Below are 144,179 nucleotides of genomic sequence, written 5' to 3' on the forward strand. Positions count from 1 at the left end.
CCGATCAACTCCACCCCTTCATCAACATTACCCGCCATCTTTCTAATGTGCTTGTTTGAATCGATGATTGAATGTTATTTAACAGTGTTAATATAAAAGTAGGTATTTTTTCTATAATTCTTTTCATAATGCACTGCCAATGTTAAAGTCCAGCCAAGTTTGCATTTGTGTTTCTACCACTTAGAGTTGCAGGAACTGGACATTTCAACCTTTTGAACTTCAACTATTTATCCATTACTGTTAAAGCTATAGTGCATAGTTTCTGTGGCCCCCATGAGGAATTTTAGGTAATGACAACAAATCTGTTAGCCCACTGCCCCCACTCCTCCATGCAGTTGCTAGTAGCCAAGGAGGATAGGAGGATTAAAAATAAAAAACACGCAATGGACTCTTCAGAGGTAATTATCTTCACTCAAGTTTCTGCAGACATTTTCTAAACCTAGCCATACTGAGAAATACAGAGAGACTTGAGCTGATAGTCTACAAATTAACTTTGTAGCAACTAATTTGGCAATGGCTTGAATGTAAAGGACGTTCAATTCATTAATACAAAAAAGTTACGCACTAAAGGTTTAACTAACCTAACAATTTATCTATTACCTTTTAGCTAACTTTTGAAACAACCTATCAATTACCATTAGCCAACTATTTTAACAATTTATCCATTATGGTTAGTTAACTATTGTAACAATTTATCCATTATATTTAACTATTGTAACAGTTTATAACAGTTAGCTAACTATTGTAACAACTTATCCATTAATGTTAGATAACTATTGTAACAATTTATCCATTATATTTAACTATTGTAACAATTTATTACGGTTAGCTAACTAATGCAACAATTTTTTCATTGTTAGCTAAATATTGTAACAATTTATTATATTTATCTAACTATTGTAACAGTTTATCTATTACGTTAGCTAACTATTGTAACCGCTTACCTAATACTTTATCTAACTAATGTAACAATGTATCTATTACTGTTAGTTAACTATTGAAATAATCTATTACCTTTAGCTAACTATTGTAATAATTTATCCATTATGGTTAGCTAACTTTTGTAACAACTTATCCTTTACCTTTAGCCAACTATTGTAACAATTTATCTTTTATGGTTAGCTAACTATTGTAACAATTTCTCCATTAGCAATTTCAACCAGTTTGCTTTTAGCTTATATTTATCCATTACCTTAGCTAACTTTTCACTTCTCTGCTCACTTGCTAACTACATGCTGAAATGCAACACATAGTTTTCAAGTGTTATAGCTGACTCAATATGGGTATATATTATTTAATCAAATCTTAATTTCAAAATTTTAAAATGAGTTGAGTTACTCCACATATCCTGGCAACTGCGGCAGGGAGCCCTGGTTGGAAAATCGCTTCCTTACATCTGATGCTAAATGGATGTGTAAGTCCCACAATCTGCCTCAGCCTGTCTTCAATTCCACTTTTCTAGCTGTATAATCCAGTGTCTGGATGGCTGTCAGGGTATGCTCAGAATGGGCGTTCTCCCTGCCTTTCCTCTAATTCCTAACCAAACTGATACTATCCCTGTGTATTTCCTTGTGGGTAATTATGAGATAAAGGTGTGGTGCTGTCTGGGATTAAAGATGAATCAGAAAGATTTTTGCCCGTGATTGTGAATGGATTTGAGGCAAGCTGTTTATTCTATAATATATCACGCTTCACAAAGACTTATTCAGTCATCCTGAACAAGACCTAGTGGAGGAAGAATGTATCCTTACTGCTTCTGATGAAGTGGGCCCTCTTGCTACTCCTGGGCACTCAGACACAAGAGTCTGTGCTGCTGGCGAATATGGCTTATAATGAGGCCCTGGAGATGTCTAGCTTAGACTCTATAGCTTTCTCTGCTTACCACCTAACTGATGATGACTGCCAATCAGCCGCATGGCAAAATAGAGTTTGTAGGCTTCAGTGGAATGTCGTAGCCAGGCCTGTTGGCTCTGGCATGTTGAGTTTACCGTAGTCTGTGAAGCTCTTTTGGCCAAAGAGCCTATCTCCTTTTCTAATGGAGATTCCTCCTTTCCTGGTTTTCCTCTATTGTTAAATTCCATGTAGCTACTTCAGTTCCAAGGTCCTGGTATTGTCACACTGTCATAACTTTATGGCACAGAAATAGAACCGAGCAATCTTTAAAGCCTCTGAACATCCACACAGGTGTTTTCGGTTATTCTGACTGATTAGACCTCTGCTCAAGTTAAACGGGGGCCAGAGCTTTGATGGGAATGTATTAGGTCACAAATCTTCATCTACCTATAGGAACGATTAAAGGTGTAATTTGCCCAAACAGGTGCAATAGACCTTTTTTCACGGCAGACACGTTGACATGTCATAGTAGGAAAAGCACAGGCGTATTCAAAACCATTAATGATGGCTGCATTCCACTCAGGAGAGGCCCTGGTACTGTGCATGCTGACTCACTGAAATAGCTTACTGGGACACTTGATGGAACTGAGCCATCGTTAAGGTTATCAATTCCAGCTGTGCTTTTCCTACTATGACAAGTCAAAATGTCTTCTGTGAGAAAAGGTCCATAAAGCTAAGAGGAGACTCAGGAAGATGTCAGTCAATCAGTTTAAACACACCCACACACATGGGGAGAGGTCTAATCAGCCAGATCAACTCCAAACACCTGTGTGGGTTTTCAGGGCCTTTAATGTTGTTCGTAACACCCGTGCTTTTCTTACTTTGACAAGTCAAAAATTACCTTTGTGAAGAAGTGGATTCGCTCACTGTCTTATCAGGTCAGTTTTAATCTTTGTTTTTAGGGAGGATATCAATTCATTTTAAGTCTTTGCAAATAGTCCAAGTGAAGTTGTATTCTCATCAAAGTCAAGTTTTTTGTGATTTTTCATTTTTTTTTTGTCAATCCAGGTCCAAAGGTGGCAGTAGGCTCCGACTGAAGTGCTTGTTGGATGGTCTGAATCCTCTTCCCCCCCAACACCTTTCCAACATCGGCGAGCATGCCAACATCACGGAGCGTCAGAGCATGGTGAGTTGAGGAAATAAGCAGGGTTTTCGGTAAAGCTTATTTTCTTGTTCTTTACACAATTACCTTTGTCACTTTCTGCGTGTACAAATCAGTACAACACTATGAATGCGTTCGAGGAAAGATGACAGTGTACCCAGTTATCCCCGTATTTGAACTAATACGGGGAACTAATCCCTGTATTGAAAATCGCATCTTGTCCGACTTTCGAGTGTGGGCCTTTGGAACAGCCGGGGGCGTAGCCGTAATTTCAGAAGTGAGGGGGCAGATTGTTCAGGAGGATGAATTTTATTTAAAGATCATGTACCATTTGTCTCTCCAAATCGCGGATTCCAATTAGTCTACATTTAATTTATGACTGATGGAAACACTGACATTTCCATAAACCGTTGCATACTGTTTTACCGCCGCATCTTGCCCAATGGGAGACCTGTTAACGTTTAACTAGTGTAGGGGTGTCCAGGGGCAGGCCTCCCCGAATATATCTTTGACCGTAATAGCCCAAATTTTGTTGACTCTTACACATTCTAATTACAGTATTCCATCACATACACTGATCCCAATGATTTCATATTCAAATGAGGTTTCCTCCCTATATTCTTTTGTATATATTTTTTTATTATATATTATTTTATCATTGCCAGTCTATCAATCAACTGACCGAACCTGAGTAACGTGCACGTCGCCTGCTTATGGTGCGTTCAAATCAACTCAGACGTGTTGTAAGTGTGGTGGACATAGGGCACAGTCATGTAAAGTGAAGGGGGCATGTCCCCCGCATACCCTGTGTCCGCTACGCCCTTGGGAACACCAATGAACACTTTTGACATGGTCAGACGGCACGTCATACGAATTAGTGTCGTTCTGAGTAAAACCAGCTTTAAAGTCTTCAGATTCAAGACTTTAGTCTGACTCAAGTTCAAGCCATGTGCTTTGAGTCCACACCTCTGCTGATAAAAATGATGATGTGCGGAAAGCTGGATGGAACCAATCATCTTTGGCAAAAGAGAAAAGTTCCAATATTGTCTTGCAAAGTATGCAAATCCGTTTCTTAAGGCCCCAGCTTCAGCATCTTTTGGTATTAGAATATCTTGAAAATATTAAGTTGTAGCAAGAACTGTCCTTCGAGAGGATCAGTGCACAAGTAACTGAAAGACTTTATTAAAAAAAATTTAAAAAAGGCCTTTAGCCAGGTGTTCCTTCTACACACATTTAATGAACAATATGGCATTTGGATTTTAGTCATTTTGGTCACATGCCATACACTCCACCTGGGCAATGGAAATGAGTTTGTAATGACCTAGACATTTGCACAAAAAGGTCAAACTGAGTGAGAATCTTACTGTCCTGCATGGATGTAGATCGTTCATGAATCAACTTCATGTCATGGTGAAATATTTGGAGGCAGTAAAAACTATAAAAACTCTTGTCCTAAACTTTTGTGGTTGATGAGTAGAACCACTCAGACAACACAGAGACCAATGTTTTCACTGACTTAGACTCTGTGGTTCACTCTAGTAGTCATTCAAGAGTTTTCTGTGAGAGAGAGAGCGAAACTTGACTCTACAAGAGGACCGTCCATGCCTACTGGCCCGTGGGATAACGTAAGGAAAGACGTCATAAATGCAGGGATTTTATGTTCCCAGCAATAATCGCTGGATGGAGACTTGAAGACTCAGACCTCCTCCGAGCGACCGAGGCTATTCTAAATCTCCTGATAGAAAACTCAGTTTATCTGTTCAGTCCTTCTCATGGTTCTTTTCCCACTATCTTTTGAGTTTAGCAACATAATCTGGTGTTTGCGAGGTGCATCGTCGGGTCCTGCCCTGCTTATTTGAGGAACGGCTCGGCGATGGGTTTATTTGAAATACTGGGAGAGGAATGGTCAGGCAGGCCTGAGAACCAGTAATGTGAAGAATGTCAAAATAAATCCAGTCCAAGTCGCCATCGGTTCATTCGGCCCTTTGGTTTCTCTGATATATTCTCTGATATTTAGTATGATCATCCTAATGGCTTTGAGAAAACACTTGACATTTTAATGAGTCCTAAGTAGAGGTGTTTCAGAGGGCAGGTATATCACCAAGGTCTCCTCGTGTTCACCCATGCAATTGTGCAGCGATTTAGATTTTTATCAAACCTGACATGCGCACACTCGTGCAACAAGTATGACATGTGGGTTAACGTGAACTGGCAGTGGAAGGGAGGAGGCCCCTTACAAATGCAGCCAGGCACATCATGCTCCAGCTCTTTGTGCTTTAGCTTTTGAAGGGTCCACACTGGATCGTTGTGTATGGGTGATTGGCGGAGATGGACACGAAGCTGTGGAAAACATTCAGCTGAAAATGATGTCCTGTTGGTCTGTTCGGAATTTACAGCGTGGGTCAAGTCTGGAACACAGCGAGCAGATGCCACTCTTAATTTTTTTCAACTTTTTTAAAACTAGAAATCCTTCCAGTTTTGAGGTTTTAACGATTTTCAAACTCACTAATGCTTTGAGAAAGCACAGGAGTGGTATACAGTTGGGAATGCTGTACTATATTTTCCATACTGAAACAAACTGTCCAGCAGTCTGGTCAAATATCTTCACGCCAACTTTGCAAGCAAAATTAAAAAAGGTCTGAAGTGATCCCTTTTTCCTGGAAAGTGCCCCCCCCCCTCCCCGGTTCATCTGTATGTTTTCTTGAAAAAAATGTCACCCAGCAGATGAAATACTAACCAGATGTTAAGCCGCCATTGGCAGAAGGTGTCCTTTAACTCCTAATGGCTCAGTATCGCACGAGTTACAGCGGTGCGGCTCACACATGTCTCAGCTGTATTTGCTTTAAGCTCTCCCGGCGAAGGCAAAGCTATCTCTGCTGATTGTGTAAGTCACATGTTTCCGTAAGAGGATGGAAAAATATCACGTTCATGCTAGAAAAACAACCATGACATTCCAGAGGAGAGACAAGGCTTTAACAGTATATATTTGTGATTATCATACCTGTCTGTAATTTGCAGAAAATTGCCAATAATCCAAATATGTCTTGTGTTTACTTTTGTAATTGGATCACATGCTCTCGGGAGATGAGGACGTGCCTCTGCAAACTTTGCTTGATCAATGTGAAAAAAAGGGAAAGTAAAAGTATTTGGTATCATTAAAAAAAAAAACTCACAATAACACAAAGAACACAAGTACACAACTATTTTTATGAATCTACGAAAGTGATACATCAATTTTGTTCAGGTATAAGCCACATAAAAGTACAATTTTAGTGTCCACTTTCCAACATCACAGAAGTACTGTACTATACCTGTCCATGTTTTCTTTTCAGTTTCAGGGTTAGGGTTTCAGGTTAACAGACAAAAAAACACCAATGTGTCCTGTTTTCATCCATAAATCATCAAACACTGTCGGGTATTGACATTATATCCAGAGGTATTGATTAGACAATAATAGATGCAGTGTTTTTACATTTAAAAACATTTAAAACAAGTTTTCACTGTGAACCGCACTGAGCCAGCAGGCTGTCCTTTAACAAAATAGCCAAGAATGAATAGAGCGACTTAGGAAGGTCTTATCGCAGGAAAGTTTAGTTTTAAAGATCTGTCATATTTCCTTATATATCAATGCTAGACTGTGCAGAGGTAAAACTAAATTAAAGATACTGAAAAATCGTGTGTGTGTGTGTGTGTGTGTGTGTGTGTGTGTGTGTGTGTGTGTGTGTATAGTTTTAATCATTACTATATTTCCTTAAAATAATCTTTTCTTTTCTAGCCTGTCCCTCCAAATACAAAGCACTATAAGTTAGATGAAGTCGGGCTCACATTTCAGAGACACTTGATATTCTCCAACAACTGGAACCATAAAATCATCCAAGCCCAAATTGTGAAAACAGCTGAACTTGGCCTGAAAAACTAAAGCAGATACAGAATACTGGAGCTTTCTGTTAAATATCCAAACAGATCTGTCCACAAACACTTGAAGGCCTCTCCTCTCCCACCTGAACCTGTCTTGCTTTACTACTTGAAGCGGGTGATTGGCTCACGTCTTCAGGCTCTGGTTCTCTTCAGGGCTCGTCTGCTGGCAGACGGCTTGATGGCAGGTATGTCCGGAGCACTTCTTCAGGTGGATGGGCAACTCTTCCTGGCCTCTGCTTCCACCTTTCCTAACCTTATCCTTGTCTCTACGGACCTGAGATATCCCGCTGCTGCCCTTTGACGAGACCGTCTGGCCTCTGAACAGCTGCGCTCGCTGCTGACAGAGGCCCACCTTACTGAGGAGGATAAATATGTCCCCCCTGAAGGCCTTGGTGAAGATGGCGTAGAGGAACGGGTTGGCGCAGGAATTGAGCGGGTAGAACAGCACCAATAAAATCTTGGAGTTGGAGACAGTGATGAGCGGCCGGTCCAGCACCGCCGACATGGCGTAGAAGGAGATCGGCGCCATGCACAAGAAGTCAGTGAAGATGAGCACAGCCATGCGCTTGGCGATGTTGGTATCCTTGGATCCGGAGCGGTAGTGAGGGTTGTGCACCGCGCAGTAGATCTTGAAGTAGCAAGCGCAGATGACAAGAAAGGCCAGGATGTTGAGCACCAGCACGGACAAGATGAAGACCTGAGCCACCGTGGACTGGGTGTCCATCGGTAGACAGATGCTGACCTTCTGGTAACTGCTCACCCCGACCAGCGGGAGCAGGGCCAGCAGGAGGCAGAAGATCCAGCCGGCCAGCATCACGGCCGCCGCGTGGTGCAGACGCAGCTTCCGATCCAGCCGCATAGCGAAGGTGATGGCGTACCACCTCTCCAGAGTGATCACCGTCAAGGTGTAGACGGACAGCTCGCTCGCGAAGACTGTGAAAAACCCAGCGAGTCCACAGCCGGGGCCCGTCTGCCAGTCTATGGCGTGGTTGAAGTACTCGGCTCGCGTGTGGAGGTCCACCGAGGCGATGAGCAGCAGATAAATCCCCATGCACAGATCGGCGAAGGCCAGGTGACACATTAGGAAGCGGGACACGGAGAGCTTGTAGTGGCTGGTGAGCAGCACCAGGAGCACCGCCACGTTTCCCAGAACAGCCAGCAGACTCACAAACCACACAGACACTCGCAGAAAGCCGAAACCCATGATGTCCTCGCAAGGGTTGAACTCATCGGGCACCGGCGCACACGCCACCTCCTCGCCCTCCTCACAGACCACGTAATCGTAACGACTGTCAAAGTCTTGGCTGGTGTCCTCCTGGGGGTTCTTGAGGGTCTCTCCGAAACCCACATCCTCATTTGGCTGGCCACCAAAGTAGGCGTGGTAGTGGAGGCTTCCATGGAAGTCTCCTCTCCTCCAGTGGTCGGACTCTCTGTGGCTCCCGTCATTCGGCTCCTGGTCTGGGACCGTTTCCACCACGCCGTCCCCTTGGAGGGAAGGCACGCCGAGGGGCCCCACCGAGCGCTTGTGATGCTGGTCGTAGAAGGCAGTCAGGTTACAGATGATGTACTCCAAAAAGCTGAAAAACGCACACAGATTGAATCCATAAAGTAATACTGTAGTCTTAAAATCGGACAAAAATACACAGACCTGGCTTCAATGCTTACTCGCACTAAGTGTCATTTATATATCCAGTTGAAGACAGGCGATTCCTGTTTTGAGAGTCATTATTGGTCTGGCTCAACCTTCTTCCTACAATAACAGCAATGAGTGACTCTAATTATGGCAGCAGTGTAAGAAGTTATAGGTAAACACGTAAGGGAGTTGATTCAATCCCTTCCAAGATCCACACCATACAAGTGCAGCTGCCCCGCTCACTGTGGTAGATCATCCAAATACACCAAAAACACACGAGCATTCTATTGGACGCTGTTTGTCTTTCAAACACTATAGGCACACTTCTTGTGATGCCTCCACTTGACTTTTCAGAATTTTATTGATCCCCCTCAGGAAAATTGTTAAGTTGCAGTTGCTCACAGTCAAATTTAAGCCAAAAATAAGAGAAAGGGAAAAAAATAGTCAAGTGTGTGTATATAGTAACATAGCTTAAGTGCAAGAATTAAAAAGTATGTTAGTTAGTAAAAGTAAGTAAGATTGGGTTAAAAAGATTGTTTTTATACAATAGATTGCACAAAATGCTATTGAACCTAAAGTACAGTGTGAACATAAGAAGCAGCAGTGAACAAGTGGCTGAAACATGTCCGACTACAATAATGTCAGATATTGCACATGTATCTAATAGATTATTGCACCGAGTAATTATTGCACATAATTGCCCAAGAATATATTTACATTATAGAGATGTGATTATGGAAATACGTGTTGTGAGTCCAGTTTTGTAGCACTCAGAGGGAGGAGTTCTATAGTTTGATGGCCACATGTAGGAACGACCTCCCGTGGCGCTCTGTGGTGCATCGTGGGTGTCTGAGTCTTTCGCTGAAGGTGCTTCTCAGACTGCCCAGTGTGTTGTGTTTTTCTGACCCTCATAAGTACATTCGACAGATGCAAAAAGGGAGACTTGAAGAAAGCTCACCCTCGTTTCTTTTTGAGGTTTTTGAAGCCGCAGCAGTGGCTGGGGTAGGTGAGGTTGGCGATGGTGAGGTGCTTGAAGGTTTTGATGGGCGGCAGTTTTTTGAGTGCCCAGGCATTGCGCGCCTTCAGCTCGCGGATAGAATCCATACCTGTGGTTGGCAGGGAGGTGATCCCGGTCAGGGACACGTCTCTTTAAGACAGAAAGGGAATGAGAGATTCTTTAAGAAGATACATAAGATGCATTAACATAGATTTTTGTAAGACAGCTTATTAGGGCCATTGTAGGGGAATAAGGGGTTGGAGGGTAATATTCAGAGAAACAAATTGTATATTTACGAGAAAAAGAAACTGGAATATTCTGAGATTAGTGTGGTAAATCAACAACAACAAAAAACTCACGCGGTTATGAGGAAAAAAGATCTGATATTGTCGGAGATCTTAAAGTCATAAATTGTGAGATTTTTGTCAAGGAACCTTTTAAACATGGGGTTTGCCTCTTTTTATTATACATTGTATCTTTCCAAGCAGACATAAGACATCTGTGGGATACCCGTACCTCTAAATGTTTTGACTTTTCCCCCTAAAGTGCTGAGGTCGGTCACAGATGGCGCTAAGCTACGTCCCTGATGCAGGTGATGGAGTGCAATTTTTCTGCATAGCCCCATCCTGTAAGAATGCACTGACTTACTGGATGCTAATAAATAATATTGAATATTGTGCTTGCATCTGACTAACTGAAAGAATGACAAGCATACTGAACATAGTATGAACAAACATACTATGCGCAAATCCAGAGAGGAGCCAGACATGATGAGACCAGAGATCTCATAGATGGATTAAACAACACCCTCCATCTGTTTCCTCGAGTGAGCTCTTCTCTCCTTCATCATCTTTAAACTATTACATGTGCTATTTCTTGTGCTCGGCTGTCATGCCAAAGCCCAAGCTGATTGGGACAAAGACGTGCAGGGAGATTGACAATCTCACCAACATCCCGTGTGATCTTATTATTAGGACATTGTGCTGTTCACCCCCCAAGTAGAGGCCAAGTTCTCTTTTGCTTTCTTTAGTTTCCTAATGCATTAAACCTCCAAGTCAATCTGCTGATTAATCTGATTAAATAAAAGAAACAAAAGCCAACGCATTTCATATTTGCTAAGAGCTCAGTTGTTCTTTTTTAAGCCCATTTGCTCTCCCCACTTCCCTGCCCTCTGCTCTTTTTTCCTCTCATGGGGCACATTGTGTAAGGCTGTAGAAAAGAAAAGCAGCACAGACTCCGAGTGTCAGTCTGATTTTGTCATTCCCAGATGTTTAGCTCATGACCTCATGGAGGTGACCTCACTCAGGACATGCTCCTCAGTGGAACAGAGAAGGCAGACCTGCACACCAACCCCATTTATCTAACCAGACACTTAATGGCTAGATCAGAGCCATAACAGCAACTAGATAGCCGTGGTAAAGGGTTTTGGCAATCCAACACCTTTTTTTTAAAACGGGGACTCTGCTTTAAAAAGCTTGACAATGGCAAAAAACGATGACAGTATCGAGAAAAACGTCGGAAGTTTCTCCCTACCGGCCTTGCACACAATGCGTTTCAGATTTCCTGGTCAAAGACACAGCTGTGGTGGAATGATTTTTACTCTTTGATGATATGCTATCCATTTCGCAGACATGTCTCATCCAGTCGGCACATTATGAATGAGGAAATTGTTAAAATCCAACTTGACATGGTGTGAATAATGAAATAAAACTAAGCCTAATATCTATTTCTATGCACCCTTTTAAAAAAAAAAAAATGTATCATTGAAATAGTAATACTTATTTTTTCCGAATCAGTACGACATCCGGGTATTTTTGGCATACTGCAGATTTTGCTTTTGTTTGCATACTACATGCTACATTTCGGCCAAATCAGTACGCACTGCTAGTATGGTATGCGGTTTCGAAAACGGCCATTATTATTCATTTTTCTCTGAAGTATACCTAATAATATAATAACCCTCTGTCTCTTTGGTCAGTGTTTCCGGGTCTTGCAGCCGGGGACTGTAACGTGGGTGGATGGATAGATAGATAGATAGATAGATAGATAGATAGATAGATAGATAGAGCTGTGACATCACAATTGTATGGAAGTCCTGACTGCTCGTTTAAAGGCACAGTTTCTGAATTGGGGCTGTGTGCATTTCTCCGTGTATTCAGCGTCTTGATACTTTTACAGTATTTAAATAGCACTTCAATCTGCTAAATAAAAATAAAATAAAAAAAGACAGAAATCTCACTTTTTACAATATGGGAGCTTTAAGCTTGCTAATGTTAGCTAACATTAGCTATCCTTAGCTACTGGTCATACCAGACCAAGTAAGGCTGTAGCAGTAAAACCCCTGAGTGTATTGAACTGAGCAAGGGTGCGTTTTTTGCTTATGAGTGAATTTAATTTGTAAAACAATTCATGCTCTTTTTTTTTTCTTCTAGTTTTCTTTAAAGTAGGCTACATGTTGCTCCAACTACAACTAACTACAAGCACACAAATGTGTAACCAAAACCATATTCCACTAAGAACCAATTGAACAAATGTATTAATTTAATGAATTTATTTAGACAACAGATAAGGTCGACATGTTTATGTGGCAATGGTAAAAGCAAGATGAAAGTGTCAAAGAGCTATCACAAAATATCACATAAATAGATGAAACTGATTTTAAATACTGTGGCTCACCTCTTGGAGATGATTAAGTTCATAATTGATGTAAGAATTGTGTGTAATAATTACAGAGTTGATAAAAGCGGCTTAAACTTTCAACCCTTTAGATAGACTACTTACAGAAGCATGGGGCCGCTGATGGTGCCGGAAAAAGCCCTTTCATCCATCTTGTTAAGATACTTATTCCTGTGAAGGTCTCTGGACAGGAAAGCACAAAGTTAAGTTTATAAGAAGAAAATCTATCACATTTCAATCAGACTGACAGAGGCGAGCCATGGCATAATATTTTCCTAAGCCTCATCACTGCACATTTCTCTGATTATTTTCTCTCATTTCAGGGGTGAAACATGACAGAAAAAGGTCTCACTCACATTGTTGACTCAAATTATACATTATACGATGTGTCGGCATTCTCCTTAAACACACTGCACCCTCACTACACATCCCCCTGAATCCTTTAAATCTAAAAAGGATAATAGACCTGCGAGGGGTGTGTGTTTGTCTTGGTCCGGCTGCGCTGGGATCAGTTCTCCCCTCAGAGCAGATCAGCTGCCAACACAAACATCCATGTTGGAAGACTCACTAGTCACAGGCCAATGGCTTAATTAAGCTCTTATACGGATCTGGGATGTGTAGGTGTTGTAAGAGAGGAGAGGAGCCTTAAATTAATATCATTAATACCTCATATCCTGAATATGAGGGATTCTGGACCAGCAGGTGACAAGAAGAAGGAAAACATGTTGCGACAAAAGTTGAAAAAGGAAGCAATGCTTACCCGCTCTCTCGTAATTTATCCAACTGAGGCTATTGAATGTACAAGTGTAAAATGTATTTCTTCAAGTCTGACACAGATCAAGTGTGTCACTGAGTGTATGGGATAGGGGAAATCTTAATGCACACTTCCTACCCACTTTTGGGAACATATTTTCCCATGAGAACTCCAGCTTGCTAATCAAGAGCTGGGCTTAGGCCCTTTTTCGAGTACATATGAGAAGGCCTGTAGAGACCCAGCCGTGATCCCGCTGCTTTTGTAGTGCAATTTTGGGTAAGGAAATACACATGCCAGATGTCAGAAACTGTTTAATCCAGGCAAAATACTGAGCAACATAATTTTTGAGAAATGTAAGACCTCTAATTCGACGGATTTCGGTGTCCCGGTGAGAGATATTGTTATAGATAAAAAAAAAAAAACATAACCTACATAAGAATTTTATTTAAAAACACTGTTAAAACAGTGAAAAAGATGTAATAGTGAATAATAAAAAAACAACAACCTTGAACCTAATAAGTAACAATATTGGCTCATATGTCTCTGAAACTGCTGAGCAAACAAAATTGTTAAAGTTTGCCATTTTGGGAAATACACTTATTTGTTTTCTTGCCAAGAGTTACTCTGATTTTCCACTGGGCGCGTCTGTGCTGCGTTCCGGCTGTGCTGCGGTTTTGTTCGGTCCTACGCCACGCGCCATACCACACCGGGAGCGTCTCAGAAGCCGAGCGTCTTGCTGCCCGACTCACAGATAGTACTAAAATCACGTGTGTATTAAGCTAGTATCTACCTTTCACTCTAAGCACTCCTGTAATTAAACTCCATGCCTTCTCTTTCTGTTATGTCGTAACAACGCGCCCAGAACGCAGCGCAGACGCGTCTGGTGGAAATTAGGGGTTAGTTGAGAAGATTGCTACCATAGCACTCTCATCTTTGTATGATTAATTTGAAGCTGAAGCCTGCAGCTAGTTAGCTTAGCTCTACAATAGCATAAAGACTGGAAACTGCTCAAAAAGAAGACAAGTGGCAGGTCCTGAGTGTATTGATTCCAATGGGAGAAGTGAACGTGAACACAGATTATGACCGATTCTTTCGCCCCATAGTCACCAAAGTAAATATTGGACCCATTTTTCCCATGCCACATATCTCCCAAAACATTCTGACACTAACATTTTTCAGATGGACAAATCAGGAGACCTGTTTCTTTCCCAGCAACAAACTCATGGATAGTCAACTAACATTCGCAAACGCCACACATAACATATTTTCATAATGCTAAATATGGCGTTTAGCTGTGTTAATATCTTATGTTAGCAAAAGAAAATGCAAATAAATTATGCAAACATAACTCTTTATCCATCCACACGACGTTCACTACATTTATACACTTACAAACGAGGCCACGCCAATGTAGGAGACAGGAAGTGTGTACCATTTCACACTGTTGCTGCAACTTTGCGCTATTTAGTTATAGTGAATATTTGATATAACCTCCGGTAAAACAACAACTTGTTGTTGTTACACTTAGGTTTTTATACAGATTAGATGAGAGATGACCTGTTAATTAAGTCAGCTTTAGAGGTACTGGTAGGTGGATTTGTGTTACTTTTGGACAGAGCCAGGTTAGCTTATTCCAGTCTTTAAGCTAAGCTAACGGTTGCTGGCTGTAGCTTCATATTAAGCATACAGACATAAGGGTATATCAATCTTCTCATCTAACTTTCTGCAAGAAAACAAATACACATATTTCCCAAAATGTTGAATTGCTCCTGTAACAGTTGTCAAAGGAATTAAACAAAGGAGTTCACATGAAATACCTACACTTGATCTAGCTTGGTCCCATTGAAGGCATGATGTTGGATTTCTCTGAAGCCATTTCCATACAGCATCCTGGAACACAAGAAGAAGCTCATACAGTAACATCAAGACAATAGCGCTCATTAGAATTTGCCTCTTTAGGTTAACCAGTCTACTGAATGAAAATGTTGTCCATGTGTTGACGCCTTAATGCATTTCTGCGCTTCAGTGACAGACATAAGTAGGACCTACTTATTTCACATTCTATGGCGAGGCTCCATCTGCCTGTGCAATTTTGCGGTTTATAGCCCAACATTTTCTGTAACATCCTGTTTTGTGGATTAAAATTGCAATCCCTCTTCCCTCGCTCCCAAACCTAACCACATACATGTGATTGCCTGTTGTGTTGGAGTGTCTGTACTTGTTTTTGCTATTTTTTTTTGTGAGATTTAAGTGAGTTCAGAGTGAGGACATGTTTTTAAACTGAGGTCATTTTTGCCTATCCATACTTCCTTTATTGGCTATTTTTGGGTTTAGATTGAATTTAGTGATAAAGGACACTAACTATGTAGACCTATTTACTACGGTTTCCATCAAGTTCACGTTTCCCTTATGCTTTTTGTATAAAAGTGTATGACCCAACTAGACATGTAATTGCATTACGTTTAAGCAGTTCTTTTCTGTACTTTTATACATGTGCGTATGTGCATGTGGTTGCTCTTGCGAAGATCTTACACTGTCAGCACGTCGCTGGTGATGCCACGGAATGCGTTGGCCGGGATCTCAGTGATGTAGGGATGATCAACAATTTCCCTGCAAAGGAAGACGCCGAATAGAGAGGAAATGAAGTGGTGTGTTAAATAAATACCTTTTACTGGAAAGTGGCACAGGAGGAATGTACTTGATGATGATATTCTCAAGTATATGTCTCAGTAGGGATATTAAATTAGAGTTGAGGGTGATGACAATGGGTGGAGATGTTAGTCTAGATGCTCATTTAATGCAGACATGCAGAGGGTTGAATATGGGAAGGCAGACGCTTATTGACTCAAAAACAAAATGCACCCACATGCAGAAAGCACAAACTGCTTATGTATTGTAACATTTTGTATACCACTAACACACAATCACATTTGTGAAGGGATGTGATCTTTAGTTAATGAGGTTAGTGCATTTCTCTACAATAGAGATCATATTTCCCACAATCCCTATGTCCCAATGTTGCTTCTTGCTTCTTTTTACATATACAAAGGAGGATAAACATTAAGTTTAAGCTTACACAGTAAGAGGTGATTTCATTCTTTATTCCTCGTGACACTGCCAACATTATGAAAACCCAAAAGCTCTCTTTGCAGTGCAAAAACACACCCATTGTTCCTTACACAGTATAAAATATAATGCATGAAAAAGCGGCTCATCTTGCTGACAGTCTTGTTGCTTTCTGATAACAATAGTAATAGCTCTGAATGAATGTGGCAATGAACTGCTGACGTTGACACAAAGCAGTTTTACAGTAGCTAGACTGAATATTGATTAGTGTGCTCAGATTAAAAATGGTAAAGTTCTAGCCACTTACAGTATGAAGTTCATGTCATTAGAGTGGATGTTGCTCAAGTCAGGGAAGAGAGAGAGGCCGGTGTTGAAAATTCCCCTGAATAGCAATAGGATAGAAACAGTCAGGACATACAGTAAACACAACAGAAAGAAACATGGTATATGATAACTAGGGCTGGGTTAAAACAATTGATTCTCTAATTAAAATCAATCTTTGTTTGAGTGATCTCATATAGATCACTACAATCCCAGAATTGATCTTTTAATGTATACCTTTTCACCATGGATGTATAACCCACTACAAACTTTTTAGGGGTCAATTCGCAAATGTTCTCGGAGAATCTCTTTTATATCCAAGCAAAATTGGTATTGTAACAGAAATTTCCCTAACCTAATTGATATCGAATCGGAAATGTAATCGAATCAGGACCTTGTGAATCAGAATCGATTCAGAAAATCATTGACGATATCCAGCCCTAATGATAACAGTGTAACGCAAAGGTATAGCGAGCACTGCTATAAAAACAGTCCTGAAGATCTGCATTTAGTAGACAGCATCATTTAAAAACTACTATGCCAATTCATGCCATTTTTGCGACATATTTATGTGTGACACCCACACCAAAAGACCTATTGTCTGGTCACAAGCCAGGGATTCTTGAAGGACTTGAAGTAATCATGAGAGCAGGCCGAATACTTTTTAGTTTGTGTGCAGTCACTTTTCTGAACATGACTCGTACCACTGCTTTAAACTCAGTGAAGCCTGACTCATTCTTGCCCGTGCTTTACACAACATTCTATGAATAGATCACAATGTCTAAATTATTGCCAGACTTAAGCATTTTAAATATAGACCCCTCATTTTCTTTTGGATAACCATAATGTTGTCAATATGTGGAATTCAATGACAAAAAGAGCATGCAATGAAAACTACTCACAGGTATTTGAGGTTTGGGAGATTTTTAAAGGCTTCTGGGTCGATGTAGGTCAGACTTTTTGCATTACGTATCTCACTGAAAGACCGGACAAGAAAATGCACTTTCACATAAAAACAAACTCATTCAGAGCATTAGTAAATGACCAAAGTGTGTGTGGTGGCCATTATGAAATTATTTGGACACACATTCAGAAACACATAGTCATAAAACATTTGCTGACAGTGTGAAAGAGAAGGGAAACTCGGTGCAGACAGCCAGGGCCGGAAGTAGAGTCCAATTAGTGTTTCATTAGTGTTTACTCTGCTCCGCCCTGGGCTGGACTGAACACCTCTCTCTCTGCGGTCTGAAACCAGGTTTTGCTCTGGAGCGTGTGCCCTGGCCCTCCTTCACACACCGGGCAAACCACACTCTGCCCAGCAGACAGACGTGTTCAGGTCGATGGAAGTCACTGAGTGGGAGAGGTTGATCTTCCCGGTGCTGCTGTATAACCACTAGAGCGTCACCGAAATATCTGATGGTTTTATCAGCCAATACAACTAGGACATAGTCTGACATGCTCAAGCAGACTACAAAACTCCCGAGTGGCAAAGCCTGAGCCAAAGTGGTGAGGTGGAGAGTTTGAATCTTTGTCACAACTCTTTGAACTCCACATGGTCAGTCAAACAGCGCTGTTGTGAATTTGATTTCCCTTTACTTGGACTTTCTATTGACAAAGTGTGTGTGTTTCTGTGGGTGATGGGTACTCTTCTCTTTCCTCAGCCATGGTGCCTTTGGTTGGTCACGTTAACTAAGCAGTCTGAAAACATTTGCGATCTTGAATCCAGCCTTTCTAAAAACAAAAGTAGAATCGGGTTCATGTTGCCAAGGTAAAACAGTACCATCATCACATGATAGGAAAATGGCTTGCGCTGCACAAAAGTGTCCAAGATTGGGCAGATGTTGCTCTTGTGACCGAATTGTCTCTTATTTTGTTATTCACACATTGTCACAGTTAGTTGAATGTATAGTTTTTTGTCAGTGTGCGGGCCTTTTTTCAACGTCATACTTTTTACATGATATATATATATATATATATATATATATATATATATATATATATATATATATATATATATATATATATATATATATATATATATATATATATATATATATATATATACATATACAAAAAAACTATATATATATATACACACACACACACACACACACACACACACAGTATGTGGTCATCTTAAGTGTACAATGTTACAATTTTTTGTCGCTAAGGGTCTCTCAATCAAAACCATGGAGATAAATGCTGACTTTTTATGACGTTGTGAAGTTGCATGGTATCAGGGGAGTTCTTCATTGTCAACCACCATTGCCGATTAAAATGTAATGGTTCACAGAGGAGTGTGTTTATCAAAGGTTTATTTGTGACATTTCGTGACGTTTATTCATGATGTTTATTCATGTCATGTCATGCTACCGTTTTTCCCACATTGATATTTAAATTGTATTTGTGGTGGTAGCGAACTGGTTAGCGAGCAAGCAAGATTTAGTTTGTAATCAATGATTTCTGATTTGACTCCTTTTACATTTACACGTATTAATTTGATCCATAGATAATACAAACATATTGATTCATCGAGCGTCAACTACATGATTTACTTCCTGTAAATCAACTGCTGTTATTGCTGCTGTAAAGGTAAAAAATACATACTATTCTTGCCTGAGTTTTCTTCCCACAAATGAACAAAAATGTATGTACATGAAGGTTGATAATTTTTATTATATCTACATAAAAAACGGTTAGGTTTTTTGCTTAAAAACCAAGAATTCTTGACATAAGTGGTTTCACTTGATGGTGGTGTGATACAAACTTCACCCAGCCCCCTCTGAATTCTCAGCTCCGACTGCAGTCTTAGATCCACAGCTGCTGTCGGCCTCGAGCCGCCAACAGGAAGCAGAGCATTAATTTGTGTCTGACCCTGAAGGAAACCTGAGAGAGATGCCATTATCTGATGTATGGCACTACACCACACCAATCAGTGGCAAATAGGCCCCGGAGATCCAAAGTACACCGCTAGAACACTGATACAACCCTCCGCTAGCGGTTTGAATTATTGTTTCTGTCTGCATTTTGATGTCTGGAATTCGGCAGCTAATAAGAAACGACTAAAGGGAAAGGATAATTAGGATAGAAATGACAGCCAAATCACACATGCACGCACGCACGCACGCACGCACGCACGCACAGAAGCTGTGATGTATTTTTTCTTACGTCTGCTATGACAGCTAATACGAAAAGACTAAAGGGAAAGGATAATTAGGATAAAAATGAAAAATGGCACACGCACACTCACGCATCAAGTCATGTGAAATTAATTTCTGTAGATGTTAATCAGTTACTGTCTCAACGGCTACACATGCTCACGTTTTCATACAGTAGGCTAATTGAACAGTGGAAGCAAATTGGGTACACACAAACTGCTGTGTTACAAAGATGCTGTAACTTGGAACAAATCCTTCACATAGGCAGCAAGTCTTGCAATAATATATGAAGTGCTAGGAGGTGTTCTGCTGGAAGGTGTGTGGTCCACCCGGAGACTCAGCCATAAATCTCTATCCCATAATTGAGAAAAGAGTGCACCTTGCTAGACGATTTTCCCCTGAGCTGCTTTAACAAGAGCTGGAGCATGAGGAAGACGAGGAGAGAAACCAAATACTGGCCTCTCTCTGTCTGTTTAGACCAGGCTCAGTAAAATGGTCCACAAAATAAGTACTTTCACCAAATTGGATTGTTTCTCCTCTAATTTGCATGTGGTGATCCCACAACAGGGTAATTACTTTTGTCAATTTCTTGAATAGCAAGTGAGGCAAAACTGCTCTGATGAGGAGCAGTAAGTGGTGTACAGGAAAGAAATAAGCTTCTAAATGTGTTTTTTTTTCCTTGTCTTCCATTTGATGCCGGCAAGGTTCAGAATTAAGCATTTTTCTCTCCAGAGAGCAAATGGAGCAGCTTAATCAATGAAGATCGATTAAGAGCGTGCCATTTTCCTTTAGTTACTCACATGTGGGTGATTTTCCTCAGGCTGTAGAACGAGTGCCTCTCCAGCCTCTTCAGCGTCACGTCCACTGATATATATCTAAAAGAAATACACAGAGCTTACACCAAATATAAAGTACAAATTGTCTTTGTAATTTCAAAATAATGACGTTTTTTGAACCATCTGTCAAACTTACAATGTAAGAATGAAGGTACTGTAGCAGCCTGCGGGCAAAACATAAGACGTGTGTGTGTGTGTGTGTGTGTGTGTGTGTGTGTGTGTGTGTGTGTGTGTGTGTGTGTGTGTGTGTGTGTGTGTGTGTGTGTGTGTGTGTGTGTGTGTGTGTGTGTGTGTGTGTGTGTGTGTGTGTGTGTGTGTGTGTGTGTGGTGTGTGTGTGTGTGTGTGTGTGTGTGTGTGTGTGTGTGTGTGTGTGTGTGTGTCTAAAAATGATCCTAAAGGCTGCAACTCTTTCCTGAATTTATCAACCCAAGTTGCCTAAAGCCTCCAAAGTCACGGGTAATTTTACAGGTATACACCCCACATATACATTACCTAGTCATCAGTCACTCTGCTCCCATTTGTTATTACTTGGTAACAAGTACACTCTTTAAATAAACCATGAACTTGATCAACCTTAGAAATGACTAGAAAATAACACAAGATATATTCTGTTGACTTGCAGTTACTATAGGCACTTAATAAAACACACCTCAATGTTCACACACTAAAAAAGAGCCTGTACTTGAGAATCGGACTGACGTTTTGTTGGTTTTCTATCATGGAGTCTATCATTTTATCTGGATAGTGAGCAAAGAAAACTCTGGCTGTGAACACTCGTGGCTGTTTGTGGCTTACAGAAAACCTCTCATCCACCTCCGTCTCCCTTCATGCATGACTTGGACGCAGGCGTCGGAATCAGCGGCCTGGGATCAAGACTCAAGTGTATATTTTACCTCTACCCAGACACTCCACCTCTACTGGGAGTCTAAAATCACCACCCACCAAAAACGCTCTGCTGGAATACCTAGCCAATGTCCAAGCCCCGCTGTGGTTGAAGGACCAACATTCCTATTGAAGGAACGCATTAGCGCTTCCAGCTGTGATTAGGAGCCAGTGGTGATACTAACCAGAGAGCATATCAGCTGCTTTGGTGGGAGACGGAAAAGAAAAAGGGGTGGGCAGTTCGGAACTGGGATAGGTTCCCATTTTGAAAGGCAACAGGTGGATGAGAGCAACTGTGAAGGGTTTGTGTTTGAAAAGTGTGGGCCTATGAGCCTTGAATGGAATAACCCCACTGTATAAATTGCCACTCACATCCTTGAGATGTTGACCATGTTGGCAAAGGCGTCTGCTGGCAAGGATGACAGGTGGGTCTCAAAAAGCCATCTGGTTGGAAAATAAAGACAGATTTTAGTTGTCACAAACACATTTTACTCATTCTTCTAATGATTGTTTGTCATTACCTCGGTGGTGTTTGACATTTTTAAAGGAGGGAGGCTACTAGATAGTTTGGCAAATGCTCTTATTGGCTTTCTTGCAGAAAGTTAGATGAGAAGAGAAAACCACTCACATCTGTAAAGTAAAATATGTAACTGGAGCCAGCAGCCTGTTAGCTTAGCATAAACTAGAAACTGCTAGTTTGTCTAAAGGTTACAAAATTAGCTTACCTGCACCTTCATAATTAACACATTAAATCTAGTTCATTTTATCTTCTAAAAAAAGCAAAGTGTGATAAGGACATATTCTGGTTTTAAGGTGGGTAATGTGCCAGGCTATTTCCTGGGTCGTCTCTAGAGGATAACCCAAGACTTACTGAAACTCTCGAGATGATTGAGGTTAGGCATTAACCTTGAATGGTTAAGGTTAGGATAGGTCGTCGGGCAGCGACGGGTTACCGATTGATTGTGTCTAGATGGGGTTACCATCTAGACACAATCTATTTCCTGGTCTGGAGCACTTCCTGGAGTCTCCGCTGGTTGCCTGGCAATTGCTCTTGGCTAAGAAACAGTCCTTATAACCCTTCCTAAAATGACAAGTTGTTGTTTTTACACTTCAGTTTTTGTACACACTAAACAAATTAGATGGTGATTTGGAGGTGCTGGCAGGTGGATTTTGTTACCGTTGGACAGAGCAAGGCTAGTTTTTTAAGCTTATCTAACTCAAAAAGTATAAAGAAAAACTAAATGTAATACCATTTTTTTTTTTTTTTTTTTTTTTTTGAAGGAACGAGGCTTAAATCTTGCACCGTGACGTTTTCGGAGCATAATGACATACAATACGACATTGTGGAAATGCTCAAGATTCTCTTTGAGAATGAAAGTGATTCTGTTATCAAAAGTACATTTTAAATTTTTTTGTCTTTACAATTGTCCAATAACCCTAGACAAGGAAAGCTCTAAAGGTAAGAGAGGAGAAAAAGGAAAGACAGATAAAGGCCCGACAATACGTTTCAGAATCAGATGAAAGGTTTCTTTGAAGTAAATGGTGAAACAGACACACACACACACACACACACACCATTCTTGGAACATGGGGGGGAAAAAACAAAGACTTGGATCTGACTGGACCTGAGCTGGCAGCCAAATAAAACAATGTCTGGGTCTGTTTAGGACAATGTTTCAGAAAGTAAGGTTAGGTTAGGGCCTCCACATTTGGTACCCAATGTGACAGTTACATGTACACCATCAAACCAAAGGTTACGTTATGAGAAAGAAAATATTTATAATCTGATCCATATTCCGACATTTTCACCTACAAGTCAAACATTTTAGCTTGTTGCTGTTTTTGAGTAAAAGGCGGAGAAATTGTAAAAAAACAATTTAAATCTTTTTAGGAAATGCACTTTTTCGCTTTCTTGCTTAGAATTAGATGAGAAGATCAATAGCGTACTACTCCCATATATGTACTGTAACTATGAAGCTATAGCCAAAAGATGGTTAGCTTAGCTTAGCTTAGCATAAAGGCTAAAAGCAGAGGGAAACGGCTACCCTGGCTCATTGCTGGCAACTTGGCACTTTTATCTAGCGCGTCAAAATGTGTTATTTCCTTTCTGTGATCTTGCTGCAAGTTTTGTTTTGGTGGATTTGGGGAATCACAACATCGTAATAGAGGAAAGAGATTAAGATGGTAGCCACATGTGCTGATGTCATGCTATACACCAGGGCCACCCTGCAGAAGGGTGCACATTCAGACTTTGTTCCACTGCATCCTGTCTCAATTGGCAAACAGAGTATGCATCCATTTGGAAACAGGTATGCAAAGTGGCTCCGCCAAAGCCGCCATCTTCATGCACCTTTGCTTCATCAGGGGAACAATAGACTAATTCAGAGGCTGAGATCTGGCCCGTGAGTCTTAATCACGCCCTCATGGGGGGGGGGGGGGTTAGCCAGTCAGTCAGTAGACACGGGAGCACAGCACCCTGTATGCACTTTGACAAATTCAAACAAACAGAGGGACACAGAGCAGACCCTGACACCAAACACCCCTGTCAGAACCGCGCTGTTTCGCGACCACGTTCAAACTCAAATTAACCAGCATGCATTTTCTCTCAGGAGCGCGGGGAGAAGACCAATGAGCCCATCTCGGAGGCTTAAAGACAAAATTGCTCCCCCAATTTGTCATTTTGGATAGAAACCTGAGAAAACAAACAGGTTGGGAATTGAGTTTGAAGTGGGGAGAAGCCACATAATTCATAATATTACCAGCATGTGATTGACAACATAACTGTGTTTACTAAGGGCTCTGTCTCATTTTGATGTGTAATGGTCTGTGGTGACTGGTAGAGAGGGTCGGTTACATGTTCAACCTCCACTGTGATTCAATGTACAGTAAACTCCTATCATGTAGAAATGCTATAAAAAAATCCTTAATGTCTCTTCGGTCAGAATGCTTGGATTAGCACTACATAGTTCCTTTTTTTTCAATAAATTTTTCCGATCTGATCTCATCTATGAGTGCAGTGTTTTCCCTCGCTTTATGGAAGACTTAGGTGCAATATCCCCATACATTTTGTGTCTCTTTGTGAGGTTTTGCATCTCGTCGTCTTGTTGAGTCTCTTTGTCTCATTTTTGTTTTCTTTGGGGTTGTTTTGGGTCTCTGTGATCATTTGGCATCTCTTTGTAGTCGGTTTGTATCCCCTTGTGGTAGTTTTGGTCTCTTTTTCACATTTTGGAGCATTCTCACCATATCTGTGTCTAAAAATGTTGGAAAAGCTAGAGCATATGATAAATAAAAAAACACTCAAAAAGCTTAAAGATAAATCTTGCTAAAGAAGTCAGATTACAATCAGCCAATGCCCGGCTCCTTCGGCTTTCTTTGTGTTGCCATTTTAAACTCCGGTGGATTTCTGAGGACTATGGTTAAATGCTCCTCAGATATCTGCAGGGTAAATCCAGACAGCTAGCTAGACCATCTGTCCAATCTGAGTTTTCTGTTACACGACTAAAACAGCTTTTGAACGTACACGTTCCACCAAAACAACTTCCTTCCCGAGACTATTTTGCAGCCACACCGGGGCTCCGTGCAGCGCTTAGCGCCGCCCATGACGATTGTGATTGGTTTAAAGAAATGCCAGTAAATGCCAGAGCACGTTTTTCTCACATCCCGGAATGCTGTGTTGACTAGCCAGACCCTCCTGCGCAGCTCTGTGGAGGAAGGTCTGGCAAAGCGAGACTAGGTGCTGCCCAAAACAGCTCTGGTGCGGCACCTAACTCTTATAATGGCCGGGAAAACTCTGAGTGTAGAAAGAGAAAGGAAAGTGGTTAGGATAGGTGGTGGTGGACAATGATTTAGCTTTTAAATTAGTTTTATTTTATGTTTTACAAACGGTTACATTTGTTTTTGATCATAAATACGTGAGGTAATTATTCCAGAATGTGAAGGAACAGTAACACTTTCCATTACAGGATACATCGGTGCAAATGGATAGCTGGGAAAATGTCAGTATTTCCAGTAATCTCAGCTACAGCTCATCATGTTCAACGTCCCACAATTTATTTTACAATTAATCCCAGTGCTCATCTGTTACCATTCAGGAAACTGCATTAGGATTTCACTCCTCAGTCAGTTTTATTAGATGAGAGGAGAAGTTGAGGGACGACGAATATCACGAGTTATCAAATGTTTAAACTCCAATCCAGAAATTGTGAGGTTTTTGAAAGACTGGAACTGCTGTTTTTTTTTTTTTTTTCTTTTCCCTTGAAGTCTTTTTTTTCCCCGCTTAATTATTCTCAAATGGAACTCTCTGGGTGTTTGAGAAATGTGCTGTAAAAGGTAAATATTGTATTTGAATGCATCATCCAGACGCAGTCGGGAGTCACGCTACGCAGGCTTTTAAGCGTGTCTGTGCTTTCCTTTCCACCTCTCTGACTCCCAGTGACACATGGAGTAACTCACACACACACACACACACACACACACACACACACACACACACACACACACACACACACACACACACACACACACACACAAAGGACTCCAAACTCTAAGTGTCCACATATGCACACAGACACACACAGACTGCTGCTTTGCATTCACATTTTGTTTAGTAAATAAACCTTTTACACATTTTCCTCCACAAAAAAATTTCTAACCAAACTCTTGTGTAAATAAAGGAATTAGTGAAATGATTGTATTGATAAAGAAGGGTTTTAAAAAGCAATTTCACAGCACAAACCTCCACCAGTGTTAATAAAAAAGGTTTTCAAAGGAAACGTTTTGGGAATCTTATTTGCTTTCTGGCAGAGAGTTGGATGATACCATTCTCATATCTGTTCATTCAATACTTCACTAGAGCCAGCAGTTGGCTCTATTAAACGTAGCTTATAGCACAAAGACTATAAACAGGAGGAAACAGCTAGCCTGGCTCGGTCCAACCTAACCGGCACCTCTAAGCTAACTCATTACGTAATATCGTATTAGTTAAATCTGTACAAAAACCAAGTGTAAAACAACAGTTCTACAAAAAGTAGTACCCCCACCCCCTCCTTGCTTCTAGTCTTTGTGCTAAGCTATGCTAACCAGTTCTAGGTGCAGCTTCATATATAACAGACAAGATGGTATCGATCTTCTCATGTAACTCAGGAAGCAGATAATATTTCCCAAAATATTGGACTCTTCTCATGCTATTTGACCCAAAGACAAAGCTCCCGAGTCACATTTGGACCCTGCCAGAACAAAGTCAAGTCTCTTTCTATATTATGGATGTAGCGATACACTTAACTCACGTTTTCGATACGATTCACAATTTAAGTTGACGACTTTAAGTTGACGATACCATTTCCACACGTTTGTTTTACCAGGATGATCCGGAGACAAATGACTGAAAAGAATTCCTGTATTTATATATACTGCAAAACAACGGATGTATCCTCTTTTCAAAGGTGCAACTGAAATTGTATTTTATCTTAAATAACTAAAACTAAATAAAGAAATCAATAATTAGATTTCTAAAACAAATCCAACATCAAAATAACTCAAATAGAAAAAATAAATCCCTTCAATAAATGAACTAAGAAGACGGAGTGACGTCTGAAGACAAACAAGTCAAGTCAAAAGTAGATTACGGCCTAGGCCGTTTAAAATCTGCATTGATGTGATTCTTTTTTTTATCTCAACATCTGTACACCTTTTTAAATTGATTTTGAACCGATTCATGATGCATTGTTGCATCCCTACTATCTATCTTTTGTAAGCTAAGGCCTCCTACTGGCTGCGTGGCGTGAGCGTGTCAGCTGCGTGGCGTGTCCGTTTATATTTCGGCTCCCATGTTAACAGGTTAGAGCTTACACACTGCCTGCGTGACACGCGCATCTCAGGCGTGAAAACGCGTGCCTGCTAGAAATAGGACCGACGCCTATTTTTCACGCGACACGCAAGCGTGTTGGAAGCATTTCCAGGCAAAATAGAATATGAAAAGATGTTTATATGTCATTTAGACACAAGTACATTTAATAAATGACATGTTGATGTTTGAAAGTCTCTAGGTTTTGACATAAATGCAGACATAAATGTAATTTAAAATAATAACAATAATCGATTTTCAAATATTGCACAGTTCTGTCAATAAAGAACCTATTTTTTCTTTGCTGTAATCAAATCAGTATATATTTATGTTTAACATGGTATTTCATTTTATCACTGGGAAACATACATGTGTGCAGACAAGGCTAGCAGCAGCAGTAGCACCGTGTCAGATACGTTTCTGGTGTGCAAAGACATAGAAAACGCCATGCAACTGACACGCAACAGAAACGCCACGCCACACAGCCAGTGTGCAGGAAGCCTTAGTAAATGGCTAAAATCTTGGCTTCTAGCTGGAGTCAGTAGGACTGGCCTGACCCGGGCAGCAGGGTCTTTCATTCCTCAGTGTGTGTACAAGGAAATCAAATTCCCTCACGCCTCATCTGCTAGAACATCCCGCTCAATCCGCAGTCTATTTTGGGCTTATTTGGCAGATATTTTTATCAGGAGGGGGTGACAATTCAGCACTTGGTGGCATGCTTTCATGTCTCTCCATCCTCCTGGAGGGCTCTGGGTAAACTGTGGGCCGGAATGTGAGGAAATCGTAGGGGACATCGGGGCACGTGGTCAAGTGAATTGGGGCAGTGATCGGGAGATAATTTTATGTGATGGGTGCTGTTGGAGGCGATGCAGAGTGGTGTTTGGGATTGAAGGATGGAGAGGGATGTTCCAAAAAGGAATTATGATTATCATAACATAGCGCAGGACATTCTCCTGTGTTTGTGAACCCTACATCAGTGCTTATGAGGAATTTCGTGTAAGAGAAATAGTGAGAAGATTATTTTAAATTCTAGGAAGTACCGAAATGGTTATTTCCACAACATCCAAATCACCAAAAGTGATTTGAGGTTTATACAATGTAACCGTACAGTCTGATTAATCAATCATGAATGCTGATTTAAATGGAAATACCCTTTCTAACTCTTCCAGTTCTATGTTTCCACACATGCCACAGAGTCCCTCTGAAGGGCATGTGTTTCCATCACTCAAGGCCATGGCAACGAGTCGCTCTCTGTTGCATAATCTTTGCGCTGTACTTAAGCAATTTAGGAAGTGTAAAAGCCCACATTTTTCAGAGGTGACCCTGACATATTACATCATGTCGGCTCCCAGGATTCTTGACAAATCGTTGGGGGGTCTCAGATAACAAGTCTACAGATTGCACACAGATCAGCTGTTGGTTATAGATCCATTTTTTTGTGTGAAGTGCTCACAGCTAACCGAGTCATAAACAACATTCTTCACTGTAATGATGACACGTTTTTTTATTTTTTATTCATAATTTTTGTAGCACATGAGTGAAAAAAGATGTGAAACCCTGGATACAACTTGTTGCTTTTCTCCCCTTTACACTGTATATCACTGTAGATCTAGGACATTTTCTGTCATTTTATAGTTGAAGCATTTATTTGAAAGAATAATCAACAGAAAATCACAAATGAAAGTAATCATGAGCTGCTGCCAGTAGTATTAAATATTACTGTTACTGTTTTGTTCTTGGAAAGAAGAGTGGGCATACTGTGATTCCACTACAAATAGATAGCTGGCAAATAAGATGAGCCTTTCATCCGAATAGTGTGTCAATGTTAGTAGTAAAATTAGCACACTACAGTAGGGCGGTGTTTCTCAAATCGGGGTACGTGTACCCCTAGTGGTACTTTGGAGGCCTGCAGGGGGGTACGTTGTCGCTTTTTTCGAAGTCACTGTTTTCGAAGATTGTCACCTTTTCTTTGAAGTTTTTGTCGTTTGTTGTGACCTATTCTTGCCTTTCTTCTTTACTTTTTTCTACTGTCTTTTTTTTTTCTTCTAAGTTTTTGTCTCTTTTTTTCAAAGTTTCACTTTTTTCTAAATTTGTCGCTTTTTGGAATTTTCTGTCACTTTTGTCGCCCTAGTGTTGCCTTCCTTCTTTCTGTGTTTTTTTTTTTTTTTCAAAACTTTTTTCATTAGCATTTAAATGTTTTCCAGGTACAAGGCTGTTTAGTAAATCTATCGCTGACATCGCTGTATTGTTCCTCTTTATATAGACTTTTTTTTACTTTTTTATTTGCACTGGTTAGGGGGTACATGGCTTAAAAAAACTGTTCAAAGGGGTTACATTATTGAAAAAAGCTTGAGAACCACTGCAGTAGGGTATACAAACACCAAAGTTGAAGCTAAATGAAGGTATGGTGGTTCTTTTAATAAAATGTCCTAAAATACAATTAAATGAGCTGTAGTGAGCACTAAGCTTTTAATCAAACACTGAAAAGCATCCTTCTTTGTTTTCCAAAATGTCTGACATGTTTAAATACCCTGCAGCCTTCTGTGGACTCTTCTGAACTGGACATTCTGGGTTCCTTCTCCTTCTTTCTCTCCGTCTCTCCCTCCACCTCCTCTTATCTAAAAACTACAATTGCAAGACTTAGGGGGCAGTCAATAACATGTTGGTATTATTTGTTTTAGTGTAAATTTGTAATGATAGTTAAAGAGGTGAATAAAAAAACAACTAACTAAAACCCGAACCAACCACAAATAAAGAGAAAGTTGTTATTTTAACCTGTTCACTTACACATAGGCCTACCTGCTTTATTTTATTATTGTAATAATGGTGAAATAATGGTTCAGTTGTTTTTCTCTCTCACTAAAATAGGGTGCAAATTAATTACATTAGTCATTAAAACATATCTTATTTTCCAAATTATCAATTTCCTATTTATAGGTCTAGTGTTCCTTTTGATATAGCCTATTTCAAGATTGCCTACTTTTCTAACCAAACCAAGAATAAAAGGACTTTGGACAACTTTGGAACATATGCTTGTTTGTCATATAGCCCATATAATAGACTAAAAATAGGTTAATACCTTTTAAAATGGAATAACTACTTAACATCAGAGACGGCCTCAAAGTCTCTCTGGGAGCACTTTGAAGTAATATTCATGATATTATAATGGTTTTTCCCTCGGGGATAAGAGCACATTACAGTCAAAACGCATGAAAAAAACAACAGCAGAATCCCTTTTACAGATGCGTTTTTTACGCCTACTTACAGTGTATCCGTGCTTGCTGGAAACCTGGGGAGAATATCAATGTCAAAGCAGGAGATTGTGTGAGCCTTCCACTCGGAGCACTCGCAGACAGCAGGGCAGGAGTCAGCCTCCGACACGCTGCTGACAGGGAGAGTGACGAGCGTAAACAACGCACAAGTTATCACCTGCATGCTGGCGCGCTGCTCGCTTTCACTTTTCGGCTCAAAAATATCCCCCAGGCTGACTTCTGTTTTTCTTGACAGCTAGTCCTCTTGATGTCCACAGCATCAATTTGAACCAAATTTGAAGTAAGCCAGTCTAGTCTAATGATGTTATTTTATCTTTTTTGGAGTGTAATCCTCAGGTATAGGCTAGAGACAGACAGTAGAGCTGGACTCTGGATGTTCAGTTTTCTCTTCAGGGCCCCAGGAGTTTCTGTGAGGCTGTGAAGGTGGGGATGCTGTAGGACGGACAGCAACAGCTCTGTGGTGGGTTTGGAGGTGGTCTTCAACTTGAGGGGAGGGTGGACTTCTGAGGCACTCTTGTGTTAGACTCGAGAATAGTTCTTTTCTCTCATCTTGAGCTGTGTATTTTACTGCATTATGTTCTACACGGTAAGAAAACTGTATGTTCCAATATATTTGTATAGTCTATTTTATTCCCAATAATTCAATATATTTATTCTAATTAGCGTCAATTTTATAACCAAATCTTATTTTTTTAAGTTTTCATTTTTGCTTACATTTTTATTTTCTTGTGCGATAAACAATAGTATTGTTTTTTTCTCCCTTTTCTTTCTTTTCCTATCGTTTCTAACTGACGAGCGGCAACACTGGCGCTAACGCATACCTTTGGACAATGTAGTTCACAAATAATACATTCCCACACTGCTCCATCGTGGGCAGCATACATTTCCCGGCGTCCTTTGGAGCCGCTGTGGTCTGTTGTTTTCCTGCTCAGACGCGGCCAGTTCAAGTTGCCATAACACGGTGAAGCTGTGGTTGTTCTACTGTTAGCTATCGCTCCCAATGCGAAAAACCAACGGATCTTGTGTAACGTATTTATAGCCGGTAGCATTTATTTCCTCTGTTTCCGCTGGACATATGCATTGTTCTGCATTTTTTACCATATTTTCACAAGGCTAAACTAGTTGGCTAATGTTGGGTTAGCTAGCTAGCTAACGTTCATAGTAGTGACAGTTGCCACTTGTTGCTAGCCAGGAGGAGCATCACCCTCAACAATTTCCTAGCGCACTGATTGATGGAAGAGTGCAGTTTGAATCGTAGTGGTTTGCTGGTCAGATAGCTCTCTGTCTCCACGGGTTGCTAAGGTAACGATGACATTTCCGCTAGGTATGAGAAAAGTATCTTTTGCAAAGAAAGCTAAAAACCAGGTCAGTTTGTTCGTTAATCTGATTAACGTTGCAGTTATCAGTTAGCGTCATCTGCAGACGAAGCTAGTGCTGGTCACTAATCGTCAGCGTCTCCCACTCAGCCGTTTTTCGTCGTCTTCATCGTTAAGTTGCCCTGTCCCAAACTATGGATACATCCAGTGAGTCGGATTCATACGACAGGACGCGGGTGCACAGGCCTCGGGGGCGTGAAGCCCACCGCAGATCTAGCCGGGGCAGTGGGAGTGATGGTCGACCCGTTAACATCTCCGAGAAGATCAGCACACTGGCAAGCACTTTACAGGTACTCTGCTCTGCCTCATCAGACAGAGACACCTAACGTTACCGGGATTAAAAACTTACAGTAGCAATACATCAGCTTCCCTCCACACTTACTATTTGAGGTCTATATGTTTACTAGCTTGCACTGGATTCTAAACGTATTCCAATAATTGTTAAATAAAAGCTTCTTTTCTCTGGCAGGACACCAGTAGGAACTTGACCAAAGTAGACCGGATGCTGGGCCAATACAGGGAGCATACAGATGATCAGGCTGAAGCCATGACACTGGTCAGGCACCTGTTCTATTTATTACGATTTAATTATAATATTCTTCTCACACCTTAAAGATACAGATGATTTGACATAGGTCTTTCCGTTGCACACATGGCCATGTTTTTATGTCAGATTTGTTTCCAATACATGTGGTTTTTGTAGGCTATCGCAAAGCCCTTGCGTGCTTATTGGAGCTATTTTTTTTAATTTTTTTTTCTTCAATAGTTGTGGGAATGCTGTGGCAACAACACTGGACAGTGTGAGGCGTTTGTCAGCTGTTTCGTAAATCCACATCTTCAGTGCATATCCATAACATTTCCAGGACAATAACATACCAAACTAATTGCTTGGTTATGTATTTAAGTTATATTTGAGTCCACTATCTCATTGTTTAGCCAGTCCTCCTTTATTTCACTCACCTTTTTAAATGTTTTCTTTCTCTTCATTTCTGCTTCTCTAGATCTTATCAGGGATGTTATTAATATTTTTGTCCTATTAAACTATTTTCTATTTTCTCACTCCGATTATTGTTTAATGTTTTTTTTTTTTTTTTTCTGCACCAGCTCAGGGAGACCCTGGAAGAGTCAATCAGTCAGCTGCAGACGCAGAGGGTGAGCAGATCCAACGGGTCTCGGAGTGCTTCTGCCTCCACCCTGCACACCAGTGACCTGGAGGCTTGCTCAGGATCAGGTAAGGACTTTGGTGTCAGCTGTCCTCTCATTGTAGTCTTAGTTCTGGATCATTTGCAAAGAGATGATGCATAGCACAGAAATGATATTCAAAATGACAACAAACGTGAAAATAACACCTTTAAAAATGTTGTGCAGTGAGTTTGTGGTGTTTGTGTTTGGTTCTCTGGCTCCTCCTTTAACACTGTATAACATATGTACATCTGTAACTTCAGATGGCCAGCGTTTCTACCCTACTTCTCCACTGAAAGACTATACAGGCACTCCAGGAAGGAGACGGAGGTCTCAGTCTGCCGGTGTTCGCTTCAAGGATGCCAGCTTGAAAGGAGAGGATGTAAGGAATGGAGACAAACTAACTACCAATCGGTGCCACTTGTTACTGTCATGTAGTGTCGGGAAGTGTCCACAGGAGGGCACACGGAGTCAGAATCATTGAAATGGAATTTGTAATGCTAATCTTAAAGGGGCTTGATAAGATTTTATTTGAATGAGCTATTGTGCATGTTAGTATTAAGGGTCTAAAGTGTGTTTAGGATCCCCTATTTATTTTTGGCTTTCCACTGTGGTTGCAATACATATGCATCTCTGTAAAGGCAATGATGGCCAAATTTTGGCTTTGCATAATGTTTTATGTTCTATGTCCCACATAGATTCACGCTTTGCACCAATCCTTGAGGGATCTGCGCTGTGACCAGCATAGAATGTCTGATGACCTGGATAGAGAAATCCTCAGGAGAAATAGGTATCTGAGGGGAGCGGCAAAGTCTGAACATCAAAAACAGTAAACTTAAGTTTTTTTGTTTCTTCCTCATAGCACATTGGCTAGTACACAACTGAATTCACCAGTCATTGTCACTTGTTATAATTTATGACATTTTTAGAACTGAGTTTTCAAGTGGTGTATTGCTACCTGTCATAGTTGACAGGTAGCATACATTGTCTCTCGAGCCACAGGAAAAAAAAATAGAGTAAAATAGAGATAACAACTGCAGACAATGGACATGCACGTTAACAATATTTATTCTCAGATGTTTTTTTGTTTAAGTGCCTTGAGGTCAGAAATGAAAATCTAATTAGAGCAGGCTCTGTCCAATGTATAGGATTTTAGTTTTGCTGTAAAACTGGTTTAAATGTTTGGATGAGGCTTTTTAAATTTTAATTGACCCTTCTGCAGTCTCTTCTTTATGTCTTCCCACAGATTTTCTATGCTATCTTAGGCCTGGGCCCTGACTGGATATTGATCTTTATTCTATATATTCACTGTACATAGAAAAGTTTTCGCTTGAGCTTTGAAAACAAATGCATGGTTTTCGGGTCTTTGAAATCTCCTTGACGAGAAAGTGATTAAAGTGTCACCTGAAACTTAAAGTGAAGGCACTGAAAAGTCATAAGGCAGCAGATCTTTCTTTCAACTATGCATTAGAATTTGACATTTTGAGTTTATTAAAAAATCTCTCCTCCCTGGTGCTGCTGACCACACCAAATTGATCTGCCACTGTATTTCAACATCTGAAGCCGCATAATTATTTTTAGTGGTGTCACATTATGCATTCACATTTTGATCAATGGTGTCCTGGGAAAGGATTTTTCCAAACGACAGAGAACTCTGATGTGTGAATATTTCTCTGCTTTTTATAGGTCTGATATTGACACCCGGCGAGCGATGGAGAGCCTCACAGAGCACATGACAACTTCCCCGAGACAGGCCTCAGTGAGTTGTAGCTAAATTTTAGGACAACACAATTTCTGATGAATAAAAGCGGTTGTATAAAGCATGCAATATGCAAATATTTTTGTTTGAACAGAAAACTGCTAAGGACATATGGCATCCTCTTTTACAAATGTGACTCCAGTGAAGTCTAACTTTACCAAATATTTCAGTATAATTTCCAGGCACATGGCCCCTCGCCGCACCCTCACTACTGTGACAAATGCGCCGCTCCAAATGACAGCCTGCATGTTTAATATTTCTTATCTCGTCGCGTCCACAGACGTGGATGTGAGGCTTCCTGATTAGACAGGGAATTCTTGCATCGTGAACATCACACCTCCAGTCAGTTCTAAAAGACATTTTTATTTGTCAGCCACACTTTTAATTTCCTGTTGTCTCATTTATCATATCCTGCTGCCATGCCTGCACCGGTGATGTTTGCGTGACCTCAGGCGTCCTCCGTCTCCCTGTCTGCAGGTGTCTTCTCGTGTCGAGCGGCGTCTGCACGAGCTGGAGAGAGAGATGCGCACGGAGCCGAGTGGTGCGGAGAGAGAGAGAAGGCCGAGTCAGCGGGTGGCCGTGTCTGACGAGCTGCAGGAGGTGACACCGCTCATCTGCTGTTATCCCACACCTCACTGTCGACACTCTTGTGTTCTCTCACATTAACACACATAACGCCGAAAAAGAATCTAGAGACAACATGACGGCGTATAATTCAACGAAGGGACAGTGGACAGGACAAGATGGAACATAACAATACTTCATTTTATTAATTTGTCAGACAACACACAATTAACATCAAAAGCCAAAAGGCTAGTTTTCATTTGCTGTCCCAGAGCAGGCTAATGTTATAATAAAGAAACAAGTTGCCCAAAAGCAGACCAAACACCATCACGTAAACCCATAGAAGAGGATACAGCATAGATGAAAGGAAACCTTCCTCTCTCTCTCTCAGAATAAAGCAGGCAAACAAAGCAACATTCGTCATCACATATGGCATCAGGGCTGCCCCCTCTTAGTAGATTAGTCGACTAAATGATCGACTAAGATTTCTTTAGTAGTCATTTCTTATTGTTCTTCATGCTGAATGACTTATCTAAAAGAAACTTATGAGCATATCTTTGGTAAACGCAAGATTTAAAGGTGGCGCTCCGTTTTACGGATTGGGCGATTGAATCAACTAGTTCGATTAGTCAACAAAGTCATGGGAGTGTTAGGCGAGGACAGCCCTATATGGCGTACAGACTATGAATACACTAGAAGACACTGATTGACAGATCAGGATAAATATTTATCAAATATCATGTTGGCACTGTTCTTTTTGTGTAATCTCACAAAATTTGTGTTTTTTTTATTTTATTTTTTATTTTTAAAGCTTTTTAAGTTAACATTGTCGCATGTCGCTAAATGCTAACGGCAGTAAAATATGTCATCTTGGCTGCCACAATGTTAAATTCTCCCCAATTCCGGGTCACATTTCTCCTGAAACATTTTTGGTTATGTAGTATTTGGTTTAAAAGCTTTTATCTGCGATTTTTGACGGTAGAAAATACTGCTTCTGTCTGCTCTTTCTTTTTTTTTTTCGAGACTGTGGAATAGCTAAAAGGAACTGATTAGACGATCTTAGGTTCCTGGAGGAGTGATGTAGGGTAAGGAGATCAGCAGTATATAAAGGGGCCAATCCATGTAATGCCTTAAAAACAAGTAACATTACCTTAAAATCGATTCTATATTTGACCGGTAACCAGTGAAGAGAAGCCAATATGTGGGAGATATGATCCCCCCCCTTCTGGTACCAGTCAACAATCTAGCAGCTGCATTCTGGACAAGCTGATAAAGATAAGTGATAAAGATGATTGGCAAATCCCAGAATACAAGGAATTGCACTAGTCAAAACGAGACGAAAGAAGAGCATGAGTAACAGTCTCCAAGTCCTTACGACAGAGGAAGGATTTTATCGAACCTTGAGACACTGCATGTAATCGCTGCCGAAGAGGAGGAGACATTTCCAATTTCAACAGAAAAGGTTTTTTTTTTTTAAATAAGAATTGAACCACTGTAGAGCAACAGCCTGGATGACAAGGCAAGGCCACTTTATTTGTATAGCACATTTCAGCAACAGGGCAATTCAAAGTGCTTTACATAAAAAGAGCAGTTAAAAACGATTAAAAAATTAAAAACAGATAAAATACAAGAATAACCGTTACAGTGCAGTATAACAAATTAAACATTAAAGAGCAGTTAAAAACAATTACAAATATAAAAGCAGATAAAATACAAGATTTTAGGCTGCTAGTATGGGACAGTGTATAAACCGTTGCTCAATACACGTAATCCACCCACAATCCTTGCCGTTCCCAGAACGGGCCGGTCCCACCGGTCTTACTTTTTAATTCTCTTTACTCTCTCTTTATCCCTACCCTATGCTGAAGGCAATAAAACAAGATGGCATTATCAACAGTGTCAAATGCAGCACTAAGGTCCAGCAAGAGTAAAATGGCACAATTTCCTCCGTCACCGAACAGCAACAAATCATGTAGCACTTTAAGAAGTGCTGTTTCTGTGCTATGGTGTACTCTGAAACCAAACCCCGTCAGAAAGCCCAATATTCGGCCAAACCCGAATCCTAGATTTTGTACATCCCTAGTTTTTTTAATTAGAGGCTGAACCACAGCGTGTTTAAAGCTAGACGGGACTGTGCCATTCATAAGCGAGTTATTTATTACAGACAAGAGGCTGGGACCAGTAGTATCAAATACCTCTTTCAAAAGACGAGAGGGGACAATATCTGAAGATGAATAGGTAGGTTTCATGTGTGATACAATATCCATCAATGCTGACAGGGCCACAGGCGCAAAACAATTCAGAGAAGCAGGGCATAGGATTGATGTAGAAGGGTCGTGATCAGTAGGTAAAATACAAGATCTGATAGTGTCAGCCTTGTTGATAAAAATCATGTAAACTAGAGATGCACCTATTACAACTTTCTAGGCAGATTCCGATTTTCTTTGAGTTGAGCCGATTCCGATTTTCATTTTTTCTAACCATGTTACAGCACACGCAAATATTTATTTTCTATCTTTTCTTTAATAGAACATTTTGCACAGAACATAGAACATTTCTTTAACAGTGAATGGATCACTATAAAGTAGAACTATATAAATTACTCCTGGTGTGTGAAATTCACACACATCTAAAGTGCAATGTTAGAATAATTTCCTTGTTTTCACATCCAATATCCAACAAAAAAAAAAAAATGTGATTTTGGTTTTTGGTGTCGTCCCTCCACGCCCTACTTTTTCCTTGCAGGTGTTGCATATTGCAAACTTGTTATCTTCTGCACACATGCTGAAGAATTTCCAAACAGCTGACATGTTGCAGGTTAATTCACGAGGTTCCCTATATGTGTGAGAATAGCGTGGAGACGCGATTCACGCCGCGAGCGGGTACGTGTGACACACAGCGGAAAAGTTGAGAGAAAGGAAAAAGAGACTGTGCTGTCGCGTCCGTGTGCGTCCTTGAGAACTGTAACTCGTATAACTTATGTTGTCAGTTAATTGTAACATTGACCGGCATGAAATCGGCATATGTCAGACTGACCTGCCGGTCGCCGGTCATGGCCGAGCACGTGAAAACCGGCCAATTCCGGTCACCGGCCGGTCTATCGGTGCATCTCTAATGTAAACATGTTCTACTAGAATCACAAAATACAAGTATGAACCTGAAAAATGCTATATAACACTTCCCCTTTAATGGCCACTTCCTTACTGGTCTGATGCAGTCACCTCTATCGACTGCTTTCATTGTAGTTCAAAGCTCAATTGTATACTATCTCAAAAGGGTGGTTTTACATGTCTGAGACCAGCTGGTCAAGCAATCATCATTCCAATTCCTTGAATTATTTATGAGAGATTTGGCTGATGCAGTAAAGAGAAAGCAAGTCAGCAGGACTTTTTACCCACGTAGGACCAGCAGCAACAACAAATGCCTATTGGTTATTTCTAAGTAGTAATGCAGACCACTGACATTTACACAAATTATGAATGCTCAATTATAAATTTGAATGTATTGAAAGGATAGCCCCTTGAGATGTAGCATCTCATTTCCGAGTGTCCTCATAAGCCCTTCTGTTTGCCAACTCTGGTAGGTTCATGTGCAAGCTTGGTGGTGTTAAAAAAACAAATGCGAAAACATTCTGATGATCTCTGAGTGATTACTCTTCACCTTTACATAAAAAGATGTACAAAAAGATACTGTAATCGCTGTGAGTTGTTATCTTCCACACAATTGGATACATTTGGTTATTTATATTTATGTCCGTGTACCAAAGTGCGATCCATCATTCACAGAGCATGCACTCCCGCATTGTGTCTTACTGAAGGGTTTTCTCTCTAATGTACTGCAGTCCTTTTCTTCTTTGTTAAAGCAGCCATTCTCTCACTGTGTCACCAAGCCCTCTTGCTCTGCTTTATGACACCATAAAGCACACCCAGGCAATTACTTTGAAGCAGTGCAAATGGTTGTTAAGCATGCAATTGCCACTTTCCCATATTTCATGCCAATCATTTTTTATTTTAGGTGCGCATTTGTCTCGAAGCGTTAATAGCTGAGAGAGCTCCGTCATTAGGTGTACTTTAGGGATGTAGACTCGAAGCTAGATGCACTCATTAGATGCCCCCAGTCATATAAAGAACACATAATCTAGTATTATTGCTTTCTTAGATTGCTCCTTTCCATTTAGCCACACAAATCATCCATAATACATCATTACCATAATGTGAGTTAACTTTTTTGTTTTTTAAATAACTCAAACAGTCATTTCTTGGATCCTGGTTCTAAGGACAGCGTTTTGTCAAAGTTTATCAGTGTCTTGGCATTGGTCCTTTTTGAGGCTCTCATGCTTCCTGCAGTTTATTAGTAGACCACAGAGTGGCGCTGTGTAGCTGTATCCAGACTGATTATCGTGTGTGTGTGTGTGTGTGTGTGTGTGTGTGTGTGTGTGTGTGTGTGTGTGTGTGTGTGTGTGTGTGTGTGTGTGTGTGTGTGTGTGTGTGTGTGTGTGTGTGTGTGTGTGTGTGTGTGTGTGTGTGTCATAGCAGCTACCAATTTATTTGCATCCCTCTCCTCCGTAGTGCCCTAATGGGACACCAGCAGGGCCCAGGGCGATGGGAAATTATGCATTTGTCCAAAAAATTAAGGGTAAATAAACAAGCGTGAGGACATGAAGAGAAAAATAATCTCTTTTACTACTAAAGAGCAGGAGAGGAGGGAGAGCAGAGGGCACATTTATTCCCCACCGATGGGCCCACTGTGATGTGAATCAAATAGATGATGAGTCACTTGGGTAGATGTTATTGCTAGCAGCTGGTAATTTGTCATCGCAGGCCGCTTGGAATGAGTGGGATTGAGTGGGATCTAAGCTCTTGTACAAATCCAACATGATGCCACTGTCTCCTTCCAAGAAGAGGAGATGGGGGATGCTATGATGCAATGGCACCTCTCATGTTGCACTCTTACACTGCTCTTATATTTGCTCTTATAATGATACATACTGTTGCGGCCTCTGCAGACTTTAGAGAGACGCCAAGTTCAAGCCCATGAGAGAGAGGAGACGGTTACAGCCAGGCTCCTGAAAGCAGACAGGGAGAAGTCCAAGGTAAATCTATGTATTCTCAAAGGAATGTTTTGAGTTAAAAAGTAGAAAAGATGGTAGATTATTATTAATTCTGTGCCATAAAAGTTTGCCTTATACAAGTTCCTGCTTATTTCTTTACTGCATCATTTCGCTGAATTGGCAGCAGCAGTAGTAGTAACAAACAAAGCAAAAAGAAATCTGCTTGGGAGTTGCCTTCACATTTTTACGGCCTTGGAGAGTAATGTTTCTATTAACTATTATTCTAGTCCAGTGTCGTCATTTTGAGTCTTGTATAGAGTAATTCTTTTTCTCCCAATTTCTGTTCAGTTGTGCTTGTTGTACCCTTAGTTTGTGTGTCAATCTTCCCATCAGAAAACAATGTCTTCCACAATTGTTAGCCATTGGTTGGTTTTTCGTTTGTGGTGTTTCTTTACCACAGTTCTGAGTGAGAGGTTTTTGCTAGCTACTAGCAGTATTTTGATCAAATATCACTAGCAATGCTATTTTCTTTAGAGAAATTGCATAGATAAAGCACCAAACTACTTTTAGGAACCTTTTATCCTAGTATGCATAACTCCTTACTAGTGATGCACCGAAATGAAAATTCTTGGCCAAAACCGAAAACCGAAAAAAGAGGAAACCGAAACACCGAAAGAAATTAAGCCAATTATTAGTACCATTACATTTATGGCTATGACTGTGTACTAACTTTACTAAAATCAAGGCATTGCAAATTTATAAATTAATATTAAAGTTTAATTCAAAAAATATCTAGCAGAAATATGGCTACAATTTGATAGTCACATACAGTATACAGTAGCCTAAGAACAGAATAGCTTACTTATTATTATTATTATTATTATTATTTGAGGCACTTTCTTGCAGGATTTCACTGAACATATCAGACAACGAGGGTGCATGCCCCTCATCTGGTGCAGAGAGACGAGTCTTTTTTTCTGCGCTCTGATCTCCTCCTGCGCTGGGTGCTGCTCCGTGCGCGCTCCATCTCTGTCTCCACGCGGGTTCTCCGCATCCATCGCGGCCTGGATCATTTCTCGTGCGCCCTGCTTTATTTCCGCATCCAAGTCATGGTCTTTATAACGCGGATCAAGTACAGTCGCGATGAAGTGCAGAGGATCCGAATAGATCTCAGTGAAACGTGTGCTGACACTCTAAGAGCACTTTTCATTGTTTTCACTCCGTGGTCCGTCTCAACCTCTTTGCTTAGGAGACGCTTTGCAGGTGGATCGGGTACTGACACACGTGCAGGTCGCGGTTTCTGTTTGCGTCGTCACAACATTTGTTTCGGTGATAAAAGTATTTCGGCCGAAAACCGAAAATGCCCTTTTGGGCCATTTTCGGCGGCCGAATATTCGGTGCATCCCCCCCTTTACTGGTAGCAGTAGTAGTTAACTTTCATATTTTCACATTGCTGACACAGTTCACATGCTTTCATCATTTTGCCTAACTGAAATTATATACATTCTAAATACCTAAATATTAACTTTGTAGGCAACGTTCATTCTGAACCTCCAAACCACTGTTGTCCTGACGTTGTTGTTGTTCTGCTTACCTCAGATGGAGCAGGAACTGGAGAGAGCTAGGAGACTACTCGAACAGTCTGAAGATAGCAGAGAGTCCCTTGTTCAACAGGTTTGTTTGTGTCTGTGTGTGCTGTACCCGACTGTATGTAGATGTAGAAAACCTCAGGAGACAAAATGATAAACATACAGTGCAGCGTTTCCTCCAGTGTATTGCAAGCCCTGTGGCCCACCAGGCCCATGTTGGCCTGCACCAGGCCTAAGCCACTGGGAATTATTTCTGAATGTATTTTAAATTTTTTTTTTTTTTAAACCTACAGTTTTTTTTTTACAGCTCAGTTGGAAACTTAGACATAGTCATATTTTCAAATCTCTAGTTGGCTTACTAGTTAGTCACAGAAAAAGACAATCAGAAAAATGGTTACAACTGCCAGCAAGTCACTTGGGATAACACTACCGAGCATTGAACACATTTACAAAGACAGACTGGTGAGAAAGGCCAATAACATTGTATGTGACTACACACACCCCCTGGCATCTCATTTTAAACCACTGCCATCTAGGCGTCGTTTCTGCCCACCCCTTCTGACCAAGAACCGATCCAAATTCTCTTTTGAACCACCAGCCATAAAAGCCTTAAATCAGTCAAAATAAGCTAGATATCCAGCTGGCCTGGTCTTACCTAAGGGTGTATAGTGTATTGTAGTGTGTGATGTATGTTCTTCATGTTATGTCTGTCGGTGTCTGATGTAGGGTCTATTTGTTTGTATCATATGTCTGATGTCCTCTCACGAAGTGCCTCGCGACTGTGCCGCAAACCCAACTGCCCCATGGGGCATAAGGTTATCTTTTAGCACTAACTTAACATAGGATAATGTATGGAATCTGTCGGATAGCCTTTTTAAATTCTGAATTTCGCAATTCCGTCCATGATTCTGTGACCACAGAAGCCACTGGGCTCTACATTAATGCTGCCATCAGTCTGTGACTGGCCCCGGCCGGGGCCCTCGTCGAAAACAAAGACACTTGCCACCGGGCTAAACAACTTTTCTGGGGGAAACCCGATGTCTTTCTCTGTGTCTGATTTACACGGCTGATGATCCCCAGGTGGAGGACATGCGCGGCGAGCTGCTGAGGACGAGGAAAGAGAAGGCTGAGCTCCAGAGGGTCCGGCTGGAGACTTCTCAGCCCGCTGCTCAGACACATGGCAACCACACTGACAGGGAGGAGGGAAGAGGGGGACTGCGAGGGCCAGGTACTGAATTTAAGTCGGGTCTGCCTGTTTGCTCTGATCCACTGTCACTCTCTCTCTTTCTCTCTCGCGCTCGCTCAACCCACACACTCACTATGCACACATTACGCTACTCTTACAACAATGTAACATGTAAACATGTGGATTGCACTTGAACCCGGCCTTGGCCATTATCACGCAGTAGTACTGCGAGCATCGAAGGTGCGTATGGCGGAGTTTACAAGTTGTTTTCTTCACCTACTCTCATTGGCATGCGTCACGTGGCACGTAGGGCAGCGTGTGTGCACGTAAAGCCCACAGGGCGAGGTGTTTCCGACCCTCTGGTTGCTTCTATTGTGGTATATTCTGCCTTCTATCACATTGTGACTTTGGTTTGAATTTGATTAATCGTTCAGCCTCAGTCCTGCTTCATTTGCATCTCTTATCACTTCATTTATATTCTGTTCACGTCTATTAACTCGGTCTGCCCTAAGTGATCAAGTGAATTGATTGACATGTCAGCGATGCATATAATATAGTAGGTACAATATAGTAAGTAAAGAGCTAAAAGAAGTTCAGAGTAAGGTAAGAAAATAATTAAAAAGGAACTCTGCTTAAATATTTATCTCACTCAAAACATTTTGTGCTTTTTAATTGCCTTTTTGCAGAAGGTACAGTGTATTTCTTGTGCTCCCTAATCCATTTGCCACCTAAAGTTTCTTGTCACTGTGTGTTAGGCCTGCACGATTCGGGGAAAAATATGAATCACAATTTTTTTAGCTTAGAATTGATATCACAATTCTCTGCCATGATTGTTTTTCTCACGATGTGTAATGTTTATTGCACCCATGAACCATGACAAAACAAAACAAATTGTCTGTACCAAACAGATTTTTTTTTTTTGGCACCTATAGCACATTGCGCATCACCACAAGCCTGTAAATATACAGGCTTCAATGAATAAAGAAAATAAAGTACATACTGGCCATTTAAGTACAGTAGGCTACCAAAAATAGTGACATATAACACATTGAACTAAATACGGCCCTGATACAGGCTTTATCTGAACTCCTTGAACATGTCTTTACATAATTAATTAAAACATGTCAATGCAACAATGCAAACATGCTGCAGCTACAGCATCAGTCTCTAGAGAAATGGAGTTTGTCAGTTGCTAATTTAAGTACCAAAAACAGAATAATTTATAAGCACACTCTTTAACTGCTTGCCTTTTTATAGAATTAACATTCAAATGTCCATTCAAGTAGGTTACCGAAAATAGAAGTTTAACGCACTGCGCTGAATATGACCCTGAACATGGCTCTAAATAGACTAATAGAAACGTCTTTCGGACCTTTTGCCTTGTACGGCTTCATCATATTGCACTTTGTGGTGCCGTTTGAGGTGCTGGTAAAGATTTGTGGTGTAACCTTGCGGTGCTGCAACGAGGGCAAAGCATGCCTCGCAAATCACATAAGACTGACCCTTGTCGTCTCTCTTGAATCCAAAATACTTCCACACCACCGAATGCGAGCCTTTTTTCGGAACAAGCTCGGTTTGAGACTGAGTGGTTGGCTGATTCTCCTCACTAGTACCTGGGTTTTCATCAAAATCCATTTGGTTTATTTCCGAACTACTGCGCTCGCTCAACGAGTGAAACACGTGACTAAACGGCGCTTTGTCATTTGCTGAGGGTGAAGCCCTGAACTTTGTGAGAGCTGTCCTACCAAAATAAAGGCCGAAAATGCCCCATTGTTTTTTGTTTTTTTTTAAATAAATTGAAGTAATTTAAAAATTAAATCGTAAACAGGGTGAATCGAGATCACGATTTTATAACGATTTATTGTGCAGGCCTGCTGCGTGTTCTACATTTCTTGTCTCCACATGTAGAAATCAATTGTAACAACACTTTGATTACGTGTCTGCATGTGTGCGTGCATGTTCATAGATCGTTTGGATCTGGAGAAAGAAGTGGCAGCGCTGCGAGCCCAGCTGCGCACCGCCTCAGTCCTCAGTGAGGTTGAAGAACTGAATAGAACTCTGGACCGCAAGGAGAAGGAGAGGATCACACTCAGCGTTCAGGTGGAGGTGTGTATCGGAGAAATTCCCTGACAATATATTAAGGAAATGGCTTATAAAACCAGGGGTTCAGAGAAGGCATTGCATCTCGTTCCTTAGTCATCTATGAGGCTGTCTTTGCAGTCTACTCTGAGAATACATGGGGAACATTGAGGATCTCTCAGCTGGAGTGAAAACGAACACAACAGAAGCATGCTTTTGACTTTGCCGGTGGTGTCTCCACCCTGAGCAGGGTTATTTCAGTTTGTCGGGTGCCTCTCATCCGTGGTCGCATCCTCCGCCAACTCCGTGCCACTTGATCCTCTTAAAATTCTCAGATGAAGTGACAGTTGGAATAGGAGATCAGAAGTCAACCATCAGTCATTTTTCCTTCTCAGACTGGTGCGATGTGTCACTTCCATCACTGTAACAAGACATAAAAAAAATAAAAAATTCCCCCAGCTAAGCAGGGGTAGGCTATGGTGGGTATCAATAAAATGTTAGTAGAAATAGCTGCACTTACAGCTTAAGCACATTCCTCTAATCTCTGATGTTTCTTTCACTGAAAATGTGTTTAAACTCCCACGCTTCCCCTATTGCAGAGTAGGTGTTAAAAGATGAAGTGGGTGTTTGCATGTATCACCTCGGGCGTCTCTTATGGTTTTTAATGCCGAGATCAAAATAGAAGTTGGAAGTGTTTCATTTCAACGGTAAATGAGCAAAAATGAAGTGTAATGAGGAGAATAGGGTGGAAGATTCAATTTCTCAGTGACTGAATTTATATACTGTCTAATAGGCCTGTGACTAATCAGTCTATGACTAATTACTCCTAACTGGCAGTCTTATTCAGTCTACATACTGAAACGGCACCAGGCTAACCTTACTTGCCCTTACTTAAGACTTCAATCAAACTCAAAACTTCACAATGATTGTGATTTTCTCGGTGATATGAAGTAAATCCAGTGCAACTCTCCTTTCAGACTCCTTTTCAGACCAGCCTTGCAGATAATCCAATTGTAGGCAGCATGTAAACACAGTCTCAACCTTCTGTGACTTTTCTTTCTTTTGTCCTCTTCTTTGCTCGCTATAATCCACCCTTTACTGTTGGTCTTTTCTTAAAGTCTCTCATACATTTTTCTTTTTTTGCTTCCTTCTGTCATCAATGTCTTTTTTTCTCCCTTTTCCTATCTTCTGTTGCCCTAAACCCATTCCTCCACACCCCTATGTCTCCCTTTCTCCTGCCTCTCTGTCTTTTACCTCCCATTAGCAGTTGTAGTAGACACACACACACGTCCTTGACCTTTCTCTTCTCTACATACCAGGAATTGTCATCAGACCTGGCGCGGCGGGAGCAACAGCAGCTGCGAATGCTGGAACAGTTGAGGGAGATTCAGGTATTTTAATATGGGTTATTGCGTCACACTGTTAATTCATCAGCATATAGGTAATTTGGATCAAGGACTCTAAACAAAGGGTGCATGTTCTAGTGGCATTTTAAGTCGGAAGCATGCTGTGTGTAGCGCCTCATTCATTGACACAATTACAATGCAAAGAAGCTGTAAACGCTGCAGTAATGAGATCCTTCAGATTTAGGGCGTTTTCACACTTGGTCCATTTCAGCTTTCCAAAAGAACTCAGACCTATTAGTCAGCATTTTGTTGCACATATGTGAACACTCCAAAGGGACTGAGAGCCCTCTGAAACAAACCGTACTCAAGTACGGTTAGCTTCAAGTCCGCATTCCAGTTCTCTTCACCTGTGCATTGTGAACACAACACACTTCAGGTTCACTTTGCCTTGTGCCTGTTGACCTGCATCAATTTTAGCCCTGAGGCCCCATCAGAGCTGAAGTGGACCAGAAAGACAACGGAGTCCTCTTTCAAGTAAACTGACAACGTGAACGCAAAAAGAACAGAGTCCTTTTTCTGTTGGTCCACTTTTTTGGCCTCTTTAAGACGACTACGTTTGGTTTTTGTAAAGAGCACTATTTGTGAAAACACCCTTAGACACTTTAGGATCCGCCCCATGATTAAAAAAACCAACTGATTCAGTCAGATTATAAAGACACTTCATTTATAAATTCATTCATCCTTTCAGAGCCGGGGGCAGACGGAGAAGAGAGAGACGGAGGCGTTGCTCCAGGAGAGCGCGCGGAGCAGGGATGAACTGAAGGCCAGGGCCCAGGAGGCGGTGCGCCAGTGGAGGGCCAAGTGCAGGAGGCTGCAGAGGGAGCTGGAGGAGGAGCGAGCCCAGGCTCAGGTCCATACCGACAAGGCCTCGCAGGTCGGTTGAGGCAGATGCATTCATTACACGACTTCTGACACCACAGCCGACACTAGGGGTAGACCCATACTGGTTGTTCAGGGCCAATACCGATACCGATTATTAGCAGTTAATGAAACTGATAATCGATATTTAGAGCCTGGGTCCAAAATTAACTTTGAAATTTGAACAGCCACTCAATAGATTACCATTGTTTTTTGGCTAGTGAGTGAAGCAAATCTACCAGCCACTAGCATATTTTACAAGCATTTGGCTAGCAGATGGTGCTAGTTTTGGACCCTGTTTGGAACCAATACGCATTCACAGTAAACTTTTAGTCAAAATTAACATTTAGAAATTGTACAAACAAGTTTGTTTAAATGCTTAGAGCAATTATTTAATAAAACTGAAACTTTAAACATAATACAAAGTAAAAAAAAATTTGATTAAATAGAAAAACAAAAATAGTTTTGACATGCTGTCAGTTTGTTTGCAAATGTTGCAGACTGCTTACAGAGCTGTAGTGGAGCCAAAGTAGGGCGCTTTTTAAATAAAACACAGAAACAGATAATCAGCAAATTTCCAAATATCGGCCCCGATAATCAGCCAGGCCGATAATTGGTCAATCCCTAGCCGACAGTAGCAGCTGCAGAAAAGTAACTGCTGATCTTTATAATGTTGGCTGTGTTTTCACATTGTAAATAACAACTCATAGAGTCGAGTGGACTGGTCTGCCCTATTTCAAGATATTGCTATTGCAAGGAGTGCTATTGTTAAACTACATTTGAAGTCAGAAAAATTATGATTACCATTTGGGACAATCCAAAAAAATGGGGGGGAAGCAACATAAAGCATCAGGGCGTGAATCAATGAAATTATGCGCAATACCCACACGCAAATCTATTACTCGTGATGCTTAAAATTGCCATTCTCCTGCTAAGAAAGTTTGTCCCAAGGTGCAGACAAGAGTTGTGAGTGAGGTACTTGATGTTAAAGCCTCCGAGCAGCCTGCATGAAAAGTGTACAAACACAATATCCATTGTAATTACAGTATCATTGTACAACAAACACACTTGTGCCATTGGTAACAGGCAAGCAAAACCATGATTGTTGTTGTACACAACTAGAGTTTAACTAGCACTGTGGCTGTGCCCACTGTAGTCAAGATAGCATAATCAAATGGCTATATAAAGGCTTAATAGTCAGCTGCTTTTTTTGTTCCTGTTGGCAATGGTCATTCTTTTTGGCTTGTCTTTGAGCAAAGTGAAGTGTAAGCGCTCAGTTGTTGCACAGAATCCAGCAAATGTTTACCAGACTGTGGTAAATGTCACTGCAGCTTATTGACTTGGTATCAGTTGGCGCTAGTGGGGAACTGCAGCTCAAATATTTGAACTCTGCAGCTCTGTCTTAAACGTTCCGGATAGTGCTGCTGCTGCGCTGCTGCTGCTGCTACTACTACTGCTGCTGCCGGCTGAGCTAACTGCTAGCCAGCTGGCAGCATTGTCAACAACCAGCGACTGTCTTTGTTGCATTTCCTGAGCAGTGGAATCTGGCTCATGCATACCTGCTTTGACTTTGACAGTGTGTTCTAAAAAGTGAAGTAATCAAGAATGTCTTTTTTTTTTTTCTCGTCTCCAGTAGTAGACTGATTTATAGCAGTGTTTCCTCTATGTTGATTTTATTGTGGCCGCCCGCCATGGCAACATTTCTTCCGCCACGTTATCAGAAATAGGGCAGACGCACAATGTAGGTTTCCTTTTTAAATGATCCTGCCGACATAATGCACCCCCCGTTGGCTGCTGCTCACATTGCAATTTAACAACAAGTAGAACTATTCAGAGGTTATTGGGCCTGTCCAATTTAACTCCACGTACTGTTGTGTGGATGTAGTTTATTGTCAAAACGTTCACTTTCTTCCGAGTCGACTATTAAACGAACAGCTCCACCAAAAACATCACCGCGGGAAATGGCTTTGAAACGCAGACAACTAAATCAAGGTAAGAAATAAATAACTATGGCTAACATTACAAGAAACATAAACAGGCTAGCTAGCTAACTGTTATTGATCTCACGACGTGACTTTTTGCCCGAAGACAGTGTCGTGGAGAGTGAAACGGGAGACTAGAAAAAGGCATTCAGGTAGTGTTGTTAGGATGGCTACAGTAAGTCATAGGCTCCTGTTATCTAAAAGATTTTCAATGTAATGGCTCAATATCTAAATAATTTTGGATGGCCTGCAGCTTCAGGTACAATTTGTTTGGATACAATCGTTACATTTTGGAAGATAGACGGGATTCTGAACAGCGATGCCTACACACACACACACACACACACACACACACACACACACACACACACACACACACACACACACACACACACACACACACACACACACACACCAGAGGTGTGTTACAACACGCAGCACATGCACCTGACTGGGAAAGATACTGCTACGCTCGTTACTGTTAGTAGGTAAAAAGTAAATATGTATCAATACCCAATTCAATTTTATTTATCTTTAGTTAATTTTTAGTTATCTCGAGACACTTTACAGATAGAGTAGGTCTAGACCACACTATAATTTCCAAAGCCCCAACAATTACAGTAATTCCCTCAAGAGCAAGCATTAGCAGTGGCTGTTACGACAGTGTCGAGGATTCGAAAATTCCCTTTTAGGAAGAAACCTCGGCAGACCCAGATTCTTGGTAGGTGGTGTCTGACGGGGCCGGTTGGGGGTGTGATGAACAGTGGCCATAATAGTCATAATAAAGATAATGGAACAGTGACTTCGAAGGTAGTTGTTGTAGTTCATCTCATAGCAGGGCACATTGTGTCATGAGTACTGAGTAGTGCAGTCTCCTATACTGGATCCTGACTACTCTGTGCGTATGAACATCGCAGCAGGGCATTGCGGGATGTAACGTGGCACTGTAGAGCACGGGTGGATGCAGCGGACGCAGCAAGACGCGGCTGGACGCGGCTGGGCATTGCAGAGAATGCTCTGCGAAGAAGAAACATAAGGACTCTGGGGAGTAAACTCCCCATAGCTAGGTTAGTAACAAGCAGTTCTGGCACAGGATGCATACAAAAGGAAACAAGTGAAAACGGAGATGAGAGAGCAGCTCAGTGTGTCATAGGAAGGAAGGAACTTCCCTGGTAGTCTAGAATTATAATAGCATAACTAAAGAGGCAGGTTAGCTTAGAGAGAGGTGCCGAATCGGGATTGAACTCTACCCTGCCTGATCGGGCTGTACTGGCCTGCCTCCCTCTATTCTCACTATATTATTGATTATATGATAAATAAATCTGATGACTACGAAGAGAAGCAGGTGGGCCGGGTTAGGTGGACGCTGCAACTCCTCACTCCCTAACTATAAGCTTTATCAAAGAGGAGGGTTTTCAGTTTACTCTTAAATGTGGTGACGGTGTCGGCACCCCAAACCCAGACTGGGAGCTGGTTCCATAGGAAAGGAGCCTGGTAGCTGAAGGCTCTGGCCCCCAGTCTACTTTTAGAGACTCTAGGAATCACAAGTAGCTCTGCATTCTGGGAGTGCAGTACTCTAGTGGGACAATAAGGTACTAAGAGCTGTTCTAGATAGGATGGTGCTTGACCATTTAGGGCTTTGTAGGTCAGGAAAAGGATTTTAAAGTCAATCCTGAATTTTACAGGAAGCCAATGCAGAGAAGCTAATACGGGAGAAATATGATCTCTTTTCTTAGTTCTTGTCAGAACACGCGCTGCAGCATTCTGGATCAGCTGAAGAGTCTTAAGGGACTTATTTGAGCAACCTGACAGTAGGGAATTACAATAGTCCAGCCTGAAAGTAACTAATGCATGGACTAGTTTTTCAGGATCGTTTTGAGACAGGATGTTCCTAATTCTGGCAATGTTACGAAGATGAAAAAAGGCTGTTCTTGAGGTTTGTTTTAGATGGGCGTTAAAGGATATATCCTGATCAAAAATAACTCCTAGATTTCTGACAGTAGTGCTGGAGGCCAGGACAATACCATCCAGAGTAGCTATATCTTTAGATAATGAAGTTCGGAGGTGTTTAGGGCCCAGCACAATAACTTCAGTTTTGTTAGAGTTTAACATCAGAAAATTGTAGGTCATCCAGGATTTTATATCTTTAATGCATGCTTGAAGTTTAGCTAACTGACTGGTTTCGTCTGGTTTGATTGACAAGTATAATTGGGTGTCATCCGCATAACAGTGATAGTTAATTGAGTGTTTCCTAATAATATTACCAAGAGGAAGCATATATAAGGAGAATAGAATTGGTCCCAGCACTGAGCCTTGTGGAACGCCATGGCTAACTTTAGCGTACTTGGAGGATTTATCATTAACATTAACAAATTGAGATCGATCAGAGAAATAGGACTTAAACCAGCTTAGTGCGATTCCTTTAATGCCGACTAAGTGTTCCAATCTCTGTAACAGGATGGTATGGTCAATAGTGTCAAATGCAGCACTAAGATCTAGTAAAACGAGTATGGAGACAAGTCCTTTGTCTGCAGCAGTTAGAACGTCGTTAGTAATTTTCACCAGTGCCGTCTCTGTGCTATGATGCTTTCTAAATCCTGATTGAAAGTCTTCAAATAAACTGTTGCTATGGAGAAAATCACATAACTGATTAGCAACTACCTTCTCAAGGATCTTGGAGAGAAAGGGAAGGTTGGATATAGGTCTATAGTTTGCTAAGACCTCGAGATCGACGGTGGTTTTTTTCAGAAGAGGTTTTATCACAGCTACTTTTAAATAACATGCATAACCTGTTAATAGAGACATATTGATCATATCTAGTAGTGAAGTGTTAACCACGGGTAATACTTCTTTGAGTAGCCTCGTTGGGATGGGGTCTAAGAGACAGGTAGATGGCTTAGCTGAAGATACCTTTACTATTAATTGTTGAAGGTCTATAGGATAAAAGCAGTCTAAGTATATGTCAGGTCTAGTCGTTCTTTCTAGCAGTCCTGCGTTGAAAGGTGAACCGTTAGAAGTTGAGGGCAAAAGGTGATGGATTTTATCTCTAATTGTTATAATTTTATCATTAAAGAAGCTCATGAAGTCATCACTACTCAGACCTATCGGAATAGAAGGCTCACTAGAGCGATGACTCTCTGTCAGCCTGGCTACAGTGCTGAAAAGAAACCTTGGGTTGTTCTTGTTTTCTTCTATTAATGATGAGTAATAGTCTGATCTAGTATTTCTGAGGGCCTTCCTATAGGTTTTCAGACTGTCTTTCCAATCCAAATGAGATTCTTCCAGTTTGGTGGAAGGCAATTTACTTTCAAGTTTTTGCGAGATTTGCTTTAATTTACGAGTTTGGGAGTTATACCAAGGTTCAAGTTTCCTTTGCTTCACCCACTCACCTGTCTACAGGCATACACATGTACAAAGCAATATATTTCACTCTGATCTGTCTGGGCAGTCCGCTCTTGTCCACCGCGCTGTTTACACAAACCTAGCTCTACGCTACTCTAGCGAATTTTTGACAAATTAAAACAAAGCTAAAACAAAAAAACATGCTCTGGTTTATTGGCATTTCTTAAAACCAATCACAATCATCATGGGCGGTGCTAAGCGCCGAGCGGAGCCACGGTGCCGCTGCAAAATAGCCTCGGAAGGAACTTGTTTTGGTGGAACACGTGTGCGTTCAAAGGTTGTTTTAGTCGTGCAACAGAAAACTCAGATTGGACAGATAATCTAGCTAGCTGTCTGGATTTCCCCTTCAGAAATCTGAGGAGGAGTTAACCATAGTCCTCAGAAATCCACCACAGTTTAGAATGCAAACGCAAAGAAAACGGAAGGTAACTGGAGATAAAGGAAAGTAACGTTACTAATAATGCAGTGTTTGGCGTGGTAGCCATGGATGTGTTTACTACTGTTGCCAGGCAGCCCTACTTCCACTCTCTACTACGTCTTGCTTATTCAGACCTTTTTTTTTTTACGCCCCTTGCCATTTTGGAGAATACTGCAACGAACAATGCGTTGCGGATACTCGCGCATGCTCGTAGCTGGCACACCTTCTGCTGAGGCTCGCACCACAGTGTCAGGCACAAGTATAAACGAAGATTAGGAGATGGTTCTCCCTGCCTTGTTACATTACAGAATGGAGGACATTCAAGTTTAGATCTCAACGTTTTCGAGAAAATAAGTCAACAACTTACTATTACAGGGGAAATACTGATGTTAGAATATTTATGACTTTTTTTTGTCTTTTTTTGGTCTAGGTCTTTTCATAGTAAAAATGGACTCGAAAATTTGCAAAAGCAGCACCTCCTGTACATTTTAGGTATAGCAATTGGCAAGAGGAGATATAAAATACACGTCAGTTGCAATCCATGTTGTATGTCACATACAGTCCTCTTATGATGAAGAGTAGGAAATTGGTCTCAGTTTTAAAAGAATGAATGAAAGGAAAATGCTATTTAGAACTATTGAATACCTATTGGAACACACCAATATAAGTAATAGAAAATGAGAAATGTTCTAGAGGTTTTTATTAATGTTACTATTCAACCCAAACAAAGCGAAATGGTTGGATAGATACGGTATGCATGCCTTTCTCTGTTCATTTTACTTCCTACTTTGTTCTATCTGTACAGCATAGAGGGTTTTGTATCAAAGTTGGATTAAAACTATTGAATGAAGTATTTTAAATTAACGTAATTATAATATAAGAAAATACAAAGTCAAGTAGTACGAGTACCTTTGCAAGGTATGCTACAGCGGTTGTGCTTAGTTGAATAATTAACATCTGACAATTATTATTAGCTTGAAAGACACCTCCCAGACTGACAGGACAGGACTGACTGACTCCTCCTCCCCCCACCCCCCACCCCACCCCAACCTTGCATGCTCGACGGGACGCAAATTAATTACAAAATCATTTCTGCACCCTTAATGAATTAGGGGAGAAAATCAAGTGCTCAATTAAATGATTAGGTTCTGAGCTACAGCAAAGTCTTTGCAAATTCCAGTCAAAGCCAGAGTATTAGAAGCAATCTGCCTTCAACAGACCTGACCATTGTCCCTTATCAGGGAGCTGAGTGCTAGCATTTTCCTATCAGCGCAAGAGCTGGTACTGCATATGTTTCTCTGCCTCTGTCTCTCTGTCACTCTTTCTCTTGCCCTCATCATTATTGTTAGAGCTCCTTTTTTATACACCACCTTCCTCCTCCTCTTCATTTGTCATTCTTCATTTCCCTTCCCCTCTCCCCTCCCCACTCTCGGTCTCTCTCTTTCTCCCTCCAGGCAGCAAGGGAAAAGCAGAGCTCTCAGGCCCAGCTGAAGGCGCTGAGCCAGCAGACTGAGGCGGCCCGCAGGGAGCTCGCTGAGATCCTGGGCCGTCTGGCCCAGCGCGAAGAAGAGCTCCACCGCAAGGACGTGGAGCTGTCCGAGACCCGCCAGCGCCAGTTGTCACTGGAGCAGGAGATCCGGGAGGTATGGGGTTTAACGTCCAGAAATCTGTAATATCTTTCAAATCACAGCAGGGACACACAAAAAAGTTTGAATCCATCAGGCCTTTATTAATTCGAGACCTTAACTTGCCTTTTCAACAAATGACAGCAATCAGCATTGAGGTTGAATCGAACAGTATCACAATGTCAATGTCTTGTGTTTATTCCACAAGACTTAAGTATAAATCAAAACAGCTTATCCATATTAGATTATTTTATTTTATCTTTACATAAATATTTTTTTCTACTACTATGGGCCAACACTTAACATAGAAACGATTAGACATACATGTAAATGCCCTCTGTAAATGGTGCCCTGCTGGTAGGTTTTACAACTTGACCTACTTTTACTTAACTACGGTGCAGTAAAATCAATCAGATGTCCGTGATCTGCGTAACGACAGTACAGTGGGACGTTTGCCTTCAACAGAGCGACAGTATTAACCTAACACACCATCATTACTGAGTTTTAAATTACATTCTCGGTTATGTTTGCACTGAATAACGCATTCAATAAATATAAACATAACTCTTGCAGCGCACATGAATAGATGCGCAATATTAGCTCACACATAAAATAGCACCCTTGTGAATTAGCCTACTGTTGCTAACGTACATTCATAAATCCTGCATAACATTGTCCTGTGCCTACAGGACCTCAGACTTACTTACTGATGCACGCACAGAGTAGTGTCGACAAACTTAGTCCAATGAGGGGAGAAAGGAAAGTGTGATAGCGTTCCACGTTAACGCTTTTTTCTCTCTCACTCGAGACCGCTGTGTCCAACGTTACTAGAAGGTAGAACGAGCTACAACTGACAGGGAGAGAGAGAGAGAGAATGTATCACTACAGCCAATCCAGTCTGCTCAAAGCGATGGTCTTTTTCACAAATAGGTTGCACGTAAAGGGGGAAAAAGTAGCTTCCACTTAAGGAGCCCTATGTCTTGTCTTTGTGTCTTTGCTAGTTTAAGACCGACGCACTTGTCAATTTCCCGTCCAGTGCCCGCGACTAGGATTAGTGTGTTTGACAGGGTGGGGGGGCATCACGATGGTGGCTCTCCATCGTGATGGCCGATGATATCGTCTATCGGCACAACCCTACTAACTGCTGCACATTAGCATTCTTGTACAAATCCCAGTCTGACCACAGACCTGTTGATTTAATTCTGTTGGCAGACCAATCTGTCAATTTGTTCAGTTTGAGGTGTTGTTAAAAGTAAAAATGAAATTAAACCTCTTGAGAGTTTAAAAAAAGCTTGAGAGTCATTGAATGAGCTTTGATCAGATTCTAACAGAGCCTAACCCCTAGGTGAGGGAGGCCTCCGCTGCCCTGGAGGAGGAGACTCAGCGTCTGGCCGATGTCCAGGCGAGACTCAAGGAAGAGAACCACAGGCTGGAAGAGCGAGCGGACACCCAAGCTCGCCGCTGTCAGAGAGACCAGGACACACAGGCCGAGCTCCAGGCCGCCCTAAAGCAGATGACCTCCGCCCATGCTCAGCTAGTCCAGCGGTTGGCTGAGGAGCAGAGCTCCAAGAATGAGCTCCAGAAGAGCTGCGTGGAGCTCCAGGCTAAGCTAACGGTGGCGCAGGAGGAGCGGGCTGCACTGGGGCAGCAGCTGCAGCTCCAGAGGGAGGTGCATCAGAAAGAACTGGACAACACAAAGGCCATGATGGAGGGCAGCGGAACAAAGAAGTACCGGGAAGTGCACGACATGCTCAAGCTCTGCCGTCAGGAGCGGGATGACATTCAAGCACACCTGACGGAGGTCAAGGTAAGCAGCTATTATACTACTTTTCTGGTCTTAGTTTTTGATTCAGGACACCTTTTAGAGCAGCCTGACTCACCGCACAATAAACTATGTAATCTGCAGCTCCTCTGAAAGCTTGGTTTAGGTGAAGCTGAGGGAGCCAGGCGTTTCCCATCATGCCCTGGGTCCGCCTGGGTCTTGCAGTCGGTGGAGAGCAACTGCATCTCAAACCTGCGGCCGCCTTGATCTTGTGAGGTTATCATTGCCCACGTACATGACGTCAGAGCAAGTCGGGATCAAGTCGAACACAAATCTAACCGGCATGCAATGGGCGGCGATCGCCGGTGATCGATTCTGTGCAGACCGGGCTCCTCTCGAACGAGCCTATTGACGTAGAAATTCCAAGACCCCACTGAGACCCAATGAGATCCGAGCGTTCAGAGCTCGGCAGAGCTAACCCAAGCTGCCTGCAGGGCTCACATCAAAATGCATTTACCTCATTATTTGGCACGCTGGTATCGTTTAACATGGCTATAAAACATAACAACGTTTAAGATCAGAAAAGACGAAAAAGCATATGTGCTCTTTTAATGAAAGAGTGACATTTTTGGGAACTATAAAACTCACTTTTTTTGCCGAGAATTAGATGTTTCCAATCTCATGTCTGTACAGTTAGTGTATGTGTAGCAGAAAAAACAGCTGAAATGAGAAAATAGAAGAAGAGAAAACATGAAATCTAATTAAAATCATTGAATATGCGTTACTGCTAAAGCCAAACCCGTTCAAAACCGAAATTATTAGCAATACTTCCTAGTTACCCCATTTATTTTGGTCGTGCATAACGGTATACGGCATATCCCCATCAAAAGGAACATTGATTTGTGTTCTGCGCATGTTCTATTCGCAGGGAATCTTGGTCTTTTGAGTAGAGGAACTTCTTGTATGTGTCAGAAAACATAGTTATAATAATAATTATATACTATAATAATATAGTTATATATATGTCAATGCAGAAAACCTGTGCACAGTATACCGGAAGTAAACAAGAAGTAGAGGTAAACATGGCGAGGCACAGCACCACACTTTTGGAGCGAGGAGGAAAACAATTTCTTTATTAGTGTGGTGAAAACCATGAATATAATGTCTTTTGTTGACGGCAGAAAGTACCGAGATAGTGAGATTTATAAGAAGGTGACCGAAAAGTTATTGCGTCTTAAGGTTGTCCGTAGGCTACGTCCAGACGCTAACCATGCGTCGCCGTTTACGTCGGGATATTGCCAATTGATTACAAATTCCATGTAGGAGTAACTCTCTCTGCTCACGCATGTAAACGGGTTATTCCGAATGTTTCAGAAACCCGAATAGTGACCTTAACCCGACCATAACCCGAAAATTGACAGCTTGTAAACGTAGTCAGTGTGTTGTCATCAGTAATTTCAAATGTGTTTGCGCAACACTGCCCCCAAAACAAGCCTCACTGTAATTCAAACACTGGAATGTTGTTACCTTTGGACGGAGCCAGGCTAGCTATTGTTTTCCTCCTTTATGCTAAGCTAACCGGCTGCTGGTTTTAGCGACATAGTTATCATACAGGCATTAGAGAGGGTTTAGTTGAACTCTTTGCAAGAAAGTGTATTTCCAAAAATGTTGATCTAATACTTTAAACATACCTAAAGGCTCCTCCAAAATGCAGTGCTGAGCTCTGAGTTATGTATCAGATGTGACAAAATCTAAGAAATCTGAGATGTCAGGGTCATAAGCCAACCAAAGAGATGTTTTTTTTTTTTCTTTGCACCTAGGCATGGATCACAGAGTGCCACACACTAATTGACATTTAGAGTATCATTGGCACACACTTCACATTCAACGCAGGGTAACGTGCCTCAGCCACTAAACATCTGGCCTATTTCCGACTCAGTGAGACACAAACAAAATCCTCATTTAGAGTCATTTTTTCCATTGGCCGCGGCTCTGTCCTCTGAGTACGGATGAATCGAGGATAGCTGAGCTCTTAATGGTGTGCGGTGCCCCGTGGATCCTCACGGCCATTCCAAAGCTCCAAGCGTGAATATTTAAGAACTCCGATATCAGACCTCAGAAGTCTCATCAAGGCAGTGCCAGAGATAGGCGACTCCACTTGACTTCCTTCCCCAAGTGCCCTAACCGCCTCCCTCCCTTTCGATATCTCCAATGATGAGCCCTCATGGGTACATTGTTTCTTAAGGGGCATGGTCCTCCCTGATATGGTTGAGTTTAGCCCATTAGCGGTGCTGAATGGCATTAATATCTGACATAGCTCATTGTAATGGTGTCATTTCCGAGTGTGGTGAGGACAAGGGCATTTGCGAGAATGTTTTAAACTACTAGCCTACGGGTGCTGCAGATGTCCCTAAGAAGCCCACCCAATATTCAAATAGCACAGCCAGAGGCCTGTATTACAATTTAGATACAGTCAACTGTCAGAAAAAAGCTGAAAATATTCTTATTTTCTTGTCCTTGTCCTCTCAGTCTTGATTTCTCCTCCACTCTATCTTCTCTCTCGCTGTCTCTCTCTGTCTTAATCCCTCTCTTACTGCCTCCCTCCAGTTCTAATTTAGCATTTTCCATCTGTTTGTCCTCTCTCTCTTTTTTTTTTTCTTCTTTTTTTCTTTGTTTGTGTCACTCCCAGTCCTCAGTCATTGTTGTTCGTTCCACTTCACTATATCTTCAGCTGTGTGTGATAATGTGATCATTGTAGATAGGAAGCTTATGTCTGAGGCAGGATTTGCCTTTGCAAGCTTCAGCTGGACTGAGACATGAATTAAGGACTTAAACCATGATTTAAGAGTCTTGGCAATGGCATTAATCATTTCTCTCGACCCATTACATGATTGTGTGTGTTTGTTTGTGCGGCACAGAATGCCATGTCATACCTTATTGTGAGTTTACCCTGTACCTGCCAGACTTCAGATCTTTTAATAATCATTAAGGGCCACTGGCAAATTTGCCATGCTCTATATCCACAAAGCCGCATTTATGTCAATGAAATGGCAACTTTGAAAATGTATTCTACTCTCCCAGTTTATTTTAGAGCTTGGAAATCACAAACTGAAATACAAACAGCAAATTGCTTTTAAGTTGATATTTTTTTTTGCAGCCGATAAACCATCAGTCCTTCATATCTCAAATTATTGCCTGTGTATCATGTCTGTGTTAAACACCCATTCTCTGCTAGGCGGATGCAGCGTCAGACAGGGAGCTGTGTGGGGCGCTGCGCATCAAGTTGGACAGGATGAAGGATGAGTGTGATAAGCTGGCAGCACAGCTGAGCACAAAAGACGAGGCACACGCACTTCTCCACAGAAAGTACCAGCTACTCAAACAGGAACTGGATGACAAAGTAAGCCCTGCCTCCTTTGACAAGTTTTTCAAACTTAGTGACTCATATCGAATGACGTGAAACTTCCAATAAACGTGGAGCATGGGTTATCTCATCGGTGAACTACATCTATCCTCAGCAGAAGTTTTCCAATATTTGTGCTAAATCTAATTAATCGTGACAGATTAAGTCCAAGGACATAGAAAGGAAAGACAGCAGCCACTGTAGTTCTAGTTTTAATAGAAGCATGCTCTTCACTGAATGTGCAGGCTAGGGCTACACGGTACGAGAAAAATATGCCATGTGCAATAACGTTGAATATCGCGATAACGATATTACTTGTGATAAATAACAGATATTAAACTGTACTCAGTTCTGCATTTCTGCTGCTTTCAGTATTCTGCAAAAATATGACAAAGAATTTAAAGCGCCCATATTATGCTCATTTTCAGGTTCATAACTGTATTTTAAGGTTGTACCAGAATAGGTTTACATGGTTTAATTTTCAAAAAACACCATATTTTTGTTGTACTGCACAGCTCTCTCTCACTGCTGCAGATCCTCTTTTCACCTGGTTTCTGTTTTAGCTACAGAGTGAGACCTCTTTTCATCTTCTTCTTCTGTACTATCTTTGATTGCACTCGCACATGCGCAGTAGCTCAGATGTAGATCATGTCAGCTAGCTAACTCTAGAGACAGTAAAAGAAAGGCTGTTTCTCCAACTTTGGTCAGTTACAAGGCAGGATTAGCTGGGAGACTTCTAAATGAGGGCGCACATGTAAGTAGTTCTTTTGTAGATTATGGTGAACTTGTGTGTGTTGTAGCAGTGCTTTGCTATTGAGAACGACGTAGCATGCTAGCGTTAGCATTGGCGTTAGCATGCTAACGCTACGAGCTAACGGTTGTGGTTAGCCAGCTCATTTCGGACTGTGACGTCACAGTCCGAGCCGATTTTGAACAGCTCACTAGGAGACTGAAGGCAGGACACATTCAGAAACCGTATCTCACTCAAAACAGCATGAATGGATTTTTTTCAAAGTTTGTATGTGTGTGGAAGCACCAGAGACACAAAAGAATACCCCAAATCCCAGAAAAAGTGTTTTTTTCATAATATGGGCACTTAAAACAAATGAAAGGAAATCATTTCCAACATTCTTTTATTTGACAACTGAACATTGAATTGAATATAAAAGGCACCACTAAAAAAAGAACGAGAGTTGCATTTTAAAGTGCTGTTTTCTACTGATATTTTCTGTGTCTTTTGCGATATATCCCAACCTTTTGGTAATGTGTTCACTGCACGAAAAACGATATATTTTGCAGCCCTAGTGTAGGCTTTACATTGCAACTTTGACACTTTATTTGATACTATACACGAGGAGAAAAAATAAAGACATTTGACTATGAAAAGACAACCAGATAATGGCCCAATCCCAAATTCCAGACTCACAGACTTTGGTGCGCGTTCTCGCGAAATTCGTAAGGGCTTAGGGTCGTCGCAATGTCGAATTTCAAAGGGCGTAAGGGTTTGAGTACACGCTTACCGAGCCCTTTCCGTGAGTCTGCATCGATGCACACTTCACCAAAGGGAATTACCCACAGTTCAAAGCGTTGTGACGTTTAGCGTGGAGACCATAGGGAAATTACAAAAGTAAACAACAGCACAACACATGACCACGGAACACAGACCAACCTGTTGTCCAGCTTGTAAAACAAGAGTTTGAAAAGAATTTGGAATCAGGCAGCCGTCTCCTGGGCCTTGGCCGTGTGGAAAGCAACAAACTTAAAATGAAAATTCCCAAACTGGCAAGTGTCAGCAACGTCTTTTGTTATTAAACGTCGCCAAGGTAACATGTGATCTCGTGAAGTGCTGTTCCAATCCCATTTCTACCTATCTGAGCCCATGTGGCCTCACACACACACTCAGCACCTGAGACCAATTAAGTCTGTGAGTCTTTAGTCCTTAGTCCTCAGGGCTCACTTTGGGATTGGGCCAGTGTATCTCTAGTCTAGAAGACTGGATATTCATGCAGCAGTCATACAAATAACCAGAACAATAACTCCTTTGCTGGGTCAGATATGACTGCAACAGGAAGCAAAACAAGGATATACAAAACTACAAGGACATAGCTTTCCTTCCATCCTTCCTTCCTGGCATTAAGATCTAGGATATCTGGTAAGGTCACATGGTCATACAAACCTAAGAACAGTTTGAAAGGTTAAGCGGTGCCAAATCAGCACTATTTTTTACAGGGGCTTTATCAATACGTCCTCCGGTGTTTTACAACAGCAGTTGCTGTATTGAACACCTATTCACTTCTCTGACAGGCCCCTGATAAGTTGTATGGGGCTCTTTGGGGATCCATGTATTGATTTGAAATCGGGTGAATGGAGGAAAAAGGGAGCTCTTATTAATGTAACATGGGTGGTTTATTCTCACACAGACAGTCCCCAGGCAGCAATGATCAGTTGGTTCCTGTACATATCGATCAAATGTGTGAAACTATTGACAGTGCAGGCCAGAGAAGGAAACTTAACTAGGTCGGTTTGGGTGAGGGGAAACTGAATGGCTCTCTGCTGCCCAAGCTGGGTCCTTCTTTCTGCGTGTGTATTACTGAGTAAACTGTAACAACTTCAATAAACAAACCTGGATATATTTACTCATTTACAGAAAATCTGCTGTGATGAATGTGTTTATATTGTCCTGTAAGATTCAAATGACATAGCTAAAAACTAGAGTTGTACCGATACCAGTATCTGATGCGCCCTACTATACTGTCTAAAATGCTTGTATCTGTATCGGCGAGTACGCAAGACTCCGATACCAATTAATTTGAAGCCCTGAAAAAAAAAAAGTAGTTTAAAGGTGCTCTATGAGTTACTGCATGGATACACTGTGAAAAAGCCCGGTCTCGGGAGACAACACGGGTCTTTTTCACAGTGTATTCAGGGAGCAGGCAGCTAGCGGATCAAGGAGAGATGCCTATGATTTGAGACAAAAATGAAATTGCGCTGAAACCATGCAGGAACTCATAGTGCACCTTTAAGTAGTTTATTGATGTTCTTTTTTTTCATTATGACTGACGGTCAAACAAGACAATAAAAGAAAGTTGTATGGCATTTACTCTGTCTGTATTTGTTCATGTTTCACAAACATAATTTCCGCCTATCAGATTGGTACTCTGTATCGGCCGATACACAAGTGAATCGGTATCCGGAAGGAAAAAATGGTATCGAAACATTTCTACTAAAAACACCAGACAGTGATAGCTAATTTGAATCTTCAATCCCAGACTCAGCTCTATCCCATCCTCCACAGGTCAGGCTGGTTGAGCGGAGACACGCTTCCGAGTCAGAGCTTGTTAAGCTGGAGGAGAAGGTGTTGCGGATGGAGGCAGAGCAAGAGGCAGTCCTTACCTCCATAGGGGAGGAACTAGATGCAGCTTGTCGCAGCCTGGCTCGGAACGGTGAAGACAAACTACAGGTATTTTCTTTAATCCTATCTTATTTTGTTTTGATTGTTAAAGCTGCATTTAGCAATTTTGGCCACTATAGGGCTTTAAAACAAACTCACAGATGCTGATAGCATCGGCTTGATAAGGAACATGGCTGCATACGTTTGCCTTTTTACACACCCAGCATGCAGACACAGATCCACATAAGCATCCAATTGGAGTTGTGAAATATTGGTCCAATATTGACTCACGCATTAGCTCTGATGGTCCACCAACTCCTGAGAAAGAAATTTGGGCCGTTAGTTTGCTAGATGCGCAACTTTACAAACCAGTTGCTTGTTTACTTCAGCTTTTTGTCAGGTAACGCTGGGCAAGTGGCATGCACTTACCTTGTCTGAAATGGTTTGCTGAGAATGGCTGTCTACAGTTTTACTGTAAGTATATGTGGTGAGATCTGTGGAACTCAACCATTCAGTATCTGTGTGGGCCAGAGAACCAGAACAGTGAGGTAAAAAGCTGCAGTTTGGTACTATTAGCAACTCTTTTACATGATGCAGTCCTTTGATTCCATGCTAATATGTATATTTAATTGTATATGTCATTTCCATAATCAAGCTTTAAAGTGGACAGGCTTTGAGATGAAGCCATATTAGGCCTCCTGCACACCGGCTGCGTGGCGTGAGCGTGTCAGCTGCGTGGTGTCCGTTTTTAGTTCGGCTCCCATGTTTACAGGTTAGGGCCTGCGTGACGCTCACGTCTCAGGCGCCGAAAACGTGTGCATGCTAGAAATAGGACAGACACCTATTTTTCATGTGACATGCAAGCGTGTTGGAAGCGTTTCCAGGGAAAATAGAATAGGAAAAGATGTTTGTGTCATTTTGACACGACTAGATTTAATAAATGACATTTTTTAAAGATTATTTTTTGGCCTTTATTGACAGGACAGCTGAAGAAATGAAAGGGGAGAGAGAAGGGAATGACATGCAGCAAAGGGCCACAGGTCGGAGTCGAACCCGGGCCCGCTGCGTCGAGTAGTAAACCTATAATAGGCAGTCAGATTTATGTGCCTCTTAAAAAGAAAGATGCATACTCTGTCAGTTTGCTACTCAAGTGTCTTGATGACATAAAGGCCTGGATGGCTCTGAACTTTTTAAATTTGAATGATAAGTTTTTGGTGGTACCACTGGGACCCCCCCTGTAGATCTGGGTTCCTTGGGACGGTATATTAAACCTAGCATTAAAAACCTAGGGGTTAAAATGGACTCAGAGCTTAAGTTGAACAGTCAGATCAAGGCTGTTGTCAGATCAAGCTTTTTCCACTTGAGGCAGCTGGCCAAAATAAAGCCAATACTGTCAAGACAAAATTTTGCCTTTGTTACCACTCGGCTGGATTACTGTAATGCACTTTATGTGGGGGTAAGTGGGTCCTCCATCGCCCGTCTACAGATGGTACAGAACGCTGCACGTCTTTTAACTGGCACACGTAAATATGAGCACATTTCCCCCATCTTTGCCTCACTCCACTGGCTCCCTATTCAATTTAGGATCCATTTTAAAATTCTTTTATTCGCTTTTAAAGCCTTGAATGGTCTTGCCCCGCCCTACCTCTCGGAGCTTCTATGCCCTTATATCCTCACTCGCTCGCTCAGGTCAGAGGATCAGCTGTTCCTGAGTGTGCCTAGAACTAAGCGGAAGCTCAGAGGAGACCGTGCCTTTGCGGTGGCGGCTCCTAAATTATGGAATGATTTGCCTCTGCACGTTAAACAGGCCTCTTCTGTGTCTGTTTTTAAATCCTGTCTTAAAACCCATCTCTTCTCTGTGGCCTTTGACACCTAGTATGATGTTGACTTGATGTACTTCTTTTAATTATTTGGTTTGCTTGGTTTTCATTGTGCAACTAATATTTTGTATTCATGTTATATTGTTATGTATTTTATTTATGATGTCTGATTTATTTTTCTGTACAGCACTTTGTTCAACTTTGGTTGTTTTAAAGCGCTTAACAAATAAAGTTGGATTGGATAATACATGGGCGCTCGCTCTACCAGCTGAGCTATCCGGGTGCCCAATAAATGACATTTTGATGTTTGAAAGTCTCTAGATTTTGACATAAATGCAGATATAAATGTAAATAAAATAAATAAATAATTATCGATTTTCAAATATTCAATACAAATATCTAATACGAAATAGTCTGTAGCCTATTTTGCGGTCAATACTGCCAAAGTTGTCTTTGCTGTAATCAAATCAGTATATATTTATAGGAGCAGCGCTGCGTCAGACACATTTCTAGTGTGCAAAGACATAGAAAATGCCACGCAGCCGCCACGCAACAGTAACGCCATGCGTGCTGGAGGCCTTAAAGGAAAATCAGAAGAGAAAGTCTACTTTGTCTGATGTTGTGTGTCTAGTTCTAACATACAAAGTGTATAAGTTCAGCTCACCCAGCCAGTCTTGGTTTAAGTGTTAAAGTTAAAGAAATAATCACGAAGAACATACATATGTTTTGTCTGTGTCACCTTCATCTAAGCCCACTAGGGCTGCAACTGACAATTATTGTCATTGATTCATTTGCAGATTAAATTTTCTATTAATCATCGACAAAACATCAGAAAAGAGTGAAAACTGTCCATCATAATTTCCTAGAACCCAAAGTGACGACATCAAATTTTTGTTAAAATTTGGGTGACTGTTTTGGCTGTCCAAACCCCCAGATAATAGATTTACCATAATGTAAGACAAGGAAAAGCAGTACATTTTTACATTTGAGAACCTGGAACTCTCACAATTTAGTATTTTTGCTTGAAAGATTACCTCAACAATTGATCGAATAGTTGCTTTTCTGTCGATTGACTATCTTGCATGTACTGTACTGAATACTGTGATAAAGGCTATATGGTGTATATCGTGTAGCTTGCTAGCTTGAAGGTTGTTGTTGTTTTCTGAAGCGAAGGGATTTTGAGAATGGCAACACAGAGAGCAGAAGGTGAGGGCTTTTTCCTGGAAATGTACTTTAATTGATCCAGACTAGTGGCTTCATAATGGGACAAAAAGCCATCTAAAACAACGCTGTTCTTCAACTTCTGTTGCAATATTTATTGCATTCAACTATTGCTGCAGGTATACTTATTTGAACAAAGAGTGTAGTATAATTCTCTGAATGTCCAGTACATAATATACAACCACATGCACCCAGGTCTGGTAGGTTGCATACATGACACATTAAAGCCTATTATGCACAGTATAAAGTAAAATATTTTTTGTATTAATATAAAAGTACAAAGTTTCTACAGTAGGACTGAGAAACGTTAACACATATTGCCTACAGGAAATACCCACACCCTTATACACTAATAAACCCATGGTACTCACACTTACTCCCCCTCTACAGTACATGCTTGAAGCTAGTTTTCCTCTGCTCCACCAAGCTAATGAACCCAGCCAGCTCCTATCTGCTCATATAGATTTCCCAATCTGGTCAAGCAGTGCTCGGCCAGACATGCGAGCCAACCCCTCGCCTCATCTGTAATCTGTCATGTTGAAAAGAAGTCAAACTCACAAATGCTTTGCCTAATGAGGGGAATCATTAACAGTTCAGGGTGTATTAGGTTTCAGTTACCTCATGATACCCTTCTTCCTTTTCTTCAGAAGCACTAATGCAAGAAGTTGTAAGACAATGTAGCGCTACATTGAAAGTTAAGGAATTAATCGGGGTAGTGCGCTGCCATATGGGAGATAAGGAGTTTACTGTGTGTTGGCAGTTAATAAATCAGTTGCCAAGGAAGATTTTAAATTGGTGAAAGTGCTACAAAAGCCACAAAATACTATGACAACTCTCCAGTAAACCAACAAGCTAATATACACATCTTTATACAAGTCTAGAACTTCAATGTTGAAATTAGTTTGACGTCTTTTTGTTGTTGCCCTAAACGATAAACCTTGTGGGGTACCTCATAGAACTGGGACGATATGCTTTGGTCCCGATTTGATTCTTTCACGATACATGGGTGCCGATTCGATTTGTAGTGCGATTTTCATTTATTGCAGTTCTAGAAGTATTATGATTCGATAGTATTTATTTAAAAAAAAAAATATTTATTCTTTATTTATCAGGGACATTACCTATGACATTATCACAACCAAATGTAAGAGATGCAAGTTTCTCCGCTAATGTCCTTGTCCCTTGAATATTGCGATTTGTTTTTCCTTCTTTAACAAAAATTAAAGTTGAATTATACACTTCTAGAGATATATAACAATACTGTATATCATGAGACATTTCTAAAAACTAATTGTTTTTTAAAAAGATTGCACATCACAAGTCAGTCAGTCTGACATTTATTTCATTTGTAAAGAAGTACATCATAGATTTTCTACGGTTGGTCTGTTTCGCTGGATACTGATATGATGTAGTCACCGTCAGCGGTACCGTATACACAAAAAATATTTAGGTCAACCACTGGTAAAAAATAAATAAAAAATATTGATTCTAGGGAAAAGAATCAATTTTAATAATTGTTGCAAAAAAAAATCACGATGCATACAAATTTTCGTTTTTTTCCCCCCACCCCTAGTACCACATCTAGGGTAACTCCCCTGTCCCTTGCTGTCGCTCTCACTTGTGACCTTCTTCCTGTCCACGTCATCTTTTCCTTAGGGCTCAGCTGGCTCAAGGAAATGCAAAATTCTGTTTGAATCCAGCCTGGGACATTTTTTTTCCCCCCTGTTTCCCTTCACTTTAAGCTGTTTAATGAAGAGAAATGCCACACTGGTAATCTCCTTTTCACTTGCTGTTCGTGTTTTACATCTGTGCCTTTTGCTTCTCTCTAAACTTTGCCATCTTTACCGTTTTCTCAGCGGCAGGTGAAACAAACAAACCGTGACCAAAGACACACAGTCACAGATTTCGTCGCATTCTGAAAGAGACACATAAACCACACAGTCGCACATTTAAATTAGCAGTGGCAGATACTTGGATTCCACGGCGGTGCTGCTGAAAAAATATGGTGGCGTTTCTTTCTCTTCAACCCCACAGACAGCACTTTCAACTCCCAGCCTACTTGTTCACTTTCCATCAGTTTCACCTCCTTTTTGTCTGCCACCGCGCAGAGCTGCCTTTGATGGTTCGGGGAAGAGTAAAGCGAATGAGAGGCATGTTTTATCCTCCCACACAGTACCGCACTCTGCCATGCGGTTGTACGCACCCTGAGACGAGGACCTCTGCACAGCAGTACTCCATTGCCGTACTTTGAGCTGCTGTGGCAACAACTTGGGAAATTCGTTTTGCTTGGATCTGGTTTTGAATGGCAGCTTGAAAAAGTAGCTTGACACCTCTGCAGTGACTATGTTGTTTGCCAAGGCACGGGACTGAAAGGGTCCAAAATATCCTGCTGTGTGCTTTCCTTGTCTGTTGATCATGTGTAAACACTTTGCCACAAGGGGGGGGGGGGGATACAGTTATACTTTTTTTGTTGACTTTGTTCATAGCTGTGTGTGAATTTGAACATGATAATTTGTGTTTATGACTTCGGTCTTTTGTTTTTACCTATAGCAGGATGGGAGTTATGGTTTTGCTCTGTCTCTTTTGTAGGAATGCAGTAGAGGTGTGAATATTCACTGATCTCCAGATTCGATTAAGATTATCATGTCAGCGATTCAATTCGATATCACAATGCGTCAAATAAATGTTTCTATTAAAGCCATGTAGGATATTTAATTCATAGCTTTTCAAGCTTCAAAAACAAAACAAACAAGTCTTAAATTATTCTAAAAATAAGGCCTTAAAAGTCTTAAATTTCGTTCACAAAGTATGAAATTTTGTTTACAAAGGTAGTACTTTAAAAAAGTATTTCTTTTCCTTTCGTAGGATTAAATGCATACCGTAACATCATAAATAAATGCTTTGTGTGTGACTTTGAAATGTACTCCATTTGGTGTGACTTTTTTTACATTTGTGTTATAAGACAGTACAGGTAGGGCTGGGCGATATGGCCTAAAAATAAAATCTCCGATTTTTTTTTTTTCAAAACAAATCTGATTTAAATGGATTTTTTCGCTCCCCCTACTCAAAATCAATCTGCAGATGAAAAAGAAATTGTTCAAAACAAGTTTTAACTTTATTTTGTTTTGACACACACATGGAGCTATATATTCAACAACAACATGGATGTGTGAGATAAAGCTGTTTTCACACATACAGGTAATTCACTTCTCGTTCCTCGCTAAAAGTTCAAATCATTTTAACGTTATTGCGCAACCTTGCCCTCTATTTTCACCTGTTGCTGAGTAACTTACATTAACATCCCATGGTCTCTTGAATGTAGCATACCTGTAACAAGCTCCTTCGTATTAACTGGCGGTTAAAAAAAACTTTGAAGAGGAGCTCCGTGCTACAGAGTGGCGATTGCTAGTTGTTTAAGCAGCTACAGACCTCCGTCACAGCTTGGTCGTATCAGTGGCATTTAGTAGATGTGTTGAGCCGCAACAGAGTTCCTCAACACCGCCTCTGGTGCCCCGCATGGTGCTCCTTCAGGTCACCGGTAGCCGGTGGTTCAGTTATCCGAGAATAGGTGACTCTCAGCCGGGGACAGAGCACCGCGAGCTGCCGGTCATTTCGGCGGAGATTACGGTTAAAGATGCAGTAGGTAAGTCTTATAAAACTAACTTTCTGTCATATTTGCTGAAACTGCCCCTATGTTCCATGAGCCCAGAGGGGAGCATCGACGGATGTTAAGGAGTAAATAGATTTTCATTTAAAGAAATCGACGTTAACTACACACTCGAGTTAATCGCTAAAATCGATTTATCGCTCAGCCCTAAGTACAGGTACTGTTTACGAAAGCAGTGTTTTTCTTTACACTCTTGACCGTGGAGTGTGCGCGTAAAAATGACGACGCAACATGGTGTTTTATTATAAAACCATGGAAATGGTGGGCAAGCTCTGGCTAAACATCCAATGTTGGGCGAGACTTAATCAGTTGTCAGGAAAGAAAACAAAATGCCTCGCACCGTGCTGCTAAGAAACGTTAGTAACGTTAACGACGCTAACGTTAGCTCGTCTGTCAGAATCATGGATGTATTAAGAGAATGGGCAAGTGTCTAAAGGTCTGGCCACAGATGCGGACAAGTTGGCGGAGGGCAATGGGGCTGAGGTTAGCACAACAAGCGGATCGGCGGGTCACACTATGGCGAGCGCTAATGATACTGCTGAGCTGGAGCTGCAAGTTCCTGATCAGCTAGCAATGGAGAGAGAGTTGTGCATAAAGGCCTTTTTATCGAATCGACGGCGTACCCCCCGCAGACCCCTCTGCGTCTACGCTGGACCTTACGCCGTAGCCTGACGTGCACCTCTCGAAAAATGTAACTACACGTCGCAGCGATGCACGTCGCTCGGCCGTGGCTTGGTAGCGTTGCATTTCCCCTGACTCGTTTCCTGGTTCTCCTTCTCCGTAAACATGAAATCAAGGAGAGGGTTAACTTTTCCTGCTACAGATTTCCCACAGTGGTCATAAAACCCAGGGGAGACACTTTGTTTCTCTCACAATGACTCTAGAGTCAGTACTCGCTCCAAAGCTAATCATAACAATTGGCATTTACATTGGCATATACATAGATTATTATCTAGCCAAGGTGGAACTAATTGTATCACCTCATAAGGCACACTTTTTTTATCATTCTATTTATTTTGTATTTTATAGTTTCATAGCATAAGAGCTCTTCATGCAACAAATATTTCATTATCTTATGTAACTTGAGTATAAAAACACCTTACAACGCTATTATTAATTAAATATGATTGTGTGTATTATAATAAAATGCTTAATTTAATTCAGTTCCACGGTAAATAATTTTTTTCTCGGGCCTAAAATCCATACTTATTTTCTATTACATAGCAGTGAAGTTGCCATCAAATTTCATCCTAGGTGGTCTTAAATTTAACTTTAAAGCCCTATTCGCACGGGATAAGTATTACCTGGTGACCTCCGGTCATTTGTAATAATTGCGGAGGTTGTCTGTGATCTCAATCCCGTGCGAATCGGTCATGTCTGTAATTAGTAAAGTAATAATTCCCCCGCAAATGACCTACCATATTTCGCTGAAAACGGAGGTCCTGTGATAATATTAGTCCCGTGCGAATCGGCATCTCTGCTTTGTCCAGGATTTGGCGGGGCTTTTTTGTTTTTTCAAGGTACCTATTTCCTTCTTTTGCGCCTTTTATCCATCTTTGGCGAAGAATGGAGGGTGCGTTGGAGTGTTTTGACAGTGTTTTGGGTGCTGGGTCGTAATGCCGCCACATCATATACAATTTGCAGAAAGAGAAAGATAAAACCACCAGAAGTGCGAAGACAAAAAGAATGATTAGATGGCGATGGATGACATGTATAGCAGCATGCGGTAAATATATTTTTATGTTTGTATCATACATCTAGAGATAACAACAAGACATCTCCAAGCAATAGCTTATCAAAAATAATGCACAATCAAGCGCAGGGGGCTCACTTCATAATTAGAGGTTAATGTTACAAATAAATCAAACCGTAAGCTTGAGCTAATAGATTTTAACCTGGTGAAATGTTTAGTTTTATCCATCTGCTGACACCACCCGGAGAAAAAAGTGAGAGAAAGAAAAAGGAGAGGTCGCAGTTCGGACGATGACTGACTACCCGGTTGAGAGTGTGTGTGTGTGTGTGTGTGTGTGTGTGTGTGTGTGTGTGTGTGTGTGTGTGGTGTGTGTGGTGTGTGTGGTGGGGGGGGGGTGTGTGTGTGTGTGTGTGTGTGGTGTGTGGGGGGGGGGGTGTGGGGGTGTGTGGTGTGCGGCGTGTCCTCGAGATCTGACCACACACAAACACACGTAGCAGAGCTACCCACACCCATGTTTCTACTGTTGCTTAATGTCAGTAAATTCGAGTAAAATCACAGGCTTCGCTTATCCCGTTCGAATGCGCCAGATGAAACTCAGACGTGGGTGGGTAATTTATAATTCACACGAGGTCCCTAGATAATACTTATCCCGTGCGAATAGGGCTTAAGAATCCTGGGGGTACCCTGGACTTTGGTGATACCAGGCTTTTCCTCTAGTGCCACCATGAGGTTGACATTTGTAATGTATCGATAACTATTGGATGGATTGTCATGAAACTTTGTACACACGTTCGTGTTTCTGTCAGGATGAATTGTAATAATGTTGGTGATCCCCTGACCTTTTATTTGTTCCAATACATTACCTGCAAAACTAATGTTATTCTATGAGCATCAGTGTTACTTTGTGCTTAGTGCTAATGTTACCATAATAGTAGCTTAAACTAAGATGATGTTAAACCTAGGGCTGGGCGATATATCGATATAAACAAATATATCGATATATTTTTAAATGAGATATGGAATTAGACCATATCGCATATATCGATATAGTTCAAATGTGATCCTTGCTCCCATAGATATGTCGCCGTGAGGTTCTAAACATACGTCAAAACCCGCCGCCATCTTGGAACAGGGGTCCGAAGCATTCAGATCAACGCTAAAGATGCCGGACTTTTGTACTGCTTAATTATGTTTGATAGAGGAAATGAAAAGAACAAACCGCAATGGATAACATTTAACAGGTGACAATGTGTTTTATGATTATATATGCCGCCACCCAGCAATCTGAGCTCCGGCGGCAGCGGAGGCGTTGAGCCCCGTCGGGCCGCAGCCGCGTCTCTTCCCCGGCAAAAACACAGCGCTTCGCCGCTGCTGCGCCGGGTCCCCGCTGATCCAGATCGGACCAGCCAAAGACAGAGTTGTGACCGTTAGGATCTTACACGTAGTCCAGGACGAACTGTATGTCGATATCGGGCGGAAAGTTCCACTAAGTTGCGGCCGGGCGCAGGCGGACGGAGAGAGGCTACAGCGGGGCAGCACCACTCGGGCGCTGCAGGATCTGGAGCTCAGTGCCCTTTAAAATTACATGTAACGCATAAATACATACAGAAATAAATAGTGGAGGAATGAGCCTGGACATTTCAGTCTGTTTAAACTTCACCTTGAAGCAGAAACTCTTAGTTCAGAAGGGTGAAGTTTCCGTTTGAACTCAGATCTGTGAACCGATCATAATAAATATTCTTTGTATTAACACAATTAGTTTCTTTGTTTTGTAGTCGATAGTTCATCTTTTAGTTTACTTAAGTGGAAGCAGTATCAAGTGGAAGAATGGGACTATAACCTAGGCTTACAGGCATGAGGCATTACATTTTGAACAAAGTAGATTATATTAATATCAAAAGCTTAATTGACCTTTGGAACGAATCACAAATAGCCTATGGAGCTTTGATTTCAAAAAAGTTACTCCTGTTATACAGTATTTAGGTTTACATTTTATTGTTATTTGAACAGCTGAGCATTTAATCATGAACCAGGTGAAGAAACCGGTTTATTATTTATTTGATTTTGCAACTGTTTCTATGAAACTACTTGTGACATGTCATATTTGATTTGGGCTTTGACTGAACATTTGCTCTCACTTCGCGGAAAAAAATATCGGGATATATATCGTATATCGATATTCAGCCAAAATATATCGGGATATGACTTTTGGTCCATATCGCCCAGCCCTAGTTAAACCTCATATCAGCTAAACATCACCATGTTTGCATCATTTTTGTAAACATGTTGGCATGCTGATGTTAGCATGTAGCTAACAGTACAACCTCAGAGAGCTGCTATTGTGGCTGAAATAGACTGACTTTAGTAGCCTGGTCCTACCAGACTCTGGTACATTTCATTTTTACAGAGAGTCTGGCCACTCTCCATTGACAAGTGTTAACTTCCTTGAAGGCGGGTACTCTGTTGACGTTTAAAACTATTGGATCTGGCCAGAGCCACTCTGGATCTGCCATAACCAATCGCTAACGTTTGGTCGTGACGTATGTCATGCGCATGTGCAACAAGAGGGGAGACCAACAACAACTATTGGCTTATATTTAGCATTAGCATTGCTAGCGTTAGCCTTAGCCAACTCCTTCACCCCTAACGGAGCGAGCTGGAAAATCTAACTTTTACCGAACCCTGTGGGGAGCAGGGTCACAACATCATGGCCACCAACACAACTCAGCAAATATTGTTCTTGCTCGGGCTTTAACTTCTGGATATTCAGCAGCCTTGCCACAATGGACCGAATGGCTTCGCTCTCATCTTTCTAGCCAATGTCCTCAACGTCATCGTTCTCAGCCACTACCTCTGTTTGCTGATTGGACCGCCAAATATTTGGCTGGAGAAAACCCAAGAATATACCGCAAACCCAGACGAAGTACTGGAAAATACAGGAAAATGTAAATTGAGCAGAAATACGTAGGAGGGCGGAGCCAGGCTATGACTTTAGACCTTTGTCAGAAAAAAAACGTGTGCAGGGTCATCTGGCAAATAATTTCAACCTGGCTCACCTTTTGCCAGGTGAAGCAGACATGATGTAATCCAGCAAAACACTGTGGTGGCCAATCAAATAATGCTTTGTAACATGAGTATTTCTACGGTTTACCTTGCGATTGTCACGCTGAAAGATTAGCGGCGGTGATAACTTTTGTGAGTTGTAAAATCCTGTGTCAGTATATTATATGTAGTATGTACACAGTATGTTATTATATTTTGTCACCGACGTGAGAGGACGCTGGCGCTGGTTATTCGCCGCTTCTCCGTCTGCTATTCATCTGCTATTCATCTGCTATTCGTCTGCTATTCTCTTGTGTTTGTGTTCGCTGTACCCCCTACCTCTGGACAGCCTCTGTACCTCTGGACAGTCTCTCTGCTGGTTCCCGAAGCCGCCTGGGCTCCTTGACCGGACTCTTGCCTCGTCGGTTAGCCGCTAGCTAGCTGCGCCTGTTCACCAAACGCGCGTGGCGCTAATCCTAGCTGCTACGGCGGGCAACCCGATTGCTGACCTCCTCCTCATAGGCAACCTCCACCAGATGCGAGCCGCGACCAAGACTAGACATTCCTCTCCTTCGGTCATGCCGTGGATCATTTTGGCAATCACCTCATTCATCCATCTCCACCTCCACCTCTGTGCTCCTAGCCCACGGCTAACCACTATCACGGAGCTCTCAGTCCCTCCGCTCGGCATCATGATCAAATATTCAACTCTGCAACTGGTCCAATTCGTCAACTACTCCATTCCATCCTGCATCCCAGTCATCAAACAGCTCGGACTTCTACGTCGACCCCGTTACATCCACAGAGGCTCTCGCCGCAAGTTTGTTTTCTTCCACCACGGACAATCCATTCCATCCATCTGGTCACCTGCACGCTCTGTTGCACCTGTCCCACGTCATCAGAACGCTTCACCCACTGGTTCACATAGGGCTGAACGCATCATCAGGCTACACAGAAAACCCGGACCGGACTACAGTGCTTTCCCCACTTCACATACACTCAATCATACTCTCCAATCATTTGCTAATCGGCTCACTGTCCCCCCTCAACTGCAATACCCCCACACCCCAAGGACCACACGCACTGCTAACCGGGACAACCTCAGATCTCTCCAGCCTGCCCCCATCCCACCACCCTCTCACCATGCCAACTTTGCCCTCCTCAACACCCGATCGCTCAACAATAAAGCCCCTGCCCTCCATGAACTAATCCTCGACAACACTCTTGACTTCCTTCTGCTCACCGAAACCTGGCAACAACCCAATGACTTCTTCTCCCTCAACCAAGCATCCCCCCCTGGCTACAACTACATCTGCAAACCCCGCCCCTCCCGCCGTGGAGGTGGCCTCGCCGTCATTTTCAATCAGAACTTCCGGATCACAGAACTCACCCTCCCCTCAGTATCATCGTTTGAATATCTCGCCTTCAAAACTCTTTCCTCCATGACAGTCATCCTCATTTACCGGCCACCTAAACCAAATCCCTCCTTCCTCTCTGATTTTACTGAACTCCTCACACTAGCCTCATCTCTCTCTCCACGTCTGCTGCTACTCGGTGACTTAAACATCCACATGGACTCCCCCACCTGCAAGCTCTCATCAGAATTCAACATTTTACTGGATAACTTCTCTCTCACCCAACATGTCACATTCCCCACCCATGAAAAAGGACACATCCTCGACCTGGTCTGCTCCACCAACCAACCAGTGCTCGACCTCCATCCATGCCTCTTTCCCCTCTCTGATCACAAACTGATACGGTTCACCATCCCTTCTCCAACCCCACGCCCCCGCCTCCTCAGAGAAATCACCTTCCGCAACCTCAAATCTATCAATCCCCACCATCTCTCTGACCTGCTCTCCACCACTCTCCACCTGGACTCAACCCTCACCTCACCCGATGACCTCACAGACCACCTCAACTCCACCTTGTCTACCTCCCTCAACACCCTGGCCCCCCTCAAAACAAAACTCGTCACTTTTAACACCTCTTCACCCTGGTACACACCTGCACTCCGGAAAATGAAACAAATTGGCCGCCAACTTGAACGTCTGACAAAGAAATCATCCCTCACAGTCCATCATGAAGTCTATAAATCCCATCTCATCGCCTACAAAGATGCCCTCATTGCTGCCAAATCTGCCTACCTCTCCACCATCCTCACCGACCCCTGCCAAAACCCCAGAACACTCTTCTCCACATTGAACAACCTCATCAAGCCTTGGACCAACAGCCTCCTTACCTCTACTCCGGATCTCTGCAACTCATTCCTCCACTTTTTCACTGACAAAATCAATCTCATTTACAAATCTCTATGCCCTGTATCTGACCTCCCAGGATCTACTCCAGCACCTATCTTGGACCCTCCTCTCCCCATCCCTCCAGACCTCCTGACCCCTCCTCCACACTTCCTCCTCTCCCAGTTTGACCCAGTCACTCCTCCTGAAATCTCCAAACTCATCAGCTCTTCCAAACCCACTACCTGCTCCCTTGACCCCCTCCCTACTCCACTTCTGAAGTCCTGCCTCCCGGTCCTATGCCCCTACCTCACTAACCTCTTCAACTCCTCTCTGTCCCTTGGAACTGTCCCCTCTGCTTTCAAAACTGCCGCTGTCACCCCAATCCTTAAAAAACCTGGTCTGGATCCCTCCTCTCTCAACAACTACCGCCCAATATCCAACCTCCCCTTTCTGTCTAAAACCCTGGAACGCATAGTCGCCTCACAACTACAAACCCATCTTCATGCCAATAACCTATTCAAACCTCTCCAATCTGGTTTTCGCCCCCTACACAGCACAGAAACCGCTCTCCTCAAAGTCCTCAACGACGTCCTCACCTTTGCTGACACCGGTTCCCTCAACATCCTCATCCTCCTCGACCTGAGTGCAGCCTTCGAGCACTGTGAGCCATAACATCCTGCTCACCAGACTCAAAGACCTCGGTACCAAGGTACTGCACTCAGCTGGCTCCACTCCTACCTTTTCAACAGATCCCATTTCATCTCTCTCCACAACCACACCTCTGCCACAGCCACAGTCACTCAAGGTGTTCCCCGGCGAGCCGTGACTTGGCCCCTCCTCTTCATCATCTACATCCTCCCTCTTGGTCTGATACTCCGCCACTTCAACCTGGACTTCTACTGCTATGCTGACGACACCCAGATCTACCTCAGCACCAAATCCCCCCACAATCCTCCCCTCTCCCACATCAACTCCTGTCTGTCAGCTATTAAAACCTGGATGCAACACAACTTCCTCAAACTCAACAGCGACAAAACAGAATTCCTTCTGATCGGCTCCAAATCCACACTCAGCAAAACCAATAACCCCACTATCACCATCGACGGCACCATTGTCTCCCCCATCTCCCCAGGCCCGCAACCTTGCGTTATCTTTGATTCCACCCCTCTCCTTGAGCCTTACATCCGTCAAGTCATTAAAACCTCCTTCTTTCACCTCCGCAACATCGCCAAAATCAGACCCTCTCTCACACCCCCGCTGCTGAAAGACTCATTCACGCCTTCATCTCCTCCCGACTGGACTACTGCAACTCACTTCTCCTCGGCATCAGCTCTACCAACATCAACCGACTCCAACTGGTCCAGAACTCAGCCGCCCGCCTCATTACCTGCTCCAAATCCTGGCACCACATCACTCCAGTCCTAAAACAACTCCACTGGCTTCCTATTTCCCACCAGATCACCTACAAAATCCTGGTCCTCACCTACAAAGCCCTCCACCATATGGCCCCCTCATAACCTCACTGACCTCCTCTCCCCCTACCAACCCTCACGGTCCCTCAGATCCACCTCAGCCGGTCTCCTCTCCATCCAAAAGTCCAACCTGCGCTGTTTTGGGGACAGAGCCTTCTCCAGAGCAGCTCCCAGGCTCTGGAACTCCCTCCCCCAAGAGATCCGCACCTCTGAGTCCCTCACCATCTTCCAGTCCCGCCTCAAGACCCATCTCTTCACCTCAGCCTACCCATAGTCCACCTGCCCCCCCTTTTTCATCTGTATCTTGTTTTGTTCTACTTGTTTTGTTTGCTCATTTTGTTTTGTTATGTTTTTATAATCTACCCTGCCCTGTAAAGCGACTTTGAGTCCATGAAAAAGCACTATATAAATTCAATTTATTATTATTATTATTATTATTATTATTATTAGTATCACAAATTTGGCCTCTTGATAGGCCTTCAGATTCATGGATCTCTTACTCAAACTGGACTTCCTGGGACCTATTTCATGTCTCATTGGTACCTGATGCAGCACAGCCCCACCAACGCAGCATTGCTTCTTTTTGAATCCCTGTTTAATCTTGTTTGAGCCATCAGTAAATTTAGGAAAGAAGGTCCATTACTGGCCAAATCAGAGAAATGGATAAAACTGCCACATTAGGGTTAGCTGGAGGCCTATTGATTCAGACATGTAGCATAACCGCAATGTCCTTTGTTGCATGTCATCCCCCTCTCTTTCTCCATGTTTCGTTTCTGTAGCTACACTATCACTATCTTCAAACAATGACGGGCTAGGCCTGTTTTTTTTCCAAAACCTGGTGCAGTGGTTTAAGTGCAAACCTAATTACCCCTGAACAGACAGAGACCGGATTGTGTACATGGGGTTACGATAATAAACTAGAATGATTAAAAGTACAATTAGAACTTAGAAATTTCCACATGTGAAGCTGGCACATATATCAGTTGCAAAGTGTTGGCGGAGGCGTGCTCTCAACGGAGTGCCATCTAGTTATGTGACTGTGTGTGTGTGTGTGTGTGTGTGTGTGTGTGTGTGTGTGTCAGCAGTCATTAGGAGTTGGCGGACAGTCAGTTTGTATTGCTGATGCTGACAAGCTTGTCTGGGAAGGATGGAACATTCTCCCTAAGCTCATTTTTATGACACACACACACACACACACACACACACACACACACACACACACACACACACACACACACACACACACACACACACACACACACAACCTCTGTGTGTAGGTGTGTGTGCATGCACAAGTGTAGTGTCATAGGCTGTTAAACATACACGCACGGCAATTTATGCTGGCAGAAGCCGTTCCCCACAAAAGTTAAGGGTTTGACAAGAGGCTGTTCTTCTCATTTGCATCCTGCTGTTTGTCCATTCACATGTATAATCACTATTTCTGCTTTTTCTTTTTGCATAACTCCTCCAATGTGTCTTCATATATTTTTTGGTCTATTTACAAACCCCAATTCCAGTGAAGTTGGGACGTTGTGTAAAACATAAATAAAAACAGAATACAATGATTAGCAAGTCCTTTTCAACCTATATTCAATTGAATACACTACAAAGACAAGATATTTAATGTGCAAACTGATAAACTATTGTTTTTTTTGCAAACATTCACTCATTTTGAATTTGATGCCTGCAACACGTTCCAAAAAAGCTGGGAGAGGGGCAACAAAAGACTGGGAAAGTTGAGGAATGCTAACCGGTTAATTGGTCATGATCGGATTTAAAAGGAGCATCCTCAAAAGGCTCAGTCGTTCACAAGCAAGGATGGGGCAAGGTTCACCACTTTGTGAACAACTGCGTGGGCAAATAGTCCAACATTTTAAGAACAACATTTCTAAACATACAATTGCAAGGAATTTAGGGATTTCATCATCTACAGTTCATAATATCATCAAAAGATTCAGAGAATCTGGAGAAATCTCTGCACGTAAGCGGCAAGGCCGAAAACCAACATTGAATGCCAGTGACCTTCTATCCCTCAGGCGGCAGTGCATTAAAAACCAACATCATTATGTAAAGGACATTACCACTTGGGCTCAGGAACACTTCGGAAAACCATTGTCAGTTAAAACAGTTTGTCGCTACAACTACAAGTGCAAGTTAAAACTCAACCATGCAAAGCGAAAGCCAAGTATCACCAACACCCAAAAACACAGCCGGCTTCTCTGAGCCCAAGCTCATCTGAGATGGACTGACACAAAGTGGAAAAGTGTGCTGTGGTCTGACGAATCCACATTTCAAATGGTTTTTTGGGAAATTATAGACGTCATGTCCTCAGGGCCAAAGAGGAAAAGGACAGTCCAGATTGTTATCATCACAAAGTTCAAAAGCCCGCATCTGTGATGGTATGGGGGTGTGTTAGTGCCCATGGCATGGGTAACTTGTACATCTGTGAAGGCACCATTAAAGCGCCCATATTATGCTAATTTTCAGGTTCATAATTGTATTTTGAGATTGTACCAGAATAGGTTTACATGGTTTAATTTTCAATCTACTTTGCGTGGAATAGCTGCAGAACAGGGACGTGTAAGTAGTTCTTTTGTAGATTATGTAGATTAACTAGTGTGTGTTGTAGCAGTGTTTTGCCATTGAGAACGAGCTAGCATGCTAGCGCTAGCATGCTACGATTAGCCCCTTTGTTTCGGCTAGTGACGTAGAAAACCCTGCAGATTTTGAACAGCTCACCCGGAGACTGAAGGCAGGACACATTCAGAAACCTGTATCTCACTCATAACAGCATGGATGTTTGTATGCATGTGGAAGCCAGAGACACAAAATAACACCCCAAATCCCAGAAAAAGTGATTTTTTTTTTGTCATAATATGAGCACTTTAATGCTGAAAGGTACATACAGGGTTTGGAGCAGCATATGCTTCCATCCAAGCAACATCTTTTTCAGGGACGTCCCTTCCTAATTCAGCAAGACAATGCCAAGCCACATTCTGCACGTGTTACAACAGCGTGGCTTCGTAGCAAAAGAGTGTGGGTAATAGACTGGCTTGCCTGCAGTCCAGACCTGTCTCCCATTGAAAATGTGTGGCTCATTATGACGCACAAAATACGACAACAAACGCCCCGGACTGCTGAGCAACTGAAGTCGTACATCAAGCAAGAATGGGAAATAATTCCATCTCCAAAGCTTCAACAATTACTGTCCTCAGTTCCCAAACGCTTATTGAGTGTTAAAAGGAAAGGTGATGTAACACAGTGGTAAACATGCCCTTGTCCCAGCTTTTTTGGAATGTGTTGCAGGCATCAAATTCAAAATGAGTGAATATTTGCAACAACAACAAAAACATTTATCAGTTTAAACATTAAGTATCTTGTATTTGTAGTGTATTCAATTGAATATAGGTTGAAAAGGATTTGCAAATCATTGTATTCTGTTTTTATTTACGTTTTACACAACATCCCAACTTCATTGGAATGGGGTTTGTAGATTCAAAGTATCCTAACTACAAAATCTCTTAGACTTGCACTCCTTTCAATTGTAGTTCTTTTTAAAGCACAGAATGTTTTGTAATGCATGCTAACAAAGGCAGCTCACATAATCTCTGTTCTGTTTTAACAGGCCATCTCCCAGAAACCAGGATTAGTGAAAGACCCCCACCGCTGGCTGGCTGAGACAAAGGTATAATTATTACATGCAGCTGTATATGCTGCCTTCCTTCCAAGGGATTTGTCTAAGTAATCAATTATATAATCGAGAAAACACAGGATTAAGCATGTGACACTATTCCCACGAACATCATGCCCATCCCCAGGCTTAGAAAGATGATAACATAGAATATATACATTTGGTGGAATGTGGTCCTTGCAAATTTAAAATTATTGTACCAGCCACACACATGGTTGTATTTTTTTTCCTGTTAAAACCAACGTTTACCATGGCCAAAAAGATGATTTATTTTTGAGGAAACCAGTTTCCACAGCTGAGCACTGATGTGTGGTGAGAGTCAGCAGTGATCATAATGAAACTGAAGTTCAGGGATTTTTGACAGGATGTCTTTCCTTAGTAATTATAAGGGCAAGGACAAGTGCACTACCCTTAGAAGTTCAGTTCTAGTACACTATTTCCCTGGCTTTCATTCCTCTAAGACAGCATCATGGTTAACCCGATGTTCCGCTTTAGTGAGGCTCTTGTAATTGATGAAATTATGAGATGCAGTTTATTTTTTAATGTGTTGCCTTCTTGCAGTTGTCTTGTCTTTTGCAGTAATATTTGGCGCTTGGCTTCTTTCAAAGACAAATCAGTTCCCATTTAGTATTGCAATGATTTAATGTACCAACGAAACATTTAATTATGGCTGTGGCGGTGATGCGTGATACATAATGTATATCTCCGTTTGCTCTCAGAGCATTGTGCATTTACAAGAATAAAAACACTAGAGAAGACCGAGATAATTAGCTCCCTAGTTAGCAGTTTTTATGTTGCGAAAATCTAAGTTTGATTCACAGGCACAGTTAGAATACCCATTTAACAAATCATTTTGCATGGCTGTAACAACCGTATGTAACCATTGTCAATTTGTTTACATTCCCTGTTTCATTGACTGCATGCTCAGCACTGCTTTAACTGAGCCACTGTATTTTCTCTGAGCTATTATCACACTTATTTTGGCTGTGCGCTTACAGTATCTGAACATGAGCTAACTGTGGTGTTTAACAAAATGACAAAATAATGATTGTTATTGTTTTCAAAAGAGATTTCAAGTGAATTGTAAACTTTTAGCTTAGACTGTAGTGAAGCAAAACATTTTTAAATGGTGAGGATTAAGATGTTTTTTTCTTTTTTTAATGAAGGCATTCTGCTTAAAATGGAATTCCCTAGTGGTATTCTTATATCAGACAGTTTTGGTGACTTAATTACGTTCATTTGCATTGCTTACATTGCAGACCTATTTCAGAAAACCAATTGTGGAACAGTACTGTATGCGTGGTTGCGTGAGGAAAATAATTTTTATCATAATGGGACTGGAATGCAGAGTATCATGCTAACTAAGGCCTTTGTCTTAAAAGCCTGGGATTTCCTCTTCCTTCTATTCTGATCCCTAGCCTGACATGCCAGAACCACATCAAGATGTCGGGTCTGGGAACTCCCCATTGGCAGGGCTCAATCCGAGGGGCGGGATAAACGGTTGTCTTTCAAATTCTCTCTGCACGCAATAGGATAGTGCTACAACCAGGCAGAGAAACGAAGAAGGTAGCGGAGCTAGTTGATAGATTAAACTTTTGCCGTATCCGTTCGGCAAAACTCCAAACACATCTTCATTTTTTAAGAATGACTTCAGTGCCGTTCTTTGTTCTTTTCTCAAAGAAAAGCTTAACTCCAAGTCTTCCAGAATCACGGCCAAAGACGATTCGAAAGACCGCTGTTCGCCAGCAGCCATAAGCCCGCCCATCAACTCTATACACGATGTGATTGGCCTGGCCAGAGTTTGGTTTTTCCAGTTCGCGAGCCAACGGAGAGTTGCTAGACTGACCCTGGCCGCTAGGGTGTGTCTAGATTTCTATGCTACCTGATCCCCTTAAAACTATAAGAACCCACAAAGCCCACCATCAGGGTTTCCGCAGGGGCTTAAAAAGTCTAAAAAGTGTAAAATTTCAAAATCAAAATTTTGGGCCCTAAAAAGTCTTAAATTCGCTGATGTGATGTGTTCTAGGTCTTTAATAATTGTAAACAGGTCTTAAGTTTCCTACATCCATGCAACACTACCGCTAATGCCCAGTTTTGTAGTTCTTTATTTGGCAAGTCCAAATATAATTTCCCTGTATTACGACTACAAATGGGACCTAACTTTCACGTTATTGGCGCCAGTCTCTTTTCAGGGCTCAACATTAAAAAAAATCCCCACTGGCCCCCGGGGCCAGTAGATCAGAGTTTTGCTGGCCCCTTCTACATTTTTACTGGCCCTGAAATAAATATCATAGGTGTGATTGGCAAAGGACAAAAAAACGCAGGAAAATATACATCGCACCTACTATGAAGCTTCAGAAAATGGTTATAACCCAGCTAGCCACTGCCACTGTATGTTGTGCCATAAACGTTTTTCACGGCAGACATTGACATGTCATAGTAGGAAAAGCACAGGTGTATTCAAACCCATTAATGATGGGTGCATTCCACTTAGGAGAGACCCTGGTATTAAACCATTACTGATGGCTGCATTCCACTTAGGAGAGGCCCTGGTATTAAACCATTACTGATGGCTGCATTCCACTTAGGAGAGACCCTGGTATTAAACCATTACTGATGGCTGCATTCCACTTAGGAGAGACCCTGGTATTAAACCATTACTGATGGCTGCATTCCACTTAGGAGAGACCCTGGTATTAAACCATTACTGATGGCTGCATTCCACTTAGGAGAGACCCTGGTATTAAACCATTAATGATGGCTGCATTCCACTTAGGAGAGGTCCTGGTATTAAACCATTAATGATGGCTGCATTCCACTTAGGAGAGGTCCTGGTATTGTGCATGCTGACTCACTGAAATATCTTCCTGGGACACTTGATGGAACTGAGCCATCGTTAAGGTTATCAGTTTCAGCTGTGCTTTTCCTACTATGACAAGTCAACATGTCTGCTGTAAAAATGGTCCATTAGCAGTAAAGCTAGACCAGGGGTCATCAACTACATTTTTCCAAGGGCCAGAATGTTTTTAAGCAGACACTCCAGGTGCCAGACTTTCAAATAAAGAAAATAAAATTATACCTAATACGCATCTCCTTGTTTGATATTTTCACTTTCTTACTAAATTAATGCTATATTTTTTTCACATACATGTATTAGTGTAAGCAACCCCCTAAAAACATGGAAAATCCATAATGATAACTAGATAGGCTACTTAACTAGAAAATGATCTCAGATTAGGGTTTAGCAGTTCACTGAGGAGTGATGGTTAAAGTCTTGATTACTGAAACGTAATCAGTGTCCTGATTGGTGGAGAATGCTTACAGAAAGAAAGGCCTGTTGTCAGGTAAACATGTCACTGTCAAAGAGCCTGAAGTGAAAAGTTGTGGAAAACAGCAGCTGTAATGATGAATGGACTGATAAGCAGGCTAGCATTCATCCTGTAGGCCTCATTTGAAATAAGACAATGTTGTTGCTAAATGACACAACCAGCAACATCATCAAGAATGAAGAACGCAACGTCATTCACGTGCATATTAAGTAGCCACGTGTATTTGTTTTGGTCTTGTTACATGTGCCTCTTTTGTGTCTTGATTGCTCCTCCCTCTCTACCTGTTGCACACCTGAGAGTAATCAGTGCTCAGGTAGAGTGGGGGAGGTGATAAGAAGGCAGAGAGTGGAGAGCACATGGCAGAGCACACTGGCAGCACACCAGTGAGGAGTTGTCTCCTCATCTTCCTTTTTCTCCACAAGCAGGTCTGTTCTTTTCCCAACCTCCATGCACATTTAGGTGCTGGAGTTTTGTTGTTTTAGTTTATTGTTTTGATACTGTTGTTCCAGCGGATGAAGTTGAGAAAATGTCCACTGGTTACTTTTTGAAGGACGGGGTGCTCGTGCGTAAATGGATACCGCCGCATCTGTCCGCACAGGATGATTGGGGTGTGGTGACTCAAATTATAGTACCGAAGACTCACCGGTATGAAATTCTCAAACTTGCTCACGATAATCCGCTAGCGGGCCATCTAGGGGTGAATAAAACATATGATCGCGTTTTGCGGTGTTTCTTCTGGCCGGGATTGAAACGTGATGTGCAACAGTACTGTAAAACATGTCATTTCTGTCAGATATCGGGCAAACCAAATCAAACCATTCCGCCATTCCCGCTTTATCCAATTCCCGTCGTGACGGAACCATTTGAACGGGTGATTGTGGACTGCGTTGGTCCCTTGCCACGTACGAAATCAGGCAATAAGTTTCTTTTGACTATTATGTGTTCAGCAACTCGGTTCCGCCTGAAGCCATTCCATTGCGTAATATCAACTCCATAAACGTTTATGAAAGCACTGCTGAAGTTCTTTTCTGTGTTTGGGTTGCCTAGGATAATACAAACTGACCAGGGTTCCAATTTCATGTCAAGAATTTTTGCACAAGTAATGAAGCAGCTTGACGTCACTCATTGTTGCTCTAGCGCTTATCATCCAGAGAGTCAGGGGGCGATTGAACGATTTCATCAGACTTTGAAGTCTATGCTCCGCACTTACTGTCTTGAGTCCAGTAATGATTGGGATGAGGGTGTCCACCTCCTCCTTTTTGCTACCCGTGAGGTGGTTCAGGAGTCCTTGGGCTTTAGTCCAGCGGAGTTGGTGTTTGCACATACTGTGCGTGGCCCTCTTAAACTCTTGCAGGAGAAATGGTTGGGTAACGATACCTCACAAAACTTGTTTGATTTCGTCAGCAATTTTCGTTTTAAGCTTCACCGTGCTTGTGAATTGGCAAAACAGAACTTGTCCGTTGCGCAAACAAAAATGAAAAGGTGGTTTGATTCGGATGCTAAGAGTAGATCTTTCAGTCCAGGTGACAAGGTTTTGGTATTACTGCCCATTCCTGGTTCTGCCTTGCAGGCTCGATTCGGCGGCCCTTATGTAGTCCAACGTAAAGTGAGCGACCGGGACTATGTAGTTGCCACTCCGGATCGTCGGCGGCAAAGTAGGCTGTGTCACATAAATATGTTGAAGCCATATCTGGAAAGGAAAGCGGACACTCAGTCCTCTGTCAGTGCGGTCAAAGAGGTTGTGGCGCTGTCAAGTGCTGAAATGATTGATGAGGCCCAGACAACTGTGGTCTTGTCCGGTGCTGATTCCGCTGTGGCCCCGACAGCTTTGACCATGTCTGATGGTGATGTTGTTGGTCCATCCTGTGCCGTTGTTCAGGGACGGTTGAAAAATTCTGAAATTTTGTCCAAACTTGATGAGCGTGGTACGTATCGACCGATTCAGCAGTGAGGATGTGGTCAGTTTGATAAGTTCTCATATCTCTCTGTTTTCAGATGTGCCAACTAAAACCCATGTGCTGCAGCATGACATTGATGTGGGTGGTTCACCGCCAATAAAGCAGCATCCCTACCGAGTCAATCCCAGCAAGCGCCTCCGTTTGCGAGAGCAGGTTGATTATATGTTGGAGAGCGGCATTGCAGAGCTTAGCTCTAGTCCGTGGAGTTCGCCGTGTCTCCTAGCTGCTAGTTCCGAAGGCTCTGACCGATTCTGCACAGATTTTCGAAAGGTGAATGGGGTTACGAAGCCAGATTGTTATCCTCTTCCCCGGGTTGAGGATTGTGTTGACAATGTTGGCAGTGCCAATTATGTGACAAAACTCGACCTATTAAAAGGGTATTGGCAGGTGCCACTAACTCCTCGGGCGAGGGAGATTTCTGCATTTGTGACCCCTGACGCTTTCTTGCAGTATACAGTGATGCCATTTGACGTGCGTACTAGCGCCTGCTACTTGCTGCGGTAAACTTAGTCTTATCGGGTTTGTCGGGTGTGAAGCCTATTTGGACGATATTGTAATCTACTCCGGTTCATGGGATGAACACATTCAGCAGCTTCATGCAGTGTTTGGAAGGCTGCGTGACGCTAATCTCACACTCAATTTGGCGAAATGCGAATTTGGTCAGGCTACTGTACAGTATTTGGGGAAAATTGTGGGTCGGGGTCAAGTCAAGCCGCTCTATTCAAAGGTCGAAGCAATCCTGTCCTTCCCTCCTCCTGGTTCGCGTCGTTCGCTGCGTCGGTTTTTGGGGATGGCGGGGTATTACAGAGGCTTTTGTAGCAACTTCTCCGCAGTGGCTGCCCCACTTACTGATCTGTTGAGTCGCAATACGTTGTTCGCCTTTGCGTTAGAGCTGTCAGCGCGTGTTGATTGCGTAAAGGCTTTGCTGACTCATGCCCCAGTCCTGGCTGCACCGGCATTTGACCGTCCGTTTAAGATGTCTGTGGATGCGAGTGATGCAGGTGCGGGTGCGGTCCTTCTTCAAGATGGAGACGATGGCGTGGAGCACCCAGTTTCGTATTTCTCCAAGAAATTTAACCGGCATCAACTTGTGTACTCCACTATTGAAAAGGAGGCTCTTGCGCTTATATTGGCTCTGAAACACTTTGAGGTTTATGTTGGTTCTGCTAGTGCTCCAATCATCATTTACACTGACCACAATCCTCTTGTATTTATTAATCAGATGCGTAATGCGAATCAGAGGCTCATGCGTTGGGCACTTTTCTTACAGTCTTTTAATATTCTGATCCGGCACATTAAAGGTAAAGATAATGTTTTGGCTGACGCTTTGTCGCGCTGCGATTAATTTGTAGTTATGCATGAATGAGGTCCGCGGCGCTCCCCCATTCACTGTTTTTAGTGTGGGGATGTTACATGTGCCTCTTTTGTGTCTTGATTGCTCCTCCCTCTCTACCTGTTGCACACCTGAGAGTAATCAGTGCTCAGGTAGAGTGGGGGAGGTGATAAGAAGGCAGAGAGTGGAGAGCACATGGCAGAGCACACTGGCAGCACACCAGTGAGGAGTTGTCTCCTCATTTTCCTTTTTCTCCACAAGCAGGTCTGTTCTTTTCCCAACCTCCATGCACATTTAGGTGCTGGAGTTTTGTTGTTTTAGTTTATTGTTTTAGTTTGGGCTGGAGATTACCGGTAGTTCAGTTATTCGTCCTTTTTGTTTGTTCTAGGATTAGTTTACCCTTTTTAGTTAGTTTAGGGGGAGACGCGGGGAGCGACGGCCCACTGCGAGGTTGGTCCAGCGTCTTCCCATCTTTTGTTCTTTTTGGCCGAGGTCTCCAGTCCCTTTTGTTTCTTTTTGGTTTGTTACTTTTGGGAGTCTGCATTATTTAATAAAGCTTGTTGGATTATTGTTAACGTGGTGTTTGGCATCCTTCTTTTCATATATGTTGCATCCTCCATTCCCTTTTGAGCCTTTGTTTGTTCCTTTTAATGGTGGCCGTAACAGTCTTATAATACATCCATAGGTTTACCGCTCCAGCAGAGAGGATGGCTCGTTTAGACAGCAGCTACATTTACAAGAGTTTGTCCAAAGTTCAAGATTGGTTGCAAATTAAGATAAACCGTTAGACTACAAACTGACATCTTTCATTTTAGCTCGTTTGTAAAGTCGCTATTTGCAGAGTAGAGCTGTGTTTGCACAGGCGCGGTTGGGCCGAGTGGACAGCGCGGACAGAGCAGACTGAAATATCGCTTTCTACATGATTATGCCTGTACAACAGGTAGGTGGGTTATTGATAAGTATTGACTCTTTAATCATGGAGGTTTTATTGTATTGTACTTACAGTAACGAGTGTAACGTTAGTTCATCTGCGCCATCGGCGGTAAATAATCCTCGGTAACGTTTCCATTCAGTTACATGTGCTGCGTGAACGCACACACCTCGGCCCTGCTGTGTGTGTGCGCGCAGCGCGGACATCGCTGTTCAGAATCCAATCTATCTTCCAAAATGCAAAGCTTGTATCCAAATGAATTGTTTATAAATTACCTGAGGTGAAAATGTGAAATGTTAACATTCACACGCTTCGTGCCACTCTGTATGACGTTGGTACTGGCCCGTGTGGGCCAGTGACTGGCCAATCAACCAGCCCGACATACGTTTTTACTGGCCCCGGGCCATCGGGCCATTGCTTGTGTCGAGCCCTGCTCTTTTGGATTGTACCACAGACCTGAAACAGATGTTATTCTTCAGCTATGGGGAAGTGGAAGTTTATGCTGAAAAAAAAAATAATGAATTGATGTTGTGATAAAGGTCTAAAATTATAATGAATTGATGTTGTGATAAAGGTCTAAAATTTCATTCATAATGTTCTTAAGAATGTCTAGTGAAACCTGCAGAAACTCTGATCCTACTTCACCCCATTGATATTGTATGTATTGAACCAACCAGACCAAGATCCGCTGGCTGTGTGAGGAGGTGCGGGAGTGCAACACAAGAGAACAGCGCCTAAGGAAGCAGCAACAGCAGACCAGGGATCAGTTGAAGGCCCTTAGGCAGAGCCGGGACTCGGAGCAGACGGCTCTCCTGCAGCGCCTGGACCAGCAGGAGAAGCTGCTGCACTCCCTCGACACTGAAAAGAGAGGTAGGCAAACAGTATTTCATAAGAAAAACACCATCACGTTGATTTCATTCACACTTAGGATGCAAAGCCACACTATGTGACAGCACAGCATCATGTGAGACTAATCAGGCTATGTGTTATTTTTTTAAGCACTTAATACCTGATTAAAAAATGCTTTTGACCACCAGTTCTTTAGTCTTATGTAGGGATGGTAAGATTTACCGATTTGCACCAGTGCGCTGACATAAAAATACACAGTTCGAGTGTACCGATTTCAAAAAAAGAAAAGAAAACAAAAGTGTGCACTGGAAACAATTTGGGATTAACTCACAGGTGCATAATTTCTAACATCTTTGCATCAGTAAAATCCAATTTACTCATATATAATTATTAGTAGAACCCATTGCCTTTATGTAGAAATGTGGCCAATAATTTGTGCCCTGGCCTGTTTGTAAAAAGGTCCAAGTGTTAAAAAAGAAAAGAAAAAAAATTGCTTGCATGAGATGCTTGCTTACTGAGCTGCTGTAGAGATAAAAAAAATTTAAATGGCACTTTAACTCATGATCTGATTAGGAAATAAATCAAAATCATTGAATTACCTAGCATAACTGTTTTTGCATTGCATCGAATCACATTGTATCGCATTGAATCTCATTGTGTTGAATTGACTTATGTTAAAGTAATCAAAAATACTTTGTTGCATCGTAAAAGAGACTATACAATCTATTAACTAGTAGAGAGAGCTTTAAGCTTTGGTGCGTGACTATTTTATGTTAATGAATAGCGATGCACCGATTACAATTTTCTAGGCCGATTCCGATTTTTCATTGTGTTTGACCTGCCAATACCGATTTTAGCCGATTCCGATTTCATTTTTTCGAACCACTTTACAGCACGCACAAATATTTTTCTGTCTTTTCTTTAATAGAACATTTTACATTTTGCATAGAACATTTTTTGAACCGATAATCGATCGCTATAAAATAGAACTATATAAACTACTCCTGGTGTGGGAAATTCACACACATCTAAAGTGCAATGTTATGGAAGAACAATGTCCTTCTTTTCACATCCAATATCCAACAAAAAAAGGTGATATATTTAGCAAACTAAACTTCTGTATGAAAACAGGTAATACATTTGTACAAAAGGCCATCTATAAGCAGTGATTGTTAGAGTGCATGTTGGAGAATCGCGCGGACACGCGCTTCACACCGTGAGCGGGCACCCGTGCCACCCGGCGGAAAAGTGTGAGAAAGAATAAAGAGACTCGCTGTCTGGAGGATAACTAGCCAGTGGAAATCGCGTGTGTGCGTCCTTGAGAACTGTATAAGTCGTATAACTTATGTTGTCAGTTCATTGTTAGCTGGTGATTTCGTTGTTTGTGTTCTTCACCTGCTAGCTATGTTGCATGTGGCTGTTAATTCGATATAATGGCGATTGTTGAACGCCCTTGCTCACGTTTGTATTTTATGTGCATTATTTACATGCTGTAGTTGTTATTGTATGCAGTAGTTACAGTGCATTAAGATATTGTAATTAATAGTGGGTTTATTATTATTTGCTAGCCTATATATAATTCCTATGCACTGTGTATGGTATCCTTTACAATGTTATTTATTTACAGCATTTGACCAGCATAAAATCGGCATATGCCAGACTGACCGGCCGGTCGCTGGTCATGGCCGATCACGTGAAAATCAGCCAAAGCCGGTCAATCGGTGCATCTCTATTAATGAACGTCCGTTGCATTCAAGCCATTGCCAAATGAGTTGATACAAAGCCGATTAACACTTGGCTCCACAAAACTCTCTCTGTATTTCTCAGAATGGCTATGTTTACAAAACGGTGTAGTCTGGCAACATTCGCACGCAGAAGCTTGAATGTTTTACGTCACGGCTGAGAAGGGACAACCGCAGTGTTCAGCTTTGGAGATGAAGAGGACATAACGGTTACGAGATAATAACCTCTTCTGAAGAGTCAATCATGTTTTTTTGTTGTTTTTTTATCCTCAGTGTCCTTTGATTTGACGGGATAAACGCTACTATAGCAACTGCGTGAAGGAGGGGTGGGGGTGGTGCGTGATCACCGAAGGCTTGTGTCAAGTGGACGCGCCGACAGTGTTGTTGTCAATTTGCTACTGCAACTAGCAAGTAACATTTTAAGCTCTTTTTTTTTTTTATCTGATAAAGTTCATGGCTCTCTGTTGGACTGATAGCTTAAATCGTCTGTCCAACTCACAGAGTATGCAAGGCAGACATACTTCGCAGGTGAATGCACCTCATAACGCGCAAAGTACGTACGAGGGTGAACTGTAGTCTCCCTTTACCAGACCTTCCTCCACAGCGCTGCGGAGGAGGGTCTGGCTAGTCCACACAGCATTCTGGGATGGGAGAAAAACGTGCTCTGGTTTATTGGCATTTCTTTAAACCAATCACAATCATCCCGGGTGGCGCTAAGTGCCATATGGAGCCCATGTGCCACCGCAAAATAGCCTTAGGAAGGAACTTGTTTTGGTGGAACGTGTGCTCGTTCAAAAGTAGTTTTAGTCATGCAACATTAAACTACGATTGGACAGATAGTCTAGCTAGCTGTCTGGATTTACCCTGCAGAGATCTGAGGAGTAGTTAACCATAGTCTTCAGAAATCCACCGGAACTTAAAGGTGCAATATGTAATATTGTATGTAATACTGGCAGCTAGCGGTTAAAATAGTTACTGCACTACCAATTCAAAATACTGCAGAATCGTTTCCCCCGCCCACTCCTGCCCAGACTCGAAGTTCACGGGGGTTGCCAGGCTAACGTTAGCAGAGTAGCTAACGTTAGATGCTAGTCTCACATAGCCAGACATTACTCCACAGCACAGCGGAGTCTTTTATATATGTCAATGAGCGGAGTAGCTAACGTTAGATGCTGGCTATATTGAAAAAAGCCCGTGCTCACGCGGAGCTCTGTAACCAACTGACAGACACACTTTTTCGGCTTAAAATTACAGTATGAACCGCTAAAAACACAACAACCTCACCGTCCTCTCCACACGCCAGTCAGGCACACTTCCTCGGCTTAGAATTACAATACGAAACGCTAAAAATACCACTACCTTGCCGACGGAACACACCTCGTTGGCTTAGAATTACGGCAACAATCGCTAAACACACTGCAAACTCACAGTCCTCTCTTCCCGATTTACAGCCCCCCTCTCGTGGCTTAAAATAACTCACCGTTGTCGGCTCCAGCCACTGAACTACACGTTGTAAACAGCCATGGGCTGCTTGCCTGGTCCTCCCGGTAATGTTAGCAGTTAACAGGGTTAGCATGGCGGCGTTAGCCAGGACCAGTCGGGATCACTTTACTGGCTATGTCTCAATTGTTTTTGCGAGTAACCAACTCGGGTACTCTAGCTATATAATTCAATGTGAGTACACAAATGTTGAAATGACATAAAATGCCCGTCCCTAGTGGCTGTGATAAATTAGCCTGAAGCTATGCTTACCTGTTCAGGAGGAAATAAGCCAATTCTGCGTCCTTTTGGGATCTCCATCTTTCAAATACATCTCCAATATTTACCAGGGGGTTGTTACGTCTCTGGTCACGCAACTGTTAGAAACATGCGGTTTTCTTTTTTTTAGGTCGTGTAGAATCTATCTCCGTTGATCCTGTTCGTTTGTGTGCTGCTTTCATGGCTGTACTAACGTTACAGCTGTAACGCGCTGGGTTTACGTTTTTACAGGTATATCTGGCAACCCGGCCTGGCTGTCAAACTGGGCCGTTGATAACAACACACAGGCCAAAACATAAACAGAAATTCCGTCACGGAATGTAAATTTCAAAAAGAAAAAATACTGACATTAGCATTGTTGTCAGAAAAGATAGTATTTCAGTTTAACATGTTTCCTTAATATCTGATGAGGCATTGGTGTCATTTTTGGATTTATTACAGTACAAATATTACATATTGGACCTTTTAAAATTCCAACACAAAGAAAGCGGAAGGTAACGGACATCCGACCAAAAAGAGTGATACACTGACTTCCCTTTTTATTTTTTATTTTTATTTAATCACACAGTCATTAAAAGCAATAACTAATTAACTGCCTGCATATTACTGAAGCGTTTTTGTCACTGAGGGTTTCGGTGTGTTGTGTTGTAACGGATGCTTGTTAAAATGGCTGTCTCCGCCTGTTCCTCTGTATCTGATGCTTTGTTTTAGTTTTAGACCGTGCTCACTGGCCTGTCTGTTTATGATTACAAATGTTTGAGACAGCATTTTAATGTGTATAAACTTTGAGAACTTCTGTGGAAAATTGACTTGTTTTTTTTCCCCCATCCCTAGTCCCATTTTGGACTGAATTTCTCCTAATGAGCTGTAACTGCCGGAGGAAGAACAACTTGTTTTTAGTGCTTCATGTGAAGGAAGCTGGGAAATGTGTCTAATTTGTGTTCCATTAACTGAGAGAAAGAGAGCTAACCGACACAGTGAGACCATAGAGAGAGGGGTAGTTAGACATGGGCAGGGAGATGCAAGACACAGAGACAATAAACTGTCCATCATTTCATTCTGTGTTTTGGCTGTAGTGGTGGTAGCATTGTAGCATTCAGATCAGCCATCTGATGGTACAGCCTCATCTCTGGAACCCCCTGGCTTTAGACCCAGTCTGTCTCCACAGCAGGCAGAAGCACTGATACACTCTCTTTAGTAATTAGACCTAAGAGTTGTGCCACAACAGCTACAAGATCTGGTTACTTAAATTGAAGGCGTGCAAATTAAGATTTTATCAGCTGTGCTTTAAGTATGGCTTCTCAGAAATGTGGTTGCTCAGTAATTCTCTTGTATTGCAAAGCAAAAGCCAATGTCAGTAATCACACTCACTGTCCCTCTTCATGTGAGTAGTATTGTGTCACCAAATAATATTACATGTTACTATAAAAATATACGTATAAAAATATAGTAACATGTAGTCTATATACACAACATTCCACTTCCGGGATTGCTCTGGTGCCGCCAGAAATTCCGCCTGATATCCCTCTTTTTCGGTCGGATGTCCGTTTCCCTTCAGCTTTCTTTGTGTTGTAATTCTAAACTCCGGTGGATTTATGAGGACTATGGTTAACTGGTCCTCTGATCTCTGCAGGGTAAATCCAGACAGCTAGCTAGACCATCTGTCCAATCTGAGTTTTCTGTTGCACGACTAAAACAACTTTTAAACGTACACGTTCCACCAAAACAAGTTCCTAAAACAACTTTTAAACGTACACGTTCCACCAAAACAAGTTCCTAAAACAACTTTTAAACGTACACGTTCCACCAAAACAAGTTCCTAAAACAACTTTTAAACGTACACGTTCCACCAAAACAAGTTCCTAAAACAACTTTTAAACGTACACGTTCCACCAAAACAAGTTCCTTCCCGAGACTATTTTGCAGAGGCACCGTGGCTCTGTGCTTAGCACCGCCCATGACGATTGTGATTGGTTTAAAGAAATTGCAATAAAACAGAGCACGTTTTTCTCCCATCCCGGAATGCTCTGTGGACTAGCCAGACCCTCCTCCGCAGCACTGTGGAGGAAGGGCTGACAATGTGAGACTAAGTAACATGTTGCTATATTAATAAACTTAAGACTTACAAATCCCTACCATGCATGAATATCTACATTATGATGAACAGTAATACCATGATGCATTTGCAACAATACACTCAACTATGCTGTGCAAATACTAATTATATCTAAGTTGACCAGGCTGTCCCCAGCACAACTGATTCTTATTTTTCTTTCTGCCAAATGATATCAAACAGGAAATTATATTCTCATGAGATTTATTTTCCTTATACCTACTTGTCTGCTCATCTCAGTAGATTAAAGCTCCCATGACATGGTGCTCTTTAGATGCTTTTATATAGACCTTAGTTTTCCCCTAATACTGTATCTGAAGTCTCTTTCCCGAAATTCAGCCTTGGTGCAGAATTACAGCCACTGGGGGACCATAGGCAGGCTGGGGGAACGCATATTAATGTTAAAAAACCTCAAAGTGAAATTTTCATGCCATGGGACCTTTAAGTGATAATGCCAGCACTCTGCAGAACCCGTGTGTGGTATACAGTAACTGTCCCACAATGAATTTATTACTGTCAGATTGCGGTTGCAGTCTTTTTTATTTTTTTATTTTTTTAAAAGATTATTTTTTGGGCTTTTCTGCCTTTATTCGATAGGACAGCTAGTTGAGAGAGGGGGGGGGGAGGAAGACATGCAGGAAATCGTCACAGGTCGGATTCGAACCCTGGACCTCTGCGTCGAGGCATAAACCTTCCAAGTATATGTGCGCCTGCTCTACCCACTGATCCAACCCGGCCAAATCCGTGTATTTTTCTTCAGAGATTTCATCACTTGCCCAGTGGCCTTTTTTCCCTCTAAAACAAGTCTGCACTGCATGTGTAGATAGCAGTAGTTCTGGTATATACTGTATGGACCTAGTGCAAGTTTTGGATGAGATATGACTGGGTGTGAGTCAGTGAAGAGAACTACCACGTCTCTCCTGCCCACTGCCCAGATTTAAACAGGCTAGCTAAGACCAGAGGTTAGAGACACTGGAGATTTGTTCCATAGCCAGAAATGTGTGTGTCTGCCAGTGTAGTCAGATGCTTGAAGAGGTGGAGATTCAGTCAGTACCCCAGGTAATTGGATTTAGAACTTTGCAACAGCCAATGAGACAGTAGGAGAGTCAAATATACAAAGGAGCAATCCCAGTAAGATGTTTGCAGACACATTTATACAGACTGTTACTGTATGCTTTCACCAAAGTGACATCAGTATGTTACGGTGTATGTGTTATTAGAGAGCTTCTCGCATTATGAAAGAATTGTTTCTGATTCTCAGTTCTTATTGGCTGAGTCATGTTGGAAGCAGTTAATCTAAACAATACACTAATCCAAAATGTATTAATTATTGGAAGAATAATACTTTGATTACATTTCATAATGATTGATGATTTTTGAACATTTTCTTTCTTTTTATTATTCCCATAATATATTGCCACCATTGTATTAAAACAGTACAAAGCTTACTCTGCTCGGCATAATGCCAAGCAGAGTAAACTTGGGTAAATATTGTGGCATTTGCTAAATAAGACCCTATTGCTAAATAATTTTCAATTTTTCTTTCCTCAATGTGTTTTTTGGTATAAATAATCCATTAGCAGCAAACAATCCAGCATATTGGGATGAGGAGCATTCTTCAAATAACCAAACCACGTGTTATTTATTTTTTTCCTCTGGTGTGCTGGGAGGTTTAATGACTGAGTCTACTTTTGTCATACCTCATTGATTGAAATTGGTAAAACTGATCATTGTGGGATGTCCCAGTTAAGATGTTTTGCCCCTGATCCGAGGTATTTATTATTGAATATTTGCTCCTGATCCCAAAGCATTTCCTACACACTACAGCTGCAACACGATTTAGATAAGATATGATTTAGAAGATATGCTTTCCAATTAAATGGCTTAACATTATTAAAGATCCTGGGTAATGCATTATTTTACAGGTCCATAAATTCCTTATAACTTCTCTGGAAGTTTCCAGGAAAGAATCATGTTATAGGTAAAATAGAGACCGCAATTAATTAGTACTTCTGAATAAATTCCTAAAATTAGCTTAACCTGAAGCCTTTTTAGTCAGTGCACAGCGCAGGTTAGCTGAACATGCAAAAAAGGAGTGCAGCGTTAGTTCAGGCAGAGCACTCACTTGCATTTTTTGTTGTTGTTGTTGTTTCATTCAATTTCTGACTCAGAAAGCTGCTTGGTTACCAGTTTACTAGAACCTTCCGATAATATTTATACAGGTGTAAAGCGCAGCCATTATACTACTATTCTGATGGTACACTCATGTTTGCCACTGCAACTCCCTGTCCCCTCCCTCAACTGTTTTTGGTGCTGATTTAACAACAAAAATCCAGTGGTGGAAGAAGTATTAAGAACCGTACTAATACTGCACTGTAAAAACTGTTACAAGTAAAAGTCCTGAATTGAAAATGTTACTTAAGTAAAATTATGTAAGTATCATCAGGAAAATGTACTTTAAGTATTAAAAGTAAAAAGTACTTAATGCAGAACAATCCTCACATTTTAAAACTGGCAATGATCCAAACACTTCTGTCAATCAACTAAAGTGTTTAATCAGCTAATCATTTCAGCTGGACTTGTACAGTAGGTCTATATATTGTTGGGTAGTTTAATTTATAATAAAACCGTTTTTACAAACTACATATGTTTTGTGTGCAAAACCTTGATTTGTAAAGTAACTAGTAACTAAAGCGGTCAGATGAATGTAGTGGAGTAGAAGTAGAAAGTGGCTTGAAAAAAAAGACTTGAGTAAAGTACAAGTAGGGCTGGGCAATATATCGATATAACATCGATATCGTGATATGACACTAGATTATCGTCTTAGATTTTGGATATCGTTAATATCATAAATGGCTTAAAGGGGTGATAGAATGCAAAACCGATTTTACCTTGTCATAGTTGAATGAGGACAGTTCGGTGGGTAAATAGGACATACATAGAAGCTCAAAATCCCATTGACACCCCTTTACTATGAAAATCTCATATTTTGAAACTGCCTCTGAAAACGGGCGAATCCCAACAAAGCTGGAAGTTGACGTCAACCTCCCAAAAACCGGAACCTTTGTCAGCCCATGGGTTTATTAAGAGAACGGTCACGCCCCAACATTTACATAGGCTACACAACTGACCTGAGATCAGGTAGTTTTCTGAATCTAGGTAGGTCACGCAGATCTCTGCTATTCCATTACAAAATTCACTTCTGAAACTTTTTTATGCGAGAAATCAACCATATAAAGCTCAAATATGGGCCGCTTTACGAAAATGGATGGCTAATTGCAAATTTTCTCCGACTGTGTTCGGAGTTTAGTGCCGGTGTTGGTGCTGCCTGGGTTGCTACATCGCCGCCTGACCGCAGTGTCAGCGAGCTTGTTACGCCCCGCAATCTTTTACCGCCCGCAGGTTCCAGTTAATCTTATAATGGCTATGTGTGTTGAGTTATTTAAACAAACAATCGGGAAATAAACGCCTCTTGTCCGCGAGGTCTCATTGATAGAGCCGCGGTGAGATGGAGTCCATCAATGAGAGCTAGCTAGCCTCCTCCTAACTCTGACATTCACAAAAATACATTCAATTGAAACCGAAATCGGACAAGTGTTAGCTAAGCTTTGTAAGACCTTGAGGAACCTGTAATATTCATGCCGTGACGAAATTCAAACGATATTTCCCCATTGTAATGAATGGGACATATAGCAAGCAGCTGCTCGTCCTACAAAGACGCCTCGCGTTCATAAAAATGCCTTAAAATCAAATCGGACACAACGGTTAGCTTTATAAGACATTGGAGAATGATGTTATATAAGTGGCGTGGACGAAATTCAAACTGTAAATATAATTTAGTTATGACGAATGTAGCTAGCTCGCTAGTTGCGGTATTTCCCCATTGTAATGAATGGGACATATAGCAAGCAGCTGCTGGTCCTACAAAGATGCCTCGCGTTCATAAAAATGCCTTAAAATCAAATCGGACACAACGGTTAGCTTTATAAGACATTGGGGAATGATGTTATATAAGTGGCGCGGACGAAATTCAAACTGTAAATATAATTTAGTTATGGCGACAGTGTAGCTAGCTAGCCGGTATTTCCCCATTGTAATGAATGGGACATATAGCAAGCAGCTGCTCGTTCTACAAAGACGCTTTGCGTCCGTAAAATGCCTTTAAATCAAATCGGACACAACGGTTAGCTTTATAAGACATTGGGGAATGATGTTATATAAGTGCGGCGGACGAAATTCAAACCGTAAATATATTAGTTATGCCGGCAGCTGGCCGGAGCCCGCGAGTGCAGTATCCACAAAGGGTGACTTTGCGCGGGGTATGGAGCCCAGCAGGCTGCCGCCTTCGCGCACGACTGTGTGGAGCTCCTAAAGTCCGACACGTCTTACCAAATTTGCAATTAGCCATCAATTTTTGTAAAACGGCCCATATTTCAGCTTTATATAGTTGATTTCTCGCTTAAAAAAGTCTCAGAAGTGAATTTGGTAATGAAACCTTGCAGTGTCTGGAATATGAGATTCTGTCGCTTCTCTAATGTATGTGTATTGGGGATTCGCTCAACCAATCGGCGCTGGCCGTCATCGTCTGCGAATGGCAAGTCGCTCAACCAATCAGCGCGCAGCTCATCTAAATATTCATGACCATACCATATTTGGAAGAAAAGCTCTTGTTACAAATGGGGCCAAAACACAGGGATGCATAAGGGCCAGTAAAATATCAACCAGGCCATTTTCAGCCCAACCAATGTTACATAACCCATTAGGAGACCATAAGGAACAGTGTGAAATACCCTATATAATCATTCTATCACCCCTTTAAGTGTTTTTTGTCTTTTCCTGGTTTTATGCATTACAGTAAAGTGATGTCATTTTCTGTTACCAGACTGTTCTAGCTCTTCTATTATTTTTACCTTTACCCACTTAGTCATTATATCTACATTACTGAAGATTATTTATCTAAAATCTCATTACCACATATTTTGTTAAAGGTCCCATGACATGCTGCTCTCTGGATGCTTTTATATAGACCTTAGTGGTCCCCTAATACTGTATCTGAAGTCTCTTTTATATAGACCTTAGTGGTCCCCTAATACTGTATCTGAAGTCTCTTTTATATAGACCTTAGTGGTCCCCTAATACTGTATCTGAAGTCTCTTTTATATAGACCTTCGTGGTCCCCTAATACTGTATCTGAAGTCTCTTTTATATAGACCTTAGTGGTCCCCTAATACTGTATCTGAAGTCTCTTTTATATAGACCTTAGTGGTCCCCTAAAACTGTATCTGAAGTCTCTTTTATATAGACCTTAGTGGTCCCCTAATACTGTATCTGAAGTCTCTTTCCCGAAATTCAGCCTTGGTGCAGAATTACAGCCACTAGAGCCAGTCCCACAATGAGCTTTCCTTAGGATGTGCCATTTCTGTGTCTGTAGCTATTGAGGAGGAGAGGGGGGGGCAAGGTGGAGTGTGGAGTGTGGGGGTGTGGCCTTGACCAACTGCCACTGTACTCGTTTGAAAGCCATGATGTCTCTCTCTCATGGGCGGGCCAAATTCTCTGGGCGGGCAAAGCAGAGAAAGGGGAGGTAACCTTTCTCCTTATGACCTCATAAGGAGAAGATTCCAGATCGGCCCATCTGAGCTTTTATTTTCTCAAAGGCAGAGCAGGATACCCAGGGCTCGGTTTACACCTATCGCCATTTCTAACCACTGGAGGACCATAGGCAGGCTGGGGGAACTCATTAATTCCACTTGTCAACCCTATAATATCAACATCGAGGTATTAGGACAAGTCTATCGCGATATCTGATTTTCTCCATATCGCCAAGTACAAGCACCTCAAATTTGTACTTAAGTACAGTACTTAGTTACATTCCACTACTGCAAAAATCTAATTGGACAACTATTTGCCATAAAGGGTCAGTTCCTTGTCTACAGGCAAGCATACAATTCAGCATATACACTACCGGTCAAAAGTTTTAGAACACCCCAATTTTTCCAGGTTTTTATTGAAATTCATGCAGTTCAACGTCTTATTGTACTCTGAAATGAAAGAATAGAACAAATGAACAATTGAAGTTAAATTTTTGACTCCTCAAAGTAGCTCCCTTTGGCAGATATAACAGCTGAACAAACTGGTGTCATTCTTTCTACAATGGAAATCAAATATTCTTCAGAAAGTTCTTCCCAACTCTGTTGCAGAAGTTCCATAAATGTGTGGCACTTGTAGGTTGCTTTGCTTTCACTTGTGTCCAGTTCATCCCAAACCAGCTCAATGGGGTTTAAGTCTGGTGACTGTGCTGGCCAATCCATGTTTTTAAGCTTACCATCTTGTTCATTTTTGCTAAGGTAGTTCTGGCATAGCTTGGATATAGCTTATGTTTTGGGTCATTATCTTGCTGTAGGATGAACCCCTGACCAACTAGGCGCATACCAGAGGGTACTGCATGGCGCTGCTAAATGCTGTGGTAGCCGTTTTGGTTCAGGGTGCCTTTCACTCTGTACAAATCACCGACCCTGGATCCAGCTAAACATCCCCAGACCATCACGTTTCCTCCTCCATGTTTGACAGTTGATGTCACACACTGAGGAACCATCCTTTTGCATACTCGACGGTGTGCAAAAAAATCCTGCGTGATGAACCGGAGATTTCAAATTTTGATTCATCAGTCCATAACCCCTTCTTCCAGTCTTCAGTAGTCCATTGACGATGTTTCTTGGCCCAGGCAAGCCTCTTTTTCTTATTCTGACGTCTTAGCAATGGCTTTCTTGCTGCAACTCGACCCATCAAACCTGCAGCTAGAAGTCTTCTCTTTACAGTTGAAACTGAGACTTTCTTATTACGACCACTATTAAGCTGTGCTTGAAGCTGTTGTCCTGTGAGCCGCCTATCACGCAAGCTGTTGACTCTCAGAAATTTGTCTTCTGATTGTGTTGTGGCTTTGGGTCTGCCAGACCTCTTCCTGACAGAGTTTCCCCCAGTTTCTAAGTGCCTTTTGATGGTGAAGAACACGTGTGGGAATTGGTAGCACCAACTTTCAAAGCTTGATCAACCTCCATTGCTGCAAAACAGCTTTACATTGTTTACTAGTGATGCACCGAAATGAAAATTCTTGGCTGAAACCGAAAACCGAAAAAAGAGGAAACCAAGACCGAAAACCGAAACCGAAACACCGAAAGAAATTAAGCCAATTATTAGTACCATTGCATTTATGGCTATGACTGTGTACTAACTTTACTAAAATCAAGGCATTGCAATTGTATAAATTAATATTAAAGTTTAATTCAAAAAATATCTAGCAGAAATATGGCTACAATCTGATAATCACATACAGTATACAGTAGCCTAAGAACAGAATAGCTTACCTATTATTATTATTATTATTATTATTATTATTATTATTATTATTATTATTATTTGAGGCACTTTCTTGCAGGATTTCACTGAACATATCAGACAACGAGGGTGCATGCCCCTCATCTGGTGCAGAGAGACGAGTCTTTTTTTCTGCGCTCTGATCTCCTCCTGCGCTGGGCGCTGCTCCGTGCGCGCTCCATCTCTGTCTCCACGCGGGTTCTCCGCATCCATCACGACCTGGATCATTTCTCGTGCGCCCTGCTTTATTTCCGCATCCAAGTAATCTTTATAACGCGGATCAAGTACAGTCGCGATGAAGTGCAGAGGATCCGAATAGATCTCAGTGAAACGTGTGCTGACAGACTCCGTGGTCCGTCTCAACCTCTTTGCTTAGGAGACGCTTTGCAGGTGGATCGGGTACTGACACACGTGCAGGTCGCGGTTTCTGTTTGCGTCATCACAACATATACGGCCGTATTGTTTCGGTGATAAAAGTATTTCGGCCGAAAATGCCCTTTTGGGCCATTTTTGGCCGAAAATTTTGTATGTCCCTCACCGGAGTTTGCGATAACAAATGGATGAGTTTAAAGTTGGACTTCTAAACCAATTAAAATAAACATTTCAAAACCTTGACTCTATTTTGCCAATAGTTGGTACCAAATTACATAGGTATAGTCATAGGAAATGATTAGGACATTTTTATTTTTTTAGCATGATAATGAAAATATTAATAAAAAATATACTACACCATCTGCAGAAGGTGAATAAACTCAGCATATGCCTTGATTGACTCAAGTATCAATACTTTGACACTGGACCATGGAATCTAGTGTTATCAACTCATCAACGGCAATGTGTTTTTCAGAGCTGTTGGAGAGGAGTCGCAGGAAGGAGGAAGAAATGAGCTGCTTTCAGGTTAGCATTTTATGTCTTTAATAATCCTTCTCTGTTTGTCTGTTCATTTGTGTCTGTAAATCTCCACCCTAAACAGTAGATTTTTACTCTCCAGCTGGCCTAATTTCAACTACGCTGCCAAAAAGAGACCAGCTGGTAGTGTTTTTATTTATACACCACATTGCCTTCAAATTGTTTTTTGTTTTTTGCATATCTGTTGGGGTGTTTTTGAGTAACTGCTGGGATTTAGTCGTCTTGAGTTCTGTGATGCAGCGCTACAAACACAAGTACACAGCCGTGGGCCTGACACACTGCTTGCAGCCTGGCTTGGACAAGTAGCTAATTACTGCAGACACAAGGCCTTGGAGTTTAAAAGCCACCAGAGGCCTTGTCTCTGTCTTTCAATACTGCAGCATCTACACTTGGCAGGCCACCAACTCACCTGGATCGGACTGGCCCCCAGTGCCTCACCGACCCTTTGCTCACCAATAAACAGCGGAACACACACACACACACACACAACACACACACACACACACACACACACACACACATACACAGAGAGAGAACGAGTGCTTCGCAGACGTGTGTGTATGTGCGTGTGTTTGTGTTTTCCAGGGTCCCATCTGTGGCTGCATGATGACACCTGCCAGAGCTCGCATGCAATTAATCAGCCCTCTCACACCCAGCCGAGCTTTTAATTATGAAGGATGAGGAGAGAGAGATATAGAGTGAGGGACGTAGACGAGCGCGGGGAAGGGGGGGGGGAAAGTCTGAGGGTGGGCTGAGGAAAAGAAAGTACTCTTGTTATAAACCATGAACACATCATCGGCAGAGGGGGAGAGGCAGCCGGCTGGGGGTAGGGTAGACGTGTGTGTGTGTTGTAGACAGCTAAGAAGCATAGCATCACTTATGCATCGTTAGAGAGGGAACATCAGTCAGGAGCTGGATGAGCAGCGAGAGCGGTGTTGTTGTGTGTCAGCGTGTGTGATAAAAAGCCTGTTGTGTGCTACAAACTCTCCCTAGCCCTGTGCATTTCCTTCCCTTGTTACCTATTTGTTGGAACACTATTTCTCTCTTCTGTCAGTATTCTCCCACAGGGTTTCTCTCTGCTAATCTACCATTTTGAGCAGTTACCTGGACTCCCCGTCTGGCTCATTGTGTTAGTTTTAAACCTTATTTTGGTATTGGCTCTTACGTCATTGTTATATGCATATAAAGTAAAGTTGCTGTGTTTGTGTGTCTTTACAGGACCGTGTTTTGGATTTGGAGATGGTAAGGGTTGATTTCTTTCATCAGAGTAATGAAAACAGTTCATGGAAAGGGGTATGTATATTCAGGTTTAGAAAACTTGGGAGGTATTAAATGCCCTGGAGTTGTTAAATTAGAAGTCATTTTGACTTTCAACATGATTCAATGCAGCTGTGTAGGCAGGTTCACCTAAGGCTATGTTTGTTTAACAACCCATTCCAGCTAACATAGGGTTAGAAATGATTACTTCAGTCAAGGCTCAGAGCTCTGTTAATCATCATAAGTCTTGCTGATGGGGTTAAGAACCGAGGTGTACTGACAATACAGTATTGACCTCACCATCTAAGCTGTTAACGTTCACCACTAACATCCTTAATCAGCTATTAGATGTCAGCACCGAAATTACGGAGCACCAATGAACGACTATATTGACCCAAGCCCTTTTTTTTTTCTTTCTTTTTTTTTTACTCTCGGAAAAATAAACAAATGAAGCTGTCTAACGCACCATGTCCATCCATCACAATTATGTGGCATGCTTGGCCACTTCAGCCTTCAGCCTTAGCTGTAGAATAGGAAATACCTCCGATCAGTCAAATCATTCCTGCTAACACAGCAGCAGGATGCATCGACCCATGCTCCGCTCAGGCCGGGTGCTGGGGATCAACCAGCGAGTCTCACTTGGATGTCAGTGTGCCATTCAGTGTTTTAATCAGCGTGACGCCATGTAACAGCTGGTTCTTTTGATGCTTAAGTGCTCCATCTGAATGGGAATGGGAACACTACTGAAACATGCAGTGGAGGGATGAATAGAATGGAGTGCTGCTGGAGTAGTTACTTAATCAAAGTGTCTGTTGTGACAAAAGTCCTCAATTACCTTTTGAATTGACCAGGCAGTGCGATATCATGCCTTTTATCATGTAGGTTTGAATGGGAAATGTACAGTATAGATGGTGTTCCTAGAAATACACTTCTTAAAAGCGCAGGAAACAAGCACCAGTATTGCCCAGAGCTGCTGTTAGAGGGGTTAATACTCCACTAGTCAGTCTCAACGGATGTACATTGCTGGGATAAATCTCCGCTATCTATTTAGCAAGATCACCGTTGCTGCATGCGGGGCTGTGAATGGTTTAAAGAAGTACAAATAAGCCAGAGCGTTTCTTTTCTCCCTATCCCAGAATAGATAAGCAGTATAGCCAGACCATACTCCAGCGCTAACACACAGCTGTGGAGATACTATTCCAAGTAGTTTTTATCTTTCTGTTCCCGGTAGCCAAGTGGTTAATGCTGCATTCACATAGCCTCAGGTGCTCCAGCAGTTTGGGAGTGTCACTTAAATGGTCCATTGTGTTCCGTCAAAGCTTTTTTTTTATCTCAAAATTTGCGACCGCACTTATAGGCAGCTTCATTTCATGGAGAAAAGAGACAGAGGGACTGTGCTTTGTGCTGGAGCTTGTTAAATATTTATATTGAATTTATTTTTTTTCCCCGACAATCATGTTGCCTTGGCAACCTGTTGCATCGAGTTTGGCAATTCAAAGTCAGTGACATTTTTTGAAATAACATTGTAGATTGAGCATGTATATGTAATATATTTACAAATGGACTTGGATCCATACAGTCTACATACAGGTTTGTTGTGCATACTGTATGTGTGAATGCTTATCATACAGTGTATTTTAAAGGGACAATATATGCTAATATTTCACATTTTGTTTTCTCATGTAGGAGGACATAAATAAAACATAACAGTGCTAATAGTATCAGTTGTGCACCCTTGTTATTTGGGTAGCACAGCCCATTATCTCTGCAAATAAAAAGGCATCAGTAGCCACCACAGAGCAGTTAAAGCCCACGGACAGCTGATCCAGCTGTGCAGCCGTCATCAGTAACCATCGCTTCAGGTGACCCTTCGACTGGGTTTAACGTCTAATTTCACTAAATGTGTGTTATATTATTCCTCGCTCCTCTCTCTTTCATCTTTTCCTCAGTCTTAAGTGAGACGTGCTGAGGAACGAGGAAAAGACACGTAAGGGGAAAGGGGGGGGCGATTAAGGGAACTGGGATGCAGCCCCAGTATTTAGCTGTGGATAATTCTCCATTTGCTATTTAGTTGTTGCATTTGTAATGTTTTCTGCTTGCCTCTTACATGGCAATTAATTATTTACGGAGTCTACTTGATGATGATAACAGAAGACTCTCCTCCTGCTTATCAATCTTAGAAGTTTTTACTTTTCATTCAGTGAATCACTTCAAGATGCATTATTTTGGATATTGTATATAATGTATGAATTGCTCATTAAATTGTTTTCACGGTTAGTCAAGTTTGTAGTTGTGGCAGATTGAAATGGCTAAATATGAATGTCAGACAAACCACCAACCTAATATTGCGATGTTAACTCTCTCTTTGTGTGTTGTGTGTGTTTTTCCCAGAACACAAGAGTTGCCCTGGACCACTTGGAGTCAATTCCAGAGAAGCAAAGTCTGATGGACAACTTCAAAGATTTGGAGGTGGGCCAAACTTAAAGCCTAGATACATTTTCTTCATACGAAAATAGAGTGGTGAAGGTATTCTTTATTTTTTTCACTTAAAAGCTGCTGTAGGTAGGATTGTGAAGATCCAGGACTTGGCCAAAATCGACAACTTCTCCCCTCTTTCCACTAAAACAGGGCTCCACACTAACTTTTTGCCTTGGTTGCACTGGTGCGCCTAACTTTTTTTATTTAGGTGCACCAGCACAAAATTTAGGTGCACCCAAATTTTTCCTCGCATCGCCGTAACGCTGAATGGCGATACACGATATATAGCTCTGTATTTTTTTTACAAAGTGGGTTAAATGTTCAGTTTTAAGTCAAAGCCACTTTTCACAAGCTCTTTTATTAAAACAGATTGTGATTAAAATAAAATGCAAAGACAGGGTTTTCTTTACCAGTTTGAAAATATACAGCTGCAACACATGTAAATGAAAGTTATCTAAAATAAATAGCCTGAGAAAGCTCCTTCATAAGCTTTCAACAACAATAACAGACTAAAAGAGATTAAAAGAGAGAGAGGACGCCCGGATAGCTCAGTTGGTAAATATAGAGGTTTGACTCCGACCTGCAGCCCTTTCCTATATGACAGGCATGAAAACGGGTCAGGGGTGAAAAAGGTGAGAAGGATATTACCCCTCTAGGGGGGTCCGGGGGCATGCCCCCCCGGAAGAACATTTTAAATATTCCATATTTTAAAGCATCAATCTGATGCATTTTGAGATGCATTTTTTGCCAACCAACAGTGTAATATTTCAATATGCACTCATTAAAGTTAATTTGACTGGCAAAACAGTTAAAGTCCTTCTGACATTACACAATAATAAAAGTCATAATTTTTAAAGACTAAAACGTTTTGGATACATTTGTACTTCTTCCAACCATAAATTAAATAAAGAGTCAATGTGGATTTACATATTGCAATAATATCATAATCCTACAATGAATCATTGTGAAAACTAAAATTTACTACTTTGGCCAGGTCATCATCAAAAAATCAAATTAGTACATTCATGATTTTGTCCATGCTGATATTAGCTGCTTTATTTACAATTATTAAAAACGTGGCATTGTTTATCTTTTCATATAGCTAGAAGTCTAAACTCTGGGACAAGGCCGTTATGTTTAAATACCTGCCATGCTGAGTCCAAACAGACAGCTTTGTCAAGGCAGTTTGGGCTTCAGATAGCTTTTACAAATCATGTTCCGCTATGAACATGCACACACGTATTGTTTGTATCACGGTCGGTCAGTAAAGGAACAGTCGCAGTCTTAACGGTAGCGGTCGTTGCCGGTAACGTACTCGTATTACAGAGTGTACGGACCGAAGCTTTGTGACTAGCATCTAATGACTAGCAAGCCCTGTCTTACCGCGGCCGGCGTCTTCCTTGAACATGCGCTGCAGAAGGTTGGTGGAAGTTCGATGATTGGTCAAATCCATAGACAGTAAGGTTAAATCCAGCGCATTAAAACAAATCCCATGTGGACTTTTTAATTTATTTATTTTTCTAAAATAGTCATACGGCACCAGGCCCGAGTACTTACACCACCCCTCTCCCCCCTTAAACATTTTCTCATCAAATCTACACGATTCACGTAGGTCACCTATTTTGGTTTCAAAACGGCGAATTTCGCCGAAAGGTGAGTGATTTTCATGTCTGTACACGTCATCCCCCCACTCTCTCTCCCCTTTCATGTCTTCAGCTTTCCTATCAAAATAAAGGCCGAAATAAAAAAAATAAATAAAAAAGATGGACCGAAAGACAGGGGGATTGCGATGGACTGAAGCGTATGCTAGGCTACTCAGAGAGTGACGGCTGACTCATTAGCGGCGTTACACCCGTCTTGTGTAGGCTATGAAATGTCTGTATCGTCACTGCGCTGCATTTTTATGAACTATGATCCAGCATGCTCCGTCTTACACGCTATTACTCAACGAACTGAAGTTAGTTTTACCCTTTAAGGATTATGTACTTCCGTTTACTTTGTTGAGAATTGCTCTCTAAACAAGGGTTAATACAGCACCTTAGTTCTTGTTTGTACAGCATTTTGGTCAGCTTAAACTGTGTTTAAATGTGTTCTAGAAATAAACTTTACTTACTTACTTTACAAGAAACAGGGTTTAGAGAGCAATTCTCAACAAAGTAAAGGGAAGTACATAATCCTTGTGTGGTCCTTCGGGTCACTGGGACCCGAAGGACCACACAAGGGTTAATAATGTGTTTTTCGCTGTGGCGGCCGCAGTAACAGAGTTACCAGCGGAAACACTGGTACCAATACAGGTTTCCCTCTCATACTTAACAATATACAGCTGTGTTAATAACAATTAAAACTGTAGACAAATGTCGGGAGTGTGGACCAGCGGCGCTGTGTCTCTCCATGTTGCAGGTGAGCCGGCCGGTGTGTGAGTGAATGGGGGCGGGGCTGCGCGGAGGAGAGATCCAAATCCAAACACAGGCACGGCTTTCCAGAAGGAATGGGTCATGTAACGCAACATTAAACCATATCGATATAAACAACATCGCTCCGTTAGTGGAGAGGCAGCGGATGCGAGGACGTTAGGTGCACCGGTGCGACCTAGGAAAAATCTTAGTCGCACCCTTCGCAGTCGCACTCTCGAGCCCTGCACTAAAACCCAAAACGGTCTCCTAAGCCCCTCCCCCCCACATGGGAGAATGAATGCGTGTGCATGAGCAGTGATTGACCCGCAGTTAGACACCCCCACCCCCACCCCCCGGCCGTGATTGGTGCATCTGAACAGGGAGCGGTGGATTTTTGCAAATCGCACTACAGGCTGTAGGTGGTGCCAGAGGAGCCGGATTGTTTTTTAAATGACCTGCTTCATGTAGTTCTACTGGAACATAGGGTCAGTTTCAGCAAATATGACAGAAAGTTAGTTTTATAATAATTATAACAAACCTTGGGTGCAGTCAAACATGAATACATTAAGACATGTGGACACGCATGATCACATTATCCACTTAATCAATGCTGTGCATTTATTTCAGTGTTGTTCTTCTGCTATATACGAGGCTGAAAACTATTTGGATGCTCAGGCTTTTGCCCTTTCGGCCTGCTTAAAGACAGTTTAACACACAGCCTCCATTTCATGCTAATAGGAGTCCCAGCGGCAGAGGGAGATGTTGGAGCACCGCTACACCAAATACAAAGAGATCGTCTGGGATCTACAGCACCAGCTGGACGAGTCCAAACGCAGAATCCAGGAGTACAGAGTACGACACACACACACACACTTCTGTACTGTAGAAAAATGAGCTTTATAATGCCTTACAAGAGCCCGTACTCCCAAACAACAACCCACACCTTTTCTATTTCAGTCACTAATTGCAGTGCTTTGTTCAAACAGCAGCCGTTTGGATAAGGATAGCCTGACTTTGAGAGTCATTTATGAGTCTAGCTCGCCCACACCAGTGCCAGTGTGTGCACCGCACCTAATTTGCAACTTGTATGAATAAATGAATAATTCCACATGCTTGTAATGCATCACGGATGGACCGAGTGGGACAAGCTCGAGCAATGTCACAAATGTACACTCCAACAAAACCGGATTTTTTTTTTAACAGTCCCTGTTAATTGATCCAGTCATCTTCTGTGCTATAAAGCAGTCAAGGGAGTCATCAAGACATCATTGTTGACAGCTGATTGCCATCAGCAGTTTGCAACCTCCCCTAAACAGTCATACAGTCACTTTTTAAATGGTTTTAATCTGCCAGATTACCCCGTTGGTTTGCCAAATGAGTCCCGTGTTGAGTGATAAGTGGCGATTGCATTAGCCTAATAGCTGCTGCCCACACAGGGTTTGTTGAAGGAAAAAGGATGGATGGAATGTGCCTTACTAGAGTTCCATCTTGATCAGAGCCAGCAATGCCAACAACAAACAGCCTCTAACCTGATTGTAGTAGTGGCTCTGCTTGAAACACCAGCTTCCAAAGCTCTATTCATGCAGGATTTAGTTTTGTCTCAGTGCTTGTCCTGCCATCACAGGACATGTGTAATGTTAATGATCTATAAACACAGGATAAAAGAAAACTGCAATATGTGTCAAATTTCAAGAGACCCCAGTGATTTGGCGGGCCTTGCAACAGACTCACAAAATATTAAGAGATATCTGTTCAGGCGGGGACACTTGTGCCTGCATGTTTACTGGCAAATAAATGTCTGTAAAAGAAGCTTTTATCATACACAGGTGCACACAGTGCATAATGTAGAGGGACTCAAATCACACTCTCTTCCCCAACAGAATATTTTAGCATTCTGTGGAGCTCTTGGGATGTTCAGATAAGCATTTTGTGGGCAGCCAAATCTGGCCCACAACTCTTATTTTAAGGTGCTTTGAATTTATTTTGTGGGGTCTGTGTGCTCTGTAAAGTGTAGTACTGTAAGACATCTCTTGTGCAGAGCTGTTCACACTTCTTGTTGCACTGTTAAGTTTACACTGTGAAATTTGGGGATGCGGCTATATTCTCAATTGGTCTGTCACTCACACTTCGGACTACGAGACAAATATAATAACTCCCATTACTGGATGGATTGTTATTCAATTTTGGCACTGACATTTGTTCCGTCTATCACTACCGTTTGGTCATTCAATTAGTTGAATCTTTGCATCGTCACATCATGAGTTCAGTGCCATCAGGCAACTCAAGATGGCATATGCCAGTGTTACTGATAATGAGTGTAGTTTATATACTGAATGAATAGTTATTTACCATTATGGTCCTGTCGTGTGGGTAAAGTCAGACAACAGACGTGCGAGTGTTCGATCCCTGTGGATGAGGCAGCTGTCACCCTGCTTTTCACTGTCAGCAGAGACTCAAGTCTGCACACTTCACTGTCACTGATAAACCTGACAGTTACACTGAATCACATCTGATAACTACCAAATAAAAGTTAAGTTTCACCTCTCTCTCTCTCTCTCTCTCTCTCTCTCTCTCTCTCTCTCTCTCTCTCTCTCTCTCTCTCTCTCTCTCTCTCTCTCTCTCTCTCTCTCTCTCTCTCTCTCTCTCTCTCTCTCTCTCTGGGATGTCCCAATCTGCTTTTTTTGGCCCCCGATCCGATTTTTAAAATATTGAATATTTGCCGATACCAAGTCCCAATCCGATAATAGAGTTCTACACCGTGTTTTTAAGATTTATTTATTTATGAGGATAATGCACATTAATCAAAAATAACTAAGAAAACAAAGTAACTGAAAGACATCTTTAACATTTAACTTAGTGCAGCTAGAATTTTTGTTAAACTTAAACATAAAATCAACTTCTATTTAGAATAGTGTAGAATTTAGTGACGTAAATGATGGGAATAAGGCGAGCCGGTGGCTGCCAATCCCCGATCAGTTAAAAAAGGCCCACATCGACTCCGATCGGATTGTTAGTTTTGCAGGTAATTTGTTTATAAACCAACCAATTAGTTTTTGAGGGATGGTGGCGCTAGGTTTAAAGTTAAGGGATCAACAGAGTTTTTACAATTCATCCTGAGGTTCACATTGATGTCTTTACCAAATTTCATGGCAATCCATCCAATAGTTGTTTAGACATTTCACTCCAAACCACAAATGGCAGCCCCATTGGGGCGCTAGAGGAAATGTCACAATTGTGTGGCCATTCATCTAGTAGATGTAGAGCTCTTTCATTGCTAAAGGATCAAAAAGTATGAAAGTAATGACCAAAGTCATTACGCTTGGTCCTCTGGTGACCATGAATGTTGGCCATGGACATTTCATGGCAATGCATCGGATAATTGTGGATATGACTCATTAGTCCATGTACATCCATTGAGTCTGGAAAAGTATGGCTGAACCTGACAATTTGAGTCGTTCGCCCTCAGGCTATACTATATATTGCTAAAGATCTTGCTAAAGGTCACGTTTTCGTTCCCGTGCATTACAGTGCGGCTAGCGTGGCTGTAGACTACAGTTGTTCCGATACCAGTATCGGTAATGGCTCCTTTACCACCTAAAATGCTAGTATCTGTATCGCGAGTATGTGAGTCTACTCCCGTACAACGTAAATTAGCCCTGAAAGAAAAAAAAAAAAATCTACCTTAAAAGTAGTCATAGTAGATAATAAAATAATGTTCACTGGCATTCATTATTTCTGTTACGTTTCACAAAAGGGTTTAACCTGAGCAATCATTTCACATCTGTACAGGGACAGTAGTAATACAGCGGTTTCTTTTTTTAACACCGGTATTGGCTCGGTACTCGGTATCGGCCGATATGCAAGTTCATATATCGGAAAGGAAAAAATTGTATCGGACCATCTCTACTGCAGACGTTCAGCTTTGTCAGTTACTGTGTCCTCCTGTCTTACAGGACGAGAAGCTGGACGCCACTTCCCGGAGCCTGAGACTGGCTGCTCTTTCTTCCTCTGTCAAAGGCCCCAGCACATTCCTTAGCAGCGCGCTGAGATCTGACACACTGTGTGAGTATTTACATAGCGAAGCTACAAAACCTGTGCACTGACAGCTTATCGGTTGGCTGTTTCAATGCTAGTCATGATTTTGCTAGATAGTTTGAAAACGTATACGTTTTTTTTTTAAATGTTTTATACAACCGCATCACATGTCTACACAATGATGACTAAAATGAAAATCCAGGCTGAGATCCACAGTACAGTATACATTATTGTAAAGCTTAAGTTGCGATATACATAATTAAACATGATAAATTTCACCGAGCTATTTCCATTCAGTATTTCAACATGACACCCAGAGCTCAAACTTTCCATTAATGCTCTGGAAGTGTGCCCGTTTGTATCACTGCCAGTGGCTCAGAGCCAAAATCACTTGTAGCACTTTCTTAAGCGGCTTACAGATATTTGGCACAGTGTGAGAGGAGCGTACTTTCTGTGGCTTTGTGTCTGTTTTACCTCCAAGAATTATGGTGGCCAAAACCTATCTATGGCTATTTAACGCCAGTGTCAATATACAATACAATGATCACTTGCGTTCAGGACTGCTTTGGCATTAACAGGTAGTGCTGATCATTAGGGCTGGGAAGATATGCTTTTGGCCCGATGAGATTTGTATTGAGCTTTTCATTTTATATGATTTTATTAACCTTCTTTAACCAAAAAAAAGTTGAATAATACACTTCTAGAGACAATATATATCATGAGACATTTCTAGAAACTGACATGTGATGTGCATTCTTTTTTTGAAAACAGTCAGACATTTATTTGTAAAAAAAAGTACATAACATGCATTTTCTGCATTCGTACTGTTTTGGCTGGAAACAACGTCTCCTTCAGCGGTACTGTATAAACAGAAAATATTTCGTCAATCATTGGTTATAAAAAATTAATTAAAAACAAAATGCTAAATACATGACAATCACAATAAATCCCCCCCCCCCATCATTAAGGTACTACTTGTAATGGATCCATTAATGATAGAAGGGAATATAGTACTACATGTTGAGCTGTGACTGGGTGATAGACAAACAGGGAATATAATTGTTTTTCTGTTGATTCCTTCCCACAGCTCCTCACAAACACCTGACCAGTTCAGACTTGGATGACTCCCTTTTCAATGGGGCCCAACCCCTCGCAGATTAGCTCAACCTCAAGTGAACCTTCTATCTGTATGTCTACAAACCCAAACACACGGTGCTTACAGCTGAGACTAGCTGCCTGGTGCTCATCCAGAACAAAGAAACTACTTGACTGTACTAAGAGGCCTTGAACTCATCACTAGTCCTCCTCGACTACCTCAATCTCTGAAGGTGCTCGGGAACAGAAGGGCAAGACTGTGAGATTTCACAACAAACTTTTACAAAATACTTTGAATGAGAATATACTGTAAAGTGTTGAAATGTTATTTATAAGAACCTGCACTGAATGTATGTTATGAAATGAACCGTATGAAAATGGTTTAAACTGAAAGTTTTAATGTTACATTTCTTGCCATTGTTACATGTTAAAGGGCTTTACTTGATGTACTCTGATTATCATGCCAATGTGCTTGTGCTAAAATGATTTAGTACAACTCTACACCAACAAAACACTAGTGCCTTTTCAACAATATGTAGTTTTTTCTTTACTGACATACTGTGTTGTCTTCATCATGAAAATGTGACATATCTGACTGTTTTCTTCTTTGACTTTCTATTTTTTGTCTCATGCAGTATATGTTTGTAAGAAGAAACAATAAGCACAAATAGATGTCTTTTTTATGAAATGTGAAGAAAGTATATGCACTATCAATAAATACCCATGCAGCCAAATGTTTGGTTTTATAAGCACCCTCTATGACTCCTTCATTTCAAGTGTTACCTTTGCAGCAGCCGAGAGATTCCAGCTTCTCCCACTGGTATATTGTCTTGCTTAATGCTTCAATGGAGAGAACGAGACAAATGACGTCAAGATATGAACATTTCTCGAAGTTGTATATAATCTTGTAAGAGCTGCAGGTTTCGAGAATCGGTGCAGTATGTAAGATGGTGTACAGTATAAACCTGACCAAACATCCTGAATGCTTCGCATAACAGTGAACATGCTGGCACATATGGAATACCCAAAGTGACAAAATTGAGTGTCATCAGACAAGTCAAAAACATAATTTGCATTGCTACACCAGTTATTGTAAGTAAAATCATTAAAATGGAGTAGTTTAAGTTTTCCTTTAAGCTCCAATGAGTTGGTCAAATATTTAAAAAATAATTTTACCATTTATCTGTTGATAAATATAAACCTAAGCAGATAAGAAATTATCTTTGACTAGTCAATTTTATTATTTTTATATTTTCCTTTTATTGGTCTATTTCCTGTTGTCGCCGTATTGATGCTTGCCCAGGGTTTGTGTGTGCGTTGGTAACATGAGGGCGGCGCGGCTAGCTAGCTTGACTTAAAACACTAAGAAAATAACATGAAGGCAGCCTTTACAGCTGACCTAGATACCTAGCTGAAGCTAACTTCAGTGCACTCCCTATACCCACTGCATACTGGCATTACCAAAATGGGTAAATGCTAGATCAGATCCGCTAGGGGTGTCGACATGGTTAGGTTTAAGCTTGAGGAGTAAGAAAGTCATAGTATAGACCTTTTTAACGGCAGACATGTTGACATGTCATAGTAGGAAAAGCACAGCTGTATTTAAAACTCAGGAGAGGCCCTGGTATTGTACATGCTGACTCACTGAAATAGCTTACTGGGACACTTGATGGAATCGAGCCATCGTTAAGGTTATCAATTTCAGCTGTGCTTTTCCTACTATGACAAGTCAAAATGTCTGCTGTGAAAAAGGTCATAAAAAAGGCATAGTATAGTATGTTGAAAAAGTCAAAAAAGGCATAGCATAATAGTCCAAAAAAAGTTATAAAAATGCATAGTATAGTATGTAAAAAAAGTCATAAAAAAACATAATATAGTATGTGGAAAAAAGATTAATGAAACCGCATTGTATATAATGTCGACAAGTCTTAAAAAAGTCATACTATACTATGTTGAAAAAAGTGATAAAAAAGCCATAGTATAGTATGTCGAATAAAGTGATAATGAAGCCATATTATAGTATGTCGAAAAAACCCATAGTTTAGTATGTCGAATGAAGTGATAAAAAAGCCATAGTATAGTATGTTGAAAAAAGTGATAAAAAAAGCCATAGTATAGTATGTCGAATAAAGTGGTAAAAATGCCATAGTATAGTATGACGAAAAAGGCCATAGTATAGTATGTCGAATGAAGTGATACAGTACCTTGCGAAAGTATTCGGCCCCCTTGAACGTTTCGACCTTTTGCCACATTTCAGGCCTCAAACATAAAGATATAAAACTGTAATTTTTTGTGAAGAATCAACAACAAGTGGGTCCCAATTATGAAGTGGAACGAAATTCATCGGCTATTTCAAACTTTTTTAACAAATAAAAAACTGAAAAAGTGGGCGTGCAAAATTATTCAGCCCCTTTACTTTCAGTGCAGCAAACTCTCTCGAAGAAGTTCAGTGAGGATCTCTGAATGATCCAATGTTGACCTAAATGACTAATGATGATAAATAGAATCCAGCTGTGTGTAATCAAGTCTCCATATAAATGCACCTGCTCTGTGATAGTCTCAGAGGTCCGTTAAAGCGCAGAGAGCATCATGAAGAACAAGGAACACACCAGGCAGGTCCGAGGATACTTGTTGTGGAGAAGTTTAAAGCCGGATTTGGATACAAAAAGATTTCCCAAGCTTTAAACATCCCAAGGAGCACTGTGCAAGCGATAATATTGAAATGGAAGGAGTATCAGACCACTACAAATCTACGAAGACCCGGCCGTCCCTCTAAACTTTCAGCTCATACAATGAGAAGACTGATCAGAGATGCCGCCAAGAGGCCCATGATCACTCTGGATGAACTGCAGAGATCTACAGCTGAGGTGGGAGACTCTGTCCATAGGACAACAATCAGTCGTATACTGCACAAATCTGGCCTTTATGGAAGAGTGGCAAGAAGAAAGCCATTTCTTAAAGATATCCATAAAAAGTGTCGTTTAAAGTTTGCCAAAAGCCACCTGGGAGACACACCAAACATGTGGAAGAAGGTGCTGTGGTCAGATGAAACCAAAATCGAACTTTTGGCAACAATGCAAAACGTTATGTTTGGCGTAAAAGCAACACAGCTCATCACCCTGAACACACCATCCCCACTGTCAAACATGGTGGTGGCAGCATCATGGTTTGGGCCTGCTTTTCTTCAGCAGGGACAGGGAAGATGGTTAAAATTGATGGGAAGATGGATGGAGCCAAATACAGGACCATTCTGGAAGAAAACCTGATGGAGTCTGCAAAAGACCTGAGACTGGGACGGAGATTTGTCTTCCAACAAGACAATGATCCAAAACATAAAGCAAAATCTACAATGGAATGGTTCACAAATAAACATATCCAGGTGTTAGAATGGCCAAGTCAAAGTCCAGACCTGAATCCAATCGAGAATCTGTGGAAAGAACTGAAAACTGCTGTTCACAAACGCTCTCCATCCAACCTCACTGAGCTCGAGCTGTTTTGCAAGGAGGAATGGGCAAAAATGTCAGTCTCTCGATGTGCAAAACTGATAGAGACATACCCCAAGCGACTTACAGCTGTAATCGCAGCAAAAGGTGGCGCTACAAAGTATTAACTTAAGGGGGCTAGATAATTTTGCACGCCCAATATTTCAGTTTTTTATTTGTTTAAAAGGTTTGAAATATCCAATAAATTTCGTTCCACTTCATGATTGTGTCCCACTTGCTGTTGATTCTTCACAAAAAATTACAGTTTTATATCTTTATGTTTGAGGCCTGAAATGTGGCAAAAGGTCGAAAAGTTCAAGGGGGCCGAATACTTTCGCAAGGCACTGTAAAAAACCCATAGTATAGTATGTCGAAAAAAGTGACAAAAAAGCCATAGTATAGTATGTCGACTGAAGTGATAAAAAAGCCATAGTATAGTATGTCGAAAAAGTCATAAAAAGTGTTAAATTAGTATGTTGAAAAAAGTGATAAAAAAGCCATAGTATAGTATGTCGAATGAAGTGATAAAAATGCCATAGTATAGTATGTCGAATGAACTGATAAAAAAGCCATAGTATAGTATGTCGAATGAAGTGATAAAAAAGCTATAGTATGTCGAAAAAAGCAAAAAAAAAAAACATAGTATAGTATGTAGAAAAAAGTGATAAAAAACCCATGGTATAGCATGTCGAAGAATTTGATAAAAAAGCCATAGTATAGTATGTCGAAAAAAAGTGATAAAAATGCCATAGTATAGTATGTCGAAAAAGTAATAAAAAGTCATAAAATAGTATGTCGAAAAAACCATAGTATAGTATGTCTAAAAAAGTCATAAAAAACCCATAGTATAGTATGTTGAATGAACTGATAAAAAAGCTATAGTATAGTATGTCGAAAAAAGTTAGAAAAAAGCCGTAGTATGACGAAAAAATTGATAAAAAAGCCATAGTATAGTATGTCGAATGAAGTGATAAAAAAGCTATAGTATGTCGAAAAAAGCAAAAAAAAAAAACATAGTATAGTATGTAGAAAAAAGTGATAAAAAACCCATGGTATAGCATGTCGAAGAATTTGATAAAAAAGCCATAGTATAGTATGTCGAAAAAAAGTGATAAAAAAGCCATAGTATAGTATGTCGAATGAAGTGATCAAAAAGCCATAGTATAGTATGTCGAATGAAGTGATCAAAAAGCCATAGTATAGTATGTCGAATGAAGTGATAATAAAGCCATAGTATAGTATGTCGAAAAAAGTGATAAAAAAGCCATAGTATAGTATGTCGAAAAAAGCCATAGTATAGTATGATGACAAAAGTGAAAAAAAGCCATAGTATAGTATGTCGAAAAAAGTAATAAAAAGTCAAAGTATAGTATCGAATAAAGTGGTAAAAATGCCATAGTATAGTATGTCGAAAAAGGCCATAATATAGTATGACGAAAAAGGCCATAGTATAGTATGTCGAATGAAGTGATTAAAAACCCCATAGTATAGTATGTCGAAAAAAGCCATATTATAGTATATCGAAAAAAGTGATAAAAAGCCATATTATAGTATGTCAAAAATAGTGATAAAAAAGCCATAGTATAGTATGTCGAATGAAGTGATAAAAAAGCCATAGTATAGAATGTCGAATGAAGTGATAAAAAAGCCATAGTATAGTATGTCGAAAAAAGTGATAAAAAAGCCATAATATAGGATGTGGAAAAAAGTGATAGAAAAGCCATAGTATAGTATGTCAAAAAAGCCATAGTATAATATGTCGAAAAAAGTGATAAAAAAGCCATAGTATAGTATGTCGAAAAAAGTAATAAAAAGTCAAAGTATAGTATCGAATAAAGTGGTAAAAATGCCATAGTATAGTATGTCGAAAAAGGCCATAGTATAGTATGACGAAAAAGGCCATAGTATAGTATGTCGAATGAAGTGATAAAAAACCCATAGTATAGTATGTCGAAAAAAGTGACAAAAAAGCCATAGTATAGTATGTCGAATGAAGTGATAAAAAACCCATAGTATAGTATGTCGAAAAAAGTGACAAAAAAGCCATAGTATAGTATGTCGAAAAAAGTGACAAAAAAGCCATAGTATAGTATGTCGACTGAAGTGATAAAAAAGCCATAGTATAGTATGTCGAAAAAGTCATAAAAAGTGTTAAATTAGTATGTTGAAAAAAGTGATAAAAAAGCCATAGTATAGTATGTCGAATGAAGTGATAAAAATGCCATAGTATAGTATGTCGAATAAAGTGATAAAAATGCCATAGTATAGTATGTCGAATAAAGTGATAAAAATGCCATAGTATAGTATGTCGAAAAAGTAATAAAAAGTCATAAAATAGTATGTCGAAAAAACCATAGTATAGTATGACGAAAAAGGCCATAGTATAGTATGTCGAATGAAGTGATAAAAAACCCATAGTATAGTATATCGAAAAAAGTGATAAAAAAGCCATAGTATAGTATGTCGAAAAAAATTTGATAAAAAAGCCATAGTATTGTACGTCAAAAAAATAAATAAAAAGCCATAGTATAGTATGTCGAAAAAAGTGACAAAAAAGCCATAGTATAGTATGTCGACTGAAGTGATAAAAAAGCCATAGTGTAGTATGTCGAAAAAGTCATAAAAAGTGTTAAATTAGTATGTTGAAAAAAGTGATAAAAAAGCCATAGTATAGTATGTCGAATGAAGTGATAAAAATGCCATAGTATAGTATGTCGAATAAAGTGATAAAAATGCCATAGTATAGTATGTCGAAAAAGTAATAAAAAGTCATAAAATAGTATGTCAAAAAAACCATAGTATAGTATGTCTAAAAAAGTCATAAAAAACCCATAGTATAGTATGTTGAATGAACTGATAAAAAAGCTATAGTATAGTATGTCGAAAAAAGTTAGAAAAAAGCCGTAGTATGACGAAAAAATTGATAAAAAAGCCATAGTATAGTATGTCGAAAAAAGTGATAAAAAACCCATGGTATAGTATGTCGAAGAATTTGATAAAAAAGCCATAGTATAGTATGTCGAAAAAAAGTGATAAAAAAGCCATAGTATAGTATGTCGAATGAAGTGATAATAAAGCCATAGTATAGTATGTCGAAAAAAGTGATAAAAAAGCCATAGTATAGTATGTCGAAAAAAGCCATAGTATAGTATGATGACAAAAGTGAAAAAAAAGCCATGAGTATAGGTATCGAGAAAAAGTAATAAAAAGTCAAAGTACAGTATCGAATAAAGTGGTAAAAATGCCATAGTATAGTATGTCGAAAAAGGCCATAATATAGTATGACGAAAAAGGCCATAGTATAGTATGTCGAATGAAGTGATAAAAAATCCCATAGTATAGTATGTCGAAAAAAGCCATAGTATAGTATATCGAAAAAAGTGATAAAAAGCCATATTATAGTATGTCAAAAATAGTGATAAAAAAGCCATAGTATAGTATGTCGAAAATGGTGATAAAAAAGCCATAGTATAGTATGTCGAAAAAAGTGATAAAAAAGCCATAGTATAGTATGTTGAATGAAGTGATAAAAAAGCCATAGTGTAGTATGTGAGGATAGGTGATAAAAAGCTATAGTATGTCGAAAAAAAGTGATAAAAAGCCATAGTATAGTATGTCGAAAAATGTCATAAAAAGCCATAGGTATAGTATGTCGAAAAATTGTGATAAAAAGCCATAGTATAGTATGTCGGAAAAAAGTGATAAAAAAGCCAGAGTATGTCGAGAAAAGTTGATAAAAAAGCCATAGTATAGTATGTGAGAAAATGTGATAAAAAACATAATTGTAATTGTGTCGAGAAAAGTGTAAAACAATACATGGTATAGTTATGTGAAGGAAAGCCATAGTATAGTATGTCGAATGAAGTGATAAAAACCATAGTTATAGTATATCGAAAAAGTGATAAAAAACATATAGTAGTATTACGGCCAAAGGCCATAGTATAGTATGTCGAATGAAGTGATAAAAAACCCATAGTATAGTATATCGAAAAAAGTGATAAAAAAGCCATAGTATAGTATGACGAAAAAGGCCATAGTATAGTATGTCGAATGAAGTGATAAAAAACCCATAGTATAGTATATCGAAAAAAGTGATAAAAAAGCCATAGTATAGTATGTCGAAATTTTTTTTATAAAAAAGCCATAGTATTGTACGTCAAAAAAATAAATAAAAAGCCATATGTCGAAAAAAGTGATAAAAAAAGCCATATTATAGTATGTCGAAAAACGTCTTTCGGTCTGTGTGTGTGTGTGTGTGTGTGTGTGTGTGTGTGTGTGTGTGCGTGTGTGTGTGTGTGTCTGTCTGTCTGTCTGTCTGTCTGTCTGTCTGTCTGTGTGGGTGTTAAGCGCATATCTCTCGAACCGTTAGTCCGATGGATTTCAAACTTGACAGGTGTCTTGCTATGGGCACGAGTAAGTGCAGTGCCAAGTGTGGCATTGTTTGGATAAGAAATGCAAACGTTATCCTTAAATATACAGGTAAAAGAAGCACACATTAGCTTTTACCGCTCTAGCCGCTGGCCCCTCCCCCTCTGCTCAATGAGTGAGCAGGAGCAGAGACAAGAGAGAGAGCAGCGGAGCTTTGGCAGCTAAAATGTGTGCAAAGTAGCAGTACTTTGGACTGTCTTTGAGTTTTGAATAAACAAACGACAATTCCCGAATTTAAGGACGTTTCAGAATCCCACACATGCAAAGCACAACCAGCTACAACAAGTGCAGACAGAGCGTGATGCCACTTATAGGCAGGCTATCTATCTTATAAAGCCAGACATATCTGTTCGTTCTCTCTCTCTCTCTTTTTTTTTTTTTTTTTTTTTTTTTTTTTTTCTCTCTCCCTCTCCCTCTCCCTCTCCCTCCACGCACACACAAACACCAGTTCTGGTGGTTGATGAATGCAGATATGTGCTGTTTAGCTCTCATAACGGGCCGGGTGGGTAGCTGCTAATGTCTGATTACTCCACATTTTAATTGTGATATTTTGTGATTACATTCGGATTCTGCAATGTTCTGTCAGGTAAATATATAAGCACAATGTCTTATAGGTGCCGATTTATGTTTTCCTCCGTGGGTGCTCACGTGCGCATGCCCTTTAAAAAAAAAAAAAAAAAAGTAGTCAAAAAATGTTTGCATTTCAGAACCTTAGGAAACGGACAGCAGCCGATACAAACACACTATTAACTCGATAATAAATCCGTAAAGTTTCAACTCAGGACAGCGTCACTTCTCACAAATACAGATAGGATTGGAGATGAGAAGTTTAACTGACCACTAGAGCTTAGATCGGCCCAAAAAATTAAGCCCGACCCAGCCCGAGCCCGTTGTGTCCGAGCCCGACACGACACATTAACTGTAATTATGAGCCCGATTTAAACCGACACTTTTTTAACACGTGGGCCGTTATAACTGACGTTCTCAACTACAATTCCGAGTTGTTTGAACTACAGAAATCTGTTTAGAATAATGCAACAATTTTCAAGAGAGACGCTGTGATTGGTGGATAGGATATGGAGCAGGTGACTGACAGCACAAAACCAATCACATTATGACAGACGCTCCACTTAGCACCAATTGCAATGTTTAATTTTAAATGAATGTAGCCTACTGGCAGTCTGGCACACGTGGGTGCTCAGTGGGGGCTGGTATTTTCCGTTGGTGCTCGAACTCCGGAGCACCCGCGGTATCAGTGCCTATGTCTTCCTCTGATGTAGATGTAGCCTACACTAAGTCAATAGATAGTAGGCATACAGTGGAGTTGCATATTAAGTGGTTCAGGGTCCTTCTGTAAGTCATTTTGGGGTACACTTTGGTTTTGATAAATTCTACAAGCAGCAACACCACAGGCCAAGCAATCAGCCCGTTTTAAACGGGCACAGCACTAGAAGTATAGTATGTTGAAAAAAGTCATAGTATACTATGTTGAAAAAAAGTCATAAAAAGGCATAGTATAGTATGTCGAAAAGAGACATAGTATAGTATGTTGAAGAAAGTCATAAAAAAGGCATAGTATTGTATATTGAAAAAAAGTCACAAAAACGCATAGTATAGTATGTTGGAAAAAAATGAATGAATAAGGCATAGTATAGTATGTCGAAAAAAGTCATAGTATATAAAAAGTCATGGTATAGTATGTCGAAAAGAGTCATATAAGGCATAGTATTTATGTTGAAAAAAAGTCATAAAAAAGGCATAGTATAGTATGTTGAAAAAAATGAATGAATAAGGCATAGTATAGTATGTCGAAAAAAGTAATAGTATAGTATGTTGAAAAAAAGAAATGAAAAAGTCATAGTATGTCAAAAAAAGTCAAAAAAAAGCATTAGTATGTCGCAAAAGTCCTAAAAAAGTCATAGTATAGTATGTCGAAAAAAGTCATAGTATACTATGTTGAAAAAAAGTCATAAAAAGGCATAGTACAGTATGTTGAAAAAAGTGATAAAAAAGTCATAGTATAGTATGTCGAAAAAAGTCATAGTATAGTATGTCGAAAAAAGTCAGTATACTATGTTGAAAAAAAGTCATAAAAAGGCATAGTATAGTATGTCGAAAAAAGTCAGTATACTATGTCGAAAAGAGTCATAAAAGCCACAGTATAGTATGTCGAAAAAAGTTATAGTATGTCGAAAAAAAGAAATGAAAAAGGCATAGTATAGTATGTCGAAAAAAGTCATAGTATAGTTTGTCGAAAAAAGTCATAGTATACTATGTCGAAAAGTCATAATATACTATGTTGAAAAAAAGAAATGAAAAAGGCATAGTATAGTATGTCGAAGAGTCTTGGTATATTATGTTGAAAAAAGTCATAAAAAAGGCATAGTATAGTATGTTGAAAAAAAATGAATGAATAAGGCATAGTATAGTATGTTGAAAAAAGGCATAGTATATAAAAAAAGGCATAGTACAGTATGTCAAAAAAAGTCTTAAAAAAGCATAGTATAGTATGTTGAAAAAAGTCAAAAAAGACAGTATAGTATGTCAAAAAAAGTAAATGAAAAAGGCATAGTATAATATGTCAAAGTAAAAAGGCCGTATAGTATGTTGAAAAAAATGAATGAAAAAGGCATAGTATAGTATGTTGAAAAAAATCATAGTATAACTATGTTGAAAAAAAGTCATAAAAAGGCATAGTATAGTATGTCAAAAAAAGTCATAGTATAATATGTCGAAAAGTCATAATATACTATGTGGAAAAAAAAGTCATAAAAAAGGCATTGTATAGTTTGTCGAAAAAAGTCATAGTATAGTGTCATGAATCCAGCATCCTGAGCCTGTTTTGCCTCCGTTTTGTTTGTTGCTCTAACCTGAAGTTCGTTTTCCTGAGTTTTCCTGAACACATCCCGGCTGATTCACCAACTGATTACACCTGCTGCTATCTGCACACCCAGTCCTGATTACCATCCTCTGCACCACATAAGCCGTGACCAGACATCCATTCCCTGCCGGATCGTTAGCGTAAACAGTATGTTTTTGCTCTCGTATCAAGCTCCTAGTTTTGCTAAGTCTTTTGCTGTTTTTGCTCTTTTTTGCCTATCGCTAATCAGCCGCCTGTCTTCTGCCTACAGTTCTACACCTGGATTATCACTCACACCTGCCTGGCTATCGACTTCGCTGCAGTACATTTGGATCAGCACTAAACCCTGCCACCTTCCAGCCTCATTCCCTGCCGACCAACTGGAGCAATCCGTTTCCACATTCTATTCCAAATAAATACTCACCTTGTACTACTACTTACCTTGTCCTGGTCTGCTTCTGGGTTCCTGCACTAGACTAATCTTGACAGTATAGTATGTCGAAAAGTCGTAGTATACTATGTTGAAAAAAAGTCATAAAAAGGCATAGTATGTCGAAAAAAAGTTATAAAAAAGACATAGTACAGTATGTCGAAAAGAGTCATAGTATAGTCTGTTGAAAAAAAATGAAAGAAAAAAGCCTAGTATAGTATGTCAAAAAAGGCATAGTATTTATGGAAAAGTCACAAAAAACGCATAGTATGTTCAAAAAAGTCATAGTATGTTGAAAAAAGTCAAAAAAGTCATAGTATAGTATGTCAAAGAGTCATACTATGTTGAAATAAAGAAATGAAAAAGGTATAGTATGTCGAACAAAGTCTTAAAAAAGGCATAGTATCGTATGTCAAAAAAAGTAAAAAAAAGACAGTGTAGTATGTGGAAGAGTCATAAAAGGCATAGTATAGTATGTCGAAAACAGTAATAGTATTTCTAAAAAAGTCACAAAAAGGCATAGTATAGTATGTCGAAAACAGTAATAGTATTTCTAAAAAAGTCACAAAAAGGCATAGTATAGTATGTCGAAAAAAGTCATAGTATAGTACGTCGAAAAAAGTCTTAAAAAGGCTTAGTATAGTATGTTGAAAAGAGTAATAAAAAAGGCATAGTATTGTATATCGAAAAAAAGTCACAAAAAACGCATAATATAGTTTGTCGAAAGTCATAAAAAAGTCATAGTATAGTATGTCGAAAAAAGTCATAATGAAGTCATAGTATAGTAGGTCGAAAAAAGTCATAATGAAGTCATAGTATAGTAGTTCGGAAAAAAAAAAAATCATAAAAAAGTCATAATATAGTACGTTGAAAAAAGTCATTACTAGTGTTTAGGTGGGAGGAAAGCCATCTAAACACATACAATAGAAACACCGTGTTCAGACAGGGGAATGAATCGGGGATTGAACTCTGTATTGCCTACTTTCAGTGAAGCAACAGTGCAAACCAGTGAGCCAACGTGTGATAGTGTAGAAAAAGTCATAATAAAGTCATAATGTAGTATGTCGAAAAGTCATAAAAAAAGTTATAATATAGCATGTCAAAAAAGTCATGATATAGTATGTCGACAAAAGTCATAGTATAATATGTTGAAAACAAGTCATAGTATAGTATGTCGAAAAAAGTCATAATATGTGCATGTCTTTGTGGTGGATAGAAAAAGTAGTATGTAGAAAAAGTCATAAAACAAAGTCATGTGGAAAAAAAGTCATAAAAAGTAATGTTATTGTATGTTAAAAAATTCATAATATACTATGTTGAAAAAAAGTCAAAAAGTCATTGTATCGTATGTCAAAAAAAGTTATAAAAAGGTCATGGTATACTATGTCCAAAAACAACATCAGTGTATAGTATGTCGGGAAATTTAATAAAAGGCATAGTATAGTATGTTGAAAAAAGTTATAAAAGTCATAATATAGTATGTCGAAAAAAGTCATTACTAGTGTTTAGGTGGAAGGAAAGCATATTAGTATGTCAAAAAAAGTTGTGCACGTGCATTAGTAAAATAGGAAATAGTTTCAGCACTCCATGGTAGACTATCCACTGTCTTTTTTTTTATAGTGATTTAATTGTGACGCTGTAATGGCTGATTATTAATTAGAGTAAAATGAACTACATCGCTTGGTAATAATATCAGTGATATTCACTGCAATCGGGTTTCTCTTGAGTAGCATGGCACTTTTAAATCTGAAACAAGACCTACAAGTATGAATTAATGAAGCTAAACTTCCCAAAAGAACAATGATTCACGCACCTTCACAAAATCCAAGCTTGTGGGGGTTTTGGAGCTTTGCGTGTGCCAGCTGTACATGTCCTTTAAAAGCTTCTGCACCGTCTTTTGTAAAGCAGCCTGTAATATTCAAAGAGAAGAATAAAAACAACCTTGATTGACAGCCAATTAGTTTTCTCCTTAATAAAAATCAAAGCATGTGAGTTTCTGCATTTTTCTTAAATATTAATTAACTGCCTCATCCTCAGAGCAAACAGCACTGCTATCTTGTTAACATCATTTTCAAAAAGAAAAACGTCTCATATTTAGAAGAGGCGTAGTTTGTTAGACTTAATAACAAAAGTGTTCCACATAGTCCAGGCGATTAAAGGTCTTTTATGAAACAGCATCCAGAGGAAAGCAAAGCTCGACCAACCTTAGAGAAAAAATATGCTGCAAAGCTGTACTAAGCCTTCACTCAATCCCTGCTCCCCTTTTAAGTTACAAGTACATTTGGGAAGCCCAAGGTCCTGAGGACAATGCTTGGACCACATACAGTATTGACTGCACTGTTTGTGTTGTCTCCCTAAACATACTGCAGATTTTACATGTATTTACTGACCTGTGGTAGCTACTGGTTCAGTCAGGGTTTAGCACTAAACACAGACAAAACACAGAGTCCAGAAAGTCTTACAGAGACCTGGAGACTATGAAATTGAGGATTTAGGATTGTTTTGCTTCGCTGAGCAGTTTGAGTTTCAGCAATAATGTGTGTTCCCCATAAAGGCTCAAACTTGTGCCCAAACTTATATTTCAAAATAATGAGCAATCTGAGATTTCTGCTTTTCACCCCCTTCATTCATCACAGTATTTGCTTTTTACAAGACTCAAAAATGTATTTGAGTTTTAAAAAAAGAAAAGAAATCCACTCTCTTGAAATCCACACACAATCAAACATTTAAAGCAGCTCTAAACAAAATCTCCAGTTTGTCTAAATAAATCACAAGTTCAGTCACTCACAGACAACCGTGGCTCTCTAATATGCTTCTTTATACTGTAACTCCGTTACTAGGAAAGGGGTCTGCTTATCTAAGCTATATTAAGTTGCAAAACACATGCAAACTCATAGATCAGTCCTGCTGCTCCCAGCAGACTATTTTCCCAATTTACATTCTGCCCCATCATTAGTACAGCTTTACTCCACTTTGTCAGGTTGAGAGATGGTAATGAATAAATTCAGAGCTTTCCACAGGTTTGTGTTTATTTGTGTTTTCCCACAGAAGAAAATACAGCCCCTCTACGTAAAAGTAGAATGTTTTTTAATCTGCATTTGCACATGCATGAGAACTGTACCACACATCTGTCTGAGCTCATCAGAATAAATTGCAGTATGACAGTCAAGAGTTATTTAAAATGAGCCGGTAGCATTCAGAGCTACTCAGGATTCTTTTCCCTGACCGTATGAATGCAGAAAGACTGAGAAATCAGGTCATTAGCAGGGTGATGCATGTTCAGAGCTGACAAGCAATACACACAAACAGGCCAAAAAGCACATTCAGACACACCAACTCTCAGTCTCAGCTCTCGAATATGGTACACGCATTGTTACACAGCTACCGAAAGGCAACTGAAGATTTGAAAATATTGCCTACTTTCTGCTTAGTTGTGCCCTCAGTGGCTCTCAGCTCAACTTTCCACCTTTGCAGCACTGGTGTCCGCCTCAGGTGTGTCGCATCAGTGGCTCATTAGTCAGGCAGCTCCCATGTGTTGGCATCAGTTGTGACCCTCCAATCTGTTCCTACACATCCCATAATCCACCAAACATGTAATATTATGCGCTCTAGAGTTACATGGTCAGTTCCTTGTCCGTGTTTTAAGATATGCTTTTATATTTCTGTCTCCACTTCAAGGCAATGGAAGTTAATCCAATTAAGTTTGAGGCGGATGGAGTTGCTCAGTTGTCATGGAGATGGTTCAGTTGTTATGGTCAACTCAGCAAATGACTCCTAGTCCGTGACTTTGACTCTAGTTGACACTGTGAGCATCCCCATGACAACTAAGCAACTCCATCCAGGGAGAAAAGATTTTTGAAATATCAATAAAAAGGACCTTGTGATGAGATCCCCCCACCAAACTGAAAAGACACATTGCTGCTGAATTTATTTAATGTAACTTATCAATGCTGCCAGTACCAAACAAAAATAAAAAACAAAGAAAATTCCTCTTTGTCCTATTGTATTGTGGTTGCAGCAGAAATCTCTGATGAATATCTGAAAACTATGTGGCTAGATTCCAATCGGGGGAAGTTAAAAAAATAAAAATAATTAATGTATCTATAGAGGCCTAGAGGTGTTACTGTGCTTATAAGTGTCATTTCTATCTAACATGTATTGTTGCTTCTCTGGTTCAGATTCAATAGCTTGACTATCTTGTACCCACCTAGACAGAAAATTCTGATTATTTTTTATTGTCAGCCATGCAACATCAATATGTCTGCAGCTATTCAGGATCTAGTCGGTGTTGCGCTCAAGGGCACTATGGCAGGAAGTCTAATTTCCTGTCACAGTGGAAGTGGAGAAGCTTTACGAAGTTGTAAATACACCTGAGCCAGTACAGCCTACAGTCACAAAACATACACATATACTCATGCAAACACATATACATATATACACACACACACACACACACACACACACACACACACACACACACACACACACACACACACATATATATATATATATATATATATACACACACACACACATACATACATATATACACATATATATACACATACATACATACATATATATACTACACATAATAATAATATATAATACATATATACACATATACATAATACATATATATAATAATATATATACACACACATAATACATATATATATATATATATATATATATATATATATATACATACATATATATACACCACATACACCATATATACATACATACATACATACATACATACACTATACATACATACATACAATTACATATATATATATATATATATATACACACACACACACATAACTTATACATACACATATATATACACACATAATATATACACCACACACACATATATACATAATATATATATATATATATATATATACATATATATATATATACACTATACACACACACATACACCATACATACATATATATATATATATATATGCAGTATATATATATATATATATACATACATACACACACATACACACACACACACACACACACACACACCTCATTTAATATTACCTCACTAAAACAGCCATTAGTAAATACCGCAACCCCTTAGTGTTGCTTCTGCCTCCCACAGCCAGTCAAACAGCGATGGGGTGTTTACTGCTGTTATAGTGCTGGCGTAAGCCTCTGCAGCAGCCACCGAGGCTGATTCCCATTAGAACAAACCTATTTGGCTTGCATTACAAACCCATTCAATCAGGCAGCCATGCTCTGCTTTTTCGTTTAAGCCTGGAGGCTGAGAGTGTATCCAGCCACTGCCGTTCAATAAGTGAATGGGTTATTGCAGCTGATTCTCCGTATCAACCTCATTTTCTTCTGGGCTTATAGGGAAAAAAACATGTTTTTTTCCCTGCAATTGTTGTGCAACAATTTGTATTTATAACCCATATATAAATAAGATGAAGTGCTGTACACTGTGTTTGCTCATGGAATATGCAACAGTCACGGGTGAGTGGGGTTATTTTCATGTTTGATGGCAGACAGGTGTGGAGGACCAGTCACTCAGCCTGCCAATTGTGATGCCAGAATGGCCTCTCCTGGCTCTGTAAGCGGGAGGCTCATCGCGTCCTTTATGCCACGCTCGAGTGTCATCACTTGTGAGGACCTGTGCTAAATAGCATGATGCAGCCCTGCGTGGCCTGGCAGCAACCAGACGGTGACCGTTATGACCCAGTTGTGAATTGACTTGAGTGACGTGGCTGTAATAGTCACAGACTCAGTTTATTACCTATCACTCACTGCATCACTGAATATGATAGGTGGTTAGCCTACATTAGGATACTGACTCTCAGGTCTCAAGGCAGCATCTGATCTACATGCCTTTTTGTAATCCTCCTGTGTACATTAGCCTATTAAAGGCTACTTTTACTTCATATTGCGCTGATTTTGAAACAGGTTTGGATGAATTCTACAAAACAAATTAAATGAAAGTTGACCCTCGCTATGCAGCTGCTGTAATATCAGTTACCAACTACTGAAAAGAAAGAGGGCCAAGAGCATGGATGTATTTTGGCCAAGAGTCACCTACTGCACTTATGGCCCATAATTCCTAGCTACACCTCCACTAAATTTAAACTTAGCTAAGTTAAAAGTGTTAAAGTGTTAAGTGGAGTTGTTTATATCATTTATTTAAGACAGGTTGCACCACACGATCTAGTTCTGATGTAGAAATTTGTTTTTACTTAATATTTATACCTACTAGCTGCCAAGTGGAACTGTTGAGTATATTGAATTAACCAACAAAGCTAACGTTAGCTTGCAAATACGACAGAATAAGAGGTAATATTAAATATGATCGACATGCTTACCAGACACTTGATAAAATGCTATTTAGTCATAATTTAAAACTTTTGATTTACATTTCATAAGATACAACAAAAGTGAATTACAAAACGTTAAGTCAATATCGTTGCAAATGACCACGTAAAACTAGATTAGCATAATCAGATTAATTCTAAACTGAATACTGCTAACTCTGAAACACGCATATTTCTCTATGAATGCATTTAGAGATAAAACAAAGTAATACCTACATTTACAAAGAATTGGCAGTTAAGTTAGGCTATATGTTTCGGCCCCTAAAACTGTCATTCTTGGAGATTATCCTGAAGCTTGTGATGCTAAAGTGAGTATTTAAAAGTATTTACTAGCTAAGACATTTAAGTTTTAATGGTTCAGCACAATTTAGTAAATCACTAGTTTGAAACTAGCTTGAATCACACTTTTTTTTTTTAACTGGAGCAACCTAATCCTGTACTGTATATTTGTGTCTGTACGCCTAATATAAATCCTGTTTCACCTGCCAGGACTGAGCCATCCAAATAATACAGATGGATGTTTGAAGTTTTATATAACCAGACAACTCAATTAAAAACAGATTGTTATTTACAACCAGTGGCTGGCTAGAGGCAAAAGGCCTCGTGGAATTATTGAATTTGCCGTGTTTTATCAGTAGGGGAGTCACCTTTACCAGCAACACTTATCTTTTGCAGCAGTTTAAAAAATGTTTTTTTTTTTTTTTTTTTACAAACTTGATAAAAATGTGTCACTTATTGCTGGAATTTTCTGTTTTTGATCTTTATCACTTAATGTATCCAAACTATTTCAAACACAGGTCGAGTTTTTATAAATTCAAACACAGCACATCGGATTTGAGCAGGACACAGAGTCCCAGTCAGACAGCCTCCACAATTATCTGCCACTATCACTTATAATCAGATCACATTTTACAGCTGCTTTTGCCGCAGTCACCTTCACAGCAGCTAAAACGGTTTAAAGTTCACTCGCCTTTTTTTTTTTTTGCTTCCCAGATCCCATCCCGTCTCACTTTTCATCTGGTCTGAACAGGCAGGGCTGGGGCCGGCCTGTTGGCTGTGTTGGGGGCCCCTGGGGAGGCGAGCTGCCGCTGTGATACTCATTGCTTCATTGGGATTCTCACTGGATCCAATCACACTGTCAAGCTTGGGTAGGAGGCCTATCTCCCTAGGTAGTGCATACAGCACACACTCAGAGTTTTGAACATCACTCACTGACACATACAGATGGAGACGGAGACATACAGTATAAATGTGCACCCACGTACTCATGCACCCTTCACCGGCATCACACATGCTCTGTCTCGATCCTCACACGCCTGTTGATGCTCTTGACTGAAGAGCAACGGTAAAGCAGTGTTTTGGTGTGCAGCTCAGGCTCTCCGCTCTCATTCACTCTTGTGTTTTGCAGCCCTTTCTCATCTGGGGAAACTAACCTACTTGAATTTTCAAAATTGTGTTCCACTTCAGTGATAATCTCATTCAAAGTTATGGTAATATTACTCTAATGTCAGCACAATTAACAACTAGATGCACTTCGCCAAATTGCTCCAAATTACAGTAGACGTTGGTGTATATGGAGGTTTTCAACAAGAATGAGACTTTTACCACACATGCACTAACATGCATTATGTATGCATGGTAATAAATACCCTCTAGTGTCAAGAATCCTGAGCTGCCAGACCTGGTCCCTAGATGGCACTGTGTCCACTAGGCGAGAAAGCAGCCCTGCTGTTTATCATGCAGCTGTGACAGCCTGTAAAAGCTTTTGTCAGTGGAACTGAAGATTTAGAGCCCAGATTAGCGCATTCATATCTTGGCAGTTAATTAGGGCTGAGGAGCTAACTGAAAGCTTTGGCTGCTGAGTGATGGAGCGGAAGAATAAGAGGAGGTGTGCTCCCTGCAGGCAGACACAAAAGTGAATTAAGTGCACATATATACACACCTGACTATTGTGCTAATATATCACTGTGTGCACCCAATGTGACTTATGAATATGAATGCTTAACCCACACATGTGCAACCATTTCTTTCTGTGCGCGTGAACTGTGATGTGGCTTAAGCATGCCCAATGCGTACACACGCCAACACTGCACTCCTATTTGAGGTTCGCACATGTGTGTATGTGTGTGTATGTGTGTGTCCTTCATATTGCTGGAGTTAAGGTCAGCGGGCTCATATTTTACCTGTCAGGACTGATCATCATCACCTTCACAGCTGCTTTGCTTCGGTCCGCGGAGGATACAGCATCTCTCCTGAATCTTTACTGGGACAAAACAAAATAAGCTGCAGGTCTACAATCTGTAGAGGGGGAGCCATAAAATGCTACAGCTGCAGACATACCCAGTGCATGTACAGCATCATGCCTCTGTGTAGGAAGCAACAAAACCAGATTTAATCTGCAATCACTGGCAGAGCTGATGCATCGCTCTTATAAAGCTGCTGTTTATTTGAAAGGAAAAACATGCCACAAAGTGTTTAAGTGGAATTAACCAGTTCATTAGCTGAAGTAAAATTTCATGACAGGTCAACTGTCAGCCTTTAAATGCATGAAGGGGAGCCGAGCTGCTCCCTTGCTGCCATTCCAGAGAGCTATACAGGGCGAAGGCAGAGCTAATGCAGTCAAACACACACAGAAATCCATTTAGAAAAGCCATTAGCAAATGTAAATTGTTTTTCTGTCAATTAAGATATGAATTATCCAGCAAACATCAGCGGGATTGATGTAATCTACTTCTACTAATTTAACTAAAAGGAAAAGTAGTTGCTACACATTAAATCCAATCAATAAACTTTGTCAGCCAACAACTGTATAAGCAAATGGGTTGTGAATATCAAATGGATACGTTTCCTCTGCTGGCACCCTGCTTGTGTAAATCTGGAAGTGACTAATGGTTGTGAAAACAGCAATACCTCACTGTTTCAGGGTTTGTGCCAGCAGGCCTTATAGGAACAAAATGTAGAATTCTCTTTTTCAGTATAAATACGGTTCTTGTTTGGGGACTTGAATTCATAATGATCATAATATTATGTTGTTTTGTTATTTGGGGAAATATTTGGCTAAACTATAATGCCTTATGTAATTTCTGTTTCTTTTAGTGGTAATTTATGCTGCACTTAACTTTCCTGGTGCTTGTTTTTGTTTCTCTGTTCTTTTGACGTTATTATCGTGTTAATTACTTCACGGAATTTGCCTTTTACTTTAATATCTGTCCTCTGCACCAGGGAAAAAAACATTTGTGTTTTCAGGATCTCAAACAATATTATTTAAAAAAGAAATGCTGAAGATTCTCAGTCACATTGTGGATTTTGAGATTTGGCTGCCATCTGACCAGCTTCCTCTCTTTTCATACAATCACACAATTAGACTGGGATTGATATTCCAGTGTGATGTTGTGAATGAAATGTATTGTCTCCTACAGATGCTCCTGATTACAAATCCGCTCTGACAGTTGAGATAAAAGTAGAGAGGTTCTAGCACTGTGCACTGCAGCTCGAGGCTTAATTTACAAAAGACCAGATACATTTTGAGGGGTTTCAAAAAAGGGCAGTGAGCTTAGAAAGGAACTGTCATCAGGGATGGCAAACAGCTTTACGTGCCTTACAACTCCAAAATATCTTATATGAAAGTGCATGACATCAGTAGTCTAACCTAAAGTAAAAACCCAGGAACTACATATTTGATCAAAACTGAGTTACGACATGAAGCTGACTCTTTGACATGTATATAACCTGTGAAAACATCTTATTAAATTTCATTGGTGGAAGAAGTATTCAGATCCTTTAGCTTATAAATTTAAGTAAAAGTACTGATACCACACTGCAAAAATACTCTATTACAAGTAAAAGTCCTGCATTTAAAATGTTACTTAAGTAAAAATATGTAAGTATCATCAGGAAAATGTATTTAAAGTATTAAAAGCAGAAGTAGGCTACTCAATGCAGAATAATTGCCATATTTTAGAAACTGGAAACGAAACAGTTCTGTCTATCAACCAAGTGTTTAATCGGCTAATCATTTCAGCTGTAGGCCTATTACTGTTGGGAAGTTTAATTTAGAATAAAACATCGTATTTTATAAACTGCATGTGTTTTGTGTGCCAAAATCTTAATTTGTAAAGTAACTAAAGCTGTCAGATGAATGTAGTGGAGTAAAAAGTACAATATTTCTCTCTTAAATGCCTAAAAAGTAGAAAAGTAGAAAGTGGTATGAAAAGAAAAAGACTCAAGTAAAGTACAAGTAGGCCTACTTCGAACGTGTACAGTTACTTGAGTAAATGTAGCCTACTTAGTTACATGCCACCACTGTTAAATTTGCACAACTGTTAAAGCTTTAGTGAGTAACTTGATATTAATAATGAACGTCCGTTACATTCAAGCCATTGCCATATGATTGCTACAAAGCAGAGATATCAGCTCCACACAACTCTCTCCGTATTTCTCCGTAAACTTATATGTTTAGAAAATTATCTCGTCGCGCAGAAACTCGAGTGAAGATAATTACCTCTTCTGAAGAGTCCATGTTGTTTTAATCCTCTGTGTCCTCCTTGGCTACTAGCAACTGGGTGGAGGAGGAGTGGGGACGGTGCGCCGACAGTTTTGATGTCTTTACTTAAAAGTCGTCATGGGGGCGACAGAAACTACGCACCATAGCTTTAAAGAGCTAAATACCAAACCAAACAGCAGGAACTGCACTGTGCCAGAGAGAGAGAGAGCACACTAACAGCTAATGCTAACATGCTATATCAAACGAGACAGCCACAGCTAATCTTACTTAGCTAAAGCAAAAACTAGATCCAGGTGCTGGGTTTTTTCCTAGTTGTTATCTCCAAATGAAAAATGTCTATATTGTCGAACTTCACATCTCGATAATTAGTTATTTCACATATAAAATGAGGGAGTAGTTAAATCCAACGATGGAGAAAGACAAAAGAGCTAAATTCCTGCTAGCTTAATGGTAATTAGCAAAGCAAATCTCAGTAATGTTAGCTGCCGTTTCAACTTTTAACATAGTGGGATTAATGTGTGGTTAAGCTACCTTTAAACCACATATTACAATTATTCAATTGTAAATTAAAGTATGGTATATTTCCAATATAAATAATAATTAAAGTTTACAAGTTGACAAGACTGCTGAAAAAGTACTTTGTGATTCATTCTGTGAAGATTATCCAAAGGCAGAGTAATAGTATGTCGATTTCATGGCAATAGAGAGACTGCAAGAGGAAAACAATTCATCGCTCTCCATTTACTTTGTTTTGTGTGAAGGTGCCTCCTTGTTAATTTTGTCTGCTAAGAAATAACAGACAAAAGGCCTAAAAGCTGCTGTATAGTGGGATGCACTACCAACAGGGTAAAGATCCCATAACTACGTTTATAAGCTGCAGAACCAAAAAAAATTGCCTTTATGGAGACAAAAGTGGATAGGCCTACAGGGCATCAGCAGGAAGAATGGGAACACTGTGGGAACCTGACACTCAGTATGTCTAACGGTACGTCACGTCAGGTTTGCAGCAAGCATTTTGTCACCAAGTCAAATATCCAAATGTCAGCTTTAGGCTAACTATATTTTAAGCTAAAGCATCAGCTAAAATTAGCTTACTAACAGCTAACTAGCTAGCTACAGGCATTTTGTTTGCCTTTTCAGCCCATGCAAATAATATGCGCCGCAGATTATTTTCCCCTGTGGTGGCATGGCTTTCAGAGTATGACGTTTTGCCCTCTGTCTCTTTGACAATTTTGGGTATAATAATCTGCCTAAAAAAAGTATAAGTAGTCATTACAACTTATCTATATGTTAGGCAGCCTGGGAAGTTTAAAGCTGCAACTGGTTTTAGAGTTTTATATGTCTGCTGCAGCTGAAACGAACCGAAAGGCTAAAATGCTCTGTAGAGCTATTTAGGAACTGCAGGGTGTAATAATTCTCTGTAGATTCGTCATTTCAAGCGGCCCCTTTCACACAGTAACCATGTTTAAATGTGTTAATATAAAAATATTGAAACCTGTATCTCTCTGCCTTCATAGGTGCAGTAGGATGAAGTGTGGATTAAATATCATTGCTTGCTAAAATAAATGTTTCCTTACACATTAACTTTTTATTGTGTTGACTTACACAGAACAAATTTCCACACATTTTTCGGCAAAGAAAAAAAATGATTCTTGAAATGTGGGTCTGCTTTTAGAACGTAAAATACAGTCCCTCAGTGGAACAAATCCCTGCTGGCCTTCGTGTTCCCGTTGCCTGTGGCGGGATGAATGAGTTAATGTGTAGTCATTGTGCGAGCTGGATATACTCACACACGCCGCTCTGATATCCTACATCAATGGGCTATTGCAAGTTAATGACCGGCTCTGTGAAGGCCCATTTGCACGAAATATGGACAGTGTTAAAACGAGCTGGGAAAGCAGGTGCTGCTGCCGTTGAGTAGCTCATAACCCGGCCATATGGTTGTAGAGAATCTCATTTGGCTGTGCACACTTATAAAAGCCTGGCTCTAAAGAAACCCAAAGCCATTCCTCTGATGTTGTGAAGACCCTGGACCCTCTAATAACCGTTTTCTCCACCGGTCCTTTTTTCTCTTGTTGCATCGATGAACAGTGTATGAATTAGCATAATCATCTATAGGTAAATTATAGTGTTGAGCTGCTCTGCTCCGGACTTCATTTGAATGGAAATGATACCACTTTTTGGTATAAAATGAAATCACTGAAGCAATAGCAAGTGGATGAGAAATTGTGGTTCGGTGAATAGTCTTCGGCGTAGATGGCATCTATCTCCATCTCCTCGCTGTGTCTTCTCCTACCTTTACACCACAACATGGGTGAGTGAGTGACAGCCTAACATCCAAAAAGCTTTGGGAACAACATTTTTTTTTATTTCTCGGAATTGTTTGGAGTCAAAGGAGCATAAGACAATAATAATTAACTGGTTGAAAAAGCCAAGTAACAACACAAAAAATCAAAGTGAACATACACACCGACTGAGTTTGCATGGAAATGAGAACAAATAACTTCAGCAATAAATGATGACATAAAAAACAACATATTGCTGGAAGAGAATGTCATAAAAAATGAGACTGAAATTAGGCTACACAATAAACAGAAAAAAAGCAAAAAGAAGACGAGTTGAGCAGACGAGAACATTGACGTCAGAGTTTTAAAAAAGAAATAGGAAGAAAAGAAACAAAAATAAAACACCTGTAAGTCAGTAAGGTGCTAGCAATAGATTTCCAAATCCATCATAATCTGTCTTTATTCTCTTGTTCTGTTTTTTAAATTTCCAATAAAAAAATAAATAACATGATAAAAGTAATTTCAGAATAAGGAGGAGTCCCTAATACAAGATCTGAGGGAGATGTTTTCTATTTGATTGACAGCTTCCAAAGGTCAAATATTCATGCGACTGAAGAGAAACACCATCCAGAGACTAGACGTCTAATCTAACAATATTTGCTCTCAGCCAAAACAAATGTTTCTGTGCACATCGTTTTTTTTTTTTTTATCTCCAGGCATTCCTGGCAAAGGAATAAAAATGATCATGTTGCTACAGCAGTAAAATCAAATTGTCTGTCTATACAAGAAAATTATTTTCTTTTTTACAAATCAACAGAAACTTGAATTTCTGTACAATATTGACCTGCAAAGCACAACGGCTATAATGTAATAAAATATGTAAACATATTTGCTGTTTTTGACACAGTCGTCTGTGAAAACAGATAGAATCACACTTGTTCACACTGGAGTGAGTCTTAAGCCTGGATTTTTTTTCATCTTTTCTTTTTTTTGTAACATTGTGACAAATTAAATCTCCGCCGGACTCCAATTATGACAATGCATTTTGCCACATCATTTCAGGAAATGTTTTTCGAAAACTGGACAACAAAAGAAAATGAAATGAAAGAAAAGACAAATGCTCTAAGAGATTTAAAATTCAGAGAAGTAACATTATTATGTGCATTTTGCCTGGTGGATCCACTCTTTCACGCTTGAACACCATCTAGAATTTGGTTGCCATGCATAGCAGTCCAATCCTTAGCTGAGACGTAAGGGACGGAGAGAGAAATATTGAGATACATTACTGTATCACATCCTGCTGAGCGGTCACGGAGCACTGCCTAGTCAACCCTGACTGGACATCATCCTTCAAAATAAAAAATAAGGACCTAAATTCAATAAATAAATAAATAAATAAATAAATACATACATTACTTAATCACTGAATAAATAAAAAACTGTAAAATAAAAAGACAGCTTTAAGTACACATATACTTTAGCTCATATCGCATCGATGAAAGCTACATTTAATGAAACCGTTTGTAATGCAAAATCAGGTTTTGACTTCCAACTTTCCCGACAATCATAGTTTCTTGAGGTCCCTCACTTACACAGATGCCAGCACCACGTCACATACACCTCACATGCATGCTCAGAATGGCCGAAATGACAGTGATCGTATTTTACAGGGTTACAATGGACAAGGTTGTTAGAACTCCCAGGATCACACACCTCTTGACAGTCACTTAGGGGCGCGTGGATGTTAAGAGTGATGTTATTGACACTGCCAAATGTCTCCAGCAGGGACTCCTTCAAAAGATCCACGTTGAGTCCCGGTGAAGTTGTACTGCATTGTCTCTCTGTAATGCTTACAATAGTAAGTGTGCTTCCATAAGCCAAAGTTCTTTTGTAAATGTTTCAGTGACTCACTAAGTCTTGAGTTCTCAAGAGATTTTATCTTTTTTTTTTTTTCTTTTTTAAATCACAGTTGCCAATATGGTACTGTCAAAATGTTTATAACTGTGTTCCATACAGTTTATTTTTCTATGTGTTGGGAAATGACTTCTGATTTCTATACATAATACTCCTTGTCCTTGTCTTTCGGTCTCTTGCTACCTGCGCTGCCTTTGGCGCTGCCGCTGGGTGCTTTATCCTTCACCACAGCGCCGTTAGTTTGCGCCGAGTTGCTGATGTAGTTGCGCGTCTCGTCCACCTGGTAGGAACCCTCGTCCCTGTTCCTGTACTTGTACATGGCGTAGAGGAGGATGAGGATGCACAGGGCGGCGGCTGAGACAATGCCCACCACCATGCCCGTGGTACTGCTGGATTCCCGGATCACCTCTGAGGCCCCCGGGGGCACGCGCCGCACCACGCCGGGCACGGTGGGCAAGGCGGCGGGCACCGTGCGCAGCATGGGCGAGGTGATGAAGGGGCCCCGTGGCTTGGTGCCGTCCAGATCAATGGACGTGGGCAGGGGCAGCAGGACTATGTCCGGCTGCGGGGGTTTTACCTCGCGGTTGTTCATTTTCCCGGCGGGCAGCTTGGGTGGCGGGTCCGAGGGGACCGCCGCCGCCGGCGTGCCCCGGGGGTCGGGCAGAGGCGAGGTGGGTGTAGTCCTACCTGCCTCAGAGGCTTTGCTAGGCCTCAAGTCCTTGGCCTCCCACTTGGGCGCGAGGGCTTTGTAGCCGCCTTCATAAGCCGATGTGGTCAAGATCTTATCTGTTACCAGGGAGAAGGTGGTGTAAAAATCTTCATCGTCAGTAGGGGGCAGGCTAGAGTCGAAAGCTTCGCCAGAGCCAAACCCCGAAATCACCATGCCATCATCATCATCATCATCACCATCATCACCACCATCACCATCATCACAATCATCGCTGCCTCGGTCCGACAAGCAAGGTACCCCCGCCTCAGTGGCCATGGCCAAGGATTCTTTGGTGGTCTCAATAATGGTGAGGACGGGGTGGAGGGTTGGGGGGAGGGGGATGAAGGGAGAACGGGTGGATACAGAAGGGATGTCTATGGGGTCCTCGACTAGCACGGGGATGACTAGCTCCCCTCCTGGAAAGAGAGAAACACAAACGGCAGTCAGAGGGCAGAAAGTCTTCCATCAGCGAAGCAAGAAACAGCCAAACACCAAAAGAAACGGTAACCAAAGAACGTATAAAGCAAAGCTCAACATAGGGAGAAAATCAACTGAGGATAAACAAAGAAAGAAGGAACGGAAAATACGGTACCAGTGCAAAAACAATGAAACTCAGAACCAAACAAGACCCAAACTGAAAGAAAACAGCCATAAATAAAGTGTACGTTGCATCAAAAGGCTTTGAGGGATGCACAAGGGTGAGCCACATTAAACTGACCGCACATACTACCTCCTACATATCCTGCGTGTTCTCAGAGAGCAGTATGGTCTATGAGAACTATATTATACTGTGCTATAAACTAGTCACGGTTACCATATGTTCTATAAGCATGTATATTCATTACTTCCTGTATAATACAAGTGTGAATTATGTGGGATGCCACACAAATTGTGGCCCTATATTTAGTTCTCTGAGATAACGCTGCACATTTCTCCACATGAAAGACAACTTCAGGCTTTTAAGAGGCTTGATTAATTTATCTTTGAGTGTAAATCCTTTTTAGTCCGTTCAAAAACTGAGCACCAAAAAGATGCGCTCTGTGGATAAAAAGAAGCAGAGGGTATTAGCATTTGCTTGCAATTCGAAGTGCAAGCCAGTGGGCCTGAAAGCAAGTTAACTAAGTCTGAAATGAGAAACTGTTTGTAAGGTGTTTCGTATTGCTGCTGAGAGAGGCGCTTTTTAATCCCGTTGGCCTACACGGGTGAAGACATATTAAGAAACTGTCCCTGCAAAAGCCACCACTTACAAGTGATAAAGAATAGAGGGAACAGCATAAGTGGGCTCCCCTCTTTGCCCTAGCCTCTTGCCTTTTGACCCCTACAGTTACCACGATGGCACAAAGTTACCAGGCAGTTCAATCACACCTGAATGTTTCCTGATTGGTACTTACTTTTCGGGTGGGAGAAACTCGATTGT

At 40.9% G+C, this 144,179-nt stretch overlaps 3 protein-coding genes across 21 annotated transcripts in view; 1 reads left to right on the forward strand and 2 right to left on the reverse strand.

Moving 5' to 3' along the window:
• Window positions 1-2,644: 2,644 nt before the first annotated feature.
• On the forward strand, window positions 2,645-116,533 carry LOC120546813 (centrosomal protein of 128 kDa). 5 transcript variants are annotated; one of them, XM_039782025.1, is made up of 26 exons: window positions 2,645-2,771; window positions 2,902-3,019; window positions 32,197-32,283; window positions 32,832-32,958; window positions 33,173-33,291; window positions 33,608-33,738; window positions 34,596-34,668; window positions 35,146-35,268; window positions 40,238-40,324; window positions 41,882-41,956; window positions 42,952-43,099; window positions 45,024-45,163; window positions 46,456-46,527; window positions 47,231-47,416; window positions 54,657-54,845; window positions 56,173-56,634; window positions 59,825-59,989; window positions 63,288-63,452; window positions 82,164-82,223; window positions 90,458-90,650; window positions 104,461-104,510; window positions 105,741-105,764; window positions 108,171-108,248; window positions 111,389-111,502; window positions 114,604-114,712; window positions 115,773-116,533. In XM_039782025.1, the coding sequence occupies exons 2-26, from the start codon at window positions 3,017-3,019 to the stop codon at window positions 115,844-115,846; spliced, it is 3,054 nt and encodes a 1,017-aa protein (XP_039637959.1). In that variant the 5' UTR covers window positions 2,645-2,771; window positions 2,902-3,016; the 3' UTR covers window positions 115,847-116,533. The 5 variants fall into 5 exon arrangements, with proteins under 5 accessions (XP_039637959.1, XP_039637960.1, XP_039637956.1 ...); XM_039782026.1 differs by lacking the exon at window positions 32,197-32,283; XM_039782022.1 differs by lacking the exons at window positions 2,645-2,771; window positions 2,902-3,019 and adding an exon at window positions 31,261-32,017.
• Window positions 6,183-30,790, reverse strand: tshr (thyroid stimulating hormone receptor). Its single transcript, XM_039782028.1, has 10 exons — window positions 30,345-30,790; window positions 21,610-21,681; window positions 20,319-20,393; window positions 17,263-17,337; window positions 16,347-16,421; window positions 15,506-15,583; window positions 14,795-14,863; window positions 12,325-12,402; window positions 9,505-9,693; window positions 6,183-8,490 (listed from the first exon to the last, which is right to left on the reverse strand). Exons 1-10 carry the CDS (start codon window positions 30,512-30,514, stop codon window positions 7,038-7,040), a joined length of 2,334 nt encoding a protein of 777 aa, XP_039637962.1. The 5' UTR covers window positions 30,515-30,790; the 3' UTR covers window positions 6,183-7,037.
• Window positions 116,534-140,196: 23,663 nt separating the features above from the next.
• The window catches only part of nrxn3b (neurexin 3b), a 330,684-nt gene continuing 326,701 nt past the window's right edge, over window positions 140,197-144,179 (reverse strand). For 14 of the 15 annotated variants that reach the window (XM_039781091.1, XM_039781084.1, XM_039781082.1 and 11 more), the window contains one exon: window positions 140,197-143,178. In XM_039781091.1, coding sequence (XP_039637025.1) covers window positions 142,193-143,178 — 986 coding nt within the window. In that variant the 3' untranslated portion in view covers window positions 140,197-142,192. The remainder of the gene's footprint in view (window positions 143,179-144,179) is intronic. The other variant, XM_039781094.1, reaches the window with a different exon arrangement.

This window comes from Perca fluviatilis, chromosome 18 (assembly GCF_010015445.1).
Source record: "Perca fluviatilis chromosome 18, GENO_Pfluv_1.0, whole genome shotgun sequence".
Classification (NCBI taxonomy): Eukaryota; Metazoa; Chordata; class Actinopteri; order Perciformes; family Percidae; genus Perca; species Perca fluviatilis.

Bases quoted from the DNA above. Each gene is read 5' to 3' on its own strand.
- tshr (XM_039782028.1), bottom strand. From the start codon at position 30,514: ATGCAGGTGATAACTTGTGCGTTGTTTACGCTCGTCACTCTCCCTGTC. The intron at 21,682-30,344 runs GTAAGTAGGCGT...TTTTCCAACCAG, and splicing joins CCAGCAAGCACGGATACACT to ATGGCTTTTTGAGACCCACC. The intron at 15,584-16,346 runs GTAAGTGGCTAG...CTTCCTTTGCAG, and splicing joins AATGACATGAACTTCATACT to GGAAATTGTTGATCATCCCT.
- LOC120546813 (XM_039782022.1), top strand. From the start codon at position 31,862: ATGGATACATCCAGTGAGTCGGATTCATACGACAGGACGCGGGTGCAC. The intron at 32,959-33,172 runs GTAAGGACTTTG...CTGTAACTTCAG, and splicing joins GGAGGCTTGCTCAGGATCAG to ATGGCCAGCGTTTCTACCCT. The intron at 43,100-45,023 runs GTACTGAATTTA...GCATGTTCATAG, and splicing joins AGGGGGACTGCGAGGGCCAG to ATCGTTTGGATCTGGAGAAA.